Here is a 136,164-nt window from a genome sequence, read left to right on the forward strand (position 1 = left end):
TCAGACCCTGCCCGCGCCCCAGCTGGGCATCCCTGGGAGGTCGCGAGGATCCCCGGAGACCCAGACTCGGGCCCGGGCGCCCCCGGCCAGAGCGGCCCCTGGCTGCCTCCCTACGCCCCGCGACTCCGGTCCGGACGCCGAGGGCCTCGGCCTGCCCCTGTCCCCCGGCCGCCCCCCACCTGTTCCGGCCCGGCGGGGCGGTGCTGGGCGCCGCGGTGTCCCCGGCCGCAGTGCAGCCGCAGCGCCAGCCCCGCCCCGCCCGCGCCTCCCCGCCCCCCCGCGCCCGCGGCCCCAAGCGGTTCCCGAGCCCAGGCCGGCGCCGATCCCAGGTGAGCGCCCGCCCCGGGGACCCTGGTCCCCGGAACCCCTGTCCCCGCCCGCCGCCCCGCCTCTTCGCCCCGGCGCCAGGGGCCAGCGCTTGCGCTCGCAAGTCTCGGACCCGGGCCCGGCACGTTAGGGGTTGGGGGTTGGCAAGCGGGGCCAGAGGCACTGACCGGGGGCCGAAGCGCACCTCGTCCTTCTCTCGTCCCACAACGGCTCCTTCCCGGCTCGCCGCGGGGCCCCACTGTGTGCCAGTCAGTCCCCCTTCTCGTGCTGCAAGGTCTGGCGGGGCCACCGGGACGGAGCCGGCGAGGCTGCTGGCATCGGCTTCCCAGAGAGAGGGAACTGCACGTGCAGAGGCGGGGAGAGTGGACAGAGGCTTGCCCTGAGCTCCGTGGGGGAGGGGAGAGCGCGGAACCCCCACACTCGAAGGCAGGACTGGGATCAGATGCCATCCCTAGGACGCCTGGAAGCCACTGGGAGTCCGATCTGGGCAGGAGCCCTTGGGATGAGGCAGTGGGGGCGGGGGGGGCGGGGGGGCGAGAGGTGGAGGAGTGGGTAGAGGACCCTGCCCAGCCTGCAACCCGGGGGCGCCAGGAGCCCTGGGTGGGTCAGGTGGAGCAGGGGCTGTTCTGTGAGATGGGGGTAATCCAGTGCCGCCTTGCAGGTCCTGGGGTCCCTGGGACAGACACCGACTCCTGCTGGGTGGTTAGCACTGGGCTCTGCTAGAACTTTTCTGCAGTGGGCAGCTCATGGGCAAGGAATAGCACTCCGGCACTCTCCATAAACCTGGGGGTCCCTCCTGCCCTGCCCCTGGCAAGGACCTTTGCCTTTGAGTGGGGTGACTGGGCTCCAAGCTGATCTAGCACACAGTAGGCCGAAGGCACAGGGGCCCCACCCAGTCTCCTTCCTGGCCCAGGCCCTGGGGGATTCAGGTCCCTGGGTACTCGGGAAGGGACGGAACAGCCTGAGCAGGTCCCCAGTGGCAAGACCAGGTCTGACCTTTTCTGGGATCTGTGGCCCATCAGGTGAGGCCTGAGGTCAGCCAGGAAGGAAGTGGGCAGGGCTGAGCCAGGGCTGAAACCAGGACCCGGGGAGGGACTGCCTAGTGCCAAGGGAAGGGGCAGGTGGGGCAGGTGGCAGTTGAGTTTTACAGACCTTCTTTGATGACAAGTAGGGGAAAGAGCCAAGGCACGCCCCAGTGGCTGTGGGAGCCACCGCCTCCTCCCCTGTAATGGGCACCTCGAGGGCCGACAGGCGCAGGGGCCAGGCACCAATGGTCTCTCTCCAACCTGGCCTTTTGTTTCCACCCCTCACTCTCAGGCACCCACGCACGGCCCTTCCTCCTATCTGGGCCAGACCAGGTGGGTCTCAGCCCTACCTCAAGTGAGACTTCAGGAAGAACTTCCAGAGGAAACTGGAGGATGGCAGTGGGATGGACTGTGGGGAGGTCATTTGCAAACAAGGCAGCTATGCCTGTGCCCTGGGCCTTCCAAAATCCACCTGTAGGCTGAATCTTCCGGAAGGCCCACCCTGTAGCCTGGAAGGCACCTGGCTACAGTGATGTCTCTGCTGTGCAGGTGTCCCCTCCCCCAGGGCACCTTGCAGGGCCTTAGGGTGATGTGGGGGCTTTCTGGGCCCCTGCCCACCTTAAAACTGATTAAGGTGGGAGGGTGGGGTGGGAGGCCACAGGGATACCCCTGCTGCTTGACCTTGATGGGACCTTGACCCCTTGCTTTCCTCATATGCTGTTGGGCATGACTGCCCACAGGCCTGGTGGGCATTTGTGAAGGGCTGGAGTTGGGGGTAGGGGGAGCTTATGGCTGCTGGGCACAGGCATGGCAGGGCTGTGTGCCTGGCTTCCCTTTCCCCTAACCCCATCAGGCCCGGGCTGGCCGCCCACTTCTGTTCACCACAGAGCAGGGTTTCCCTGGGGACCAGTGGACTGGCCCAGCCCCACACCGCCCCCCAGCCCCTCCTGGCCACAGCTTGAGCTGGGAGGAGGGTGGAGGCTGGGCCGCCTCCTGGACCCCTGCCCTCCCTGCCCGGCCTTCCAAGGCCCGGCAGCCTCAGTCCACTGCTGGGCCTGGAACACGGAGCAGTGGCTGCCCTGCGAGGAGGTGGGTGTCCGGAGTGCTAGCCAGGGTGGGGCTGGGCTAGGGGGAGCCTGATGTCACCCCCATTGTAGGAGAGAGAAGACCAAGGATGAGAAGGGCTTTGGCTTGCCCAAGGTGACCCACTCTTTGAGCCTAGGCATAGTGGTCTCCTGGGAAAATGGAGGGTCCCAGAGCTCTCAGGCTGTGGGATTTGGAGAGGGGAAGGGGGCATGAGGAGGCAGCAGAAATCAGGGAGGATTTCCTGGGCAAGGCAGCCACGGGGCTTGACGATGGGTGGCCGAGGTTCGGGCAGAGGAACTCCACTGGAGGAGTGAGGGAGTGAGCTTGGAGGGCTTCAAAGGGGAGGTGACCTCCAGGGCCCCATGCTCTGGGATCAGGCTCACCTACACGCCATGGTTCCCAGCTCAAATGTAAGACTCTTTCTGAAGCTCCCACTGTCTCTCTCTGTCCCTCTGTGTCTCTACCTGCCCACATGACCCGGTCCTGATGGCTCCAGTCTCCCCTGCAAGTCCTAGAGCAGCTCCAGCAGGATGGCGGCTCCAGCGTCTCTAAGGCCTGCAGGGAGTCCAGCCCCATGGGGGGCGCCCTAGGCCTCCGACAGCTCCGCATCTGTGCTCCTGCCTGCCGGCCATCCTCAGGCCACTCGCCATGGGCGGCTGCTTCTCCAAACCCAAACCAGGTACCTCCTGTCTTCTTGCCTCCATCCTTCCTCCTCCCTCCCCGCCTCCTCCTCCCCCCTCCCCCCCCCTCCCCCTCTGCACTCGGCAGGCCTCCGAAGTAGGTCAGGCTAGGCAGGAGCCCGCTCGGAATGTTAATACGCTGCAGCCAGGAGGGGGTAGGGGGCCTGGAGCAGTTCCCCCGGCTGGCCTCTGCTCCAGTGGGTGCCCCTTTTTCTTTGGGGCTTTGAGTGTTGGTGGTGGGAATAACAGCAGGACCCTTCTTGGAAAAGGAAAGGCAGGGTTCCTCCTGTTGCAGGGTTGGGGAAGGGGCTATGTCCCCAGGGCCAGGGAACGGGGGAACTGGGGACACCCTCAGCCACTCTGTGACCTAGGGCACGCAAGTTACCCCTCTGAGCCTCTGTTTTTCTCTCTGCAAAAGAGAGGGCCTGGCCACCCTAACCTCTTAGAGTTGCTGTGAGGGTGTAGTGGGCAGATCCTGGCTCTCTTTGCCTCCTCTGATCCCCTGTGTGGTCTCGGGCTGCCTTCTCGGCCTTTCTGGGCACACTTCCCCATTTATACAGGAAATCACCACTCAACCTAGCCTGAGTTACTCCAGCCAGAAGTGGGAGTGTCCTGGGGTGCTGGGGGAGGCCTGGGTCTTCTCTCCACTAAAGACTCATGTCTGCGGAGCTCTCCCTCTGGCCCCCCACTTTCCCTCTTCTCTCCTCACAACACCTGGGGAGGCAGGAGTGTGCAGCTTTGTCACAGATGGAGAAACTGAGGCTTAGAGAGACCTCAAGAGCGCAGCCAGTGCTCCACTCACCCCGCCAGGCCACGCTGCCCCGGCCAGCTCACCCCAGCCAGCTCACCCCAGCTCCCGTTACCTGATACCCATCAGCTCCGTTACCTTGGAACTTGTGAGGCTTTTCTCCCTTTCCTGGGTCTAAGGGAGAACTTGGGGGAGAGAGGAGGGCTGTGATGACCCACCAGGCAGAAGGACTTGCCTCTGCTCCAGGAAGCCACTCTTCCTCCCCCCGCTCCTGTGCTGTGGACACCTAGGCCTGGGCTGGATCCCTCTCTGCCTCAAAATGTGCCTTGGGCAGATGACGTCCATTGTCTCCCCCTAGAAGTGGGTGGGATGATGCCAGCTGGCCTCATACCAGGCGTCTGTGGCACCGCTGGGCTGGCAGGAGGCCCTGGCAGAAGATGCCACCTGCAGGTTCTTTTAAAGGACCCCAAATGGCTGGCCTGCCTGGGACCCGTGGCCCCAGGACTTCCAGTGTCAGGGGTGGCCACTCTCACCAAAGGCAGTGCTAAGAACTTAGGCAAATCCAGCCCTGCTCCTTCCCAGCTGTGTGGCCTTGGGCAGGTGATTTCACCTCTCTGAGCCTCTGCATCCTCATTGTAAAGTGGGGCTGTTGTGCCTAGCATGAGGGCCTGGCACACCAGAAGCACTTGCAGAATTTCTTTTTTTGAGACAGAGTCTTGCTCCTTCTCCCAGGCTGGAGTGCAGTGGCGTGATCTCGGCTCACTGCAAGCTCCGCCTCCCAGGTTCATGCCATTCTCCTGCCTCAGCCTCCCGAGTAGCTGGGACAACAGGCGCCTGCCACCATATCCGGCTATTTTTTTTGTATTTTTAGTAGAGACGGGGTTTTACTGTGTTAGCCAGGATGGTCTCTATCTCCTGACCTTGTGATCCGCCCGTCTCGGCCTCCCAAGGAATATTATTTTTTATCCCTTCTCTGAGCTGGGCTCTGTGCTGCCAGGCCTCCTCTGTGGGGCCGTAGCCAGAGGCTCAGGCCCCAGGTGCCCATGCTGGGCAGGTCAGGCATGAGGCTCAGGGAATTTCCAGATATGGGAGTGACAGCATTTGGGGCATGAGGGTTCAGCTGGGGTCTTAAGGGGCCACAAAGAGACTAGAGCAAGCAGAAGACCTCTGTGCAAATCCCTCACTTTCTATCTTGCTCCACTCGATTCTGTGGCTCCGTGTGCATCAGCACCTGCTTCCTGGGTTCCCTCTGTGCTCCTGTGTGTCCTGTCTGAGTTCTTGATAAGAAGATATCAGGCCAGTCCCTCACCTAGCTCAGAGCTAGGAGGAAGTGCAGCTCTCTTAGCATCTGTTCACCTGCCTTTTATTAGGCCATAACTGATACCTAAAGGCTTTCCATCCTCACCGTGGCTGCTAGGAGGCTCAGAGCTAACTGGTAAAACACTGCTGCCCAACTCCATCTATTGAGCTTCTACTCTGGGTTACATACATTATTTCCTTCAGCATTCACTGTCACCAGCGAGGTAGGCATTTGCTGTTCTCTCTGTTTTATTTTCATTTTTTGAGATGGGGTCTCATTTTGTTGCCCAGGTTGGAGTAAAGTCGCATAATCATAGCTCGCAGCAGCCTAGAACTCCTGGGCTCAAGTGATCCTCCCACCTCCTGAGTAGCAGGGACTACAGGCCTGCACCACCATGACTGGCAATTTTATTTTTTTAATTTTTTTATTTTTTGAGAGACAATCTCACTCCCTCGCCCAGGCTGGAGTGCAATGGCGCGATCTTGGCTCACTGCAACTTCCGCCTCCCAGGTTCAAGCGATTCTCCTGCCTCAGGCTCCCAAGTAGCTGGGATTATAAGCGCATGCCACCATGCCTGGCTAATTTTTATATTTTTAGTAGAGATTGGGATTACAGGAGTGAGCCATCATTCCCGGCCAACCGACAAATTTTTAAATTTTTTGTAGAGACTGCATCTCACCCTGTTGCCCAGGCTGGTCTTGAACTCCTGGACTCAAGCGATCCTCCTGCCTTGGCCTCCCAAAGTGTTGGGATTACAGGCATGAGCCACCGCACCTGGCCTTCTCTCCATTTTATAATAAAGGCATCTTAAGGCCCAAAGGGGCTAAGGCAGGTCTTATGGGCAACCGGAAGTCACGGAGCTGGGGCTGATCCAGTTTTGTGGGTGAGCAGAGACGCCCCTCCCCTCTACCTTTCCAAAGGGCCCCTGACTTAATGGCTTCCGTTAGACTGCATCAGTGAGCGGGCTTGGAACCTTCTGGGAGGAGGTGGAGGATGAGAGCAGCCTCGCTTGGCGTTATCTGGCCCCACTGCCAGGCTATTTGTGAGCTCCCACAGCTTCCACAGCTGGTGTCAGCTAAGTCCAAAGTATTTCTCTTTTTAATTCTTCCAAAAACATTCTAACACCATTACATAAAGTACAGAAAATGGAATGAAAGCCCCACCCATAACCCCCCACCTGATACGACGGCCTCAGTGTGGCTCTGTGCTCTGCATCCTCCCTGCTGGGCTGGGGTCAAGGAACTGACCTTTTCTTTGCCCCTGTCCCCTGCTATGCCTGGGCCTGAGCTGAGGGCTGGGACTTGGGGCTGGGGAGGGGACCTGGTCAGGGTGGAGGATTTAGCAGAGCATGAGATGATGGATACTCAGGGGCTGGGCAGCCAGGAGAGGCAACTCCTGAGGCTTGTCTGGGTAGATACGAAGGATGGCAGCCCCAGCCCAGGGGACAGCTCAGGGAAAGGCCTGGAGGTGCATCTCGGCAGCCTCTCTGGGTTCTTGGTTTCTGGAGTGTCAGTTCTGAGGTGGAAGGGATGAGAGGAAAAACCCAGAGGTGCTGGTGCCTCGGGAAGCGAGAGAGGTACCTCCTGCTCCAGCATCGGGCCCATGCTGTGCCAGGGGCTTAGTGTCCATCACTCAGCTTCCTCCCTGCAGCAGCAGCCTGGGAGGCCGGATTATTGCTGCTAAAAATTCTGTTTATTGTTCCCTTCTAATTAGAAAAATATCTCAGGCACATCACAGGGAATTTGGAAAATGTGGAAAAGTATAAAGAAGAAAATGGCAATCTCTGGCTCACTGCCCGCTAGAGCTGGCCCCGTGTCCATGGGCATGCTGGGGAGGTGGCTCCGTACGGTGGCTGTTGTGGGGGGGGGCTGTGTCCCCTCTGTGCCATCCACATGCATTGCCATGCTCAGGTTCACCCCCAGGGCACACGAGGACACTGAAAACCCAGCACCTGGTTAGTGATGAAGGATTCTCAAATTGGTGAGAAGAGCTATTTTAAGCAGTTGAAATCGGGCCGGGAGTGGTGGCCCACGCCTGTAATCCCAGCATTTTGGGAGGCCGAAGCGGGTGGATCACCTGAGGTCAGGAGTTCGAGACCAGCCTGACCAATATGGAGCCCTGTCTCTACTAAAAATACAACAATTAGTCAGGTGTGGTGGCGCTTGCCTGTAATCCCAGCCACTCAAGAGGTTGAGGCAGGAGAATCGCTTGAACCTGGGAGGCAGAAGTTGCAGTGAGCCAAGATCGCACCATTGCACTCCAGCCTGGGCAACAACAGCGAAACTCCATCTCAAAAAAAAAAAAAGAAGAAGAAGTTGAAATTATGCTGTGAATTATGCTGTGTACATTTTTTTTAATTTTTGAAAAAAAATTCAAATATATGGGAAAGTTGTAAGACTAGAACAATGAACCTTGACTTCCTGTCACCCAGATTGACTGGCTGGGAACTGAGCTGCTGCCACTTTTGAATTCCTGTGTGCACATGAATCATACCCTGAGATGTCAGGGACATTGTCGTTGTCCATCAGAAGATGCAGGACTTTAGGGCCTCAGGGTTCTTTCGCCACAGAGGTTCCTGCAGCCAGGAGAACTGCAGGGTCAAAGGAACTCAGCTCTGTGTCCCCCTCACTAATACTGTAATTGAAAAAGATGGCGGGGTGCGGTGGCTGAAGCCTGTAATCCCAGCACTTTGGGAGGCTGAGGCGGGCAGATCACTTGAGGTCAGGAGTTTGAGACCAGCCTGGCCAACATGGCAAAACCCTGTCTCTACCAACCCTGTCACGCCACACCTCTGGCGTGGTGGTATACACGTGTAGTCCCAGCTACTGGGAAGGCTGAGATGGGAGAATCGCTTGAACCCAGGAGGCAGAGGCTGCAGTGAGCCGAGATTGCGTGACTGCACTACAGCCTGGGCGACAGAGTGAGACCCTGTCTCAAAAAAAAAAGAAAAAAGAGACATGCAGAAACGAACTCAAGCAGACCCGGGTGCACCCCCACCCATCCATGGCCCTCCTCTGCCTCGTCCAGGTTTAAGGCTCTTTGCTGGTGGTGCAGAGGGAATTCTGGGGAGGTTGCCAGGCAGGGCTGAGCCTCCCGGCACCCCGAGGAGCTGGCCTCTGCACCCAGCTTGAGGGATGGGGGAGGAAGTTGGCTGAGTTGGGGGACTCAAGGTGCCGCCTTGCCCACAGTGGAGCTCAAGATCGAGGTGGTGCTGCCTGAGAAGGAGCGAGGCAAGGAGGAGCTGTCGGCCAGTGGGAAGGGCAGCCCTCGGGCCTACCAGGGCAACGGCACGGCCCGCCACTTCCACACGGAGGAGCGCCTGTCCACCCCTCACCCCTACCCCAGCCCTCAGGATTGCGTGGAGGCTGCTGTCTGCCACGTCAAAGACCTTGAGAATGGCCAGTGGGTTCTGGGCCTGCCTGGGAGGGGGGATCAGGGGTCCCCAAGGTGGGAGAGTGAGGTACAGGCCATAGCCGGGGGTCGGGGTTGGCCTGAAGGGGCTATGACCAGCTGCTGCCCTGGTCACTGCCTTTGTGGCTTCTACCGGTCTGGGCCTGCTCCCCAGAAGGCTGGACACTGGGAGGAGCTGCCAGGAGGTTGTTGTGCCTGGTGTCTGGCCTGACCTCTGAGTGCTGCGGTTCCCCAGGATGCGGGAAGTGGAGCTGGGCTGGGGGAAGGTGTTGCTGGTGAAGGACAATGGGGAGTTCCACGCCCTGGGCCATAAGTGTCCGCACTACGGCGCACCCCTGGTGAAAGGTGAGCTGTCAGGTGGGAGTCATGAGGGGGACCTTCCAGGCCCCATGCCAGCTTGGCTCCTCCCCAGACCCCAGGATCTTCATCTATTAGTGAAGTCTCCTGGGCTGTGGGGAGGGGCCCGCAGTTGCGGGGCACTGAGATCCTTGGGAAGCAACCCCCGCTGGTGGGCCCAGACTAGCACCTCCCCTTCCCAGGCGTTCTGTCCCGTGGTCGGGTGCGCTGCCCCTGGCACGGCGCCTGCTTCAACATCAGCACTGGGGACCTGGAGGACTTCCCCGGCCTGGACAGTCTGCACAAGTTCCAGGTGGGGCCAGGAGTGCGGTAGGGTGGGAACCTGGGGGTGTGGGGTTCGGGGCTGGTCCTGAGCAATGTAGCCCTTGCAGGTGAAGATTGAGAAGGAGAAGGTGTACGTCCGGGCCAGCAAGCAGGTGAGGGGATAGCTCGGGGCTGAGGCAGAAGGGAGGAGCTGGGAGGGCATCTTGGCCCAGAGAATGCCACGTGCAAAGCCCGGTGGTGGGAGGAGCTTGGCACGTGTCACTGGAGCAGAGTGAGGGGTTACAGTAGGGATGAGGCTGGGCTGGAGCACCAGGACCTGCCTGCCAGGATGATGGCATGCGGAGGATGGCAATGACCCTCCACCCTCCTGGCACCCACAGGCCCTACAGCTGCAGCGGAGGACCAAGGTGATGGCCAAGTGTATCTCTCCAAGTGCTGGGTACAGCAGTAGCACCAATGTGCTCATTGTGGGTGCAGGTTGGTAGTGGGGTCATGAGGGGCAGAGTGGGAGATAGGATTGGTGAGAAGTGGTTCCCGGCCCACGGGCCCCTCCCCTCAGGTGCAGCTGGCCTGGTGTGTGCAGAGACACTGCGGCAGGAGGGCTTCTCCGACCGGATCGTCCTGTGCACGCTAGACCGGCACCTTCCCTATGACCGTCCCAAGCTCAGCAAGGTAGGGGGGGTGGGGCAAGTAGGGATCCTATCCCTCTGGGTCCCAGTTAAGCCCACTTCAAGCCTTGCTTGTCACCCCATTGGGGTCTGGCCAGCTGCCCTCCCTGCTTATGCCAGGCCTGTCCGTGGTACCCCCAAAAGATCTAGATTTGTTGTTGTTGTTTTGAGACAGGGTCTCACTCTGTCGCCCAGGCTGGAATGCAGTGGCGCCTTCTCGGCTCACTGCAACTTCCACCTCCTGGGTTCAAACGATTCTCATGCTTCAGCCTTCCGAGTAGCTGGGATTACAGGTGTGCACCACCACCATGCCTGGCTAATTTTTTGTATTTTTAGTAGAGATGGGGTTTCACCATGTTGCCCAGACCAGTCTTGAACTCCTGAGCTCAGCCCATCCGCCCACCTCAGCCTCCCAAGGTGCTAGGATTACAGGTGTGAACCACTGCACCTGGCTTTTCTTTTTTTGAGACAGGGTCTTGCTCTGTCACTCAGGCTGGAGAGCAGTGCCTGTCTCACGGCTCCCTGTAGCGTCGACCTCCACCTCCCGGGCTCAAACGATCCTCCCACCTCAGCCTCCCGGGTAGCTAGGACTACAGGCGCGCACCACCACGCCTGGCTAATATTTTGTATTTTTTGTAGAAATGAGGTTTTGTCATGTTGCCCAGGCTGGTTTTGAACTCCTGGGTTCAAGCGATCCTCCTGTCTCAGCCTCCCAAAGTGTTGGGATTGCAGGCATGAGTCACTGCGCCCGGCCAGATCTGGGTTTGCTGAGTTCTGTCCTGCAGCCCCTGTGTGACTGGGGCTGGCCCCACCTTCCCTGGGCCCCAGTGTCTTCTGCTGTAAACTGGCTCCTTTCAAGCTGGCTCTCCCCCCCAGTCCCTGGACACACAGCCTGAGCAGCTGGCCCTGAGGCCCAAGGAGTTTTTCCGAGCCTATGGCATCGAGGTGCTCACCGAGGCTCAGGTACAGGGTCAAGGGTGGGAAACAGGCCCGAGGAGGGAAGGTGGGAACCGTGAGGTTGTGTGGGCCCCTGGGGTGGGGTCTTGGTGCTCTACCTTCCCCACTGCCCAGGCACCTGGGAGGTGCTCCAGGCTTGGGAGACAGCAAGGAGCTTTTTCCCAATGGGTCATAGGCACACACAGAGCCCCAGGGTGTGTGGAGATAAATGATCACGGCTGGATAGGAGAGACTGGTGGGACTTGGGAGGGTAAGGAGAGGTTTGAGGGGAAGGTGATGTCTGAAGCTTAAAGAATGAAGCCCAGGTAGCAGGATCTGTTTTAATGGGAGATTCTCAGAGGCTGTGGCTGGGCTGTGGGTGTACTGCAGGACCGGGGAGTGGGCGGCGAGGCCCAGCCCCATGCCCAAGCTCATGCTCTGCCCGGTGGGGATTGCAGGTAGTCACAGTGGACGTGAGAAATAAGAAGGTCGTGTTCAAGGATGGCTTCAAGCTGGAGTACAGCAAGCTGCTGCTGGCACCAGGGAGCAGGTGGGAGGGTCTCCTTTTTACCCATTGGACACTGGGCAGGGCACTGGCCTGGACGGGGCTGGGGCTGCCAGGAAGCCCTCACTGACATGGCCATGTCTCAGCCCCAAGACTCTGAGCTGCAAAGGCAAAGAAGTGGAGAATGTGTTCACCATCCGGACGCCAGAGGATGCCAATCGCGTGGTGAGGCTGGCCCGAGGCCGCAATGTGGTCATCGTGGGAGCCGGCTTCCTGGGTGAGAGGTAGTGGGCAGTGGGGATGGTGGTCAGGTCATCGTGGCCAGTCCCAGGGAAGTTCTGGTCGAGGAAGGTGCAGGTACCAGCCTGCCACCCCCTGCCCATCACCAGGGATGGAGGTGGCCGCTTACCTGACGGAGAAGGCCCACTCTGTGTCTGTGGTGGAGCTGGAGGAGACGCCCTTCAGGAGGTTCCTGGGGGAGCGCGTCGGTCGTGCCCTCATGAAGGTGAGCCCACCCCAGCACCCAGTGCCTTGGAGCCCTGGGGCCCAGCCCGGCCCCTGGCTGGGCTCCCATCCACCGCCCACCTGCCCACTTGCCCTGACAGATGTTTGAGAACAACCGGGTGAAGTTCTACATGCAGACAGAGGTGTCGGAGCTGCGGGGCCAGGAGGGAAAGGTGGGCCCTTCTCCCTTCTCCCTGATGCTTTCTGTCCTCTGTCCCCTGAGCCTGGGAGCTGGGTCCACCTGTTTACCCACCCACTCCCCACAGCTGAAGGAGGTTGTGCTGAAGAGCAGCAAGGTCGTGCGGGCTGACGTCTGCGTGGTGGGCATTGGTGAGTTGGTGTGTGGGCAGGCAGGCACAAACCAGCCCAGCCGTCTGCACATGCTCACATGTGACCTTGGGCTAGTCCCTTCCCCTCCCAGAGCCTCAGTTTCCACCACATCTGTCAAACGGGGACCCCCAACTGCCCCCACTTTACGGAGCTGTTGGGGAAGGTGTGTACCGGGCTTAGCCCAGGCCTGGCACAGAGAATACTCCCAGTGCCCGCTGCCCAGTAACACTCATCTCCATGCCCTGCGAGAGTTGACACAGGCGAGACTCGAACTGGCTCCTGCTCCAGCTGAGGTGCCAATTTGGGTAGGGGCCAAGATGGGAGGTGGTAGCGCCTGCAGGGGCTGAGGAGGTATGGCATGCTGTCCTTCCACTTAGGGGCCTCATGGAGCACTTCTTGGAGAAGGTGATATCTGAGGTCTTGCGGGAGGCACCGGGTCTGTGGGAGCCCGGGTAGTGGGGGCCAGGGTGCATGAAGGCCTCAGGTGGACAGCCCTGGAGGATCAGTCTGGGGCTGGCACATCGAGCGCATGGTGTGGGGTGTGGAGAGTGACTACGCAGAAGGGAGGGACAGGGGAGTGGACACAGGCTTCCGTCTTGTCAGGTGCAGTGCCCGCCACAGGCTTCCTGAGGCAAAGCGGCATCGGTCTGGATTCCCGAGGCTTCATCCCTGTCAACAAGGTAGGGTGGATGGCACTGGGTGGGGAGGGCCCGGTGCTGGGCTGGGAGTGGCAGGAGGTTCAGGTCAGGGCCTCTGTCACACCCATGGAGCTCTGGGCCCTCTCTCTACAGATGATGCAGACCAATGTCCCAGGCGTGTTTGCAGCTGGCGACGCCGTCACCTTCCCCCTTGCCTGGAGGAACAACCGGAAAGTGAACATTCCACATTGGCAGATGGCTCATGCTCAGGGTACGGCCAGTCCCGAGGCACATGGAGGGGTGGGAGGGAGTCTCAGGGTCTCAGTGTCCCCATGCCCATGCCTCAGTTGCTGACCTTGGGTCCTGGACACTGTGTTAGGCATCAAAGCTCTGATGTGGATTCTCTGGCCAGCCTCATCCCAGTGATCCAGCCAACACAGAGAGCGACACCCCACTGAGCCAGCCATAGCTCCTCAATCTCAGTTTTCCTTCTGGTAGTCTCTCCCTTTTTTGTCTTCAAGGACATATATTCTGCAGAATTCCTGATCAACCTGTGCAGTTACCCTGGGGAGGGAGGGAGGGATTTAGTGGATCACCTTCCTACTTTATGCCTCTGTTTCCCTTGGGCCACTCAAGTATCTCTGTGAACTCAGTTCAGCCTCATGCAGGTCCCCGAGGTGCCATCTGAGCCCAGAGACCTGGGCTCAGTGGAGGCACTGTGCTTTCTGAGGAATAGCTTTCCCCTCCTGATGTTTGCTGGCCACCAAGTCCCCCAAGCCTCATCCACTGTGCACATCTGGTCTGGGCCCCTAAGCTGCAGGTGCCATCACGTTAGTTGCCTCACTGCCTCAGAGAGAGGACTGCCAGACTCCTAGCCTGGGACAAGGGACGTCTCTGCACCCATCTCCCCTTCCCTCTGCCTTTACACTTCAGGGTCTGCTGCTTGAAACCCCACTTCTGGTACCAATTTCTATTCAAGTCCAAAGTCTAAAGTTGTTGCTAGGTTGTAAGTAACCAAGGCTACTTATCAGCCAAGTATAATTAGGATTTAACTGAGAGAGTTTAGGGGACTTTGAAGTACATCCAACTACAGGGGTCTACTGGGGCCTCATAGGAACTGGGGAGCCATCCACACTGGTCTCTTTGGGGCCTTGTGTGTGGCTGTCATCTGTGCTTCTCTGTATACTTATGCCCGATTTTCCTCGCTCTTCAGATCTGATATGTCTGATTAGGTGTCTGTGTGCACAGCTGAAATGGTGGAGTACTCCCCCAACCCCAAGAAGCAGACCTTCCAGAGTCAGGGCACTTTATTCAGATTCTCTATGGAAGCTATCAAGTGGCTAGCTTTGAGGCAGGTGTTCCCCTGCACCAGTGAGCTGCAGGTGCAAGTGAGCAGTGGGCTGAACAATGATGTTTCTTGACCTCTGGGGAGACCAGGAGGAGTAGCCACACGTGTCAGGGGTCCCCACGGCATCAGGAGCAGGTAGTGTGGGAGTGGTAAGAGCGAGAGTCAGGGTTCTCACGGCCCTGCATCCCGCAGGGCGCGTGGCAGCCCAGAACATGTTGGCGCAGGAAGCGGAGATGAGCACTGTGCCCTACCTCTGGACCGCCATGTTTGGCAAGAGCCTGCGCTACGCGGGTAACCCCGGGTCCTCGGATGGGGGCGGGGCCGAGGGCGTTTAGGGGCGGGGCTTGCGTGTGGGGCGGGGCTGGGAGCCTAGGGGCAGGGCTATGACCGCACTAGGAAGAGGCCGGTAAGAACTCGCAGGCGGCGAGGCTAGGAACTTAAAGGACGTATGGAGCAGGGCCTGGGCGGGGTTAGGAGGGGATCCTGTGATGTCTCGTTCCCTCCCCCCGCTCACGTGGGTGCCACCCACCTGCCCGGCCCACAGGCTACGGAGAAGGCTTCGACGACGTCATCATCCAGGGGGATCTGGAGGAGCTGAAGTTTGTGGCTTTTTACACTAAGTGAGAGCACCGGGGTGCAGCTTGGCGCGAAGCAGCGGGAGCTCAGTCGGGAAGGGGGATTCATCCCAGGCAAAATCCCAGAACAAGAGCCCAGCCCTGAGCCCCGCTGAGGAGTGCTGGAGCTTCCTTAGGAAAGCCCGAAGCTTGTGCACGGTCAAGCCGCGATGTGCAAAGCAGGGAGGGCTGGGTGCTCAGGCCATTCCTGTTGCCCTGGGGTAGGTCCTTCTCTGGGCCCCAGATGGACAGCAGTGCATCAGGGTTTTCAAAAAGGGGCTGCTGCCTCGCAGTCCTCAGGCTTGGCCATCTTCTCCTTGCAGAGGCGACGAGGTGATCGCCGTGGCCAGCATGAACTACGATCCCATTGTGTCCAAGGTCGCTGAGGTGCTGGCCTCAGGCCGTGCCATCCGGAAGCGGGAGGTGGAGTGAGTGTGGGTGTGGGAAGCCTGGGGGTGGGAGTAGTTCCCTGGAGGACTGGCTAAGGTGCCCATGACAGCCAGCTGCCCCCAAAATCCTCCAGGGCCTTTCCCCTCTTGGTTTGCATCACCTGAGGCTTACAGGACTACAAGGAGGTGTGGGTCAAGGATCATGGTTTGGAAGCAGGCTGGTTATGTGTTCATGGTGGATGAAAGGGATAGGGACGTGTGTCCCCAGGCAGGGCCAGTGCTGTGGGGAGGGATCAGGGCCCAATGCATGGGCAATCACCAGGCCTGGGACACCAAACTGGACATGGTTGTGCTGAGCCTGGCAGAAGCTAGGTGGGAAATGCAGCTACTGATGCCCTGGGTATGCCCTCCACAGAGATGGTGGGGGTGGTTCTAGGTTTCACTCAACACCAGCCAGTTCCCTTATCCTGGTGTGGTGTCAATGAGATCCGCTCTCTGGAAGAGATCTCCCAGGGACTGGGGACAGCCTGGAGGCCACTGGGAGGCTATGAGACAGGGGCAGGCTTCAGGCTGGAAACAATGGAGGACCAGAAGGGGACATGATAAATGACATGCTCTCTCCTTGGCCTTCTCTCTGTTTCTCTCTCTTGCCTTCGTGAAGGCTGTTTGTGCTGCACAGCAAGTACGTGTGTCCTTCATGTTGACCGTTCTGAGCCTTTCCCATGTCAGCCCAGACCCTCCACCCAATGGTCTATCTCCATCTGTCCAAGTACACCTCCCTGCTGGGCACTAGGTTCTGGCACAGAACAGACCCCCTGCTGTCCTCAAGGGCCAGCTGTTCAGGGTGCCCAGAGTGGAGAGCCTGTTTTCTTCTGTCTTGACCCCTCCTCCTCTCACTCCTGCAGGACTGGTGACATGTCTTGGCTTACGGGGAAAGGATCCTGACCTCACATGCAGTAGACTTGGGCAGGCAAAGGGGGGCACCAGGGGCAGAGGCCAAGCCTTGGGAGCAGGTGCCAATCTCCAGTCCCAGGATCCCCCAGGGCAGAACCTGAGCCCTCCTAGTGCTTGCCTTCAGCCACCTGGCTCCCCTCCTGGGAGGCCTCTGCTGGATCCAGAAGATGCTCAACCCTCAAGGCCTCTGCTGCCACTGACAGCTGGCACTGGAGGCAGGACAGGCCCTGCCTCTTCTCCCTCTATTGGGACTGGTCCCCTGAAGAACCCTGCAACATGTTAGACATTACCGTAAAATTAAAACGCACAAATTTGCAGATCTGTATGACTCCCAGTGTAATTGGGCCAATAGGCACAGGACCAGACCACAGGGAAACAGGCACAATCACAGAATGCTACGTGCCACACCAAGGAAATTTGGCCTGTGAACGCCCAGAGGAGGTAGCAACTAATTCTGCGCCCCAAGCCCTTCCACATCCCTCTCCCCCTCTGCGATCAGCGAACGCTTTTTGCTTTTGGCTCTGAATTTTGAAGGAAGGGTATTCCAGGTAGAAGGGACAACATGCCCAAAGGTCTTGAGATAGTAAATGCTCCTTCAGAGGTGGTTCATGCTTGACACTGTGTGGCATTTGCCCACTTAGGGCTGTGGGAGCTGTGTCCTGAGTCAGACACCACGCTTTTCATAGCCGAAGCATTCTCAATCCCCATGTCAGAGGTGAAGCAGCTGAGGCCCTGCTAAGTAGGAATGAGAATCCAGAGGCTCCTCGCCGGGCTGCCTCTCACTCAGTAAGAAAGCCAAGGGGAGAGGGGAGTTGCGGGGAGTCAGGGCTGAGGGCGCTAGCAGGAAAGGGAGCGTTGAGCCGCCTGCAGAGGCCGCTGCAAGCCCGGAACCCTCCATGTGGGATCCCGGCAGCGGCAGACGATCCAGGCCGGAGCCACGCGCAGACCCAGGGCATGCCGGGAACTGCGAGCCCGCCGCGGGTCTTCGGGCTGCGTGGGCCTGGGAAGAGCAGTCGCGACGGGGCTAGAGACGAGACACTGCATTCACTGGAAGGGACAACGCGGCGCCAGTACATAGCCTGAAACGCTCCCAGAAGGTCCCACGCTCACCGCGCGGTCGCCAACCGGGTCCTGTGCTCGCCCGCGGTGTCTTGGCAAGCGCTAGGCTTGTCGGGAAGAGCGGGAGGGCGCAAGTGCGGTGCTGGCCGGAAGTGCTGCGCCGTCAGCGCAGGGCTCGCCGGGAAATGTGGTTCCTCCAGCCGGCCCGGGGCGGTGGCCGCAAGTTGGGCGCACAGCGCGGCCGATCCGGCGTGGAACCGGGATGGCTGGACCGGGCAGCACTGGGGGCCAGATCGGGGCCGGGGCCCTGGCAGGCGGCGCGCGGTCCAAGGTAGCCCCGAGCGTGGACTTCGACCACAGCTGCTCGGACAGTGTCGAGTACCTGACGCTCAACTTCGGGCCCTTCGAAACAGTGCATCGCTGGCGGCGCCTTCCGCCCTGCGACGAGTTCGTGGGTGCCCGGTACGGTGGGCTTCATGGGGTCCTGAGGACAGGAGAGGCGATCTGCGAGGGTCCCAGGGCGGGTCCGGGGCGTGGTGTCCTGGGGTAGGATCTGGTAATGAGGTGGATGGTGCTGTAGAGGACGCTGTTCAGGGCAGGGGAGAGGGTTCCGAGGGAGTCCCAGAGCCCGATGTCCCGGGACAGGGTACTAGAACTAAGTTGTGTTTGTGGATATTGGGCTGGGGTCCCACGTGCTCTGAGGTGGGGTGAGGAGTCCAGAGAGTCCTGGAGCCGTGTCAGGGGTCCTCACTTGCAGGGTGATTGGTGTTATCTTAGAAGATGATGGATCTTAGCAGTTGAGAGGTGATATCTAACTTCCGTGGCAGCTCTCCTGCTTAGTCCCATTCCTTGGGTGCCCCCCAGGAGGGTCCTGTCCTTACCGCCCTCCACTCCTTTCTTTCCAGGCGCAGCAAGCACACAGTGGTGGCCTATAAAGATGCCATTTATGTATTTGGTGGAGACAATGGGTGAGTGAGTCTGAGCATCAGTGTTTGGACCAGGTAGGGAGAAGTACTGTGATCAAGGACTGGGCCTGTCTAGCTCCATTACTGTCCTTTCAGATGTTAGCTGGTGCCTCTAAGCTTCAGTTTCCCCATCTGTGAGTTTCCTTGCACTCACCTCCCTGGTCGTGGTGAGGATTAAATGTGATCCTGCACTCATGGTCCTCAGCACAGCTTCCAGTGGGTGGCACATGCTCAGTATGTGGAAATGTCCCTCTTTTGAATAGACGCAGCCTTGAAAGAAACACAACCACCCTTGCGGCCAGCCCTGCCAGGCACTTTTCTTTCCCTGGGCCTCATCGGTATGGAGGACACAGTTTTATTTATTTCATGCATTTTTCACTTTTTGTGAGGGTTTTCCCACATTGCTCCAAACATCAGGCAACAACGTGATGTTTTGTTGGTGGGCACACCTCCTTTCACATAAACTGACTCCAGTTAAGTTGTGGCTGGTTTCCTTATGCAGAGGGTGGAGTATTTGCGCATGACCAGTTGTGTCCACATGTGTCCTAGCCCTGCCTCTCAGCCCCAGGAACTGGCATGAAGCCCTGGAAGGGCTGGCCTCTTACTGGCTCTGCAGCCTTGGTCCTGCAGGCCTCCTTAGGGGGCTGGCTTGAGGATGGTGGGGTAGTCTGGACCCCACCAGGATCTGCAGACTGGGCAGAAGAGCCTCCTTGGGCATGGTCCCCTGGCTTCAAGCCTGTCTTCCTCCCACTCTCTTTCCCCAGGAGTAGCCGGTGGGGCCCATTTACAAAAGCAAGTCAGAGTGTGCTCCTCCTTGGCTCATCCTCCTGTGATGCCTCCCTGCCTCTCTGAGTAAAAGCCCAAGTCCTCATGAGAGTCTGCTGCTCCTCTGCCCTCAGTCCCTCACTGCACTGGGGCTGCACGGGCTGCCTTGCTATGTTTGGACTGTACCAAGTGCCCCCCTGCTCAGGCCCTTGCACTGCCCATTCTCTCCTCTCACCTTCCTGCCCCTTCTCTGATGTTTCTTGTGACTGACGCCTTCCTTGGCCATCTGGACCAACTGGAGACCATTGCTTCCCCTCCATACCTCTTACCATCTTCATTTGTTCCTGAGGCACACAGATGTTGGTTATTATCCACCTCTTCAGTCAAGGCAAGGCCTGTGCTCCTTTTACCATTGTATCCTAGCATCTAGAAAACTCAATAAATGTTTGTCAAATGAAGGAATGAAATGAAGAGATGCCTACCCACAGGCATTTACTGGAGCCTTAATGAGAATCCTCCAAACCAGAAAAGGCTTTGGTGTCCAGTACAAGGCAGCAAGTGGGAAATGGGGGACCTTCATCCTCAAGAGTATCCTTAGCAGGTAGTTTGTGTGACAACTGTGTAGCAATAAGCAGAAACATTTTTGCTGCAGTGTGACAAAGAAATAGGATATAAATTTGTCTCACACTAGTCTTAACTTTATAAAGACTGTCTGAGTACAAAGAAAGATGGCCTCCTGCGGCACGTGGGGCAAGTAAGGGAGGGAGGGGCGGTATCACAGTCACCACCAGCTTCTAGGCTCCTGGCTTCCTGGCTGCATGGCCTCAGACACAGCCTTTGAGCCACTAGGCTTTGTTGCCATCTGTGAAATGGAGGTGAGAGAGCACCCACTGGTGCAGACTTAAGTGAGACGGTGCAGGGGGCACCCAGCACAGGCTGGGCGTGAGGGGGCACTGGGCGTGAGGGGGCGCTGGGCTCCTGTCAGTTTGCCTTTCTTCCCAAGGGCTGGGTACTAATATGCCAGCTGGTAGTGTTAGGTGGTGCAATGGCCAGTGAATTTGTTTTCTATTTGATTGTATCTTTAACATGATTATTACTTTGGCTTTTGCAACAAAGAAATGGCAGGGGCCAGGTACAGTGGCTCACACCTGTCATCCCAGCACTTTGGGAGGCTGAGGTGGGAAGATCACTTGAGGCCAGGCATTCAAGACGAGCCTGGGCAGGAAAGCAAGACTCCGTTTCTTTTTTTTTTTTTTTTTTGAGTCTTGCTCTGTCGCCCAGGCTGGTGTGCAGTGGCACCATCTTGGCTCACTGCAACCTCTGCCTCCTGGGCTCAAGTGATTCTGCCGCAGCCTCCTGAGTAGCTGGGATTACAGGCGCCTGCCACCATGCCAGGCCAATTTTTTGTATTTTTAGTAGAGATGGGGTTTCACCATGCTGGCCAGGCTGGTCTCAAACTCCTGACCTCAAGTGATCCGCCCGCCTAGGCCTCCCAAAGTGCTGGGATTACAGGCATGAGCCACCGAGCCCAGCCCATTGTCTCTATTTTTTTTTTTTTTAAGAAGTGGCAGGAAGATCAGAGAGAAGCAAAGGGCCTCCCCTGAGGCATGGGCAAGCGCTTGCATTGTGGGGTACAGCTGCAGAGGAAGGGGACTGGGACGTGTGAATAGGGGTTCTGGAGGCTAGGGTGAGGTGTGAGGGTGACTCTGGCCTTTGGGCCATTTCTTGCCTTCATGTCAGCTGCTTGTTGGGCTCCTGGTGGCCACATTCATACTTTGGTCCTGACCCCAGGCAGGCTGGTGGCTGCCTGTGTGGCAGCCCTGGTGCCCATATCAGTTGGGGAGCCTCCTTTGTGGTCACCACTCTTGTTCTGGGGCATCAGCTGGTTGCCTGGCTGTGTTAGTGACCCACCCCACAACAGCCCCCTACTCTACCCTGGCTACATGCAGTGCCCATCTCTGGGGTCCCTGCAGAGCCTGGCTAATGCCACCCTCTCTTCCGGCTGCCTTTCAGGAAGACCATGCTCAATGACCTCCTGCGGTTCGATGTGAAAGACTGCTCCTGGTGCAGGTGGGTGGCCCCGTGCTCTAGGGCCCTGCCTTTCCTCCTAGAACACAGTGGCACAGTGTTGGGTCCCAGTTGCTAGCAGAGTCTCTCTCATCATGGGAAGTTAGAAAGAAGCTTCCAGGAGGAGATAACCACGGCCCCAGGGATGCCACATCCAGAGCCACCCTGTCAGGGCTGAGGAGATCAAGTAACCACCCAGCACCTGCAGCTGCCAAGCTGGGCACACAGGGCGGCACCCTTCTGGGTTGTCCACCTCTACCTCGAGGCTGGTGCTAGTATGGGTACAGAAGTTGCTATGTCATTTCTCTCACACTTCATTTTGTAAGATGCCTAGTAGTTACAAATTAATTTAAAAACTCATTCTGAAGGCTTCACAATTATTTGTCAAAAATTGCTTAAGTATAAAACTCAGAAAAAAGCTAGGAGTTCAAGACCAGCTGGGCAACAAAGTGAGACCCCGTCTAGGAAGATATATAGACAGATAATAGATAGATAGATAGATAGATAGATAGATTAGATAGATAGATGATAGGTAGATTAGACAGATAGATGACAGATAGATAGTGGATAGATGATAGATGACAGATCGATAGATAGATGATGGGTAGATTGATAGGTAGGTAGATTAGATAGATAGATAGATAGGTGATGGGTAGATAGATGACAGATGATAGATGATAGATGATAGGTAGATAGATGATAGATGACAGATAGAGGATGGATAGATTATATAGATAGATGATACATGATAGGTAGATAGATGATGGATATATAGATTATATAGATTAGATGATTGATAGATGATAGATTAGATAGGTAGATAGATAGATGATGGTTAGATAGATAGGTATTAAATGAAATTGATGGACCCTGTGCTGTAAGACGCTGCACTGCTGCTGAGAGCAGGAGTGTGGATGGTCCTGGAGTAGCATGAAGACCTGGTCACATTCTGTGAGTTGAATAAGCAATTTACAAAACATCTACCACTTGATTCCATTTTTAAAAATTCCATGGAAGCCTAAGTATGCATAGGAGAGGTGTGCACGGAAGACCTCAAGGTGTTGCCAGAGGTTTTCTGGTAATGGGAATTTGCATGAGCTTTAGTGCCTATTTTGTTTTTTCCTTATTGGTGATTTTTTTTTTTTTTAAGTTTCTATGATGAGACAGGTATCACCTTCAAAATACAAAAGTGAAACATAGCCGGGCGCGGTGGCTCACGCCTGTAATCCCAGCACTTTGGGAAGCCGAGGCGGGCGGATCACCTGAGGTCAGAACTTCAAGACCAGCCTGGCCAACATGGTGAAACCCCGTCTTTACAAAAATACAAAAAATTAGCTGGGCATGATGGTGGGTGCCTGTAATCCCAGCTACTCAGGAGGCTGAGGCAGGACAATCGCTTGAACCCAGGAGGCGGAGGTTGAGCCGAGATTGCGCCATTGCACTCCAGCCTGGGCGACAGAGCGAGACTCCTCTCAAAAAAAAAATAATAATAAAAGAAAAAAGAAAGGCACCACAGGGATGCAGGGCCACCCTGCGGGGGTGTGGACCTCATGGGTGACCACGGCTGACTCTCACCACCCCTGTGCCCACCCCAGGGCCTTTACCACTGGGACCCCACCGGCCCCCCGTTACCACCACTCGGCGGTCGTCTACGGGAGCAGCATGTTTGTCTTTGGTAAGCAGCCTCTTGCCTCCCAAGGGCTGTGTCGCCCTGAAGCCCACAGACACCCTGCCCTTCTGCAGGCCTGGGGCATTTGTGCTCGTGCTGTGTACAGCAGGGGCTCTCTCTCCACCCGTGGCTTTGTCTGCCAGTCTTTTGAATTCTGCGCTGGATCTGGGACCCCTTGCCCTAACAGCCCTGAGCTCACAGGGTTGGGTGTCTTTCTGTGTTACTAGGCTGTGGCTGGGAACAGTGTCCTGCTCATCTCTGTGTCCCCAGAGCCCAGCACAGAGGCAGACAGGCAGTAGGTCCTTCCGGGGCTTGTGGAGGGAGTCCTGGCTTGTGCAATTTTCAGTGGGGCCAGATTCTGCTCCACCTTCCAGGGTTTGAAATTTCAAGACTGCCCTTTGGGTTTGACGGTTTGTCACTCTCTTTACTCAGGGGGTTACACTGGGGACATTTATTCCAATTCTAACTTGAAGAATAAGAATGACCTCTTTGAATACAAGTTTGCAACTGGCCAGTGGACGGAGTGGAAAATTGAAGGACGGTGAGAAACTTTGCAGAAACATTTGGGACAGGCTGGGTCCTGGGTGGCATTGGACCTGGGATCTGCCCCCTTTTGCCTCCCAGATGAGGACCCTGAGGGCACACAGTAGCAGGGAGCTTGGGATTGGTGGAATATCCCCAGGTGCAGCTGTGCGTGGCCTGCTCCCAGACCTTAGATTCCCTCCTTTCAGAAGAGACCCAAATGGGCTGGGCGTGGTGGCGCATGCCTGTAGTCCTAGCACTTTGGGAAGCCGAGGTGGGAAGATCACTTGAGCCCAGGAGTTCAAGGCTGCAGTGAACCATGTGTGCCCCACTGCACTCCAGCCTGGGAGACAGAACAAGACCTTGTCACAAAAAAATTTTCAAAAAGATCCAATGTACTGCTGATGGCGCTTCTGGGGTCCTGCTTTTTGAGCACCCCCTTTGATATTTTGGTGGCACCTAGGAGAAGGTTCTGTGCCTCTGTGGCTGTCTGAATTCCTCTTCAAGCCGCTAGTCGGCCTCTGGGGCTGTTGTTTATTCCTAGTGCCTTGTGGAGGCCCTGAAGCCCCAGTGTCGGGTGGATGTGGCCATGCAGCCTGGCTGTGGCCCCTGCACCGACCACGTGGGGCAGGGAGGCTCAGGTCTGTGCTGGGCGGCCTCACTCCCTCCCCTCTTCCCTCACACTCCAGGTTGCCAGTCGCTAGGTCAGCCCACGGGGCCACGGTGTACAGTGACAAGCTGTGGATCTTTGCTGGCTATGACGGCAATGCCAGGTGGGTGGTGGTCTGGCCTGTGCACCCCTCCAGCTGCACTGAGACCTGGAGCAGGCCATCCTGGCATTTGAGGGCTTAGGCTGGGAGAGCTCTGCCTGGTGGATGTTGAGTGCCACTCTGTCTGGGGCTTTCCTGGGAGGGGGACAGGGAAAGAGGAGGATAGGCAGATGGAGGTGAGGGCCACTGGGTGGAGCCCCGTGGCTACCTGAGTAGCTTGGATGAGGATCCTCAGCCAGGAGTCGCTCTGTGGAGCTGAGTCGGGCGGGTGGGCGATGCCCAGGCTCAGGCCCAGCCCTGGTTCTTGCCCAGGCCAAAGGTCTTTTCCTCCTTATTTTAGAAAGTTGGCTTTGCTTTCTTTTTCTGATTACAAAAGTAGCATATGCTGGTTCCCGAAACTTCAGCATCATAGAAACTCCTAACGATGCAGTGATGGTGGTGGCGTCTGGGATATCTGTGTCCTCTCCCCACTCAGGAGGGACACTGAGTGAGGAGCTGGCGCTGCCATACTGCCCTGATGTCATGCATGAGAGTACTTGTTCTGTCTGGGTCGGGCAGGGGGCCTGGCACGGCAGGGATTTGAGGCAGTGCCTGCCACCCCACACACAAGTTCCCGCCTCATGGTCGCACAAGTCTCCTACCCTGTGTGGGGCTGGGGCTCCTCCCTGCAGCCATCCCTTCCAGCCAGGACTAGGCCCACCCTGACCACCAGACCCAAGGGGTCCTCACTGGTCTGTCCTAATACAGGTTGAATGACATGTGGACAATTGGCCTGCAGGACCGAGAGCTCACCTGTTGGGAGGAGGTGAGGGGCGCGGGGAGCCAGGGTGCAGGTGGAGGGAGGTGGGAGGCAGGGGGAGCCAGGCTGGGGGTAGAGGCTGCTTTCTTCCCCTTGCAAAGCCCAGCCTCAACCTGAGCCTTGCCCTCCTCCCTGGTGACCTGTGGGCCTTCACGACGAGTTCCTCACTGTGGCTGCACAGCGATTCGAGGCTTGGTGCTTTGGATGCGCAGAGCGCCACATGTGTGAGGGATGTGGTTTTGCTTTAATGCACCCTTCATTTCAGTGCAGTGAGGGCCGTCTGCTATCCAGTGTCCTGCTCCCTGGAGCTCCCCCTGGGCTTGCTTTCCCCTTTAGAAACACGGAATTTATTTATTTATTCATTGAAAAAAATTTTTTTTCAGTCTTCTGTGCATGAAAAACATGAGTTTAGCCCCTGATGATTTCACCCTGACGATTTTAACCTCAGCTGTTCACAACTGGGCCCCGTGAAGTGGATGAGACAGGGCTATGAGCTGTTCCAAGACAAATGAAACTGTGAACCCTCATCTGGGGAAGTTTCAAGAATAAAAGCAGTCCCATCTCAGCAGTCTTGAGTGTGGTGAAATGTGAGCGGGCCCCATGAGGCCGGGGCTGAGCTGTCCTCTCCCCCTGCAGGTGGCCCAGAGTGGCGAGATCCCCCCGTCTTGCTGCAACTTCCCCGTGGCTGTGTGCCGGGACAAGATGTTTGTATTCTCTGGGCAAAGTGGAGCCAAAATAACCAACAACCTCTTCCAGTTTGAATTCAAAGACAAGACGTGAGTATTCTGGCCAGTGGGGTGGAGGGAGGATGGTCAGTGCCCCCGAATCCTTCTGAATGTGAAGGACGCCCCTTGCACCTGGTGGCCGTGGTAACCATCCTTCTGAGCTCTGCAAACAGCAGGAAGTTACAGGCCGGAGCAGGGATGTGCGGTGCCCCTGGCAGGTCCCCAGGATATGGCTACAGCTTAGCAAGATAGGGCCTGGCGAGGAGGCCCCTGGCTAGGCCTCCGTCTGAATGTGAAGGATGTCCCCTTCCCCGTGAATGGCTTGGTCAGTGTCACCAGTAACAAACGTGGCCTGCATAGATCTCAAATGATGGCAGAAGACCAGAGGGGCCTGCAGGTCCTGAGAGGTCTGGCCCATGCTGTCCCTGGCTGCTGGCCAGCCCTTGATCCCTGCAGTGGGGCTGCAGGAGAGGGCACAAGGAGTATGAGCTGCAGGTACAGGGGGTTTGGGAAGGGACTTGGGAGCTTCTCTGGAGGCCACGGGTGTGTGGAAGGAAGGGCAGGGAGCCCCAGGATGAGGGAAACTGTCGAGGGCCTGGGGCTTAGCATGGAGCCAGATGGCATAGCCCTGCCAGGCCAGGATCTGTTCTGAAGTCTTCAGCTAACTTAGCAAAAGAGAGGACTTGCTGGGAGGTACTGGGAAGCCTGGGAGGTGGAAGGTGCTGGAGCAGCATCAGGATATGGAGTGCAGGCAGCTCCCAGGATGGGGACTCAGCTGTGGGGATGGTCTGACTGGGCAGCGTGAACACAGTGACCTGCAATGGTCTCTGCACAACTTTACTCCCCAGAGAGCAGGACTGCCTGGTGGGTCAGATGCCACCCTCCTGCCCATCACTGCTGCCTGCTCCATGGGGAGAAGGGGGAGCTCTGGCAGGACCCCGTGGTAGGCCACATGGAACCAGGCAGGGCTGGTGCCAGTGCTGGATGGGGTGAGGGGTGCTCAGCGCAGGTGTCTAGGCCCTCCCTCTGGACCCTGGGCTAGTCACCGTAGGGGATGCAGGGGGACCTCCCAGTGAAGGCCTGCTGTGGGGAGGCCCTGAGGGTGAGCAGGAGCCCCTGTCCCAGCATTGGTTCACTGTTGTGTACCCCCAGGTGGACACGCATCCCAACTGAACACCTGCTCCGGGGCTCCCCACCACCCCCGCAGCGGCGCTACGGGCATACCATGGTGGCCTTTGACCGCCACCTCTATGTGTTTGGGGGTGCGGCCGACAACACGCTGCCCAACGAGCTGCACTGCTATGACGTGGACTTCCAGACCTGGGAGGTCGTCCAGCCCAGCTCCGACAGTGAGGTGAGGGTGCCCAGGGGTGTCCTGACCTGTCGGCTGGACACCAGTGGCTCCTACTCTGCTCCCACCCAGCTCCTCACAGCTTTGGGGCCCCCTGGGGTTCCAGACAGCTACCAGGAGCAAGGCCAGGACACCTGGGCCTCAGCTCTGGACACCTGCCCCGGCCTCCAGACCCAGTTTCACCCCACAGCCTGCAGGTAGTTAACGCTTCACACCCCATCACGGCTGCATGAGGCTGCTGTGCTGCAGACCTTTCCTGGGAAGCCCACGGCCATGTAGCTCTTCCTTCTTTCAGAACCTACTCTCAAGGCCAGGATGGTGGGGGTCTCTGGGCACCTACCTGGCCCTTGCCAACCGGTCTCATGCCCGCGTGTCTCTCCTCTTCAGGTCGGTGGGGCTGAAGTGCCCGAGCGAGCCTGTGCTTCCGAGGAGGTGCCCACCCTGACCTCTGAGGAGCGGGGCGGCTTCAAGAAGTCCCGAGATGTGTTCGGCCTGGACTTTGGCACCACCTCAGCCAAGCAGCCCGCCCAGCCTGCCTCGGAGGTACAGGCTGGGATCCTCATTAAGACTCCATCACCCCCTGAAGCAGGTCCTGTGATCAACCCCTCTCACACATGGGGAGACTGAGGCCCCGAGAAATACTTGCTTGGGGTCACACCACAAAGAAGGGACAGGGCCAAGAGCCCTCATCCTGCTGGCCGGGCTGCAGCTTTCTGGGGTGGGTACCAGGTCCCGCCTGTGTCTGTGGTTGCACCCAGGGGCCCTCATCCCTTGGGGACCCTGCCCCCTGGCCCTTCATGGCCATGAGGTGCTGCATCCTTGCCTTACCTGGCTGCACCAGCCCCACTGTGGAGGCTCTGCCCCCCCAATTCCACCCTGCCTTCTTGTCCCCCAGCTGCCCAGCGGGAGGCTCTTCCACGCAGCTGCTGTCATCTCGGACGCCATGTACATCTTCGGGGGCACGGTGGACAACAACATCCGCAGCGGGGAGATGTACAGGTTCCAGGTGTGGGGCCTGTGGGCCTGTAGGGCCAGCTGGATGGATGGATCCCCCGTGATGAGAAACTGAGGCCAAGTTGGGGGACAGGGCTTATCCATGCCATTGCCAGGGCCACACCTGGCAGGATGGAAGCCTTGGGAGAAGCCCTGTGGGCTGAGGGTAGGCTGAGGTGGCACTGAAGTGGGCAGCCTTCGTGCAGTGGGGCAGGCAGATGGTGCTGGGGCTCACGGCAGAGTCAGTGGAGGGAGCTGGGCCAAGCTGGGCTCAGCACCAGAGCCTCACAGGCATCATAGCCTGGCCCAGGGCAGAGCCAGGGCTGACAGTGGCTTGCGTTGACAGCCCCTTCCCAGGCCTGGAGGAGCAGGTGGTCAGGGCAGGGACTCACAGCCACAGTGAGGTCAGGGCTGGCTTCCTGGAGGAGGTTGGGATGTGCTGGTGGGGCCAGCGTGAGGACGCAGGTCTAGGCAGAGTGGAGACGGCAGAGCTCTGCTGAGGCCTGGGGCCCAGCCGAAGGCGAGAGAGGCAGGGGAGCCCTTTCCTGCTGTGGAGCCGGCCGTGGACAGTTGCAGGTGCTGAGGCTGGAGCCAGGCTGTATTTTCAGGGTGGGGTGGCGGCTGCTTCCTCTCCTCAGCCAGGCCCACCTGCCTCCTGGGCCCTGAGGGTCAGCATGGGCCAGGTGGGGACCTCAGGGTCGGCCGGCGCAGCCACACTGGGGCCACCCTGCTGTCCTCAACATCTAGCCTCACTGGGCCCCTCTTGCAGTTCTCCTGTTACCCTAAATGCACGCTGCACGAGGACTACGGGCGGCTGTGGGAGAGCCGCCAGTTCTGCGACGTGGAGTTCGTGCTGGGTGAGGTGGGTGCCTGTCCTCGCGCCCTGCTCTGCCTGCTGTGCCCGGGCAGTGGGAACTTTGCCCCTCAGAAAAACAGCTGCTGGCCTGGTGGTGCTGATCCTGGCTGGCTGGGTCTCTGTTCTCTGGGGCGCGGGTCCTGTGCCCTCTGCCAGTGCATCATTTTTTGTGCAGAAGGAGGAGTGCGTGCAGGGCCACGTAGCCATTGTCACAGCGCGGAGCCGCTGGCTTCGCAGGAAGATCACGCAGGCGCGGGAGCGGCTGGCCCAGGTGAGGTGCCCAACCGCCCCGCCCTGACCTGGCAGCCATGTCTGGTGTCCACTGGGGTGCCCTTGAGCTCCCTTCTCCCCACAGAAGCTGGAGCAGGAGGCCGCCCCAGTTCCCAGGGAGGCCCCCGGCGTGGCTGCTGGTGGGGCCCGGCCGCCCCTGCTGCATGTGGCCATCCGGGAGGCCGAGGCCCGGCCCTTCGAGGTGCTCATGCAGTTCCTCTACACCGACAAGATCAAATACCCACGGAAAGGTCCGCCTGGGTGGGGGTGGAGCAGGATCGGTGTGGGCTGGGGTGCGGGCAGCAGAGCCAAAAGGTGGGTGCTGCCAGCCCTGCCTTACTGATGGGCCCCTTGAGGCTCAGAGGCTGCAGGTCACCCTCATTACCCATGATCACTGCCGCTGGATGCCATCCGAGTCCCCCAAGGCCTTGTTCCTATCTAGTGGCCCCAACCCACACTCTTCCATGGAGGGGAGCCCTGCACCCTGTGCCCTGCCCTCCCCTCTCCGGCTCCCTGAGATTCGGGGGCTCTGGGGCGCAGGCCACGTGGAGGATGTGCTGCTCATCATGGATGTGTACAAATTGGCACTGAGCTTCCAGTTGTGCCGCCTGGAGCAGCTGTGCCGCCAGTACATCGAGGCCTCCGTGGACCTGCAGAACGTGCTGGTCGTGTGTGAGAGTGCCGCCCGGCTGCAGCTGAGCCAACTCAAGGTGTGGGGTGGGGTCAGCGCGATCAGGGTCGGGTGGGGTGTGCTCAGGCTTAGGCGGCCCCCTCCCTGCCCACCACTGTGAGCCCGTCGCCCAGCCTGGGGCCCTGGCTTGACTCTGCCTGCCTGCCTGTGCCTGTCTGCCCCAGGAGCACTGCCTGAACTTCGTGGTAAAGGAGTCCCACTTCAACCAGGTGATCATGATGAAGGAGTTCGAGCGCCTCTCCTCTCCACTGATCGTGGAGATTGTGCGGCGGAAGCAGCAGCCACCCCCTCGCACTCCCTCGGACCAGCCAGTGGACATTGGTAGGGAGCCCCCGTTCCCCTTCCCTGGGGGCTGGGAGGGATGGTGTTCATCTGCGGCAGGAGATTGGGAGCCATGGAGAGCGCCTGCCAGGCCCTTGGGGTGGGGGTGGGTGCCATGGGACCCCAGAGTGCTCTCCTGGGTACAGAGAGGAAACAGATGGAGGCAGAAGCCCCCGACCCATGGGGCTTGCCCCAGTGGGCTGTGTCCTGGTGAGCTGGGATTTCCTGAGCCAATTTCTGGGGGTGGACATGGGGCACCTCTTTCGGGCTGGGATGTCAGGTCTGATGGCCCAGGGTCACAGTGATCAGTCTCTGGACTTCTCTTTGCTTGTAATGTCACAGGCCCCTTCATTCCCCCAGCTCTCCCTGGGGCTCATGCTGACCCCAGTTGCTGGCTCTTGGTGACATCTGCAGGCACCAGAGGCCATGCAGTGGGCCTGGAGGGGGCTGGATCATGAGGGCAGCGAGGGGGTACAGCAAGCTGGGTGGAAGATGAGACGCTGGGTGGTGGGCTGTGCGTGGGGCATAGTGCTTGAGTCAGCCAGGGCGCCGAGGGAGGACAGAATGTGGCTGATGGTGCCTCAGGGCCAGAGTGAAGCCTTCTGCCTGGGTGAAGTTTCGTTCAGGGCAGCAACATGGGCAGATATGCAGGAAGGTAGTGCCGTGGGGCCCCAAGGCCAGAATCCCAGGCTGTACCTGCTCAGGGACCCTCCTACCCCCAGGCACATCTCTGATCCAGGACATGAAGGCATACCTGGAGGGAGCGGGCGCGGAATTCTGTGACATCACTCTGTTGCTGGACGGGCACCCACGGCCAGCCCACAAGGCTATCCTGGCCGCCCGCTCCAGGTGGGTGGGGGCTGGACAGGAGGGGAGGGTGGGCCTGGATGGTGTCTTCGTTCTGCTGATGGCCGGGTGCCTGCCACTCGTTGTCTGCAGCTACTTTGAAGCCATGTTCCGGTCCTTCATGCCCGAGGACGGGCAGGTAAACATCTCCATCGGGGAGATGGTGCCCAGCAGGCAGGCCTTCGAGTCCATGCTGCGCTACATCTACTATGGCGAGGTCAACATGCCGCCTGAGGACTCGCTGCATCCTCACTCCCCAAGGAACTCCCAGGTCCCCACCAAGGGGTCCTGGCACCCACCTCGGGTGGCTTTGAGTCCTGCTTTCCTGCCCCAGCTAAGCGATCTGGGCCCAGTGCCTCCCTCCAGAGGGTCTGCTGGTGCCTGGGGCTGGGCCTGGTGCTCTCTGAAGCAGTTGGCAGCTGGCAGGGAGGGGTTTGCAGCCAGGAGGAACCAGTGGGTTCCTGACGCTCACAACTGCCCAGAGGATGAGGTGGGTCATTGCTTTGTGTGACAGTTGAGCACAGACATGGAGCTACTCCTCTTATGTCACTTCAGTAGGGGTCTGAACATGGAGGGTCAGGATGCCTGTTAGGCCTGCAAGGCCATGGAACAGTGCTACAGATGTGCAGACAGTATTTTTCTGGGGAGGGGATTCATGGTTTTCTTTGGATCCTGAGTGGGGCCTTTGACCCACTAAGTAGTTCAGAATCCATTTAGAGAGCATGCTGGCGTGGGGGCTTGGGGCTCCAGCTGCGCCCTTCCCTGTCCTTCCCTGGGAGGGTGCGGGCGGACCAGCTTCCTTTGGTCAGCTCCTTAACCAGGCCCCAGCTACTTGTTTGCGGCCCCCTACTACTATGGCTTCTACAACAACCGGCTGCAGGCATACTGCAAGCAGAACCTGGAGATGAATGTGACGGTGCAGAACGTGCTGCAGGTAGCCCCCCAGCCCCATGCCCACGGCTGCAGCTCCCGCTGAGTGGGTGAAAGGGGCAGTGCCTCAAGGTCCCTGCCATTGCAGATCCTGGAGGCAGCTGACAAAACGCAGGCGCTGGACATGAAGCGGCACTGCCTGCACATCATCGTGCATCAGTTCACCAAGGTCAGGGCTCTGGCCTCCCCTTCAGGACTCGCTTCCCCTTGGCAGTGGCCATGCCAGGCAGGGAGGGTGCCCAGGCTCTGTGGTCCTCTGCAGTGGTGGGCCCTGGGGGTGAGAGAAGCAGAGCAGCCCATCACTGGCCGCACCTTGCTTCATCCTTGGGACCAGCCTGAGCCCCGAGCAGGGTGGGCCCCACAGGGCTTCACTGCCCCCCATGGTCCTTAGGTGGATCTAGTCCCATCTCCTTCTGGCCTGCTTGCCTTGCAGGTCTCCAAGCTGCCCACGCTGCGGTCGCTGAGCCAGCAGCTGCTGCTGGACATCATAGACTCCCTGGCCTCCCACATCTCAGACAAGCAGTGCGCAGAGCTGGGCGCCGACATCTGAGGCCCTGTGGCGCCTGCCCATTGTGAAGAATCGCCGTGCCTGCCTGCCCTGCCTATTGAGAAGACTACCGGCTATGCGCATGCCTATGGCAGAGTGGGTGCACCTGCCAGGCCAAGGGTCAGGGTGCCCAGAGCCTCCAAAGAGAGCTGAGGGGATGTGGGGCCCCAAACTCCTCAATTCACTGAAGACACAGGTCCCACAGGGAGCAGATGATGAATCAGACCCCTTCCCCTGTCATCCACCCTCTCCTGGTGTAGTGTGGATGCGAGGCCACGGCTCAGTGATGGGCTCACCACCCGGAAGTGGGGAGAGACCTTGGACCTCCCACCCAGTGGGGCTTGGCCTGGCTCCTGTGGCCTGGGTGTGTTGTGGACTCAGGCACTGGGGCCTGTCACCAAGGCTCCTCCAACATGTGGGAGGAGGCTCAGCAGACTTGCGCTGCACCAGCGAATCTGCCTGGGCTGCTCCTGTCCCACCCACCCTCACTGAGATCCATGTAAGGGGCTCCTCTTCCCACCTGGAACTTGTGCGTGGGGACCCATGATGTATGGGTCTCACCTGACTTGAGGTGAATTTTGGGGTGAAGGGCCCTGAGGTCAGCTCCCAGGTCGGCCGTGCTGGGCCAGGCCTGGTTTTCACAGGGGCTGAAGGATCCCAGTCCACCTGTGTGCATGTCAGGGCTCGGCCAGGAAGAAGCCAGCAAAGTCCCCCATGTCCCTTGCTGAGTATTCAGTCACAGACAAGCCTCCATTAAAGCCACAGCAGTGCTACCTACCACACACACCTTGCTGGCCCGGCCACCACTGCTGGCTTTAGCCCCTTGAGCAGCCCATGGCTTAGCAGACCCCCAGACGTAGGTCAGTTGGCCTTACCTGTCTCTTTCCATACTGTCAACTCCTGCCCTCACCTGGGGTCACCCGGTCACATTGGGAAGGGCTGTGAAGGCCTCCAGGCCGGCCCCTCCCAGCGGAATCCTGGAGGCCTGGGGTGGGCTCCTGCCCCTTCTGCCCTGCCTTGCCCCTGCACTGTGTTCTTGGCTCCTGTGGAAGGAGGGCTGCCCTCTTGCCCTAGTGAGGGCCCCATGTGGATCCACTCTGGTGCTGGAAGCCAGCGCTCCCTTACCAGGAACAGGATTCCAGGACCCCTTTCTTGTCGTGGCTGCCATGAAGCCACAGCTCACCTTGGGGAAGTGACCTGCTCTCCTTTGGCTGTATGCAGGTGGGTGGGGGGCCCTGAGTGGCAAGTTGCTTAGCTAACAGGAGCATATCCATAGGCAGCCTGCAGGCTAGGAAGTGGCCTGGTACAAGATGAGCTGGGAACAAGGGAGGAGAGAGCAGGAGCTGGGGCAGAGGCTGAGCCGGGAGGCCCTTGAGGTGAGGACACAGCAGGCCCAGGACCATGGCTGGAGAGGATATGTCAGCACCTGGAAGTGGAGTGCAGGCTGGGGCGACCAGCCATGTGGGCCAGGTACATTCACTGAGTGGGGCCACACACTCACCTACCCAGTTTCCACAAGATGTGGCTCCTGCCACACCGACAGGGCAACCTCCTCCAAATCCCTCCTGGAGGGGCCGACCCAGAAGCCTCCTTGAACTAGTCTGCTGACCCTTGTCACTGAACCCTGATCTAGACTTATATGAATAAATGAAATTACATGCCAAGGGCCCTAAAAAGCAAATTTTACAAAATTGTGTGGCAGTTTCTGGGACTAGAATGAATTCAGTTGTGCTCCTCGGCAGGGAGAGGCCATACTTGCAGTGAGTCACCCCACACATGGAGCTGCTTGAGAACTGTAGCTGCAGCAAGGCCTTCCAGGTTCCTGGGAGTTGAAGGAAAAGGATGCTGAGACCAGGACCTGAGTGCTTATCTCCATGTTCTGGCCACCTCTTCCTAGATTTCCAGGGACTAGCTTGTTGGGGCTCTACTACCTGCTGACATGCCCCAGGAGGTTGATGACTGTCATCATCATCCCCGTTTTTTCCAATAGAGATGGTAGTGAAGGGGGCGGGGAGAGGGTTGTCCTGCTTACCCACCAGGCTGATGGGGCCTGTGGACAGAAGCCTGTCATGCTCCTGCTTGAGAACCGGATCTAGACTGGGTTTTAGAAGTGTTCTCAAAGGGGCTGGCTGGTTTAAGTCAGGGCTGTTTCAGATCCTATGGAGAGGGCACCTGGAGCTGTCTTCCTGGCCCTTACTCACACCATCCTGCCCCTACAGAGAAGCCTGTGGGGCACGGAGCTGCGCTGGCAGGGCTGACTGCCACCTGTCTACCAGTAGCTCTGAGGGGTGAGAGCCAGGCTCCCTGTTCTCCTTGGCAAAGAGCTTGGACTGAGCCCTCTGGGAGCTGCAGCCGCTGTCTGGGGCAGCAAGCTTAGTACTCAGAGGGGCTCCAGCCCCCAGCTGAGCCAGACAGCAGGCCCTCCGTCTAGAATCCGCTTTATTATGGCACCTGGTGGGTCTGGTGGGATCTGAGGGAGGAAGAGGCTGCAGTCTTGCTGGGTAGCCCCTCGGTCAGTCCAGCAGCCCCTCAGGCCATGCTGCTGCTCAGCTGCATGGCAAAGTCCTGCACATGCTCCTTCAGAGTCTGGCGGGCATCTGCCTGTGCCCGCTTCTCCCGTGCCCGCTCCTGCTGCAGCTTGGTCAGTCTCAGCCGCAGCCGCTGCTCCCGCCGCTTGCAGGCCTGCAGCTGGCGCTGGGCCTTGTCAAGGGCATCAAGGGCCGCCTCAGCTCGCCGCTTCCAGAGTAAGGCGCTGCCCACCTGGTAGCTGTGTTCATTCTGGATGTAGGCTCCGGCGGGTGGGGGCAGGCGCAGCATATAGGCTGAGGGGGAGACTGGCCGTGGTTCGAGAGGGGAGGGCTGCCGCTCTGGTGAAGGCTGGGCACTGCAGCCTGCTTCATCTGCCTGGGCACCCAGGGGGCCCAGTAGGTCTGAAAAGGGGCTGCTAAGGCCAGGCTCCAGCCTCCCAGCTGGGGAGGCCGGCAAAGTGGCAGGTGCTGAGGCCTCTTCTACAGGAAAGCAGGTGACATCAGCAGGTGGAGGTGGAGAAAATGGAGTTGTGGGCCCTCGGCCCTCGGAGCAGCTGGTAAGGGGGAAGAGAGAGACTGATGGGCTAGGCTGAGGGCTTGCTAGACCCCACTCCACCAGCCCACCTGATCCACCCTTAACACCCAAACCCGATCCACAGGTTCTGTGCAGCAAGAACCCTGTCCAGCAAGACTGCTGGCAGACACCCCTAGGGCCCAGTCCCTCAGCCTAGGGGTGGGAGTGGGGCATTCCCCACCCATACCACATACCGCTTCCTGCATCGTCTGAGCCGGCTGACTTCAGGGGGGCCAGGTGAATAACTGTGTCCTTTGGTCTTGGTTGTCCGGCGCAACTTGGAGAAAGACTCAAATATGGTGGGGACTGCCCCCTCCTTTAGCCTGTGATACCCGCTGTGGGGAAAAGCAACCCAGATGAGCTGGAGAACAAGTGCTGCCTCCCCAGGCCAATCTGCCCCCAGCACCAACGCCGTGGGAGGCTGGAAGGCATCGTGCAAACAATACGTCTGGGGAATACCAAGTTAGAGCTACACCAATCGCTTCCCTGCAGGACTCCTCAAAGTCCAGGTGTGTGGAAAGCCTGCACAAGCCGAGCTGGGCTGACCAGCCAGAAAGAATTCTTTGATTTGTGGACTTGCTGGCAAGACTGGAGCTCTGAAAAATACTCTCTGGAAAGGCTCCTGTTTTCCCCTTGTGTCACAGGCACAGTGATCCTGGGGGTAGGTTTCACTGTGCAGAGCTGGGAAGAGGAAACAGCCCCCTTGGACGCAGGCTGCTCAAGGGACTTCCAGGACCCGCAGCTGTCCCAGTCCGCCGGAAGCCCCACATCCTACCCCAGCGTCGGCCGGCAGGGAGGCCCACCTGATTCCCACCAGCTCAAAGCAGTTCTCCTCAAAGTGTTTGGAGCAGAAGTAGATGTACTCGGATGCCGGGTCCCACAGGCCCTGGCCGCTGGGGTCCAGCCGCTGGCAGTTGGCCAGCCACAAGCCTCGCCTCGGGTTGTCTTTCTTGGGAAGTCTGTGGAGCCACAAACCCGTGAGCACCGGGCTGTCCACAGCCCTGGGCTCATGCTGCCCAAGCTCCCCAGAAGGGAAACGCAGACCCAACACGCGCCGCCACAAGACCTCCCTGCGACCCCGCCGGATAAGCACCACCGCCCGGGCACAGACGAGGCAACGGAGGCCTCGAGAAGAAAAGCAGTTTCCTCAGCGTCATCTGGCAGGTAACAGAGTGGGGCAGGTCCAAGCCGGCTAGACTTCCCGTCCTCCCCTTCCCGACTGCATTTGGACCCGCCGGGACCGTCCCGCTTCACCTCCCACCCACAGGTTCAAGCCTCCTCAGTATCCGAGAAAGGCGCGAAGCCTCTACGCAGTTGCGACCTGAGGCGAGCAACAACTAGCGCATGCGCACGTGAGTCCGCGGCGCACGCGCGCTGACCTGTGGAAGGAGATGCCGCGGTTGCGCGTCTCGCGCGTGTCCCGTGTGCAGCAGCCGGCGGCGGAGCAGTGACGCGGCATCTGGGAAGGAGGCGGGAGTTAAGTCGCAAGCGGCTCTCCGGGCATCCAGAGGAGCCTCGCGCCTCCAGCCGCCGCTCCTCCCCAAGGGGCTCTGGCCTGTCGGGTCCCCCCCGGCCCGTTGTTGCCCCAACCCCGTCCCAGCCGATTCTCTTGACTTCTGTCAGCGGCACTCACGGTCTGGCCATTGCTGCGCCGCCGAAGTCTCGCGAGGGGTAGCGCGCGCCGGAAGTTGGTACCATAGAGACTGGAGAGCCGGAGGTGCCCCGCCACCCGGGCTGGGCGGGGCGAGTTCCTAGCGAGCTGGGGTAGTAAGCGGCGCCAGTGTGCGAGTCTCTGTCGCGTCCGCGTCGTCCCAGCTCCTCGGACTACCAGTATTGTGGCCCACGTGGGCTTCTCTTTCGTCCGTTCAGGCCTCACTTTTCTCCGTAAACACCCCGGCACGATGGAGCGGCCCCAGTGTACGGGTCGGCCTGGGAGCGGAAAGCGGCAGTGTTCTGGGAGCCTCGAAAGCCGCAGGGGCGGCAGCTCGCCTCGGGAAGACCTTTGACTGAAGAAACAAAACGGGGCCTGGGACGCTTGCTCGAAAGAACCCGACAAAAACCAGAGCCTGCACTCACTCACGTACGGGGGAGGTGGACTTCGGGGAGGGTTATCTGGAGGAGGAATCTCTCAAAGTGCAACACAGGGGAAAGACAATATCGCAATACAGAAATTTTATTATTTTATCTTATTATTTTTTTGAGAGCGGAGTCTCGCTCTGTCGCCCGGGCTGGAGTGCAGTGGCGCGATCTCGGCTCACTGCAAGCTCCGCCTCCCGGGTTCACGCCATTCGGCTGCCTCAGCCTCCCGAGTAGCTGGGACTGCAGGCGCCCGCCACCATGCCCGGCTAATTTGCAATACAGAAATTTTAATAGGTAATTAGCTCTCCTAGCGTTGTGGTGGGGAATACAGAGGCATGGTTGCCTGCCGCACCCTCCCCTCACTATTCTTCGCCTTCTTCAGCCTCAGCTTTCACGGAATCCATGCCCACATCTTCATAATCCTGCAGAGCTGCCGGATCCTCGCGGGCCTCGGAGAATTCCCCCACTGCCATGCCCTCCGCCACGTACCAGTGCACTAAGGCGCACTTGGCCGAACTTATGGTCCAGGCAGGCCCAGGCCTCCGTGATGGCCATGGTGTTGCTCAGCATGCACACCGCCCACTGCACTTTGGCCAGGTCTCCCACAGGGACCACCGTGGGGGGCTGGTAGTTAATGCCCACCTGTCAGAGATGGGCAGCATAGAATGAAGTTTATATTGGCCTCAGAAATGGGAGCTCATTAAAAATTAGAGCTGTGGACCAGTTCCAACACTGTGTTTTAAGAATTGCTTCTATATTTTTTGGCATTATCTGTTATCTATCGACAATTAATATCCTTTTACGACTTTTTTTTTCCTTCTTTTCTTCTTCTTCCTCCTTCTCCTTCTTCTTCTTTTTTGTTGTTGTTGTTGAGACAGGGTCTAGCTTTGTTGCCCAGGCTGGAGTGCAGTAGTGCAATCTCGGCTCACTGCAACCTCTGTCTCCCAGGTTCAAGCAATTCTTCTACCTCAGCGTCCTGAGTAGCTGGGATTACGGGCACGTAAGATGGAGCCCGGAAGACGGAGATTTCAGTAAGCCCAGATTTCGCCACTGCACTCCAGCCTGGGCTACAGAGCGAGACTCTGTCTCGGGAAAAAAAAAAAAAATTATTATCCATATTACCCATACAGTAAAACACATGAAAAAGAATGAGAACCCTGTCTTGGGATATAAATACATCCAAGGTATATTGTATACTTTGTAAAAAGAAAAGTGAGTTGAAGTCTATGTATTTATGTGTAAAAAAATCTATGTAATAACATACACAGGCTAGAGCCTTGGGCAGCTAGGGTAGCATCATGCAGGAGGAGGACAAACGCCTGCTGAGGTGGTGATCCTGCCTTGCCCTGCCAAGCATGTAGCAGTTAGCAGCAACTAGATACAGACAGACTCCACAGGAGTTGGAAGGGGCAGAGAGAAGGGTTCGTACCCTGATCAGGGAGTGTCCTCCCACAACTGTAAGGCCAAGCCAATCAGCCCTTCCAAGTGGGAGTGCTGCCAGCTTTCTGTTTACTGTGACCACCTGTGTGCAGTGATTGGGTCTGTCAGCTACAGGAAAGGGACACACGTGTCTGCTGGCCACTGTCAACATCACCTGTATAACAAGAGATTAATATGCCTTGAATATGTACAGAACATTTTTCAAAGGACAGAAGCAGCTCTGGGGAAGAAGAGGACTTCAGCTTTTCAGTCTTCTGCATTCTTTTAGTATTTTGCCACATATCAGGTTTTGTTGTTTTGTTTTGTTTTTGAGACAGGGTTTCACTCTGTCACCCAGCGTTGAGTGCAGTGGTGTGATCTTGGCTCACTGCAACCTCTGCCTCCCGGGTTCAAGCGATCTTCCCGCCTCAAGTGATCCGCCTGCATCAGCCTCCCAAAGTGCTGGGATTACAGGTGTGAGCCACCACGCCCAGCCCATATCAAGTTTTTAAAATTTTTTTGAGATGGAGTCTTGCTCTGTCATTCAGGCTGGAATGCGTGGCACAATCTCGGCTCACTGCAACCTCCACCTCCTGGGTTCAAGCAATTCTCCTGCCTCAGCCTCCAGAGTAGCTGGAATTACAGGCAACCGCCATCATGCCTGACTAATTTTTGTATTTTTAGTAGAGATAGGGTTTCACCATGTTGGCCAGGCTGGTCGTGAACTCCTGACCTCAGGTGATCCGCCTACCTTGGCCTCCCAAAATGCTGGGATTATAGGCGTGAGCCACTGACCGCACCCAGCTTTTTTTTTCTTTTTTTTTGGAGATAGGGTTTTGCTCTGTCGCCCAGGTTAGAGTGAAGTACAGTGGTGCCATCTTGGCTCACTGCAGCCTCAACCTCCCGGGCTTAAGCAGTCCTCCTGTCTCAGCTTCCTGAGTAGCTAGCACTACAGGAAGTGTGCCACCATGCACAGCTAATTTTTTATTTTTTGTAGAGACAGGGTTTTGCCATGTTGCCCAGGCTGGTCTCAAAGTCCTGGGCTCAAGCCACCCACCCAATGGATTACAGGTGTGAGACACTGTGCCTGGCCAACATAAGCACTTTTATAATAAAAAACCCAAATGTTCGTATTTTTTTTTTCTAGGGGTCTTGTTCTGTCACCCAGGCTGGAGTGCAGTGGCGCAATCATGGCTCACTGCAACATCTGCCTCCCAGGCTCAGGTGATCCTCCTACCTCAGCCTCCCAAGTAGCTGGAACTATAGGTGTGTGCCATCACACCCGGCTAATTTTTTGTATTTTGTGTAGAGATGGGGTTTCACCATGTTCCCCCAACGGATCCTGAACTCCTGGACTCAAGCTTTTTTTTTTTTTTTTTTTGGTGAGAGAGGGTCTCATGTGGTCACCCAGCCTGGAGTGCAGTGGTGCAATCTTGGCTCACTGCAACCTCCGCCTCCTAAACTCAAGTGATCCTCCCACCTCAGCCTTCCAAGTAGCTATAGGTGCGTGGCATCATGCCTGGCTAATTTTTTGTATTTTTGGTAGCCTGCCCAACACGGCGAAACCCCATCTCTACTAAAAATACAAAAAATTGGCCGGGCGTGGTGGCTTATGCCTGTAATCCCAGAACTTTGGGAGGCTGAGGCGGGCGGATCACGAGGTCAGGAGATCAAGACCATCCTGGCTAACATGGTGAAACCCTGGCTCTACTAAAAAATTTAAAAAAAAACATTAGCCAGGTGTGATGGTGGGCACCTGTAGTCCCAGCTACTCGGGAGGCTGAAGCAGGAGAATGGCGTGAACCCGGGAGGCGGAGCTTGCAGTGAGCCGAGATCGCACCACTGCACTCCAGCCTGGGTGACAGAGTGAGACTCTCTCAAAAAAAAAAAAAAAAAAAAATTAGCCAGGCATGGTGGCGGGCGCCTGTAATCCCAGCTACTCAAGAGGCTGAGTCAGGAGAATTGCTTGAACCGGGGAGGCAAAGGTTGCAGTGAGCCGAGATTACATCACTGCACTCCAGCCTGAGCGACAAGAGTGAAACTCCATCTCAAAACAAACAAACAAACAAACAAACAAGAATGTATGGTAAATCACACTAAGACTGACAAAAAGGAAATTAGAGCAAAGAGAATTCAACAAGGTCCATCTGGGGCTGGACCATCTTCTGGGGGGACAGGAGAGGCTGTGACTTTATCTCCCCACAGACTAGCCTCCCTACTGTCTCACAAGACTTAGCTACAATAGGAAACCTCTGCAGAGCATAGCATCTCCCACAGTGCCTGCCAGCTAAGGATGTCTTCCAAATGTAACACCACTTGAAAAAAAATTCCCCTACTCAAGTTGAGAGGCTTAATAATTAGACACAGAATGGAGGGTTTCACCTCCTACCTGTAACATCTAACATCTAAGGTCTGTAATCCTCCTATGTAACATGTAATGAACATTCCAGGTTGGTGTAACTGTTGTAGATTTTACCCTTCTTTTTCCTTTTTTTTTTTTTTTTGAGACAGTCACGCTCTGTTGCCCAGGTTGGAGTACAGTGGTGATCTTGGCTCATTGCAATTTCTGCTTCCCTGTCTCAAGCAATCCACCCACCTCCGCCTCCCCGTTAGCTATGACTGCAGGCATGCACAACCACACCCGGATAATTTTTATATCTTTTGTAGAGACAGGGTCGCACTATGTTGCCCAGGCTGGTCTTGAACTCCTGGGTTCAAGCGATCTTCCAACCTTGGCTTCTCAAAGTGCTGGGATTACAGGCATGTGTCACTGAGCCTGGCCGATTTTACCCTGTTCTATGAATCACTTTAAGTCTGTCAACTTAAAGATGATTTGCATCAACGTGAGATGAAAAAGATAGATGATCTGTGTCAAGGTCTTGTAAAGTGGCTGAGAGAGGGCCAGACAGATTCAAGAAGTTGTGTGCGTTCAGAGGCAAGTTATGGCCATTCCACGTGGGAAAAAGAAGACACATACCTGTGACTTTCTCATATCATTTCAATCTGGAATGATCCTGGAACTTGCAACTCCTCAAACACCTTCAGAACTTATTAAGACTTATAAATGTGGGATCCATAGCTTTGCCTAATGTGGGAAACCACTGTAGACAAGGGCTCTTAACTAATCAAGGGCACAAAGTTGACCAACACAGGTGTGGTGAGGCATTTAGCCTAGTCATCACAACAGATCTTCGAGCCTGACATTCTGTTATTTGGCTTCCAAATTCATGGTACTTTTCTCTTGGTAGACAACTGACTGTAAGCATAGCTAAAGGAGCACCAAATCATCAGTCTGTGTGTGAGGCAGAGGTCTCTGCTTGGTTTGGAGAAAGGGCAAAGACCTGCCTTTGGTCTTCACAGTAAACACTGCACAATGTATTTAAAAATCTTTACAGAAATATTAGTTGGCCAAAATTCAGTGACAAAAGGTGACCAAGATGATGTAAAGTGTAAAAACCACTATTTATAACACAAAAAATGATAACATAGAACCTGACAAATTACTGAAGTGAGCAGTGGAGTAATGTGGAGGACAGACCAGGACCTGCAGTCAGATAATCTCTGATTTCTCTCTGCATCACTTGCTGCCTGTGAGGCTTCAGACACCTAAAGCTATCTCAGCCTTTGTTTTCTTTTCTTTTTTCTTTTTCTTTCTTTTTTTTTTTTTGAGATGTAGTCTCACTCTGTCACCCAGGCTGGAGTGCAGTGGTGCAATCTTGACTCACTGCAAGCTCTGCCTCCCAGGTTCATGCCATTCTCCTGCCTCAGCCTCCCGAGTAGCTGGGACCACAGGTGTCCGCCACCACGCCCAGCTAATTTTTTGTATTTTTTAGTAGAGCCGGGGTTTCACCGTGTTAGCCAGGATGGTCTCGATCTCCTGACCTCGTGATCCGACTGCCTTGGCCTCCCAAAGTTCTGGGATTACAGGCGTAAGCCACCGTGCCCAGCCTCAGCCTCTGTTTTCTAAAGTGTAAGATGCTGGTAATATTGCCCCATGAACTTTAAAGGGTAGCAGTAAGATATGAGGGAACATAAAGTATCTGGTAAAGTATAAGGCAGTAGGAAATAAATTACTAAAATTATTCTCCTTGCAACCTAGCTGACGTCAAAAGGGGTTGTCTCCACAAAGGATGCGGGCCTTCAGGGGCAGCATTATTCTGCAGGTCTGCTGCTTCCTGACGGCACAAGGACTCCACATCACCCAGTCCTACCTTAAATCCAATCGGACACCAGTCCACAAACTGGTTGGTGTGCTTGCTCTTGATGGTGGCGAGAGCCGCACTGACATCTTTCAGGACCACATCCCCTCTGTACAACATGCAGCAGGCCATGTACTTGCCGTGGTGAGGGTCACATTTGACCATCTGATTGGGTGGCTCGAAGCGGGCACTGGCGATCTCGGCCACGGACAGCTGCTCATGGTAGACCTTCTTGGCTGAGATGACCAGGGCATAGGTGGCCAGGGGGAGGTGGATGTGGGGGTACAGCACCAGGTTGGTTTGGAATTCTGTCAAGTACACATTCAGGGCCCCAACAAATCACAGGGAGGCCGTGATGGAGGACACGATCTGCCCAGACGACTGAGGTTGGTGTACGTGGGACACTCGATGTCCAGGTTGTGCCGACATGTCATAGGTGGCTTTGCTGTCGACCGTGAAGGCACAGTCAGAATGTTCCAGGGACGTGTAGGTGGTCAGGATGGAGTTGTAGGGCTCCGTCATGGCCGTGGAGACCTGGGGGACTGGGTAAATGGCAAACTTCAGCTTGGACTTCTTCCTGTAGTCCACCGAGAGCCGCTCCATGAGCAGAGACACGAACCCAGAGCCAGTGCCGCCCCCAAAGCTGTGGAAGATGAGGAAGCCCTGCAGTCCCATGCACAGATCCGCCTGAGAGAAACCGGACAACGTGAGCCAATGCCCGTGGGAGCCACACCACCAACCTCCACCAAGCTGGGGCCACTTCTCTTTCTCTCTGAGAGTTGATACGGATTCAGACCATCCATAATGAACACACATCACACTTTGAAACAGAGAAAAGCAGACAATATAGATCTATGCACAAATAACCATGCACACTTCATAGTAAGACGTAGCAGAGGTCTAGGAAGGCTGGTTTGAAGAAATACACAGAAGAAAAATGGATGGACTAACCAGAGCGCTCAGCCAGCCTGCTGGACTGGCACCCGTGGCTAGACACTTTTGTTTAGCACCATGGAGAGCTCCCTGTGCAGAAGCAAGGACTCAGGGCATTGCCCCCTCTCTACCTGAGAACTAGACTCAGCGCCCAGCACTGGATTTGATAATACCGGTACTCAAATACATGTGCTTTCCTCTTTACTCAGACACTTCTAGGGCTGGCAGGGTCAGACAGTAATCCCCCACTTTGTGGGGAGGCCCTGTTTTTGCTGAACAGCTCAAGGGCAGGAAGGTTCTGTGTGACCCTTGCAGCTGTCCTATGTGGTAGGTGCTACCATTGCCATGGATCAAGTGGGGAGGCACAGATACAAGCTCCTTCACCTCTCAAGGGAGTCGGGCCCTCCCACAGATCTCCTCTTGGAGAAAAAAAATGGCCTTGCTGGGCCTGTCGATTTCCAGTCCCCACCCACCTCCCTCATGTACATGGGTCTGCTTGTGAAGCCTTCATAACACCTTAGCTTCCAGGCCCTCCATCCCAGCTGCCTCTCTGGCACTTGCCCTTTTACTGTGCAGGTCCAAAGAGACACCTGTATTCAGTTTGTCAAAGTCTGAAATAAGCCTGTCTTTTTATTTCACTGACTCCCAGTAGTAATTTTTTTAGAAGGCAAACTGCTTCTCTGGCAGTTACACTCCAGGGCCAATTCTCAAAGGCCAAGTCTGGTGCCACCCCACTCCCTCTAAGCTGCTTGAGCCAGATGAGAGCTTCTGAAATGCTGCACAAAAGAGTTCTCCTGGGGCATCCATTAAAATGCCGATTCACGAGCATTCCCCTAAGAGTTTGGTTCAGCAGGTCCAGGGTCAGCATCTGCATGCCTAACCCAGGGTCCCAGGTGATTGTTACTATTATTGGACCATTTGAGGAGAGGCAGGTAGAAGTGCAAATTCCTGGCAAAGCAGACACTCAGGGGCATGAGATGATGAGACCAAGGAATCCCAACCATGTCTTCTACCTCACCTGGAACAAAATCTTTACCCTTTTTGCCACGGCCTACAGCCCTGCAGCCCCCTCTGTCCTCTCCACCTCACAGCCTGGCCACGCTTCCCTGGCTCCCTAGCCTAGTCACACTGCTGTCCGCCAGTCTGGGAAACAGGCCCGCATGCTCACTGTTCCTCTGCTTGAAATGCTCTCCCTCTGATCTTGCCATGGCTGACTCCTTCCCACTCTGCACATTTCAGCTTAAATGTCACCACACAGAGGCCTCCCCAGCCACCTCTTTAAAGCAGGGGGTCCCCATTCTTCTCTAGAATCATAAACTATTTGTTACTTTTGCAGTGCCAATGATTACTGAGAATGATGTTGTTAACATTGTTCCTTGAGGTCAGGAACTTGGTTTTGTTCAAGGTGGATCCCTGGTGGCTAAGTCAGTGCCCAGCACATACAGCAGTGGGCAACGAGATATTTGTGGAAGGAATGAAGAGTTCCGTGTGGCTGGACTGGAAGAGGAGTGGGCCAAGGTGGGGTGTGGGGAGCAGGAGCCAGAGCACATGCTCCCTGGCGATGTGCAGTGCGGTCCTGCCAACCCCCACCCACCCCTGCCCCAGGAAGCTGAGCTTTCATGGCCATGGTGCCCTGGGCAGGCATTACCTGCTTGGTCATTCAGCTGGTTATAGCTCAGGTCCAGGGACTTCAGGTCTATGTGGGCCAGCAGGAGTTCGGCAAGGTACTGGGCCGCCTGCTCCTCCAGGCCATTCCTTGACAGCTGCATCTTCCGCATGGCCTGGTTCACAGTGAGGGCAGCACAGAGGGCCTGGACTCCTGCCACTGCCAACTGGTTCTCCAACAGGTCCACATCTGGGGGACGGAGCCACTCCTCAGCCAGTGGAATGCAAAGCCAGGCACCCCCTCCTCCCTCTTCTGCCATCCCCCAAACCTCCAGGTCTGAGGCAGACGAAAGGGCCTTACAGGTTAACTGTCCCGGGGTTGCATGGTGGCTCTGGCTCCCAATGGCTGGGTCCCTTCTGGCCCCTGACCTCCCCCTCCCTGTGTGCCCACGAGCTTCTGTGTCAAGTGGTTAAAACCGCCTGCCTCCTGGTACTGTAGAGACTGCTGTGGTGGGGGGCAGCCACCCCATCGATGATTGTGTCTGGCAGTGATATCACCACCCACTTCAGAAGCCCTCACTGCCCCATTGCCAGGATTGGCAATAATAGCCCAGGTGGCCGTGCATGGAGCACTTACATGGGTCACACACTCTGATCACTTCAGGAGTGCATTTCACTTCATGCTCACCACAGCCCCAAGCCTGTGAAGTCTTGTGGGGGCCATTTCACAGATTGGAAACTGAGCTGCTTTCATAGGTCATCCCGTTTTCTCAGTGGCAAAGCCAGCATTTGGATTCAGCTTCAATGAACTCCCACCTTGCCCACCCCTTTCTTGAACTTCCCCGCCCCCAACTCTCTGTGTTGCAGGACTTTCCACCCTGCATTCAGGCACTGGGAGTCTCCCATGTGCAGGGCAGGGCAGGAGAATGGGTGCCAGCCAGCAAGGAAGGAGAGTGGTGGGGTGGGGTGGATGAGGAAGGGACTTGTATCCAGCATTGGCTGCACAGCAGAGGGTCTAACTCCACCCCACATACCCCCTCCTGTGATGAGGCCCCTCCTCTATCCACCAGCAACACCAGCAGGCCTCAGGTGACATGACCCAGCTTTCAGGGGTGGCGGCACATCCCTGAGGAAAGGGAGGACTCACACCTGCCCCATCTACTGCAGATGCTGCTGCTTTTGCTCAGGGCACATGCCAGGGCCTCTGTCACTGCCCCATAGAGCCCACTGTCCCAAAAGTTCAGCCACTTGACATATGGATTGGAGCTCAATGAGGAAGCCAGAGCCCGGCGCCCTGGGAGAGACAGAGCAAACACACTGGCCACTATCCTGGCTCATGGTCCAGGGCTCAGCCTGCTCCACGTCCCCCACCTGGAAAGTACCCCCCTTTCCACCTGCTTAAGGGACACCTGCTTCTCCTTTTAGGCCCCACCTAGGTCTCCCCTACCCCCATCTCTCCCAGAACCCCCAGCGGGTTAGAAGCCTGAAGGCTCCCCAACCCTTCACGCCATCTGTCATAGCCTCAATCCCATCTGTCTCCCAGATGTGGAGGTTGGGGCATGCCTGGCACAGGCAGAAGCTGGGGAGTGTAGGGGACAGACTCAGGGGCATTCCCATGGCTGTTGTCTCCCGGGGCCTCTCCCTGTAAGCCTGGACCCAGTGTCCTTCCAGTGGTACCTGGGGCCCCAGGCCACCGTGCAGCAGGTTCAGCTCTGGGGAGCTCCCTTGGCACAGAAAGCAGAAGATGGGCACAATGCTATGGATCCGGCAAGACCTCAGGTAGAGGGTGTCCCTGACCAGTTCTCCAAGTCCATGGGTGCCTGGTAGGAGACAGGGGGATGAATGTGAACCCCCGCATGGCTATAGCCACCTGCCTCCTCCCCTGCCCTGCATCACTACCTGGCCTATTTTTTGCCTCTAGAAGCACTGCTTCCTATGCTCCTTAGGATCACTGCCCCCATATGACAGATGAGAACATCGAGGCTAAGGCAACGCAAATCTTTTCCTTAAAGTCATACAGCTGTCAAAAGAAAGCTGGACAACCTGGGCAACATAGCGAGATAAAAAATTATTTAAATTAGCCAGAGGTGGTGGCCCCCTGTAGTCTCAGCGACTCAGGAGGCTGAGGCAGGAGGCTCACCGGAGTGCAGAGTTCAAGGATGCAGTGAGCTATGATCCTGCCACCGCACTGAAACCCGGGTGACAGAGCAAGACCCTGGCTCTAATAAATAAATAAATACATAAAGTCTCACAGCTAGTGGTAGCTAATCCTGCCAGAGTCAGACCTCTACCTGTCTGATGCCAAATTGCACACTGTGTCTTTTAACCTGATTGCAGACCACAAATGTTTTGTGAATATTTTCCCCAGGAAAAAAAACAGAAGTACTTCTAAATTCTATACATCCATTAGATTAGTTTTACCTGTGGATTGGGAAAACCCAGCTCTGATTGCATTTCAGGGCGGGACAGCCTTTGGTGTACTGTCTGGCGGGATTTTCCATTTTAACCTCTTTCTAGAAGCGCCTTCTCATGGTAAAGTTCCTGAAGCCGCCAGGAGCGCCGAGGGGAGGGCAGGGGGCTGGAGACACCCCGCAGAGGGCTACGTGCACTGCTGGACAGGGGTCTCCTGCCTCCTCGGCCCCAGCCCACCTCCCACAACCCCTGCGGGAGAAGCCGCCAAGGGGAGGAGACGGGCCTGGCCCCTGCCCCGAGCACCTTCCGTCTCTAGGTCGGAGTCCGAATCGGCCTCGGGGACCCCTGCAAGACGTCCACAGGCCGCCGTCGCCTCTTCCTCCTGCTTTTCATCCTCCCCAGACCTCTCGCAGGAACCACTCATTGTTACGCCCCTTTCGCAGCCTCAGACCCTGAGGCGGAGACCGCTTGGCGCCTCACCTAGAGCGCGGCCCGGGGATGTGGGCGGAGTCTGCGGCTGCGCTGACCAATCGAGTGTGGCGTCCATCGACTGGCGTCGGCCACGGCAATTAGCGACGCGCTCCCCGCGGCGGTCGCCCCGGCAACCCGGGGCTGTTGGTTGCCGTAGAAACCGTGGCTCGCCTGCGCTGAGGCTCCTCGCCTGAGAGGATAAACTGCACGCGCCACGGGCCATGCACTGGGCTGGGCGCCTTGTGGGCCTCCTCTCTGCCTTCCTAGGGGGTTCCAGCATCGCCCTCCTTTCGTGGACTGGGAAATACGCCTGACTCCAGGACTTGTGTTGTCCTCACTGCACTGGGGAAGGTGGCGGGGGACAGCTTTTCAGGAGGGCCTGGGGAATTTCGCAGAGCCAGGTCACCCTCTCACTCTGTGCCTCTTAGTTATCTTGCATGGTCTGGTCTTTGCATACGCTGCTCCCTGCACCAGGAACCTTCATCCCCATCTGTGTCTGCTTGTCGAACTTCAGAAATCTGCAAGGGTCAGCTTAGAGGTCACTTCTTCCAGAAGCTTTCCTCAACACCCTCCCCGCCCTGCTGCTGCTGCTCTCAGGCCGTCCTCTTACAGCACTGATAACAGCTGTCCTTCCCCACCCTCCCACCACCTCCACTCCCACCCCAGGAAGTGAGGCTAGAGGGCAGGGACAGAGCTGCTGCTGTTCTCTGTGTGCCAGGGCCCAGCAAAGGGAATGTAGGGAGGGTGGGAGGTGCAGGGCAGCTGGGGTTAGGGGTTGAGGGCTGGGTGTTGGAGGCTGGATCCTGCTTTAGTGGAAGTGTCCCTTTAACAGCGGCTGGCCTGGCCTGGCTCGGGCCCTGCTTTGCCTCCTGTTCAGCTGTGGCTGCAGCTGCCATGCTGACTCATGTGCCCGCAGCTAGCAGGAGCTGGCAGCATGGGCTCCCCAGGGGCTACGACAGGCTGGGGGCTTCTGGATTATAAGACGGAGAAGTATGTGATGACCAGGAACTGGCGGGTGGGCGCCCTGCAGAGGCTGCTGCAGCTTGGGATCGTGGTCTATGTGGTAGGGTAAGAGAGAAGAGCTTTTGGCCAGGCTGGAGGGGCAAGGGAAGAGGTGGGGGGTGGGGCTTGGTCCTGCTGGGTTGAAGTTGAGGGTTGGGCTGTTTAGGGGCTGGAGGGGAAGGGGGCAGATTGGGACGGGGGGTGGGGAGAGCTAGGCAATACAAGACAGGAGAACAAGAACAAGCTGTGTGTTTGTTCTGGTGTCCACCTGCCTCCTTCCCAGGCCCCCACCCAGGCCCCACCCAGGGCGCACAGGACATAGTCCTTAACATCTGTGAGAGCTGGAGCACTAGGCCCCCAGAGAGACCACCAGCTGTATCTCGGGTCAGGAGAGTCTGTAAGGGGGAAGCTGGATCTAGTCAGGTTGGGGGTGGGTGCTGGCTGGTGAAGGTGACTGTCTGAGGGCACTGGCTCTCTGATGCATGGCTGGAGCTTCTGTCTCATTCAGGGGGTCTGGCGTGGGAAGTGGGGCCAGAGAGGATGCTGGACTGGGAGCCTGTAGGGTGTGGGGAGAGAAGTGAGCATGTAGGGCCCAGCTCCGCCCCTGTCACTACACGCTGGGGACACACCACACTGCCCAACTTCTCCTCCCCAGGTGGGCTCTCCTCGCCAAAAAAGGCTACCAGGAGCGGGACCTGGAACCCCAGATTTCCATCATCACTAAACTCAAAGGGGTTTCCGTGACTCAGATCAAGGAGCTTGGAAACCGGCTGTGGGATGTGGCCGACTTCGTGAAGCCGCCTCAGGTGGGGGCCCTGCTGTTGCTGACGGGAGCGCAAGTCCTTTCCCCGCTGACAGCTTGAACACCCACCATGCAGCCAGTGTGTGTGAGAGAGAAGCATGTGATGCCAGAGACGGCTGCAGGTTCTCAGGAAGGGCTTCAGAGAGGAGTGGCACCTGGACAGGACTTTCAGGGATGTGTAGGAGGTTTCGGGTGGAAAAAGGGGCTAGTCAAGAAGCCAGGCCAGGGTTGGGCGTGGTGGGTCACGCCTGTAATCCCAGCACTTTGGGAGGCCAAGGCAGGTGGATCACCAGGTCAGGAGATTGAGAGTATTCTGGCTAACACGGTGAAACCTCGTCTCTATTAGAAATACAAGAAATTAGCCGGGCATGGTGGTGGGCGCCTGTAGTCCCGGCTACTTGGGAGGCTGAGGCAGGAGAATGGCTTGAACCCGGGAGGCGGAGCTTGCAGTGAGCCGAGATCGCACCACTGCACTCCAGCCTGGGCGGCAAAGCGAGACTCCGTCTCAAAAAAAAAAAAAAAGAAGCCAGGCCAGAGAAACTGCATTTCCAAAGACTGCCAACAGAAAAGAAGGGAGTTTCTGGGACTAATGGCTTCAGCTTGAGAGTGGTGTGAGGTGCTGGGGCATGGAACTTCCTGTAGCCCTGCTCCCTGACCTGGGGCACTACGGTCAAGTGCTGCTCCTCCCCTCTTCTCGACTGTGTTTTCATCCTCCCTCCACCCAGCTCATCCCCAGCCTCAGCTGCCATTTCTGCTCTTCTGATGCCCAGGGTGTATTCCCAGTGATCACCTGCCCAGAGTACAGCTGTCTTCCAGGTGCACACTCACATGTCCAAAGATCAATTATTTCCCTCTCCTGGCATGGCCTCTGTGACGTCCACTAGTCACGATGGCTGTGACATCCACTAGTGCCTCAGCCAGACCCGTGACTCAGCCTCGACCCCTTCCTGTCCCTTCCAAGATTTTTCACCACTACCCATGTCATGCCATGCATGAGACTATGGCCTCCTAGAGGGCCCTTAGATGCCCCTCTCACCTCCTCCCTACTGCTCAGTGCACACCACGCAGCAGCCAAGCTGAACTTTCACACCAGGCATCATGAGAGCCTGCAGCCCCTGCTCCTACCCTCAGGAATTCCCCCAACTCTGCCCATGACGGTGTCCACACTTTCCTCCCAATCCTAATGGCTGCCACTCCCAGCACCCTCTGGTCAGCCCTCACCTTCCCTTCCTGGGAATGCATTCCCCAAATTCACAGTGCTCTCACGAGCAGCACTGGAGGGTCAGCTTTTCTTTCCAATGTCCTTGGCCACCCGTTGACCACAGACACAGCTTTCCCTCTTCTCCCTTGTCCCCTGCCATGCCAGTGCTGCTCTGTGTGGGATGAGAGACTCACCTCTTCTCCATCCTGGGCAGGTGCCGGGCCCAGCTCTCCCCTGGATCTTCAGTACTAGAAGCAGCAGGCTGTTGGAATATTCTGGTTGAAGCCAGGCACAGTAGCTGGAGCCTGTAGTCCCAGCTACTTGGGAGGCTGAGGCAGGAGGACCTCTTGAGCCCAGAAGTTAGAGGTTGCAGTGAGCACTGATCACAACACTACACTCCAGCCTGGGCGACAAAGTGTAATCTTGTCTCTAAATACACACACACACATGCACACACACACACGCACACACACACACACACACACATTTTGGTTGAGACAAGAAAGAAATTTGTCTCAAGAGATGGACACAGGCACAAGGCTTCCTGGTCTCAAAAATGGCCAGAACCGCTGCCAGCCTCCCATCTCTGCTTCAATCTGCCTTATGGGGGGACAGGGTTAATGACTTGATGGGGCCAACATCCCTTCCCTCATAAACCAGGCTGCCGGCTTCTGGCCTTTCCAGTCAACGCGAGCCCAGCCAGGCCAACCTTGAGACTTGCCTCCTAGGGAGAGAACGTGTTCTTCTTGGTGACCAACTTCCTTGTGACGCCAGCCCAAGTTCAGGGCAGATGCCCAGAGGTGAGTTTGCCCAGGATACTCCCAGCGGGCCCCTCGTTCCTCTGCCAGCTCCAGGTGGCCACCCATGTTTCCCTTTCCCCTTCCCAGGTGGCTGAAGGCTCAGCGTGTGCTCAGTGTCCCCCAGGCACTGGGCTACATCTTTTCATTAATCATTATGTTCAGTCTTCACATATCCCCTGCCTGGTAGGAAGTCCTGTGATCCACATTTCAGAGGAGAAGACTGAGGCTCAGTGAGGTTGAGTCACTTTCTTAAGGCCTCCAGGCCTGTGGGTGACAGGACCCTGAGCTCTGGGCAGTAGCAGTTCCCGTGAGGTGTCCAGGCCCTCCCCATCCTGGTCCTGCCTCTGGGTATTCTCCAGGTTGGTAGTGTGACACCCAGAGCTGGGCACATGCTCAGGGAGGCTCTAATAGCAAGAGCCAAGCTGGAATATCACTTCCCCTTCTCTGTGCCCAGCCTCTATTAATATGTCCTGAGGCAGCTTTCATCTTTGTGGACCAACACAGCACACTCTTGGTCATGGTGAATTCAGGATTGCTTATGATTTCTGGATAGTTTCTGTGTTTTATTTTTGAGATGGAGTTTCGCTCTGTCACCCACGCTGGAGTGCAGTGGCACGATATCGGCTCACTGCAAGCTCTGCCTCCCAGGTTCATGCCATTCTCCTGCCTCAGCCTCCGGAGTAGCTGGTACTACAGGTGCCCGCCACCATGCCCAGCTAATTTTTTTTTTTGCATTTTTAGTGGAGACGGAGTTTCACCGTGTTAGCCAGGATGGTCTCCATCTCCAGACCTCATGATCCACCTGCCTCAGCCTCCAAAAGTGCTGGGATTACAGGCGTGAGCCACCACACCCGGCCTGATTTCTGGATAGTTTTTTACATCAACCGTGGTCAAGCCAGAGTCCCCCACCTTGTTCTTCTTCATTTCTGATCCAGAAATGCTGATTCTCCCCCTGACATTTCACCTTTTCCCCTTGCCTGGGGATGTCCCTGGGATCCTGCATCTGTCACAGAGCACGCTCATTCTCTCCAGCTGTGAATTTTGTTTGAACTATTGGGATTCAGGACATAGTCCTGAAAGTTTACCTCCACAGTGACATCTTTAAGCAAGTCCAACATTTAGCTGCCTCCTGGGCTGAAGGGTCATTGTGCAGACACCTGTCCCCTGAGCCCTGGTGGCTGGTCCTAGCACAGTTGCTGGAGACATCCCATGTCCGTAGTTGGAAATATGCACAAAGGATTGCTTACTCTTTTTTTTTTTTTTTTTTTTTTGAGATGGAGTCTTGCTCTTGTCTCCCAGGCTGGAGTTCAATGGCGTGATCTCGGCTCACTGCAACCTCTGCCTCCTGGGTTCAAGCAGTTCTCCTGCTCAGCCCCTGAGTATCTGGGATTACAGGTGCCCGCCACCACGCCCAGCTAATTTTTGTATTTTAAGTAGGGACGGGGTTTCACCATGTTGGCCAGGCTGGTCTCGAACTCCTGGCCTCAGGTGATCCACCAGCCTCGGCCTCTCAAAGTGCTGGGATTACAGGCGTGAGCCTACTGAGACCAGCTTGGTTGAGGAGACCCGAACCCAGTGGTGCTAAAGGAATTAAAGACACACACACAGAAATATAGAGGTGTGGAGTGGGAAACCAGGGGTATCACAGCCTTCAGAGCTGAGCGCCTCGAATAGATTTACCCACATATTTATTGACAGCAAGCCAGTGATAAGCATTGTTTGTATATATTATAGATTAACTATAAGTATTCCTTACGGGAAACAAAGGGATGTGCTCTGGCTGGTTATCTGCAGCAGGAGCATGTCTTTAAGGCACAGATCGCTCATGCTATTGTTTGTGGTTTAAGAATGCCTTGAAGTGGTTTTCTGTCCTGGGTGGGCCAGGTGTTCCTTGCCCTCATTCCAGTAAACCCACAACCTTCCAGCGTGGGTGTCGTGGCCATCACAAACATGTCACGGTGCTGCAGAGATTTTGTTTATGGCCAGTTTTGGGGCCAGTTTATGGCCAGATTTTGGGGGCCTATTCCCAACATGAGCCACTGTGCCCAGCAGGATGTGCTTACTCTTAGTGAACCCACACAATGTCCTTCTCTTTCTTAATGCTCAGGTGTCTATTTAATGTTCAGTTTGTAGACTGTTCTGAAATTTGGCTGGATCCGTGGGTCTGTGTTTTTCGGAATCTGTGCAATTCCTCTTAGTCTGCAACCACACTTCTGGCTCTTCCCATGAAACGTCAGGGCTGGGTCGTAATTATCGGATCTGACAACCTGGCTTTCCCAGAAGACCAGAGTTCTGCCAGCTCCTCTCGGTATCCTGGCGCCTGATCCCTCCCTGACATGCACCATGCTCCTTATAGTGTCACCTCCCTCAGCAGACACCGCTGAGCCTCCCCATTGGGCTAGGGGGCTAGCTATGCTAAATTCACAAAACTCCATCTCCCATACTTCAAGGACCACCTGCATGGACAGCCCAGCCAAGGTGGCAGGTCCTATGATGGGACAGAGGCTGTAGGTGGGGGAACTTGGGCTGCACTTGAGCAGAATCTTTTTTTTTTTTTTTTTTTTCAGACAGAGTCTCGCTCTGTCACCCAGGCTGGAGTGCAGTGGCGTGATCTCGGCTCACTGCAACCTCCGCCTCCTTGGTTCAAACAATTCTCCTGCCTCATCCTCCCAAGTAGGTGGGATTACAGGCACACACCACCACACTTGGCTAATTTTTGTATTTTTATTTATTTATTTATTTTCTTTCACATTTATTTTTATTTTATTATTATTATACTTTAAGTTTTAGGGTACATGTGCACAATATGCAGGTTAGTTACATATGTATACATGTGCCATGATGGTGTGCTGCACCCATTCCCTCGTCATTTAGCATTAGGTATATCTCCTAATGCTATCCCTCCCCTCTCCCCCCACCCCATTTTTGTATTTTTAATAGAGACAGGGTTTCGCCATGTTGGCCAGGCTGGTCTCGAACTCCTGACCTCAGGTAATCCGCCCACCTCGGCTTCCCAAAGTGTTGGGATTACAGGTTTGCCAGGCCGAGCAGAATCTTAAAAAAAGGTGAGGAGAAGCTGGTGAGCAGGTGGATTTGATTGAAACAGGATGTCCACACAAAGGGGACTTGGTGGGTAAAGGCCCTGAGCTGTATGAGGTGAGGTGCCTTTAGGGCTACCTGCCACTGAGTGGAGCTGAAGTGAAGATTTGGACTGGGGTGGCAAGAAGGTAGTTCAGGATTTCAGGGGTCCTTGTAAGCACCACTAAGGAGCTAAACTGTTTTTGTTTGTTTTCTTTTCTTTTTTTTTTTCCTGTAGCAATGAGGTTTTGCTTTGTTGCCCAGGCTGGTCTCGAACTCCTGGGCTCAGGCAATCCGCCTGCTTTGGACTCCCAAAGTGCTAGGATTACAGGCGTGAGCCACCGTGCCTGGCAAGAGCTAAACTTGATTAGAGGAACAGAAGAGAGCCACACATGAGCTCAGAGGCAGGGTGCTCAAACTCCTGCACATTGGGATGCACCACTTGGGCTGCTGGGCATAGGTGGATGAGGGTAGGGGGAGATGTGGGGGCCCCACTGGTGGTCACTGTGGGGTCTAGTTGGAGGAGACGGTAGCCCAGCTGGGGTGAAGAGGAGAGGCAGACACAGGACATAGGTAGGGACAAAGAAGCAGAGCATGTGGCTCTGCTCCCACCTCCACCCAATCATGACGGCCCTGTCTTTCAGAAAGTCCCACCGCCTCATTCTGGCTTCTCAGAGGCCCTGAGCCTTCCTTGCACCCCTGGTGCTGGTGTTCTTCCTGCTGCCCCTGAGCTGAGTGCCCTGGGCAGCAGTGTCCATCCTCAGCTGGGGCAGGACCGTGCCTGGGAGAGTGCCCGATGCTCAAGGGTGCCTTCGTCTCTGGGGTCTGGGACCCCAGAAAGCTCGCCTGTCCTCCCCTTCTGCCAGAGCCCCATAGTCCCATGCCTCTGTGCAGGCATTAATGTCCCCAGGTTACAGAAGAGCGAGCACAAAGGAGTAGCCTGTGGCCCCACAGCAAGGACGTGGGGTCCTGCTTCAATACCCAAGCCCCTGTGACTCTAGGGCCCTGTCCTCCCCTTCTGCCAGAGCCCCATAGTTCTGTGCCTCTGTGCAGGCATCAATGTCCCCAAGTTACATAAGAGCGAGCAGGAAAGAGTAGCCTGCGGCCCCTCAGCAAGGGTGTGGGGTCCTGCTTCAATACCCAAACCCCTGATTCTAGGGCCCTGATCTTTGTCAGCCATGTCCCCATGCCAGGCATCAAAAACTCACCCTCCCAAGGTATCTTCACCTTCCCTAATCTGTCATCCAAATTGGACCAGAGGAGCTAGACCTGGAAGAATCACTTCCGCATCCACCAGGGACAGAACTGTCAGGAGGGAAGGGGCAGGGTGCGTTGTCTCACCCTGTAATCCCAGCACTCTGGGAGGCTGAGACAGAAGGATTGCTTGAGGCCAGGGGTTTAAAACCAGCCTAGTCAACATAGCAAGACTCCATCTCTACAAAAAAAATATTAAAAAATCAGCCAGGCTCAGTGGTGTGTGTCTGTAGTCCCAGCTACTGGGAATACTGAGGTGAGAGGATTGCTTAAGCCCGGGAGGGCGAGGCTGTAGTGAGCCATGATCATACCACTGCACTAGAGCCTGGACAACAGAGTGAGACCGCATCACTAAAAATAAATTTTTTGAAAAAGGAGGAAAGGGGTCTCCCTTTGTCTTTGAAATACAGCACCATACCTTCATGTGGCCAGGGCATTGCTCCGCTCCCTCCTCTGACCACCTCCTTTTATTTGCACCCTCCAGCTTTCCTGTGTGGCCCCACACTCAGGGTACTCTGGTGGCGGGGTGGTGAGGAGGTTTAAGGTGGGAAGGGGGCTGTCCTTCCCACCTTGAACCTCCCTGCCTTTGAGACTGGGCTGTGGAGGGGAGACATCCCCTGTGCCATTGGTGACTGTTCTCTCTCCCACCTCAGCACCCGTCTGTCCCACTGGCTAACTGCTGGGCCGACGAGGACTGCCCTGAAGGGGAGAGAGGCACGCACAGCCACGGTAACTGTGGGCTCTGTCTTCCAGTGCCCCCAGCAGGGTGGGGGCCGGGCTGGGATCCTGGGTGGCTCCTGAGTGCAGGCCCTGCTCACCTCTGTCCCTGCATCTCTCTTTCTGCCAACAACCCCCTGGCTGAAGCCCTCCCCAGGCCTGCGGAGATTTGAAGGTCTGGAGTTCATCTTTTGTTGAAGGTCTGGAGTTCATCTTTTTTTTTCTAGGCATAAAAACAGGCCAGTGTGTGGTGTTCAATGGGACCCACAGGACCTGTGAGATCTGGAGTTGGTGCCCAGTGGAGAGTGGCGTCGTGCCCTCGTAAGTGTCCCCACAATCCCCCACCCCCACTGGCGCAGGGCCCCAGGCCTGGCAGAGGCTGTCACCTCCCTTCCACCTGCAGGAGGCCCCTGCTGGTCCAGGCCCAGAACTTCACACTGTTCATCAAAAACACGGTCACCTTCAGCAAGTTCAACTTCTCTAAGTAAGCAGAGTGGGTCTCATCTTCCCCAAGACCCTCCTTGTCCCGTACCTTGTCTGACCTCTCCCACTCCTCCCAGGTGCAATGCCTTGGAGACCTGGGACCCCACCTATTTTAAGCACTGCCGCTATGAACCGCAGTTCAGCCCCTACTGTCCCGTGTTCCGCATTGGGGACCTGGTAGCCAAGGCTGGAGGGACCTTCGAGGACCTGGCATTGCTGGTGGGTCCCGATTTGGGGGCAGGGCTCCTAGAGGGCTCTGGGAGAGGGTCCCAGGCCCACCCAGCGGTGGAACAGCCATGTGCTATGTGCAGGGTGGCTCTGTGGGCATCAGAGTTCACTGGGATTGTGACCTGGACACCGGGGACTCTGGCTGCCGGCCTCACTACTCCTTCCAGCTGCAGGAGAAGAGCTACAACTTCAGGTGAGGCCCCACTGCTCCCAGTGCCCAGCTGCTGTACCCATCTCCCTCTCCCTGTAGCGGCCAGGACAGACCACACCCAGACCCAGCCCTCTAGATATTCCACTACGTGTGCAACGGCATCCCAGGAGCAGGAGAGAGCTGTTCTCAACCCCACATCCTCCAGCACAGGCTCCGTCCTGCTCCCCCAAGTCCTGAGCCCTCCACCCCATTTGTCCCAGGCCCCTGACCAGCTCAGGCTCCTCACTGCCAGCCCTTCCTCCACCCCACCCTGCTTCTAGTATCTCCCCTCCACAGCAATGGGGTGTTTCATTTTTACTTTCTTTTCCCCTTCTCCCCTTCAGCATTTTTTTTTTTTTTTAAGACAGAATCTCATTCTGTCACCCAGGCTGGAGTGCAGTGGCCCGATCTCGGCTCACTGTAACCTCCGCTTCCTGGGTTCAACTAATTCTCCTTCCTCAGCCTCCTGAGTAGCTGGAATTACAGGTGCCCGCCACCACTGCCAGCTAATTTTTATATTTTGGTAGAGATAGGTTTTCACGATGTTGGCCAGGCTGGTCTCAAACCCCTGACCTCAGGTGATCCACCCACCTCAGCCTCCCAAAGGGCTAGGATTACAGATGTAAGCCACCGTGCCTGGCCTCCCTTCAGCTTTTACCTAAACATTTTTTTTTTTTTTTTGAGACAGAGTCTCACTGTGTCGTCCAGGCTGGAGTGCAGCGGCAGGATCTCAGCTCACTGCAAGCTCCGCTTCCCGGGTTCCCGCCATTCTTCTGCCTCAGCCTCCTGAGTAGCTGGGACTACAGGTGCACGCCACCATGCCCGGCTAATTTTTGTATTTTTAGTAGAGACGGGGGTTTCACCATGTTGGCCAGGATGGTCTCGATCTCTTGACCTCGTGATCCACCTGCCTCAGCCTCCCAAAGTGCTGGGATTACAGGTGTGAGCCACCACACCCGACCTTTTTTTTTTTGAAATGGAGTTTTCACTCTCTTGTGGTCCAGGCTGGAGTGCAATGGCACCGTCTTGGCTCACTGCAACCTCTGCCTCCTGGGTTCAGGTGATTTTCCAGCCTCTGCCTCCGGAGTAGCTGGGATGACAGGCGCGCACCACCACGCCCAGCTAATTTTTGTCTTTTTAGTAGAGATGGTGTTTTGCCATGTTGGCCAGGATGGTCTCGAACTTCTGACCTCAGGTGATCCGCCCACTTCGGCCTCCCAAAGTGCTGGGATTACAGGCATGAGCCACCACGCCTGTGTTGTTTTTTTTTTTTTTTTTAGATGAAGTTTTGCTCTTGTTGCCCAGACTGGAGTGCAGGGGCCCGATCTCAGCTCACTGCAATCTTTGCCTCTCGGGTTCAAACAATTCTCCTGCCTCAGCCTCCCAAGTAGCTGTGATTAAAGGTGCACACCACCACACCCAGCTAATTTTTGTGTTTTTACTAGAGATGGGGTTTCACCATGTTGGTCAGGCTGGTCTCGAACTCCTGACCTCAGGTGATCCACCTGCCTCAGCCTCCCAAAGTGCTGGGATTACAGGTGTGAGCCACCGCGCCCGGCCTCAAGGTTCATAAATTGCATTTATTATCATGTCTTTGAGTCTTCTAAGCAGATCTATTGGATCCTTCTGCCACCGAGTGTCACCTCGTCATGCAGGCAGGCATACACAGCCACCAGGCCTGGGGATGATGCCCCTCAACATAGCTCACTGCACCCCATCTGATCTGGCTTCCTCAACCTCCCCAGCCCTTTGAAACCATGTGGGGCTGGCTCCCACCCACATCCTGTTCCCCCGACCTCTGTGCCGGCAAACCACCTGTGTGCATGTTCCTCCAGGCGCAGCCTCATGTCCCCTCCAGGAAGCCTACCCCAGTTCCCAGGGAAGAGTGAGTTCCCATCTCTGGAATCCCTCAGCCCTGAGCCTGCCCCTTCACATCCCTCACTGCTGGGTCTGTTTAGGGACTCCTCTGTCCCCCGTCCTCTCAGCAGGCAGGGAACTTCTGACGGACAGATCTTTGTTTGCTTTTTCTGTTTTCTCACCAATTACACAGGGCTGAGACCCAGGACTCAGGCTTGGGCTGGGGGTTTATAGAGTCAATTGACAAGTGGGACAGAGGCCTGGCAGGGCCAGCCCCACCTGGGGGTGGGCAAAGCAGGTCACCAGAGCCTTCTTTCCTGCCCACAGGACAGCCACTCACTGGTGGGAGCAACCGGGTGTGGAGGCCCGCACCCTGCTCAAGCTCTATGGCATCCGCTTCGACATCCTCGTCACCGGGCAGGTAGGCACAGGTAGGGGTCAGGCCGGGGATGGGATGGGGCAGGCAGACAGGGCTGGAGGAGGCATGAGGCCGACAGTCGTGGGCTGAGAGGTTCAGCTCAGATCTCTCTCAGGCAGGGAAGTTCGGGCTCATCCCCACGGCCGTCACACTGGGCACCGGGGCAGCTTGGCTGGGCGTGGTGAGTGCAAGCACTGTGGGCACCTGCAGGCTGCGGTGAGTGCCGCTGACCAGGGTGTGTCCAATGCATGCTGGAGCCTCTGGTGCCTGCACATGGAGTCTCAGGGTGCAGGCTGGGGAGGTGGCAGGAGAGCAGGCTCGGGGGCTGGAACATGGGTTGGCCCTGCCTCTCCCAGGTCACCTTTTTCTGTGACTTGCTGCTGCTGTATGTGGATAGAGAAGCCCATTTCTACTGGAGGACAAAGTATGAGGAGGTGAGCTGAGATCGCTCTGCTTGGACTCTGGGTTCTGCCACACTTAGGAAGATGTCGGCTGGATCCCTGACTTGCTGTCCTCGTCTGCAGGCCAAGGCCCCGAAGGCAACCACCAACTCTGTGTGGAGGGAGCTGGCCCTTGCATCCCAAGCCCGACTGGCCGAGTGCCTTAGACAGAGCTCAGCACCTGCACCCACGGCCACTGCTGCTGGGAGTCAGACACAGACACCAAGATGGCCCTGTCCAAGTTCTGACACCCACTTGCCAACCCATTCCGGAAGCCTGTAGCTGTTCCCTGCTGGTTGAGAGTTGGGGGCTGCCCCTGCCTGGGGATCTCAAGGATGAGGCCCCAGCATGGAGGATTGGGGGTAGAATTCCACCCTTGAACCCCAGCAGACAGTCCCTCCCCCGACTCCCACCTTGGCAGGGTGCTGCCTCAGGGAGCCACAGAAGTCAGCTGTGTTTTGAGACGGTGACAGAACCTGACCTGTGGAGACTGGGAGAGCCCAGCAGGCACTTGTATTGCAGGGCTCCGACTGCATGTGGCAGGGGCTCCTGCTGCGTCTGGGCCTGGAGGTCTCTCTCCCAGTGCTCTGTCCCCAGTGTTCCTAGCAGAGGTATGCTTACCAGCTGTCAGCACAGACCCGGCTGCTGCCTGGGTCCTGGCCCTCCTCCCCAATCTGCACCCCCATCACAGGTAGAGACCCTACCCTCCCATTGGTCCTACATGGGGCTGTGCAGCTGGAGCCAAAAAGGCAAGGTAGAAAGAGGAGTGATGGCGGAGGGGGATTGTTTCAGCTTCTCTGGTGCTGTGATGCCCCAGGAGAGTCCTAATCTAGGGAATGGCGTGGAGTAGGCAGATAATCCACCCCCCTATCCCCCAGACAAGGGCGGAGCATATGTCTTGGGCCCACACCTGCTCAGTTTATGAGGACCGGCTGCTTTCCAGTGGTAGCCCTTTTGCCATGGAGGGCTGGGAGAGAGAGCAGAGGGCGGCAGGGCTAAGTTGGTGATCATTGGGTTCTTCAGGACCTTCTATATCCCTCCTCGGTGACACCCCAGCCCAACCTCTTGGAATCTTTCCTCCAGGCTTCCTGAGAGCCCTGGGGGTGGAGGCTGTGGGAGGCTGTACATCTGAAATTCACTTCAATCCAAGTCACACCTAGGAAGCTGTCTGGGCAGCTGCTCGAGGGAGGCCCTGGCTCTGATCCCAGGCTGAGTGGAGTGGCTGGAAGGAATGGGTCCAAACACCACCGAGATCTCCCTCAGGCTGGCCAGGTTTTGCAGCTGGAATTCTCCTCTTGGTCCCAGGGCGGGGCAGGGAATTCTAAGCGTCCACCCCAGGGAGGCAAGGGGCTGCTTTCCACTGTGGGTACCTGGTGATCAGGGCATGCTGTGGAGGGCCAGCGGTGGGGCTGAGACTGGGCTGACATCTGGAATCATCTGCCACCTGGAGCCTCAGTAAAATGCCTGGGGTCCCTGCTGCCTCTCAATCTCCAGAGCCATGTCCATGGGGAGGTGGGCTCTGAAGGGCGAAGGTGGGAGAGCGTGGCCCCTGAGGCCTGGGTATCCAAGGAGGGGCACATGCACCTGATTCTCCTTGGGGCCCAGAGGAAGCTGATGTCATGGCTGGACAAAGTCACGGAGTAAAGCCAGCAAAGCCACCCTCTTCCTGTGTAGTCCTTACAGGCATGACTGGAAGGTTGGGGGGCATCTATGGTAGACATGGCACAGCCATGGGGAGACCAGTGGGGCGGTGCAGGGTGGACTTGGGGACCCTACCCCCGAAGACTGAGGTCCTGCAGCTACCAGGTGGGCTAGAAGGTAACTGGAACAGGCCTGGGCACTTGTGCACCCATGTAGGAGCATGAGGGCCACGCTCTTTTCACCTCAAAGCCCTTGAAGAGTGGGCAAAGACAGCAAGAGAGCCGCAGCCTGGGCCCGAGCTCAGAAACAGCTGTCGCCTCAGTCTGCGCACAGGCATGCACCCCAGGGTAGTGCCTGCAGGGATGCACGTGTCCCTGTGGGGGTGCCTGTGCCAGGCAGGCCTCAGGCGCATGCCACGCTCAGAACCCTGCTGCCCTTTCTAGGCAGCCTCCTTGGGGCCCAAGCTCTGCTCCCTGGATCTGCCACCTAGCAGACGTGGGGAGCCTGACCCCATGCCTGTCACGGAACCCTCCTTGCCTGGTGTGTGTGGCTCCCCTCTTCGCTGGGCACCTGGATCCAGGCCCACCTGTGTCCCTGACTCAGGGTGGTCCCAGGACTGGCACCTACTCTTTAGAGAGCCCCAGCATCTTTGATGTGGATTGGAGACAATTGCCTGGTTCCCTGGGGCAGGTAAAGACTTGGTGCCACAAAGAATGCCACAGTGGATATGCCAGCAGGCCACATGGCTGGCCAAGCAATTATTATTATGGATCCCTTGGGCTGTGGGCCTTCCCATCCACCCCACCACAACTGCCCAGGTAGCTGGAGCTGATCATAAACAAGAAGGCTCTGGGCAGAGTCCATGGCACCAGCACCGGCCAAGGCCCACTCCTAAAGACCCAAAGCTCAGCCCCTGGATGAAGGTCCTAAGGTCCTGAGGACTCCCCAGCCTGCGCAGGCCTGCAAACCCAGGCTGCTCACAACAGAAGGGGCTCTCGGCTTGTCTGGCCTCTCTGGCCTCCCAAGCAGGTGTGGGAGGGTGGGGCGAGTGTGGGCTGACCAGCTACTCCATACGGCCAGGGTCCTGTGCTGGTGCCTGGCTGGGGGGCTGCACAGCCTGAACTGTCTCCTCCAGGCTGCCCCTGGGGAATACCACGTAGTGTGTGGAGTTCGGCCCTGGCAGCTCCCGCTGGTTCTCCTTGCTATGCCGGATGCCGTAGCCGAAATACACTGCGAGTCCTAGACAGGGCAGGAGGCAGGGCATGAGCCTGAGGTACAGGTTCCAGCCCTTCCTGTCCTCTTTGCCCTCCTCCTGACCCCGGTCCCAGCCTGGCCCCCACTCACCCATCAGCAGCCAGATGGAGAAGCGCACCCAGGTCAGATAGCTCAGTTTCAGCATGAGGCAGATGTTGAGGACGATGCTCAGGGCTGGAATCAGGGGAACCATGGGGATCTGAGGAGGCAGAGGCACGGCAGGGCTGGGCCGGGCTGCAGGCAAGATCTGCCAACCCAGGGCTCACTTTCTCGGGAATCCATAGAGCCTTTCTCCCTCTCGGGAGATTGTGGAGACACGTGCTCACTCACCATGCAGAAAGGGGTGCGGGATGGGTGTGCCGTCCTCCCTAGCCCTGTGAGCCTTGTTCATTCTGGGATGGCAGTGGGGGAAGGGGAGGCAGCTGCCTGGGCCGAGCACGAGTGGGTGTTGGCTAGGGGAGGTACCTGAAATAAGTCTTTCCGATACTGTTGCTGGTGAGCCCCCAGGACAAGGAGGCTGAGCAGAAACATGACACTGGTGAGCAGGAGCAGCAGGATGTAACCCCAGTGTGGGAGGTGCAGGGTCGAGTCCCCAAAGACGAGCACACAGCCTATGGTGATGGCCGAGGCCAACATAATGCCAAGCGCCCAAGTCACCACTGCTCCAGGGCTGTACCCATCCAAGAAGCCCAGGTAGGGCCTCAGGGCTGGCTTCAGCTCCCCTGGCTCAGGGACGGAGGCATGCGCAGTGTCCACCAGCTGTAGGTGGTCTGAGAAGGAGCTATGCTGCTTGGTCAGGGGGCCAGGGCTGGCTGGGCCTGGGGAGTTGGGCGGGGAAGACTTCTGGAAGCGCAGCACAATGATGCTGGTGGCCACGAAGGTGTAGGCCAGGAGTGTGCCAAGGGACAGGAACTGAACCAGCGACTCCAGGTCCAGCAGCAGTGCCAGGAAGGCCGTGAGGAGCCCGAACGCCAGGGTGCCCGCCACAGGCACCTGTGTCCGGGGGTGCACATGGGCAAACACCTGGAAGAAGAGCCCATCAGCGGCCATGGCATAGACAATGCGTGGCAGGGAGAAGAGGAGGCTGAGCAGGACGGTGTTCATGGCTGTAGCAGAGAGAGTGGGGAGGGTCAGCATGGTGGAGAAGCCCACCAGGGGCCTCTGCTGGGGGTCGGTGCATGGGTGGCTCCTTGGGAACATGGGCATGAGCTTATCTGGGCTCTCAGACTAAGCATGAGTGTGTGTAGGAGTAATAGATTGTCAGCACTTTGCCCAAGAACAGGACATCTGGGTTAGGTCGCAGGCCCACTGGAGCATCGGATGAGGGCTGAGTCCCTCTGCCTAGGAAATAATCTATAAGGACATGTCCAGAACTAATATGCTATGGACCATGTGTGAGGCGGTCCCTTCCAAAAAGTTTCTGAAGAAACTTTTTTTGAAGTGAAGAGTTTCTAATAATTAGCACTTTCCTTGCCCCATTATGCAACTGGTAAAACAGCCCCAGGTGAAGGTGCATTCCCCAAGAATTTGAGGACAGGGCCCCCCTTGCTCTTTTCCCTGCCACCCTGCCCAGGAAGAGTCTCTCACCGCAGATGGAGCCAGCTGCCACGATGAAGCCAGCCCACCTGTAGCCCCGCTGGTAGAAGGCATCTGCAAGCGCTGAGTCAGGGTCCAGGCTGTGCCAGGGCACCATGAGGGTTAGCACGGTGGAGACAAGGATGTAGGCACCAGCTGCAATGGCAAGTGAGATGGCGATGGCCAGAGGCACGGACCGCCGTGGGTTCTGGGCCTCCTCACTGGAGGCGGCAATGACGTCGAAGCCCACGAAAGCATAGAAGCAGGAGGCAGTGCCGGCCATGATGCCGGAGAAGCCGAAGGGTGCAAAGCCGCCTTCCTCAGCGCTCCAGTTGTGAGGCTGGGCCAGGATGAAGCCCAGGATGACAATGAAGAGAATGACAAGCAGGCTGATGGCCGAGAAGGTGTGATTGAGCCAGGAGGAGACGCGGGCTCCACAGGAGACAAAGGCAGAGGCCAGGAGGATGATGCCAGCAGCCAGGAAGTCCGGGTAGTGGCCCAGGAGGGGCACCTGCCAGGAACCCACGTGGGTCTCAGTGAAGTTGCGGATGCTGTGGCTGAACATAGAGTCCAGGTAGCCACTCCAGGCACGGGCCACGGCGGCGCCACCGATGATGTATTCGAGGAGAACATTCCAGCCGATGAGGAAGGCCCACAGCTCACCCATGGATACGTAGGTGAACAGGTAGGCAGAGCCAGTGCGTGGCACACGTGCCCCAAATTCTGCATAGCATAGGGCTGCCAGCAGGGAGGCCACAGCGGCCACACCAAAGGACAAGAGCACAGCAGGGCCAGCCACCTCCTTGGCCACGGCACCTGTGAGCACGTAGAGGCCCGAGCCCACCATGCCGCCCACGCCCAGAAGAGTCAGGTCCAGTGTGGACAGGCAGCGCCGCAGTGACGTCTCCATGGTGGAGTCCTCCAGCGGCTTCAGGCGGTTCAGCTTCTGGCATAAGCGTGCCAGGCTAGCAATGCTGGGCAGCCCCCGGGCCATGGCAGGTGGCCGAGAAGAGCACCGAGCCAGCTACTGGAACCTGCTAGGGCCAGAGGGGAATAACAGGATGCCCAGCCGAGGCCTGGCCGGCCTTCCATCCCTCCTGGTCTGACCACCTGCAGTCCTCTCTCCGTCCCTGACCTGGGGACCTGGACACCCTCACCAGGGGCCTGCTGGAGAACTGGAATGCGGCAGGTGTCAGAGCCTGTGGGCAGGAGGTCATAGGAAGCCTGGAGGCCCTGTCTGCATCCCAGGCAGCAAAGGAGGCCTGATGAGGCCCCACCTGCTCACCTGCTCGGTGGCCCTGAGGGGTGGGGAGGGAGGAGCTCCAGGGGCAGCAGGGAGAGAGGCTGGGAACGGCTCAGTGGTGGGGTCCCAGAGCCAGGTGAAACCGAGGCTTCCCCAGAGTCCAGCCGGATCCGGAACAGGAGCCGCGGCTCTGCGTTGGGGCGGGCGTGGCCCAGGCAGCCACCTGGCCCCGGACAGACAGTGGCGGCTACATACACCCCTGTCCCCGCCCTCGTGACCAGGCTGGGGTATCTGCGCCCCAGGCGGAATGCAGGGGCGCTCTGGGCCCGCACACCTCCCCATGTCCGACACGCCGCTGCTGCCAGAGCCAGCTCCGCCGCGCCCCCATCCCCGGACACCTGCGCCTTCGCCTGCTCTTGGGCCTGAGCCCGTCCCAGTCCCCGTCCCCGTCCCCGTCCCGTCCCCGTCCCCGTAGGATCTGCTGCAACCCACCTGCTGCCGCCGCGGCTGCCTCAGCTCTGAGCACTGAGCCCGCCCAGTTCGCTGGCGCCGAGCGCAGGGTCCGCCCCCACCCCAGGCCCCCCGCGCGGCCCCACCCGCGGCCACACGCCCAGATATTTCACCCTGCCCACCCTGCCCGACCTCGCAAGGTCATTACCGGAGCTCTCCGGGGTTTAGGGAAACCCTGCGACTGTGACTCAGTCACAGATGGAGAAGGTCAGACCGCCGGCCAAGTGACTAGCCTAGGTCACTTCGGGGAGGTTAAGGGCCACGTCTGAAAGTCCGCAGCCCACCTTCTTTCCACTGCAGCAGACACCCTTCTTGATCCCTCACCCCAGTACATGAACCCCACCCAGCTGGGCCCGGGACAGGCCCCACAGCACCGTCATGTGAGCTTTAGGCACAGTGAGTTAGATGAAGACATGGGTCTGGCAGAGTGGCCTGGGGCAGTCCCTGACCTATACTCTTACAATGGGGTGGCAGTCAGCCACCCTCACAGGTTGGCAAGAGACTGCAGCCTTTTGAGAGAGTTCTGTGAATTGAGGGAACGCACACTGGCTGTTTTGAGCCTGCAGCTACCACGTCCTGCAAGGGAGGGAGCAGCTTCTGGGACCAGCCTGCAGCCCTCCTGTGGGGGACTAGAGCTCCTCAGACCCCAGTGGCAGCCCTTCCTAGCCTTGGCACCTCTGGCAGGCCGGGAGGGCCCTATGGGACCCCAATAGCGGATCCCCACTTGTGTTTATCAGCGACAGCCACTGTGTCCTGAGTACTGCATTCCAGCGCCCCATACCTCAGGCAGGCAGCTATGCACCAACACACCTGGCTAATTTTTTAATTTTAATGTTTTTAGAGACTGGTCTCACTATGTTGCCCGGGCTGGTCTCGAACTTCTGGATTCAAGCGATTTTCTTGCCTTGGCCTCCCAAAAGGCTATGATTACATTCATGAACCATGGCTCCTGGCCTCCCCAGAACTCTATACTAGACATGTGTTCAGGCTTATATGTGGTTTGTGGAATGGGATCTTAGGAGCATCTGCAGCCTATCCAGCCTATTGGGCTAGTGACAGGATGATGGACTCCCAGGCAAGATGGTGCCAATTTGGAACATTCTGCCTTGGCCAGAATGCCAATACCTTCTAATATTTGGCTGGTATTGTCTTGAGGAACTTCTCAGATGGCTCCCACTTCCGGTGGGATGGTAGCTTCCTTACCCCATCCCTGTGTTGCCTGAGCAGACGTCCCTTGTCCTGAAATGTCACCACAAAAGTCTAGGCACTTCAGGCCAGAGGGTTAGGCAAATTTGTAATGGGAGCTCCCCCAAGGCCTTACCAATGACCGCCTTATTGCTGGTGTCCAGTGTTTTGGAGTGTTGACTTTTTATCTACCTGGAGAAGGTGTGACGCACCACACCCTCTGCCACAGGCACCAACATATAACGGATATGTGAGACTAAGCAGGGCTGATGCAGTAAATTGTACATTTCCAGGGATATTTCACTCACTGCTGAGTGAGACAGTTACACAGAGCAACCTCGCAGTGATGCAGTGAAGATAAACCACCAGGAAACAAAAACTTTCTAACTCATTCCACAAGGCCAGGATTACCCTGACACTAAACTCAACAAAGACATCACAAGAAAAGAAAACCACAGACCAAAATCCCTTCTGAATATAGATGTAGAAATCCCCAGCAAAACACAGTGGGCTCTTGAACAACACAGGTTTACTAATACATAGATATTTTTCAACCAAATGTCGATCAAAAATACAGTATTTGGCTAGGCCCAGTGGCTCACACCTGTAATCCCATCACTTTGGGAGGCTGAGGCGAGAGGATCGCTTGAACCCAGGAGTCTGAGGCTGCAGTGAGCTATGACCCTGTCACTGCACTCCAGCCTGGGTGGCAAAGCAAGACCTTGTCTCCAAAACTACTGAATAAATAAAATAAGTGGTGGGTGCCTGTAATCGCAGCTACTTGGGAGGCTGAGGCAGGAGAATCGCTTGAACCCGGGAGGCAGAGGTTGCAATGAGCTGAGATGGCAACATTGCACTCCAGCCTGGGTGACAGAGTGAGACTCTGTCTCAAAAAAAAAAAAAAAAAAAAAATTCACATGGAAATGCAAGGGATCCAGAATAACCAAAATACCTGGGTATTTTTTTCTGGGTAACATAGGGAGACCTCACCTCTACGAAAAGGTAAAAAGATTATCTGGGCATGGTGGCATGCGCCTGTGGTCTCAGCTACTGGCAGTGGGGGGTGGTGTTGAGGTGGAAGGATTGCTTGAGCCTGGGAGGTTGAGGTTGCAGTGAGGCATGTTTGTGCCACTGCACTCCAGCTTGGGTGATATAGTGAGACCCTGTCTCAAAAAAAAAAAAAAAAAAGAAATTAAAGGCAACATAAATAAATGGAAAGACATCCCATGTTCATAGACTGTAAGACTTTAAATATAAAATGGCAGTATTCCCCAAACTGGTCTACAGATTCAGGGGTTGCATAGATTGAGTGCAATTCCTGTTGAAATCCCAACTACCTGTTTTGCAAAAATCATCAAAATTCATGTGGAAATGCAAGGGATCCAGAATAGTAAAAATACTTTTGAAAAAGTTTTGGAGGCCTTACAATTCCTGATTTCTAAACTGATTGCAAAATGACTGTAATCAAGATCGTGGTGGTGACGTAAGAGTAGACACATAGATGAATGAAATAGAATTGACAGTCCACAAATAAACACTTATGTTTATGGTCAAGTGATTTTTTAAAAATAGACTTTATTACCTGGGAATGGTGGTACAGGCGTGTACCAGTTACTCAGGAAGCTGAGTTGGGAGGATGGCTTGAGCCTAGGAGGCTCAAGGCTGTAGTGTGCTTGATCATACCTGTGAATAGCCTCTTCACTCCAGCCTGGGCAACATAGCAAGACCCTGTATCTAAAAAAAAAAAAATGAGTTTTCAGAGCAGTTTTAGGTTCACAGCAATATTGAGCAGAAAGTACAGTTCCCATATACTTCTGCTCCCACATATGTGTAGCCCCCTCTCCCACTACTGACATCCAGCACCAAAGGGGCATATTTGTTACAATCGATTAAGCTACACTGACACATCATTATCACCCAAAGTCCATAGTTTACATTAGGGTTCACTCTTCCGGTTGTACATTCTATGGGTTTGAACAAATGTGTAATGACACATATACACATCATTATTGTATCATACAGAGTAGTTCCATTGCCCTAAAAACCCTCTGTGCTCTGCTTGTCCCTCCCTGCTAACACCTGGCAACCACAGATCTTTTTCCTGTCTCCATAGTCTAGTCTTACTTTTGCAGAATCTTATATAGTTGGGATTATAGAGTATATAGCCTTTTCAGGCTGACTTCTTTCCCTTAATAATATGCATTTGAGATTCCTCTATGACTTTTCATGGCTGAATAGCTCGTTTTAATTTTATTTTTTATTTTTATTTTTGAGACAGAGTCTCACTCTGTCGCCCAGGTTGGAGTGAAGCGGTGTGGTCTTGGCTCACTGCAGCCTCTGCCTCCAGGGTTCAAACGATTCTCATGTCTCAGCCTCCCGAATGGCTGGGACTACAGGCATGCACCATCACACCAGGTTAATTTTTGTATTTTTAGTAGAGATGGGGTTTTCCCATGTTGGCCAGGTTAGTCTCAAACTCATTTCCTCAAGTGATCCACCTGCTTCAACCTCCCCAATATGCTGGGATTACAAGCGTGAGCCACCCCACCTGGCCTGTGCTATTTCTGAAATGCAGGAGGTGAAGTTGCCATGTGAAAGATGGAACATTCTTGGCCGGGCGTGGTGGCTCATGGTGGCCTGTAATCCCACCACTTTGGGAGGCCGAGGCGGGCGGATCATGAGGTCAGGAGATCGAGACCATCCTGGCTAACATGGTGAAACCCCGCCTCTACTAAAAATACAAAAAATTAGCCTGGCGTGGTGGCGGGCGCCTGTAGTCCCAGCTACGTGGGAGGCTGAGGCAGGAGAATGGCGTGAACCCAGGAGGCGGAGCTTGCAGTGCACGGAGATCGCGCCACTGCACTGGGCGACAGAGTCAGACTCTGTCTCAAAAAAAAAAAAAAAAGAAAAAAGATGGAACATTCTTATCTTCAAGGATGAGAAGTTGAAATGAGAGAATTCTGTACAGACCTTGTTAAAACACTGTTATCTTTTAAGCCTCCCCATATAATTTAGTTGCTTCTTCATAACTTATTATTCTTTGTCCAATTCAGTGTATAAGTAATAGACTCTAACTTCTTCTTTGGGTCTTCATATGTCCTTATGAGGGTTCCCAACCCATGTAAAACTTGTACCCGATAAATTTGTGGGACTGTGTGGTGGCTCACTCCTGTGATCCCAGTGCTTTGGGAGGCCGAGGGGGGCTTGCTTGAGTCCAGGAGTTCAAGACCAGTCTGGGCAATATAGTGAGATCCCGGTTCAGCAATTTTTTTTTTAATTAGACTGGTGTGGTGGGTGGCATGTGCCTGCAGTGCCAGCTACTCGGGAGGCTGAGGTGGGAGGATAGCTTGAGCCCAGGAGTTTGAGGCTGCAATAAGCTATGATCTTGCCACTGCACTCCAGCACCTCTTATTTATAAATAAATGTAATGGCTAGCCTTAGGGACTCTGTTAGCAAGATTAAAGAACAGAAATGAGATGTAGAATAGCATATAAATAAATTTGTGTGCTTTTCTCCTGTTAACCCGTCCTATGTCAATTTAATTCTTGAGCCCAGTTGAGACTGTAGGGATGGAAGTGGAGTTTTGCCACCCCTGCAGTTTCTGGTGACAAGGATGGGATCCTCTCAAGCCTAAAGATGGGATCCTGGGAGAACAAATAAAAGCAGGCACAGGTAGGAATTCTTACCAAAGTGAACTCTTTTTTTTTTTTGAGACGGAGTCTCGCTCTGTAGCCCAGGCTGGAGTGCAGTGGCGCGATCTCGGCTCACTGCAAGCTCTGCCTCCCGGGTTCACGCCATTCTCCTGCCTCAGCCTCCCACGTAGCTGGGACTACAGGCGCCCGCCACCACTCCCGGCTAAGTTTTTTTTTTTGTATTTTTGGTAGAGACGGGGTTTCACCGTGTTAGCCAGGATGGTCTCAAACTCTTGACCTCGTGATCCGCCCGCCTCGGCCTCCCAAAGTGCTGGGATTACAGGCGTGAGCCACTGCGCCCGGCCTAAAGTGAACTCTTCTGGATCTCTGTCTGTAGTGCCTGGTTGAAAGAGGAGAGTAAAATTTTTCCTGGTCCCTTTCTAAATTCAAACTGGCAGGAGAAAAGCATGGTAAGAATTGATTCTTTGAGTTATGACTCTCGTGTCAACCTTAAATAATGAGATTCAGAAAATATCAGCTAGGCACGTTGGCTTATGCTTGTAATCCCAGCACTTGGGAGGCCAAGGTGGAAGGATCACTTGAGCCCAGGAGTTGGAGGCTGCAGGGAGCTATAATTGCATCACTGCATTCCAGTCTGGGTGACACAGACCTAGTCTCCAAAAAAAAAAAAAAAAAAAAAGAAAGGAAATATGATTTTTTATTCTAGTGCAAAGCTTGAGGATGGACACCCAGGAAACAGCTTCCAAAGGGTTGGGGTCATTGCTCCAAAGTGGGGAAGCTAGGGTTTCACTCATAGAGGCAAAAACAGTGTCAGCAGGATTGCAACATCTTCTGTACAAATCCAGTATGTTAGATTCCATTAGTACAGCTTGCTACATTCCAAGGAAAATTGTTTCAACATTCTGTGAGAAGAAGTCAAGCTCTGAGGGCATCTTATCTCTGATGCTGCTCAGTCATTTCTAACCATTTCCAGGGAAAAGCAGAAGTTGCAACTGCATGCTCCATGCCTCAGGCCACATGGCCACGTTCTTCCTGAGGCTCATAATAACGTAAAGTTCCAACAGCTTGGCGGTGGCTCACGCCTGTAATCCCAGCACTTTGGGAGGCTGAGGTGGCCAGATAACTTCAGAAAGGAGTTTGAGACCAGCCTGGCCAAAAGAGCGAAACCCCGTCTCTACTAAATATACAAAAATTAGCCCGGCATGGTGGTGGGCACCTGTAGTCCCAGCTACTCAGGAGGCTGAGGCGGGAGGATTGCTTGATCCTGGGAGTTTGAGGCTGTAGTGAGCCATGATGGCAGCACTGGGTGACAGAGGGTGACCTTGTCTCAAAAAAAAAAAAAAAAAGAATTATTTGATTTCACGCTGCTGAATTTGGTATTTGGCTCTGCATACCTAGTGGCTATTGACCCACAGCCTCCCAGAAATAAGGCTTGTTTTCCATGTCTCTGTTGTGTGGTTTATCATATCTTGTTTTATGTCTTGAGAACATAGCTCTGTGACCAATGAAAATATTCTCTTTGGTTTCTGCCAGCTGAGGGGGTTGGGGGGACAAGTCCTTGTTAGGCTGCTAGCCAGCTGCCCAGGAATCAGAAACACATTGTCTCTGTCCAACAGTTCCAGCTCTCAGAGGAGTTTGTCCTACTTGTCTCAGCTTTCATTGCCTTGATAACAATTAGGATATTTGCTTGCTTAGGCTGTCTTGAGAAAGACTTTGGATCTTGAGGGGGATTGCATCTTTTCCAGCCTGTTTGGGATGCTCTTCTGTGTCTGCAGTTAAGCCAGAAAAGGCATACTGATTTTAAGCCATAAAAAGGCTTATTGGTTTTGAGTCACAATTAAAGTAGGTATAACATTGAAGATTGGACTTTTGAATCTAAAAGGTTTTTTTTTTTGTTTTTTGTTTTTTTTTTTTTAAGACAGAGTCTCACTCTGTTGCCCAAGCTGGAGTGCAGTGGTGCAGTCTCGGCTCACTGCAACCTCTGTTTCCTGGATTCAAGTGATTCTCCTGCCTCAGCCTCCCGAGTAGCTGGTGTTACAGGCATCTGCCACCATGCCTGGCTAATTTTTTGTATTTTTAGTAGAGACGGGGTTTCCCCATGTTGGCCAGGCTGGTATCGAACTCCTGACCTCACGATCTGCCTGCCTCGGCCTCCCAAAGTGCTGGGATTACAGGCATGAGCCACTGTGCCCAGCCTAAAAGTATTTTTATTAAAGAGTGCTATTGGCCAGGTGTGGTGGCTCACACCTGTAATCTCAACATTGTGGGAGACTGAGGTGGGAGGATCACTTGAGCCCAGGAGGCTGAGCTGCAGTGAGCTATGATCTTGCCACTACTGCACTCCAGCCCGGGCAACACAGTGAGACCCCATCTCTAAACCGCTCTCCCCCCACAAAAAAGGGTGCTTTCATCCTAAACAACTGTCCTATTGGTAACTAGAGAAAGATCAAATTAAAAAGAAGACACAAAGAAATATAGGCCACGCACGGTGACTCATGCCTGTAATCCCAGCACTTTGGGAAGCCAAGGCGGGTGGATCATGAGATCAAGAGATCAAAGCCATCCTGGCCAAAATGTTGAAACCCCATCTCTACTAAATATACAAAAATTAGCCGGGCATGGTGGCGGGCACCTGTAGTCCCAACTACTCAGGAGGCTGAGGCAGGACAATCGCTTGAACCCGGTAGGCTGAGGTTGCAGTGAGCTGAGATCATGCCATTGCACTCCAGCCTGGGCGACAGAGCCAGACCCTGTCTCAAAAAAAAAAAAAAAAGAAATATGGTTAGCTTTAGGGACTTCCTTTAATCTTCCTCAACATTAAAGAACAGAAATCAGATGTAGAAAAAAAGTTGAAATCTGCACCCTCTGTAAATTCTCCTCCTCCATCCACCTGTGCTCCGCTCAACCCCCAAGTCCCTGTCCCTGATCCCCCAGAAGGTCTTTTGGATATCTGGGCCCCTGACTTACACTTACCCTCCTCAAAACTTGGCCCTATTCTCCTCAGCAAATTTCTTTTAGACCTAAAACTTCTCCAAATATCCTTTCAATGCCCAGCTGCCTACTTTAACTTCTCTTTTCCTGTAAAATTCACAGAAAGCACCCCAGCCTGTTTTCCAGGCCCAAGATATACAGGTGACATGTATATAATGATAGCCAGAAAATAGACCTAACACAGGCTCTGGGAATGAGCAGCCAGGCTTGCTTCACTGTACCTTACAATTCCTCCTGCTTCCTGGGGCTCTGTAATCAAACCTCATCAGCTCCAGGCATTACCATGTTTAGGCCAAAACCACAGAAAAACTACTGGACTATCGTACTCTTAGGAAAAAGAAACCATAAACATTACCCTAGATCTCTGATAACAAAAAATATGCTCTGAAACTCCTTGGAGAAAATCTACATTCTTTCTCAGTTTTCTTGCTCTGTCGCCAATCTTATCGTATCTTTAAAACTTAAGGGCCAGGAACGGTGGCTCACACCTGTAATCCCAGCACTTGGGGAGGCTGAGGTGGGCGGATCATGAGGTCAGGAGATTGAGACCATCCTGGCTAACACGGTGAAAGCCCGTCTCTACTAAAAATACAAAAAAATTAGCCGAGCGTGGCGGCGTGTGCCTGTAGTCCCATCTGCTGGGGAGGCTGAAACAGCAGAATGGCGTGAACCCAGGAGGCGGAGCTTGCAGTGAGCCGAGATTGCACCACTGCACTCCAGCCTGGGTGACAGAGCAAGACTCTGTCTCAAAAAAACAAAAACAAAAAACACAAACTTAAGTATCTGAGGAATTGGTCTGGGTGCAGTGGCTCACGCCTGTAATCCTAGCACTTTGGGAGGTCAAGGTGCACAGATCGCTTGAGGTCAGCAGTTCGAAACCAGCTTGGCCAACATGGTGAAACCCTGTCTCTACTAAAAATATATGTATATATAAATTATCCATCTGCTGGGGAGGCTGAGACAGCAGAATGGCGTGAACCTGGGAGGCGGAGCTTGCAGTGAGCCGAGATCGCACCACTGCACTTCAGCCTGGGTGACAGAGCAAGACTCTGTCTCAAAAAAACAAACCAAAAAAAAACAAACAAAAAAACCAAACCAAAACAAAAAAAACTTAAGTATCTGAGGAATTGGGCTGGGTGCAGTGGCTCACGCCTGTAATCCTAGCACTTTGGGAGGTCAAGGTGGGCAGATCGCTTGAGGTCAGGAGTTCGAAACCAGCCTGGCCAACATGGTGAAACCCTGTCTCTACTAAAAATATATATTAAAAAAATTAGCCAGATGTGGTGGCATGCACCTGTAATCCCAGCTACTTGGGAGGCTGAGGCAGGAAAGAATTACTGGAACCACTCGGGAGGCGGAGGTTGCAGTGAGCCGAGATCACGCCATTGCACTCTGGCCTGTGCAACAGAGCCAGGCTCCATCTCAAAAAATAAAATAAAATAAAATAAAATATATAAAATGTGTCTGAGAAATTAACTAGAACAACCCCTAGTATGCTAGTCTGAGATTAAAAAAAAGTGTTAAATGTTTAACATTTTAGGTGCTTTACTTCAATAATGTTTGATATTTGCCTAATATATATGTCATAAAAATTGCCAGCAAAATAAAACTTAAGATAATAACTAGCTTTGTCTAATGTTTCATGAAGTTTTCACAATTCAAATATAATTGTTAAATAAACTAAACTTATATAAATGCAAGTGGGAAAAAATTTGTAAATAAGTTATTATTATTATTTTTTGAGACTGGGTGTTGCTCCATTGCCCAGGCTAAAGTATAGTAGTGGGACTGTAGCTCACTGCAGCCTTGAACTCCTCTTGCCTCAGTATCCTGAGTAGCTGGGGTGATGCCTGGCAAATTTTTGGAAAAATTTTCTTGTAAAGTGGAGTCTTGCTATGTTACCCAGGCTGGTCTCAAATTCTGGGCCTCAAGCAATCCTCCTGTCCTGGCCTCCTAAAGTGCTGGGATTACAGGCGGGAGCCACTGTGCCCAGCTATAAATAATTTTTTATTGTTTTAATTTTTATTTTTGACTGACTCATTGCTAGACATACTATTTAAATAATGATTATATTTTATAAAATATGTCTACTTAAAAATAATTTCCAGGAGTTTGAGGCTGCAGTGAGCCATGATTGTGCTACTGCACTCCAGCCAACTCCAACTATTATTGAGATCTTGTCTCAATAATAATAACAATAATAAGAATAATAATTTCTGGCCGGGCATGGTGGCTCACGCCTGTAATCCCAGCACTTTGGGAGGTCGAGGAGGATGGATCACCTGAGGTCAGGAGTTTGAGAATAGCCTGGCCAACATGGCGAAACCCCGATTCTACTAAAAATACAAAAATTAGCCAGGCATGGTGGCACGCACCTGTAATCTTAGTTACTGAGGAGGCTGAGGCGGGAGAATAGCTTGAACCCAGGAGGCAGAGGTTGCAGTGAGCCGAGATTGCACCACTGCACTCCAGCCTGAGTGACAAAAGCATACTCTGTCTCAAAAAAAAAAAAATTCCAAAATCTTTTTGGTAACCTAAAACCTTAATTAAAGTCAAACTAAGTTAAATTAAAAGATGGTTATTTGTTGAATATCTAGATCACTTCCAAATAAGATATAATACAGAAACATTGATTACTGAACATAAGTATAAGCTTATCTAACTTTGGTTTCTTACTACACAGGAACAAAAGATATCTGTGTCTCTCAAGAAACATGTCCTGGGCTGGCCATGGTGGCTCATACCTGTAATCCCAGCACTTTGAGGGGCTGAGGGAGGAGGATCGATTGAGCCCAGGAGTTTGGGAGCAGCCTGGGCAACATAGTGAGACCCCATCTCTACATAAAATAATACAATTATCTGGGTGTGGCGGCCCATGCTTGTTGTCCCAGCTATTCTGGAGGGTGAGGTAGGAAGCTCACTTGGGAGTTTGAGGCTGCAGAGAGCCATGATCATGCCACTGCTTGGCTCTTGCTATTGGAGCCTTCCCGAGCATGTGCCCAGCTCTTGGTGTCACACTACCAACCTGGAGAGTACCCAGAGGCAGGACCAGGGTTGGAGGGGCCTGGGCACCTCACCGGAACTGCTGCTGCCCAGGGCTCGGGGTCCTGTCACCCACAGGCTGGGAGGCCTTAAGTAAGTGATTCAGCCTCACTGAGCCTCAGTCTTTGCCTCTGAAATGGGGATCACAGGAATTCCTGCCAGACAGGGGATACGTGAAGACTGAACGAAATGATTCACACAAAGATGTAGCCCAGTGCCTGGGGGACACTAAGCACATGCTGAGCCTTCAGCCACCTGGGAAGGGGAAAGGGAAACACGGGTGGCCACCTGGGGCTGATAGAGGAATGAGGGGCCTGCTGGGAGTATCCTGGGCAAACTCACCTCTGGGCGTCTGCCCTGAACTTGGGCTGGCGTCACAAGGAAGTTGGTCACCAAGAAGAACACGTTCTCTCCCTAGGAGGCAAGTCTCAAGGTTGGCCTGGCTGGGCTTGCATTGACTGGAAAGGCCAGAAGCCGGCAGCCTGGTTTATGAGGGAAGGGGTGTTGGCCCCATCAAGTCATTAACCCTGTCCCCTGTAAGGCAGATTGAAGCAGAGATGGGAGGCTGGCAGCAGTTCTGGCCATTTCTGAGACCAGGAAGCCTCGTGCCCATGTCCATCTCTTGAGACAAGTTTCTTTCACATTTGTTCAACCAAAATGTCTTTTATTTTCTTTCTTCTTTATTATTTTTTTTTGAGACAGAGTCTCACTGTCACCCAGGCTGGAGTGCAGTGGCATGATCTCGGTTCACTGCAACCTCCGCCTCCTGGGTTCAAGGGATTCTCCTGCCTTAGCCTCCTGAGTAACTGGGATTACAGGCGCACAGAGTTTCACTTCACTCGTCCAGGCTGGAGTGCAGTGGTGTCATCAACCCTTACTGCATCCTCTAACTCCTGGGCTCAAGAGACCTTCCTGCCTCAGCCTCTCAAGTAGCTGGGACTATAGGCTGCAGCTACCATGCCTGGCATCAACCAGAATATTCCAACAGCCTGCTGCTTCTAGTACTGAAGATCCAGGGGAGAGCTGGGCCCGGCACCTGCCCAGGATGGAGAGGAGGTGAGTCTCCCATCCCACACACAGCAGCACTGGCATGGCAGGGCACAGGTAAGAAGGTAGAAAGCTCTGCCTGTGGTGAAAGGGTGGCCAAGGACGTTGGAAGGGGAGGCTGACCCTCCAGTGCTGCCCATGAGAACACTGAATTTGAGGAATGCATGCCCAGGAAGGGAAGGTGAAGGCTGTGCAGAGGGTGCTGAGAGTGGCAGCCATTGGGATTAGGAGGGATGGGTGGCCACCATCATTGGCGGGGGGCCTCCTGAGGGTAGAAGCAGGGGCTGCAGGCTCTCATGATGCCTGGTGTGAAAGTTCAGCTTGGCTGCTGCGTGGTGTGCACCAAGCAGTAGGGAGGAGGCGAGAGGGGCATCTAAGGGCCCTCTAGGAGGCCATAGTCTCAGGCAGGCATGGCATGGGTAGTAGTGAAAAATGTTGGAAGGGACAGGAAGGGGTTGAGGCTGAGTCACCGGTCTGGCTGAGGCACTAGTGGATGTCACAGCCATCGTGACTAGTGGACGTCACAGAGGCCATGCCAGGAGAGGGATATAATTGATCTTTGGACATGTGAGTGTGCACCTGGAAGACAGCTGTGCTCTGGGCAGGTGTTCCCTGGGGCTACATACACCCTGGGCATCAGAAGAGCAGAGGTGGGTGGAAGTTAAGGCTGTGGATAAGCTGGGTGGAGGGAAGAGGAAAATGCAGCTGAGAAGGGTGGAGGAGGAGCACCTGACCGAGGTGCCCCAGGTCAGGGAGCAGGGCTACAGGAAGTTCCAGGCCCTGGCCCCACCCCCCCCACCCCTCCCACACCACTCTCAAGCTCAAGCCATTAGTCTCAAACCCTCCCTTCTTTTCTGTTGGCAGCCTTCGGAAATGCAGTTTCTCTGGCCTCGTTTCTCAACCCGTCCCTTTTTCTACCAGAAACCTCCTACACATCCCTGAAAGTCCTGTCCAGGTGCCACTCCTCTCTGAAGCCCTTCCTGAGAACCTGCAGCCGTCTCTGGCATCACATGCTTCTCTCTCACACACACTGGCTGCATGGCAGGTGTTCAAGCTGTCAGCGGGGAAAGGACTTGAGCCCCCATCAGCAACAGCAGGGCCCCCACCTGAGGCGGCTTCACGAAGTCGGCCACATCCCACAGCCGGTTTCCAAGCTCCTTGATCTGAGTCACGGAAGCCCCTTTGAGTTTGGTGATGATGGAAATCTGGGGTTCCAGGTCCCGCTCCTGGTAGCCTTTTTTGGCGAGGAGAGCCCACCTGGGGAGGAGAAGTTGGGCAGTGTGGTGTGTCCCCAGCATGTAGTGACAGGGGCGGAGCTGGGCCCTACATGCTCATTTCTCTCCCCACACCCTACAGGCTCCCAGTCCAGCATCCTCTCTGGCCCCACTTCCCACGCCAGACCCCCTGAACGAGACAGAAGCTCCAGCCATGCATCAGAGAGCCAGTGCCCTCAGACAGTCACCTTCACCAGCCAGCACCCACCCCCAGCCTCAGTAGACCCAGCTCCCAGCTTATAGACTCCCCTGACCCGAGATACAGCTGGTGGTCTCTCTGGGGGCCTAGTGCTCCAGCTCTCACAGATGTTAAGGACGATGTCTTGTGCCCCCTGGGTGGGGCCGTGGGGAGGGACTGGGAAGGAGGCAGGTGGACACACAGGACAAACACACAGCTTGTTCTTGCTCTCCTGTCTTGTATTGCCTACCTCCCACCCCGTCCCATTATGCCCCCTTCCCCTCCAGCCCCTAAACAGCCCAACCCTCAACTTCAACCCAGCAGGACCAAACCCCACCCTCCACCTCTTCCCTTGCCCCTCCAGCCTGGCCAAAAGCTCTTCTCTCTTACCCTACCACATAGACCACGATCCCAAGCTGCAGCAGCCTCTGCAGGGCGCCCACCCGCCAGTTCCTGGTCATCACGTACTTCTCCATCTTGTAATCCAGAAGCCCACAGCCTGCTGTGGCCCCTGGGGAGCCCATGCTGCCAGCTCCTGCTAGCTGCGGGCACATGAGTCAGCATGGCAGCTGCAGCCACAGCTGAACAGGAGGCAAAGCAGGGCCCGAGCCAGGCCAGGCCAGCCGCTGTTAAAGGGACACTTCCACTAAAGCAGGATCCAGCCTCCAACACCCAGCCCTCAACCCCTAACCCCAGCTGCCCTGCACCTCCCACCCTCCCTACATTCTTTTTGCTGGGTCCTGGTGGCACACAGAAAACAGCAGCCCTGTCCCTGCCCTCTGGCCTCACTTCCTCCGGTGGGGGTGGACGTGGTGAGAGGATGGGGAAGGACAGCTGTTATCAGTGCTGTGAGAAGACGGCCTGAGGGCAGCAACAGCCCCGGGGGGTTCTGAGTAAAGCTTCAGGAATAAGTGACTTCTGAGCTGAGGCTTGCAGATTCTGAAGTTCAACAAGCAGACAAAGATGGGGATGGAGGTTCCCGGGGAGCGAACAGCGTATGCAAAGGCCAGCGCGTGCAAGAGAACTGAGAGCCACAGAGTGAGAGGGTGACCTGGCTCTGCGAAATTCCCCAGGCCCTCCTGAAAAGCTGTTCCCAAGTGCAGTGAAGAAAACACAAGCTCTGGAGTCAGGCATGTTTCCCATTCCATGAAAGGGGGGCGATGCTGGAACCGCCTAGGGGAGGCAGGGGGATAAACGCCGCGAGGCGCCCAATCCGGTGCATGGTCTGTGGCGCATGCAGTTTATCAGCCCGGGCGGGGAGCCTCAACACAAGCCAGCCACAGTTTCTACGGCAACCGACGACACCGGGTTGCCGGGGCGACCGCCGCGGGGGAGCGCGTCGCTATTGGCTCTGGGCGGTGCCTGTCGCTGGACGGCACATTCGGTTGGTCAGGGCAGCCGCAGACTCCGCCCACAATCCCGGGCCGCGCTCTGGGTGCGGGGCCAAGCTGTCCCCGACTCAGTGTCTGAGACTGTGAGAGGGTCGTAACCATGAGGGATTCCTGCGAGAGGTCTGGGGAGGATGAAGAGCAGAAAGAAGAGGCTATGGCGGCCTGTGGGCGTCTTTCAGGGGTCCCCGAGGCCGAGCAGGGTCCCGAGGCCGATTGGGACTCCGACCTGGAGACGGAAGGTGCTCGGGGGAGGGGGCAGGCCCGACTCCTCCTCTTTGGGAATCCCGCAGGGGTTGGGGGAGGCGGGCTGGGGCTAACGGGGCAGGAGACCCCTGTCCAGCAGGGAACGTACCCGTCTGCGGGGCGCCTCCAGCCCCCTGCCCTCCCTTCATTGCTCCTGGAAGCATCAGGTTAAAATGCAAAATCCCTCCAGACAGTGCACCAAGGGCTGTCCTACCCTGAAATGGAATCAGAGCCGGGTTTTCCCAATACACAGGAAAAACTAAGTTAATGGATGTATGGAATTTAGAACTATCTCGGTTTTTTCTCCCGTAAAATGTTTACAAAACATTTGTGGTCTGCAATCCAAGTTAAAAGACACAGCATGCAGTTTGGCATCAGACAGGCAGAGGCCTGACTCTGGCAGGATTAGCTACCGCCACTAGCTGTGGGATGCTCAGCGCAGGCCAGCCATGGCTTCTACCACAAACAACAACATTGGGTTGCTTGGGCTCATATTTATTAATAAATAAATATATAAATAAATAATTTATTTATTAGAGCCAGGGCCTTGCTCTGTCACCCAGGCTTCAGTGCAGTGGCAGGATAATAGCTCACTGCAGCCTTGAACTCTGCACTCTAGTGAGCCTTCTGCCTCAGCCTCCTGAGTAGCTGGGACTACAGGAGACCACCACGTCTGGCTAATACAAAAATTTTTTGGCTGGGTGGGGTGGCTCACGCCTGTAATCACAGCACTTTGGGAGGCCCAGGCAGGCGGATCACCTAAGGTCAGGAGTTTGAGACCAGCCAGGCCAACATGGTGAAACCCCGTCTCTACTGAAAATACAAAAAATTAGCCCAGTGTGGTGGTGGGCGCCTGTAATCCCAGCTACTCGGGAGGCTGAGGCAGGAGAATTGCTTGAACCTGGGAGGCAGAGGTTTCAGTGAGCCGAGATCGTGCCACTGCATTCCAGCCTGGGTGACAGAGCAAGACTCTGTCTCTAAAAAAAAAAAAAAAGAAAATTTGTCTGGCTGTGTTGCCCAGGTTGTCCAGCTTTCTTTTCATAGCTGTATGACTTTAAGGAAAAGATTTGCGTTGCCTGAGCCTTGATGTCCTCATCTGTTATATGGGAGCAGTGGTCCCAAGAAGCACAGGAAGCAGTGCTTCTAGAGGCAAAACATAGGCCAGGTAGTGACACAGGGCAGGGGAGGACACAGGTGGCTGTAGCTGTGCAGGGGTCCACATTCGTCCCCCTGTCTCCTATCAGGCACCCATGGGCTTGGAGAACTGGTCAGGGACACACTGTACCTGAGGTCTTGCCGGGCCCATAGTGTTGTGCCCATCTCCTGCTTTCTGCGCCAAGGGAGTGCCCAAGAGCTGAACCTCCAGCACCGTGGCCTGGGGCCCCAGGTACCACTGGCGGGACACTGGGTCCAGGCTTACAGGAAGAGGCCTCGGGAGACAGCAGCCATGGGAGTGCCCCTAAGTCTGTCCCTACACTCCCCAGCTTCTGCCTGTGTCAGTCATGCCCCAACCTCCACATCTGGGAGACAGATGGGATTGAGGCTGTGACAGGTGGCGTTAAGGGTTGTGGATCCTGCAGGCTCCTAACCCGCTGGGGGGTCAGGGAGAGCTGGGGGTCGGGGGAGACCTTCACAGAGCCTCAAAGGAGAAGCAGGTGTCACTTAAAACAGGTGGGAAGGGGAGGGCTTTCCAGCTGGAGGACGTGGAGTGGGCTGAGCCCTGGAGCATGAGCCAGGATTGTGGCCAGTGTGTTTGCTCTGTCTGTCCCAGGGTGCCCGGGCTCTGGCTTCCTCGTTGAGCTCCAATCCATACATCAAGCGGCTGGACCTTCGAGACAATGGGCTCTGTGGGGCGGGTGTAGAGGCCCTGGCAGGTGCCCTGAGCAAAAGCAGCAGCATCCGTGGTAGGTGCTGGGTCTGGAGCAGGTGGGCAGGCGTGAGTCCTCCCTTTCCTCAGGGATGTGCCTCCATCAATGAAAGCTGGGCTGTGTCACCTGGGGCCTGCTGGTGTTGCTGGTGGATAGAAGAGGGGCCTCATCACAGGAGGGGGCATGTGGGTTGGAGTTAGATCCTCTGCTGTGCAGCCAATGCTAGATACAAGTCCCTTCCTCACCCACCCCATACCATCACTCCCCTCCCTTGCTGGCCAGCATCCCCCTCTTCACGAGCACGTGGGAGACTCCCAGTACCTGAATGCAGGCTGGGAGAGTCCTTCCACACAGAGAGGTGGGGGTTGGGCATTGTAAGAAGCAGGCAGGCAATGTGGGAGTGTGATGGGGCTGGATCCAAATGCCAGTTCTGCCACTGAAGAGCTGGATAGCTGGGCAAGCAGCTTAACCTCTCTGAGCTTCAGTTTCTGACCTGTGAAATGGCCCCCACAATACCTTATGGGTTTAGGGCTGTGGTGAGCATGGAGTGAAATGCACTCCTGAAGTGATCAGAGTGTGTGACCCATGTAAGTGCTCCATGCACGGCCACTTGGGCTATTATTGCCAATCCTGGCAACGGGGCTGTGAGGGCTTCTGAAGTGGGTAGTGATATCACTGCCAGACACAGCCATCGATGGTATGGCTGCCCCCACCACAGCAGTCTCTACAGTACCAGGAGGTAGGCGGTTTTAACCGCTTGACACAGAAGCTCGTGGGCACACAGGGAGGGGGAGGTCAGGAGCAGAGGGGACCCAGCCATTGGGAGCCAGAGCCACCATGCAACCCCAGAACAGTTAACCTATAAGGCCCTTTCGTCTGCCTCAGAGGTTTGGGGGATGGCAGAAGAGGGGGGAGGGGGTGCCTGGCTTTGCATCCCACTGGCCGAGGAGTGGTTCTGTCCCCCAGATGTGGACCTGTCGGAGAACCAGCTGGGAGTGGCAGGAGCCCAGGCCCTCTGTGCTGCTCTCACCACGAACCGGGCCATGTGGAAGATGCAGCTGTCAGGGAATGGCCTGGAGGAGCAGGCGGCCCAGCACCTTGCCGAACTCCTGCTGGCCCACACAGACCTGAAGTCCCTGGACCTGAGCTATAACCAGCTGAATGACCAAGCAGGTATTGCCTGCCCAGGGCACCATGGCCATGAAAGCTCAGCTTCCTGGGGCAGGGGTGGGTGGGGGTTGGCAGGACCGCACTGCACATCGCCAGGGAGCATGTGCTCTGGCTCCTGCTCCCCACACCCCACCTTGGCCCACTCCTCTTCCAGTCCAGCCACACGGAACTCTTCATTCCTTCCACAAATATCTCGTTGCCCACTGCTGTATGTGCTGGGCACTGACTTAGCCACCAGGGATCCACCTTGAACAAAACCAAGTTCCTGACCTCAAGGAACAATGTTAACAACATCATTCTGAGTAATTATTGGTGCTACAAAAGAAACAAATAGTTTATGATTCTAGAGAAGAATGGGGACCCCCTGCTTTAAAGAGGTGGCTGGGGAGGCCTCTGTGTGGTGACATTTAAGCTGAAATGTGCAGAGTGGGAAGGAGTCAGCCATGGCAAGATCAGAGGGAGAGCATTTCAAGCAGAGGAACAGTGAGCATGCGGGCCTGTTTCCCAGACTGGCGGACAGCAGTGTGACTAGGCTAGGGAGCCAGGGAAGCGTGGCCAGGCTGTGAGGTGGAGAGGACAGAGGGGGCTGCAGGGCTGTAGGCCGTGGCAAAAAGGGTAAAGATTTTGTTCCAGGTGAGGTAGAAGACATGGTTGGGATTCCTTGGTCTCATCATCTCATGCCCCTGAGTGTCTGCTTTGCCAGGAATTTGCACTTCTACCTGCCTCTCCTCAAATGGTCCAATAATAGTAACAATCACCTGGGACCCTGGGTTAGGCATGCAGATGCTGACCCTGGACCTGCTGAACCAAGCTCTTAGGGGAATGCTGGTGAATCTGTATTTTAATGGTTGCCCCAGGAGAATTGTCTTTTTTTTTTTTTTTTTTTTTGAGACGGAGTCTCACTCTGTTGCCCAGGCTGGAGTGCAATGGTGTGATCTCTGCTCACTGCAGCCTCCACCTTCCAGGTTCAAGCGATTCTCCTGCCTTAGCCTCCTGAGTAGCTGGGATTACAGGCATGTGACTATGCCTGGCTAATTTTTGTATTTTTAGTACAGATGGGGTTTCACCGTGTTGGTCAGGCTGGTCTCGAACTCCTGACCTGGTGATCTGCCTGCCTTAGCCTCCCAAAGTGCTGCGATTATAGGTGTGAGCCACCGAGCCCAGCCGAGAATCGCTTTTCAGAAGCACTCCTCTGTCTCAAGCCACTTAGAGCAAGTGGGATGACATCACCCTTGGCCTGTGAGAATTGCCCCTGGCATGTAACTGCCAGAGAACCAGTTTGCCTTCTGAGAAAATTATTGCAAGAAGTCAGTGAAATTAAGTGAGGCGGCCGGGCCCAGTGGCTCACACCTGTAATCCCAGCACTTTGGGAGGCCAAGGCAGGTGGATCATGAGGTCAGGAGATCGAGACCATCCTGGCTAACACGGTGAAACCCCGTCTCTACTAAAAATACAAAAAAAATTAGCCGGGTGTGGTGGCGGGCGCCTGTAGTCCCAGCTACTTGGGAGGCTGAGGCAGGAGAATGGCGTGAACCCAGGAGGTGGAGCTTGCAGTGAGCCGAGATAGCGCCACTGCAGTCCGGCCTAGACGAAAGAGCGAGACTCTGTCTCAAAAAAAAAAAAAAAAAAAAAAAGTGAGACTTGGCGGCAGGGCACTGTGGCTATCTGTAATGCCAGCACCACTTCGGGAGGCTGAGGGGCGAAGATTGCTTGAGGCCAGGAGTTAGAAACCGAACTGGGCAACATAGGGACCCCCAGTGGTGACAACAAATGATTAAAAAAATTAGCCCCGGGCGACAGAGCGAGACTCCGTCTGAAAAAAAAAAAAAAAATTAGCCCCAGGTGGTGGCATGTGCCTGTAGTCTCAGTCAGGAGGCCGAGGTGGGAGAATCGCTTGAGCCCAAGATGTCAAGGCTGCAGTGAGCCGTGATTGTCCCACTGCACTCCGGGTTGGACAACAGAGTGAGACCGTGTCTTAACAACAACAAAAAATACTTTCTTTCCTCTTTAGTGCCTGTTTCCCTGTTATGATGTTAAAAGCAGGCACTGTGATGTGCAGCTGGTTTCTGGCTCTTCTGCAGGCGCTTTCTTGTGTGTATAAATGTTCGCTTTGGTGTTCCTGTGAGGGTTGTGGGATGACCGCTGGAGGGTTCTGTTCGGCCATGTTGCTCCGCCTTCATCTCTAGGTCTCGCTATTTTGCCCAGGCTGGTCTTGAACTCCTGGCCACAAGAAATCCTTCTGCCTCCGCCTCCTGAGTCGCTGGGACCACAGGCTCACACCACTGCCTGGCTTTCACCTTCCTTTCTCTACCACCCCCATCTCCTCTCTACTACAGCTGTGCCAGCCCTGTCGCCTCTTGCCTAGCCTATGGCACCAGCCTTCCATCTGGTCCCCCAGCCTCTTGCCTCTGCCCCCACCCAGCCCAGTCTATCCTGGACACCTGCCACTTGCTGAAATGCTAATCCAGCCTCATCACTTCCTAAGGCCCTCCCTGACTCCTTGCCACTTGTATGTGCTGCCTATGCCCCTTGGCTTGGCACTCAAGGCCCCTCAGCATCTCTCAAGTGCCCATTACTCCTTCGTCACCTCACTGGCATCCCCATCCCCAGCCCCAGCTCCAAGCCTGTGTGCATTTCCACAGGTGCCTCTGCCATTTGCAGTTTCCTGTGTCTCCTCCCCACTATGCATGCACACGCCCCTGGGGAATTCCTCAGTCCTGAGTTATCTCCTCTGTCCTCTTTCCTGACTGTCCCCAGGACAGGTTGGCCACCACTCTGTTCTCACACCTCCCCCTTTGCAGTCTAAATGAATAGCTCACATCCCATACGTTTGCATTTGTATCTCCCCCATGAAATGTGAGTTCCTTAAGGGCACGGCAGGCCCACGTTAGTTTCATGTCTGTGACCCTCCTGCCCAGCAGAGGCTCGGCACGCAGTGGGCATCAGTGTGATCTTTTGAAGGAGTGAAGAGAGTGAGTCAGAAGGTCTCTCTTGGTGTTTTTGAAGGGGAGACACTCGGACCAGCCCTGGCAGAAAACACAGGACTCACCGAGCTTAACGTGAGCTGGAATCACCTCCGGGGCCCAGGAGCTGTGGCATTTGCCAGGGGACTGGAGGTATGAAGCCCCCACCTAGTCGGCCCTACAGCCTGTCTGCTGGGGCCTGTCTTCCAGGGGCCACCTCCGTGTCTCTGCAGCTCCTTGGAAATGAACCTTGGATCTTTTAAGCACAGCTTAAAGACTGTTTCTTTAGATTATTTTAATTTTCCTGGCTTCACTTAGTGACCACAATACACTGTGCTCACCGTCACATCATTTCCTGAAGGGTCACTGTTGAATATCTTGTACCTTCCCCAGACACCATAGATACCCAGCTGGGAAGGGACATCCGTGCAGTCCGGTGACACACGCTCACTGTTGGACATACGCAGGTGGTTTCCTGAGATGACACCTTGCACCCTTGGATGCCAGCACAGCCTCTCAAACACCCACCTGTTCCCTTTCATGTTGTGGTTCATAGGGCTCGGGAATGGGTGGCTCAAGCTGGTGCTAAGGTGGTACAAGGTATCTGCAATGTCCCCAGTGCCAGATACCCTGTGGGGTCCTCCTCAGGCCATGGCAGCTGCTGTCCTGCCCTGATACAGGGGCTGACCTTGGGGTCCTGCCCCACAAGATAGCATGTCACACTCTGTCTTGCCAGAGCACTTACCCTTCTCCCCATCACAGTACCCTGGACAGGTTTCATCCAACAGCTGTTCACTGGATCTTGGGATCCCTGCCCTCCAGAGCCATTAAGTGGGTGTGGAGTCCGATCAATGTTTCTGGGGCCTGCTGCTGCTCTGCACATGCCCCTCCCAGTCTCTCTGAGGGCCATTCACGTCTACACCGGTCTTTTCCTGTTGTGCTCTGGGCCACTAGGCTCTGTTGACCACCATCATCCAAGCTGCAGCCACCGGGGGGTCTGCATGGCACTTTCCTGACCCTTCCTTGGAGCCTCTCCCCTTCTGCCCTTTATCCCTTATCTTGGCACCTCAGGGCTCCTGGTCTCTGAAGCTGTGACACCCTGGCTTGCTCCACTGTCAGACGGGGTCCCATGACTTCACTCTTTGGTATTCTAGGCAAACATCTTCCTTAAAGTTCTAGACATCTCATACAATGGCTTTGGGGATCCCGGAGCCTCTGCGGTGGGTGAGGCTCTGAAGGCCAACAACGTGTTGGAGGAACTCAACATGAGGTGAGGATCCCCAGGGGGACACCCCAGGAATCATGGGCTCCATGATCTTGCTGCTGAACCACACACTCTACCCGTGATGGGGATTCCCGTGATGGGGCTTGAGCCACAATCCCAGAGCAGCTCTGTCATCCTTATCACTGGAGTTTATAATTTTATTTATTTATTTAAAACAACATATTGCTTTATTGCCCAGGGTAGAGTACAGTGATGTGATCATGGCTCACTGCAGCCTTGACCTTCCAGGCTCAAGCAATCCCACCACCTCAGCCTCCCAAGTAGCTGGGACTACAGGAGTATGTCACCAAGCCTGGCTGATTTTTTCTTTTTTGTAGAGACAGTCCCCTGCCGGCCTTGAACTCTTGGGCTGAAGCAGTCTTCCCTCCTCAGCCTCCCAAAGTGCTGGAATTACAGTCATGGGGAGTTCATCATTGTTACATAGAGACCTGTGATTCCTACAGCACAGGTGGATGGCTGCGAATTGCACACGGTGTATAAAGCATCTCTGGCAGAGCCTGGTGCATGGCGGGTGCTCCATGCAAGCTTTCCTCCCTTGCAGAAGACGAGCCAAGGCCAGGTTCTGTGGCTCACACCTGTAATCCTAGCACCTCGGAAGGCTGAGGCGGGAGGATCCATTAAGGACAGGATTTTGAGACCAGGCTAGGCAACATAGCATGACTCCATCTCTATGCAAAATCTAAAAATTGTCCATTTCCGGTGGCATACACCTATCATTCCTGGTACTTGGGAGGCTGAGGCAGGAAGATTGCTTGAGCCTAGGATTCAGAAGTTCAGGCTGCATTGCAGCCTGAGCAACAGAGCGAGTAAAACGAACCTAGTCTGGGTGGGGCAAGGCAGGACCCTGACAAGTGGGCCCCAGTGCCTGTTTTGCTCAGCACGTGGCTACCGGAGCATGCCCTGTGTGAGGGGCTCCTCCATGCCAGGCAGTGTCCCAGCCTAGCCAGGAGGCACAAGCCCAGAGGGAAGAAAAGAGGCAGATGCCAGGGAGGTCATGGGCCAGAGGCCAGGGAGGTCATGGGCTGCTGTGGCTGAGACCCTCCCCAGGGGCAGCTCCCTGTGGGCAAGAAGGCCCCACTCAGTCCTGCCCACCTTTCCTCCCCATGGGAGGAGCTAAGACTAGAGGCAGCCACAGAGGCTGACAATGGAGGTGCAGCCAGAGCTGGGGTCTGAGAAGTCAAAGAGAAGTGGGACTGACTCTGGAGACAAAGTGGTCCAGGGCGGTGCTGAGGCCTGGAGTTTGGGAACAGCAGGAGGAGGAGAGGCCTTGAACATAAGCTAGCTGATTTTCTGGAACAGGCGTTGTTATGGTGATAGGCATGAGGCGTCAGCTGGGGCAGAATACGTGGGAGCACTTGCAGAGCTCAGAGGAGCGGCAGCTGGTGTCCACCAGGACAGGGACGCTTTAGGCGTGTTTGCTGCGTGATTCCTCTGAATGGTGTCATCTCCACCTTTTACCTGTTGACCTGTCCAGGGTTCCTGGGGTGTGAGTGGAGGGCTGGAATGAGAGATCCAACCTGGTGGCTGCAATGGCAGCTCCAGTGGGCACCCTGGGGCAGTGGGCTCTGCACCGCTGCTTGGAAGGTTGCACAATGCATGTGCCTGTTGTCTTTGTTGCAGCAACAACCGCATCTCCGCAATGGGAGCCCTGAGCCTGGGCCTGGGCCTCCGGGTCAACCAGACGCTGAGGATTCTTGTAGTGAGTGCTAGCCTGATGACTGAGACCCCAGCACAGACCTGCCCTGTAACAGTCCACACAGATCCCTCCCCCACAGCCCCCACCCAGGGGCAGCAGGCAGGTGCACACAGGCTGGCTCACTCCCTTGCCACTCACCCTGCATCTGGGGCCTGGCCCTCCTCTTCTCCCCTTCATCCCTCCCAGCCTCTCTCCCACATCTTCTTGCTGCCCTTCCTCCTCTGTGGGCAGGGGTGCTGCTCTGCTGAAGGTGTCTGGGCACCCCTTGTGTCTCCCTCATCTTCTCCCCTGCCTTTCCTCTGGCCTTGCTGGGACCCAGGCCCCACCCAGGTGTTCTGTTGGCCACTGCTCAGGCTGACCTGAGGCCTGGTGTTCCCAGCTGGAGTTCCTTCCCCTGGGTTTGCAGGTGGGGAGGGAGTGCTGAGCAGGACAGAGAGCAGAAGACAGACGCAGGAGGGAGGCAAGCGGCGAGCAGGTCCCCAGGGGACCACTGTGCCCACAGCAGGTACGTGCTGGGGGACAGTATTGCCAGCTGGGTATGGACACCCAGCTCTGTCGGCCCTCAGCTCCCCACCCTAGCCTTCCCTGGGCTTCTCCCATAGACCTCCTCCCCTGCTCCCTGCCTCACAGGAAACTGGACCTCTCTGAAGCGTAGACCTGTGTTTCCAGTCACCTCATAGACAGTCCTCTAAATGTCCCAAAGTCACGTGGGAATGTGAAAGTCCAACCTGAGCCCATACTCCCCTCTAAGGGCCACCTCCTGGTGAGGGGTTCCTTCTTCCTTCTTCCCAAGTCACCAGCTGGGGCCCAGAGCCTGCCTGCCCCTCCCTTTTCCACACCCTCCCTCCCACCTTCTGCAGGGGCTCACCTTGCTGACTCCTCCCTCTTCTGACTTCTCTTAGCTTCTGTGAACTTGCGGGATTCCTGGCTGCAGTTCTTTCTTCCCAGCTGCTACCCAGGACCAGAAACATGCCCTGCTTTAAAACTGTTGGAGTTTTATGCCCTCTGGATAAACCCAAGCTTCGAGTGCATCATGTCATGCGGAGCTAGGTGTGGTGGCTCACACCAATAATCCTAGCACTTCGGGAGGCTGAGGCAGGCAGATCGCTTGAGGTCAGGAGTTGGAGCCCAGACTGACCAACATGGTGAAACCCTGTCTCTACTGAAAACAGAAAAATGAGCCAGATGTGGTGATGCACACCTATAATCCCAGCTACTCTGGAGGCTGAGGCAGGAGGATCCTTTGAACCCAGGAAGTGAAGGTTGCAGTGAGCTGAGATCTCACCACTGCACTCCAGTCTGGATGACAGAGCAAGACTCTGTCTCAAAAAAAAAAAAAAAAAGTAACATAGCATGTCATGGAGGATTTGGGCTCTGCTAGCCCCTCTCTTCCAAGTTCAGTGCTCTCATCCCAAGCTTGGAGTACACACACACACACACACACACACACACACACACACACACACACACACACACACACACACACACACACACACACACACACACACACACACCCCATACTATTTTTCACCCCTGCCTTTGTGCCTCTGCTGTTCTTGCTGACGTGTCCAGCTCCGGCCACCTCACCTGGGAAGCTCAGCTGAGCCCTGCCCAGATATACCTCCCCTCCCAGCCTTTCCCTCCCAGGGGAGCTGGTGCACACTCACTGCGCTGATCACACCACATTTCATGATGCTTCCTTTCCCTCCCCTTTCCCCAGCAGGCAAGTTCTTAAAGGCAAGGGTGTGTCTTGTGTGTCTATATCAGTCAGAGGCCTCTCCCTTCCTTTCTTCCCTGAACCAGCAGCCTCACCAGAGCATTCTGTCTGACTATCTGATGGAGACACCTTCTGAGCTGAGACAGTGTGGCCATAGTGGCTGTGTCCTCAGAGATGAGGAGCCCCTCCTTCCCTTTCATGTTGCTCTCTGGCCTTCCTGGACCTGGCTTCTCGCAGCTTTGTGTGCGTGTTTCTCAGGTGTCCAGGAATCCCATGCGAAGTGAAGGCTGCTTTGGTCTCCTCAAGTCTGTCCAGGACAATCCAGCCTCTGCCCTGGAACTGCTGGATTTCTCAGTAAGAGCATTTTATAAACCTCGTTTCTGATCCTCCCAGCAGCCGTGTGAGGTATCATAATCTTAGAAGAAGAAAGTGAGGGTTAGAGAAATCAAGAGCCCTGCCCAGATACACGGCGTGGCAGACGCAGAGTTGCAACAGGTACCTGAATGCAGGCACGGGGCCACTCGGCTCTGCCCCCTCTGGACTGGTGGTTCCACGGGATCTCACCTGGGGCCCCTGCCTGGGTTCTTCATTGGCTGAGAGAGGATAAGTGGAGGTCTGGGCACAATGCTCCCTATCCACTGAGGTTTAGATCTGCAGGCGCAGCACCTGCAAGGCTGCCCTCTGCCCCTCCCCCGACTGTCTGCAGGTGGACTGTGGTGCTGGAAGCTTCACCTGAGTGGCTGTGAGAGAGATTAGGATCCCTTTTCATTCAATTTTGCCACTTTTTTTTGAGTCAGGGTCTCACTCTGTCACCCAGTTGCAGTGCAGTGGTGTGATCGTAGCTCACTGCAGTCTCAAATTCCTTGGCTTAAGTGGTCCTTCTGTCTAAGCTCCCCAAGTAGCTGGAAGTACAGGTACAGGTCACCATACCTGGCTAAATTTTTTAGAGATGGGGGCTTGCTATGTTGCCCAGGCTGGTTTCAAACTTCTGAACTCAAGTGATCCTTGTGCCATGGTCTCTCATGTCTTGGGTCAATTTTGATTTTTTTTTTTTTTTTTTGAGACAGAGTCTCACTCTGTCGCCCAGGCTGGAGTGCAGTGGTGCTATCGCGGCTCTCTGCAACTTCCAGCTCCCAGGTTCAGGCAATTCTTCTGCCTCAGCCTCCTGAGTAGCCGGGATTACAGGTGTCTGCCACCACGCCAGGCTGATTTTTTTTTTTTTTGGTATTTTTTTTAGTAGAGATGGGGTTTCACCAGGGTGGCCAGGCTGATCTTGAACTCCTGACCTCAGGAGATCCACCCACCTAGGCCTTCTAAGTGCTGGGATTACAGGCATGAGCCATTGCGCCTGGCGAATTTTGATTTTTTAATGTAGAAAAAGTGCCAGGTGAGGTGGCTCACACCTATAATCTCAGCACGTTGGGAGGCTAAGGTAGGAGGATCCCTTGAAGCCTAGAGTTCAAGACCATCCTGGGCAGCACAGCAAGATCCCCATCTCTACAAAAAGCTTTTTTAAAAATTAGCCAGGCATGTGGCACATACCCGTAATTTCGGGTACTCAGAAGACTGAAGCAGGAGGATCACCTGATCCCAGGGGTTTGTGGCTTCAGTGAGCTATGATTGTGCCACTGCACTCCAGCCTGGGCAACAGAGCCAGACTCTGTCTCAAAAAAAACAAACAACAACAACAAAAAAAAAAAAAAAAAAGGAAGGAAACAAAAAAGTTGAGTTACAGATCAGAGCTGATTCTAACCGTGATTTTTTTCAACCCACACTTGAGTCAAAGCCTTTCCAGAAATGTGTGTGTGTAGTTTCAGTTCTTCAGGTTTGGGACAACCGATGTCAAATGTCCTTACCGTTTCCTTCTAATGGCCTGTTCTTGCCTTAACCATGTGCCTGCTGCTCTGAGAATTCCTGTCAACATTGGATCTGTCATTCTAAAAGAAATAGAATGACATATGGCATTATCCTGCCTGAATATATACTTACTTGAAACAATATATGGTCATTATCAGAAGCCCCTAGTCTCGTGGGAATGCCATGGACTTTGGAATCAGTTCAGGCTTGGGACCAAATCTTGTGTCCATCAATGTGGGATCCTGGACAAGATTCTGAGTCAAAGAATCATAAACAATCAATAACTAGCCTGGGCTGGGCATGATGGTTCATGCCTATAATCCCAGGACCTCGAGAGGCCAAGGCAGGTGGATCACCTGAGGTCAGGAGTTCAAGACCACCCTGGACAACATGGCAAAACCTGTCTTTACTAATAATACAAAAATTTGGCCGGAGTTGGTGGCTCACGCCTATAATCTCAGAACTTTGGGAGGCTGAGGCAGGCAGATCACCTGAGGTCAGGAGTTCGAGATCAGACTGGCCAACATGGTAAAACCCTGTCTCTACTAAAAATACAAAAATTAGCCGGGTGTAGTGGTATGCACCTGTAATCCCAGCTACTCGGGAGGCTGAGGCAGGAGAATCACCTCCAGAGAACCCAGAGGTGGAGGTTGCAGTGAGCCGAGATTGCGCCATTGCACTCCAGCCTAAGCAACAAGAGTGAAACTCTGTGTTGTAAAAGATAGAAGAAAAATTAGCTGGATGTGGTGGTGCCCACCTGTAACCTCAGCTACTCGGGAGGCTGAGGCAAGAGAATCGCTTGAACCAGAAAGCGGAGGTTGCAGTGAGCCGAGACCGTGCCAATGCACTCCAGCCTGGGTGACAGAGTGAGACTCTATCTCAAAAAAACCCGGAAAACAAAAAAACAAAGAAAACAATTAGCCTGAATCGAATATTCTATTTTCTATTTTCTATTTTCTATTCCTTAACTGTTGTTATCTGTTATCACTAGTATAATCTGACTAGCCCAGATTTTATTCTGAGCTTTGAGGGAAATAGTTTTGAAGACTTATAGTTCAAGGAAAATCTTTCCCTGGGCTCGGACTTGTGTTTTTGTGAAATGGGGCTAACGTCTACCCCGCAAGGCCATCATGAACATAAGCTGAGATGACAGACCTAAGGGAAAGGCCTTGCACAGAGAAGGACTCAATTAGTGCCAGTTCTGTTCTTCACAACCCCTTGGCTTTTAGTTTTTAATTGAGGAACAACATCTATGCTGAAAAATGCGCAAAGATTAAGCATAGATCTTGGAGAATTTTCACAAACAGCATAGGTGTCTATGTAACCAGCCCCCAGATCTGGAAATACAGCATAGCCGGGCATGGTCGTGGGCACCTGTAGTCCCCGCTATTCTGGAGGCTTAAGCAAGAGGACAGCTTGAGTGCAGGAGCTCAGGGATGAAGTGAGCTATGATTAAGCCACTGCACTCCAGCCTGGTGACAGAGTACGATCCCATTTCTACATAAATAATACAGCAGGCCTCTAAACGTCCCCCATTGTCCCCTTCTCTCCTGGATCTTACTAGTTTGCGGGTATGAGATTGTCATCCACAGGAGAGAAGCCACCTGAAGGAGCTTCTCTGAGACCTTGCGTGTGTGAATGAAAAATGGTCAAGTTCTCAGATAGTAACAAAGTTCATCCTTGTAATGGGTGTCTCCTCAGGATATCCAGGTGAACGCAGAGTTTGATGGCCTTGCTAGCTCAGTGAAGGGAATTCTTCCAGAACTCTGCATAAAGACTGGCGCTTGCAGAGTGGAGTATAAAAAGGAGTTGCTGCCAGTCTTCAGATCAGCCCTGCCAGCATCTGTCCCTAAGTGACCTTGGAGTGTGGCTTCCTCATCTCCAATCAGCTGCTTTGACCTCCAGGGTGAGGAGCTCTTTGACTCACGAGGCCTTGTTACCACTTGTGTCTGCACTGAGTCCCCACGTCAGCCGTGTGCTAAGTCCTATGGAGCTGACCTTCATGGTGCTCACACACCTGTACCCTCCTCTGTGCCCCACGGACCCTGCACTCATCTGGGCCTTCATGTGCTCTCACTCATTCCTGTCACACAAACCCCTACTAAGTACTGCACATTGAGCTGGGCATGGTATCCAAGATGCCCAAGCAAGTCCCTGCCCTCCCCATGTTCATGTTCTGGTGACCTCAGGAAACTATTAAAATACAACAAGGGGTGCACACTCTACTTTTGAGAATGCAAACGGGCACAGCCTTTTTGGAAGGCAATTTATCATCATGCACTGAGAGCCTCAAAACTGCCTGTGCCCTTTGATACAATCATTTGACTAATGTGCTCTAGAGAAATAACCAGAGATGCATAAAAGATTGATGCCTAAAGATGCTCATGGGGCCAGGCACGGTGGCTCACACCTGTAATCCCAGCCCTTTTGGAGGCCGAGGTGGGTGGATCCCTTGAGGTCAGGAGTTTGAGACCAGCCTGACCAACATAGTGAAACCCCAGTTCTACTAAAAATACAAAATTAGCCAGGCGTGATGGTGCACACCTGTAATCCCCGCTACTTGGGAGGCTGAGGCAGGAGAATTGCTTGAATCCTGGAGGTGGAGGCTGCAGTTCTCACCATTGCACTCTAGCCTGGGCAACAAGAGCAAAACTCTGTCTCAAAAAAAAAAAAAGATGCCCATGGAAATGCTGTTTATCATAATGAAAATTGGAAGTGTCCCCATTAACAGGGGATTGGCCAACTAAAATTTGGAACTCTGCAAATGTTAAAAGCCACATGCTCAAAGAACACTTAATTCATGAAAATACACATGATTAATTTTAAGTGAGAAAATTGGGAAGAAAAAAATCACATGGCAGCTGGGTGCAGTGGCACGTGCCTATAGTCCCAGCCATTCAGAGGCTGAGGTAGGAGGATTGCTTGAGCTCAGGAGTTGAGACCAGCTGGGGCAATACAATAAGACCCTGTCTTTAGAAATAAATCAGTCAATCACATGGCTTATCTGACAGTTCCTCAAAAGCTTAATCATAGAATTACCATATAACCCATTAATTCCATTCCTAGGTATATACTTAAAAGAAATGAAAACATATGTCCCCACAAGAACTTGTGCATGAATATCCATAGCAACATTATTTATAATATTCTAAGAGTGAAAATGCCCACGAGTGGATAAATACAATGTGGTATATCCATACAGTGGAATATTATTTGGCAATAACAAGGAATTTGAGGTGATAACAATGTTCTAAAATGTATTGTGGTGATGGCTACATAACTGTGCATATTCTAAAGGCAATTGAATTATATATACTTTAAATGAATGAACAGTATGGTATGTGAATGACATCTCAATAAAACTGTTTCGAAAAGAAGGAAAAGTACTGAAACATGCTAAAAATGGATGAAACTAGAAAACATGATGCTAAGTGAAAGAAGCCAGTCACAAGCTCACGTGTTGCATGATTGCATTTATATGAAACATCCGGAGTACACAAATCTGTACAGACAGCAAGTAGATTATAAATTGCCTAGGCGTAGAGAAATAGAGGTATTGCAGGTTGACAGCTAAAGGATGTGGATTTCTTTGGACGGGTGATAAAAATGTTCTAAAATTGATTGTGGTGATGTGCAACTCTATGAATATGCTAAAAACCACTCAATTTTACATTTTAAATGGGTGATTTGTGTGGTATGTGAATTACATCTCAAGAAAGCTGTTGCAAAAAATATCATATGGGTTGAGCCTAGTGGTATTAAAAAAGTATAAATATGGCCAGGTGCGGTGGCTCACGCCTGCAATCCCAGCACTTTGGGAGGCCGAGGCGGGCAGATCACGAGGTCAGGAGATCGAGACCATCCTGGCTAATACGGTGAAACCCCATCTCTACTAAAAATACAAAAAAAATTAGCCAGATGTGGTGGCGGGTGCCTGTAGTCCCAGCTACGTGGGAGACTGAGGCAGGAGAATGTCGTGAACCCAGGAGGCGGAGCTTGCAGTGAGCCGACATCGTGTCACTGCACTCCAGCCTGGGCCACAAAGCGAGACTCCGTCTCAAAAAAAAAAAAAAAAAAGATTATAATACCATATTTTCCACATAGCTTTTCTGTGTTTAGATACACAAATCCTTACTGTACAGGTCGGTAGCCGAGGGGCAATATGCTGTACCTCATGGCCAAGGTGTGCAGTAGGCTGCACCATCTAGGCTGGTGTAAGCACACTCTATGATGTTCTCACATCAACGAAATCGCCTGATGATGCATTTCTGAGAACGTATCCTAGTCATTGAACAATGCATGCCCCTACTGAAGAGCACTGTGTGATGCGGGCTACAGCTGAGTTCTGTGCATGATGTTGCTGGAGCCATGAGGAGGGGTAGGGCTATGGACTGAATGGTGTCCCCCTCAATATTAGACATTGAAGCTCTAGTCCCCAATGTGATTGTCTTTGGGGCCAGGGCCTATAAGAAGATGGTGAAGGTTAAGTGAGGGCATAAGGGTGGGCCTTGATCCAATAGGATTAGTGTCCTTATAAGAGACCAGAGAGCTTGGGTGCTACCTCCCCCAACCCCGTGGGAGGACATGGTGAGAAGGTGGCTGCGTGCAAGCCAGGAAGAGAGGCCTCTGGGACTTTTAGCCTCCAGAACTGTGAGAAAATAAATGTCTGTTGTTTAAGCCGCTCAGTCAATGGTATTTTTTTATGGCACCTGGAGCTGACTAATACAGAAGGATTCACCCTCCTGGGGAGAAGGGGCAGTGGGGGCAGTGGCCTCCTCTGGTTTCCCTGGCCCTGTGCAGAACTCCCTGCCTGCCCCTCCTCCTTGTGCCAAAGCATCCTTCTAAGGGCAGACCTGATCGCACTGTTCAGAGGACCCCAAAGCCCACAGAAAAGGCCCAACTCCTGGACCTCATGTGTCCTATCCCACTGGGGGAGCTTCTTCTCTCTTCTCTACTCTCTTCTCAGGAGGGAAAGTTAAGGGTCTGCTTGACCACCCTCTAGGGAGATGCCAGAATGGGGTGATGCATTCTGGTGATGAGCTGGGGGTAAGCCTGCATGTCTCCTCCTATACTTTTCCCAGAAGTGAATACACAGTGGATATTCAAGAAAGTAAAGACTATCTTTAAGAATGAATGAATCAGGCTGGGCATGGTGACTCACACCTGTAATCCCAGCACTTTGGGAGGCTGAGGTGGGCAGATCACTTCAGGTCAGGATCACTTGAGCTCAGGAGTTTAAGACCAGTCTGGCCAACATAGTGAAACCCCATCTCTACTAAAAATACAAATTAGCCGGGTGTGGTGGTGGGCGCCTATAATCCCAACCACTCGGGAGGCTGAGGGGCAGGAGAGTTGCTTGAACACAGAAGGCAGAGGTTGCAGTGAGCCGAGCTCACGCCACTGCACTCCAGTCTGGGTGACAGAGCAAGACTCGGTCTCAAAAAAAAAAAAAGGAAGAATCAGGCTCAGCACACTGGCACATGCTTGTAATCCCAGAAATTTGGGAGGCCAAGATGGGAGGATCACTTGAAGCCAGGAGTTCCAGACCAGCCTGGGCAGCATAGTGAGACCCCCGTTTCTACAAAAAACGTTTAAAAATTAGCTGGGCATGGTGGCATGTGCCTGTCGTTCCAGCTACCTGGGATGCTGAGGTGGGAGGATCACTCGAACCTGGGAGTTTGAAGCTGCAACGAGCCATGATTGCACCACTGCACTTCAGCCTGGTTGAGAGAGTGAGAACCTGTCTCGAAAAAAAAAAAAAAAAGAATGGAAGGATCAAACTGGGCATAGTGATGCATGCTTGCCTGTAGGCCCAGCCTACAAGGGACGCTGAGGCAGGAGGATCATTTGATCCTGGGAATTTGAGCCCAGCCTGAGCAACATAGTGAGATCCTGTCTAAAAAAGAAAAAAAGGGAAGAATCAAATAATTGTTCCAAAGTCCTTCAAAATGAGTATTGAGTCCCAACTTGGCACTTTCCTGAGCAGGGATATGTCTCCTCTTTCTTCTTTAGTGAGAAGGAGTGAGTTTCTGACTCCTTCTCACTAAGGAGCCAGAAACTCACTCCTTCTCACTAAAAAAGTGAGAAAAATAAAAAATAGCTCAGAGCACTTTGAGCTATGTGAGGTATGCAGAATTTATCAGGCCCGGAGACATGAATATGGGACTTCAGGCAGGGCATGGTGGCTCATGCCTGTAGACTCAGGAGGCCAAGGTGAGCCCAAGGTGGGGGATCACTTTAGTCCAGGAGTTTTGAGACAAGCCTGGGCAACATCAGGAGATCCTTATTTCCTCAAAAACTTAAAAAAAAAAAAAAGAAGCTGGGCATGGTGGCACACACCTGTGGTCCTGAGTCAGGAGGTTGAGGCTGCAGTGAGCTATGACCATACCAGTGCATTCCAGCCTGGGTACGCAGCGAGACCCTGTCTTAAAATAATAATAATAATATGCTGGGTGCAGTGGCTCATTCCTGTAATCCCAGCTCTTTGGGAGGCTGAAGTGGGTGAATCACTTGAGGTCAGGATTTCGAGACTAGCGTGGCCAACATGGTAAAACCCTGTCTTTTCTAAAAATACAAAAATCAGCCAGGTATGGTGATGCATGCCTGTAATCTCAGCTACTTGGGAGGCTGAGGCAGGAGAATCGCTGGAGCCCGGGAGGTGGAGGTTGCAGTGAGCCGAGATCATGCCACTGCACTCCAGCCTGGATGACAGAGCAAGACTCTGTCTCAAAACAAAACAAAACAAAAAAATAATAATTATAATAATGAAAAGAAAAAGAAATGAATATGGGACTTCAGTAACATATTTTGTATCCATGCCCAGGGGGCAATTGTTTAAAGGTGTTTTGTTCCTGACTAGCTTAACCCATTATCTTCCTGTTTCTGGAATTTATGATACAAAGAATAATGTATAGACAACCAATAGCTTATGTTGTTTTAATATAAATTCTTGTGGCCAGGGAAGCTGAAGTGATAGGATTGTTTGAGGCCAGGAGTTGAAGACCAGCCTCAGCGAGACCCATCTCAATTTTTTAAAAAAGAGCAATTCTTGGTAAACCACTTAGGAACTGCCTCTTCTTTTCTCTTAAAAACAGTATCTCTGGCCAGGTGCAGTGGTTCACACCTGTAATCTCGGCACTTTGGGAGGCTGAAGCAGGCAGGTCGCCTGAGCCCAGGGGTTTGAGACCAACCCTGACAACATGGCGAAACCCTGTATCTACAAAAAATACAAAAAATTGGCTGGGCGTGGTGGCACATGCCTGTAGTCCCAGCTATTCGGGAGGCTGAGGTGGGAGGATCACCTGATCCTGAGGAGGTTCAAGGCTGCAGTGAGTCATGATCTCACCACTGCACTCCAGCCTGGGCAACAGAGTGAGGCGTTGTCTCAAAAAATAAAATAGGCTGGGCACGATGGCTCACGCCTGTAATCCCAACACTTTGGGAGGCCGAGGCTGGTGGATCACGAGGTCAGGAGCTCGAGACCAGCCTGACCAACATGGTGAAACCCCGTCCCTACTAAAAATATAAAAATTAGCCAGACGTGGTGGCACGTGCCTTTCCCAGCTACTCAGGAGCCTGAGGCAGGAGAATCGCTTGAACCTGGGAGGCAGAGGTTGCAGTCAGTTGAGATCCTGCCACTGCACTCCAGCCTGGGCGACAGAGCGAGACTCCGTCTCAAAAAACAAACAAACAACAAAAAAACACAAAATAAATAAAATAAAATAACATAAAAACAGCATTTTGTAACTGCTGCTAATTAAGAGTGTATGTTTAAAGCAACCTGAATCTCCACTCCCGGGCTGAAGGTCTTAAATGTGGCAATAATAAATTTTTTTTTTTTTTAAGAGCTCTGTCACTCAGGCTGGAATGCAGTGGCACAATCACAGCTCACTGTAGCTTTGAACTCCTGGGCTCCAGCAATCCCCCCACCTTGGCTTTCCAAAGGGCTGGGATTACAGGTGTCAGCCACCTCACCCAGCCTTCTCCCTTCTATTTACCTTCTCCCTTCTATTTTAGTTTGTTATTCTCCCCTTTTAAGAGCTGCTTCCTTATAGGTTTAACCCTGATAGGCAGACACGCTTTGTTCTCATTCTCTTTTTTTTTGTTCTGCCACTACAGAATATTTTGCATGCCATAGAGTTTCAAACTGTCTTGAAATGAATGGGTTCACATTTATGTTCTGGTTCACAGAGTGAGTGTATCTCTATCCACGTGGGGCAGGTGGGTGTCCAGATAGGCAATGCCCGCTGAGAACTGTACTGCCTTGAACGTGCAATTCAGCCTGATGGTCAAATGCCAAGTGACAAAACCATCGGTGGTGGGGATGACTCCTTCAACATGTTCTTCAGTGAGATTGGGGCTGGCAAGCACGTGCCCAGAGCAGTGTTTGTGGACCAGGAGCCCACTGTGGTTGATAGGTCCTCGGGCACTGGATGGCAGCTTTCCTGGGAGGGTGGGAGAGCATTGGTAAAACCCCACGTGGGCTCCTGTGAATCCCCCTGCAGAATGGATGGGATAGACAAGCATATGCCCATGGCATCGTTAGGGCAGAAACTGAAAGTTTCATGTTTAGTGTATGTGAGACTCAGCTCCTAATTTAGGATGTATGGGAAAAGCTGCTTTGCCAGCAGTAAGATGGGCTGTGGAGAGATTCCCTTGTGGCTGCCTCAGCCCTGCACAGGTGGCCCTGCCTGCAGCGTGTGGGGCATTGATTCCCTCCTGAATGCTGTACACTGTCTCATGCTGGTGCATGAAGAGTCTTGATGTGCATCTTAGGCATAGAAGGTAAGTACAGAACATTCATTTCCTTCATCCAGATTAGAAGTCCCAGGTAGTTTCCAAGGAGAGCTGCAAAGAGACACTACCTTTCAGTGTCCCCCAGGAGATGACAGTGTCACCTGAAAGCATGTGGGACCCAGGCCACATAGGTTGATTGGACTGCCCTTCAGAAGTCAGACTGACCTGGTGACCGTCCAGTTTGTAAGAGATTTTTAACTTATAGCCTTTGATGTAGTAGCTAAGGGTAGGAAAGATGTATGTACCTGTAGAATTACCAGTGTTGGGGGGCGGTGCGAGAGCTTATTTCCCTTCATTGGGAACTGTTTATGCTGACATTTATTTATTTAATTAATTAGTTAATTATTTATTTATTTATAGAAAGAGTCTTGCTCTGTCGCCCAGGCTGGAGTGCAGTGGCACGATCTCGGCTCACTGCAACCTCCGCCTCCTGGGTTCACGACATTCTCCTGCCTCAGCCTCCCAAGTAGCTGGGACTACAGGTGCCCGCCACCACGCCCGACTAATTTTGTTTTTGTATTTTTAGTAGAGATGGGTTTTCACCGTGTTAGCCAGGATGGTCTTGATCTCCTGAACTCGTGATCTGCCCTCCTCGGCCTCCCAAAGTGCTGGGATTACAGGCGTGAGTCACTGTGCCCGGCCTGTGCTGATATTTATACCAGAGCTGACTTTAGCTTCCTAGAGCCTTAAATTGCATTTGTGGTTTGGTTATCACAGAGACATTTTCTACCAGACACTGCCACTGTTGACCTACAACATGTAGCTCATGTACTTTGAACAGCATGTACCTTGTAGAAGTGAACAGTCCTTGTTCACCTTGGTGTACAGTAGGCCTTAAAGACTCACAGCACTTGTGGTCTCTTTGTAGATGAAGTGCACACAGGGACCTATAGGCAGCTCTTCCACCCGGAGCATCTGATCAGTGGGAAGGAAGATGCAGCCAATAATTACTCCAGAGGCCATTACACCATCGGCAAGGAGACCTGGTCCTGGACCGGATCCGCAAACTGGTAAGAAGAGAAGGCTTCATGTGGACGTCTGGTACAGGAGAATAGGCCTTAGATGGTGAAGGGAAGGTCATTTTCGCAACACTTAGAGCAGCATCTTGAGTCCGACTAAGTCTGCAATATCTTACTATGAAGTGTGCGTGGTGATTTGTGCATAGATCTGTATTGTCTGCTTTTCTCTGCTTCAAAGTGTGATGCATGTTCATTATGGATGGTCTGAATCCGTATCAACTCTCAGAGGCAAAGAGAAGTGGCCCCGGCTTGGTGGAGGTTGGTGGTGTGGCTCCCACGGGCATTGGCTCACGTTGTCCGGTTTCTCTCAGGCGGATCTGTGCATGGGACTGCAGGGCTTCCTCATCTTCCACAGCTTTGGGGGCGGCACTGGCTCTGGGTTCGTGTCTCTGCTCATGGAGCGGCTCTCGGTGGACTACGGGAAGAAGTCCAACCTGGAGTTTGCCATTTACCCAGCCCCCCAGGTCTCCACGGCCATGACGGAGCCCTACAACTCCATCCTGACCACCTACACGACCCTGGAACATTCTGACTGTGCCTTCATGGTCGACATGTCAGCGCAACCTGGACATCCAGTGTCCCATGTACACCAACCTCAGTCATCTGATTGGGCAGATCGTGTCCTCCATCATGGCTTCCCTGTGATTTGTTGGGTCCCTGAACGTGGACTTGACAGAATTCCAAACCAGCCTGGTGCCGTACCCCCACATCCACCTCCCCCGGCCACCTATGCCCTGATCATCTCAGCCGAGAAGGTCTACCATGAGCAGCTGTCCGTGGCCGAGATCGCCAATGCCCGCTTCGAGCCAGCCAATCAGATGGTCAAGTGTGACCCTCACCACGGCAAGTACAATGGCCTGCTGCTTGTTGTACCGAGGAGATGTGGTCCCGAAAGATGTCAGTGGGGCCATCGCCACCATCAAGAGCAAGCGCACCATCCAGTTTGCAGGTTGGTGCCCGACTGGATTTAAGGGAGGACTGGGTGATGTGGAGTCCTTGTGCCGTCAGGAAGTAGCAGACCCGCAGAATAATGCTGCCCCTGAAGGCCCGCATCCTTTGCGGTTGCTTGTCTAGAACCGTCACCCTGCCCCTGTTCCATGGGCTAGGCTCATGGGCATAAATCAATGAACCAGAGTGATAATTAATTCAGTGGTGTCTTTTGAACTTCCTTTGTGAGTCATCACACTATATATCTGTGGTGAGCTTTTTGTGTTTTTTTAAGAATAAGCTATTTTTTGGAGGATTTTGGTGCCCCTTGCTTGGACAGCAGAATTTGTGTGGAAAAGATAGGTTGAACTTAGTAGAAATTTTATGGGCATTTTGGGGAATCATGTGGATGGTGTATATGTTTTAACTTGGGCATTATTATAAACTGCTCTCATTAAGTCTTGCTTCATCTAAGAATGTCCAGGTTGTGCCGACATATGTCAGAGGTGGCTTCATTGTCCATCATGAAGGCACAGTCAGAATGTTCATCTGTAGAAATTATATCCAATTTAAATGTCTTTTGGAGTGTTTGATTTAAAGAAAGACTATCAAGAATCTTTTTGTGATGAAAACAGCACCATCTTTATTTCTCTTTTGGGAAGCCTAGTAATTTTGGCCTGTGTTTGCCTCAGACAGAAAATCTGTCCCCACCTTCCACTGACACATGAAAGAAACCTTGCTGTCCCCTTTCAGCTTTTCCAGGAATTGGTGACTAAATCCTGTTGCTTCTCCCTCTGTTGGACCTGTGCGTCTTCTGCTTTGCTTTCCCTGCCTCCTCTGGCTCAGACACCCACTGCCTCTGGGGAGACCACTGCAGTCAGCTCTAACTGGGAATTCCTACTCTGGGTTTCTCTTCCTCTCCTTCAGGGGTTAGCATGGCTGCTGGACTAGCCATCCAATTTTGTAAGTAAGGTTTTGTCTGAACACAGCCACCACACCCCTTCATTGCAGATCGATTTTGCTGGGGTAGGTGTGACAGAGTCCATGTGCCTGTAAGGCCTAGAATTTGTATGATCTTGTCATTTATAAAGCAGGTTTGCTGACCCCTGCTCTAGTTGACCCCATGCACTACTCAGGACGTGTTATTCCCAAGTTCTGAAACTTGGAATGCTTCCCTTTTGGTTCCCACCTTGGAATGTCACTTCCTACTCAAGCAAGCACATGGACTACTCTTGCTGCTGTGGTAGCTTCTTTCAAGTGATATTTGACCTGTCACCTTTGCATATTTCACAGTGGCTTGTTTGGTGGCACAGCAGGGGGGTATGACCTTCCCCGTGGTATCACAGTTGTGTACTCACAATCTATCTGGGTGGAAAAAGTTTAGCTACAGAATTTCATTACTATCTTGTAAAACCCTTTGGAGTAAATAATCTATAAAGAAGACAAGTAGTGTACATTTTCAGAGGGAAGACAGTCTTCACCTGGGCACCTATCACATGTCACAGTTGCTAGGACACAGCCCTTCGGGCAGCTTGGGATCCTGCCAGGGTGGCCACCTCCAAAGCTCCTTTCTCTTTATTCCTTGTCTGGAACTGTCACCCTGCTTGGCACAGAGAAGGGCTTAGCGAGGTTTGTAGGGGTGAACTGAGCATTCTCCTGGTCACCTACAGGGGGTCTTCTGTTTGAGGAAAAGTAGCCACCATTTCTAGGTTTGATACAAGCTTCACGGACCGCTTTCTTCCCCTTCTCCAGCAGGTGGGCATTAACTACCAGCCCCTGATGGTGGTCCCTGGAGGAAACGTGGCCAAGTTGCAATGGGCCATGTGCATGCTAAGCAACATCACAGCCATCACCAAGGCCTGGGCCTGCCTGGACCCTAAGTTTGATCTCATGTATGCCAAGCAGGCCTTTGTGCAATGGTACATGGGTGAAGGCATGGAGGAGGGGGAGTCCTCTGAGGCTTGCAAGGACCTGGCAGCTCTGGAGAAGGATTACGACGAGGTGGGCATGGATTCTGTGGAAGCAGAGGCTGAAGAAGGCAAAGAATACTGAGGGGAGGGTGTGGTGGGCTCTCTCCTGCCACCCCCAGCATGGCTGCTTTCAAGTTGTTTGCAATTAAAGTTTCTCTGTAAAACGAAGACCTCTGTGTGTCGTGCTGCTTGGCTCTGCCTACAGGAGCAGGTGGGACCCCAGAGCCTGCATGGACAGTCAGTAGGGTCCCAGCCTGCCCTGCTGGCATGGGGTTGGGGTGCAGCAGGAGTGTATGTACTTAAGGAGCTGCCATGGAAGTGACTTGACCCAGGGGAAACAAGTCAAGCGTTGAGTGGATAGGTTTCCTAAATTCTAGGAAACCTAAGTCAGGGTTTCACCTGAATTTGCAATTTTTGGGGCTTTCCTATTAATGGGATGTGCTGGCTAAAAAGAAGAGCCTAGAAGCAGAGTGTTTAAATCTGAGGTCTGTGAATGGGGCATGTCCATGAAATCCTTAAAGCTGTAGGTCAAATATGTAAGGTCAGGAAATTTTAGAAGGGGGAAAGTGTTACTGAGTTCTCCACAGTATTTGTGACCCACAGAAGGTCACGACACACCCATCCTGACCCCCCACTGCCCCATGGTAACCTGGAAGGCAGCGTTTACCCTCCACGCACACACACGGTCACCTTGCCCCTCAGCACTGTCAACTGTCTTGGTAGAAAACCTTGCACCTTTCACTTCAAGTGAAGTGTGTTAACATCTATTTATAAAAGACCTGGGAATCCAGATATCTTTTCTCAGAACCAAAGTCAGCTCCAGGAAGTTGACTCAAGGTGAAGTGACCTGGTTAGTTCAGCTGTGGCACAACCAGGACCTGCATAAAAACCTCATTCTAAGTTTGTGCCATAATATCATCAAAAAACAGTAGAGAACATATGACCCGGACCCTCTGCATCTCAGAAAGACTTATTATCAACTGAAGGAGACAACACATAGCCTTTGCTGGGGACAGTGGTGTGACAAGTCTCTGGCCCATCCTAGGTGCTGCCCCACACCTGCTGCCTTCTTCCAGGCCCGCCCCACTTGGGCAGCCTGGTAGCACTGGGCTGGCGGGGTGCCCTCTGGCTGAATCCTTCGCGGCCACTGCATTCCAACAGGGCTGGCGCTCCCCTGAGGGAGGTGCTGCCTTTGTTTCTCCCTGAGGAGACACAAAGCACAACCAATAGGAACGGACGAGCCCCGTAACTGCAGCACCTACTGTAGTGTGCTCCTTGAGCAATGTTTGTGTCTGCACATTTCCCTCAAAGCCACTTCAAGCTGAAAGCCCTGTATCAGTCCCGAGTCCTGAGGCTCAGAACTGCCAAAGGCAGGTCATGCCCCAGAAGCCCTTGGCCACGGGTCCATTTAGGGAAGGGTAAGCGTGGCTGGTCCGTACTTGGCCTGGACAAGGAACCTGGTCTGCCCTGATGGCGCCAAGCAGCAGCAGCAGCAGGGACTTGCTGCTTCATCCTCCAAGTGTGTTCACGCTGAACTGTACATCTGAGCTGCCTCAGATGGTGACAGGCAGGAAACACTGCAGTCACCAAGTACTGGAGTTGAGTTTCTGATTTTGATTTTGGAAGCTCTCACATTGTTTCCTACTTACCCGAGTATTCCGCAAACAGTGGTCAAGCCTTGTAGGGAAACCCCCTGAAACTATTGCTATGGAATAAAAGATGAAATGCTCCTGATTATTGTAAATACAAAATTGCATGCAGGATTGTGTAAAGACAATGCCAGGTCGGACTGCCAGAACGAGCCAACAGCGCGTGATGTGCTTCCCCCTGCAGAGAGCCTATGAATGGACGTGCAGTCAGGGAGGTTTCACATCACCAAGATTCCTATCCCAGAAAAGCAGATGTTCATAGCTCTGGGAATGGAATGTGACCCTTGTGGAGAGCCTATAAACGGATGCATGGAGGGGGGCGCCCGTCCATATGGATAAGATAGGGCTATAAATGCCCTCATCTTGCCACGGCTCTTCTAGGCCTCTTTAGGGTGAAGGCAAACTCCCTTCTGAGAATTTCTGGTCTAACCAGTTGTCTAGCTTCACGTCCGGTTTCCATGGATTGTTTGTAACCAGCTTTTGTTGCAATTGTTACTGCTGATTAATATCTTGCTAATCATAGGTTATAGAAAGACTGTTTCTGTTCTAAGGCTCTGTTAGAAATCACTGATGCACACACTATATTGTAAATTCTTATCTCTGTATACTCGACTTCTACATACAAATGTACTGTACTTCTACATACAAATGTTATGTTAAAGAATTACTTCATCCCCATGTGACCATCTCACCTCATAATCAAATGACCCTAAATCCCTCACTAACCTACCCCCGCCCTCACTAAACTTAATAATAAATGCTGGTATATCCAGTGCATTGTTGGCACCACGGGACCAGAAGGCTGTGACCCCCCTGGACCCAGCTTTCACTATCTTGTTTGTGTCTATTACTTTTCAACCTGCCGATCTGCCTAGGAGCAAAGAGAGAGCCCTGTTGCATTGTGGGCTGCTGGCCAGATCCCTCAATAAAGCCTCTTGCACTTGAGTTTAGCTACTGGATTCCATGACTGGGTTCCTCCCGTGGTCTGAATGCTTGAGACTTTCCTTCTGACCACCAGAGAGTCCCAGATGAAGACCACTGGTTCAGATTTCCCTTGATTTGTAATTTGCTTACTCCTTTTTGTGAAGATAGAAAGATCTGCAACCACACTTGGGCCAGAGCTTTATTTTAATGGGATGGATTTCTCTGGACTTGGTGTTGTCAGCATCAGCAAGACTGAGAGGACCCTCCAGGGGACAAATGTGCTTGGGTAGAAGGCTTGCCTGTGGGGTCACAGCCCCCCATGTGGAGTACCTTGGCCAGGGCTCTCCTTTGCTCTGGCCTGGTAGAGTCTGCCCCATGGGCTCTAACCAGGGCATGTGTCCCCTGCTTGACTCACAGTGTTGGGTCCCCCATTTTGTCCCCCCAGCTTTGTCCTGACCAAGAGTGTGCCTTGACTGCTCTGTGACCTGGTCAGCTGCATGCTCCCCCTGCAGGCTTGAACCCTAGCTGGGGCCTTGCTTCTTACCAGACACTGATAAACATGTTGTTTGTTGCCTGAAACAGTAAAAGATCTGACATGTTGCTAAGCATGTGGAAACTGGCCCCGCCCCCAGCCAAATTCCTTGCACTCTTATATAAACTCCACACTCCACCCGCTCACTGCAGCATGCCTAGGCAGAACCTCCTTCCTTGCTGTCCCTCATGAGGCCATACTGCAGCCCTGTGTGTATGGAAGTTCCCCTAACGTATGCTTTGGACTGACCACCCTCGCATTAAGTGCTTCTTTCTTTGGAATCCCAACTGGCTCTCATCCCAACTGGCTCTCAGTCACCCAAGTGGAAGGTCTGGGGCAGTCCCTTGTGGGAGCTCTCCTGCCACCACTTTTGGGGTGAGACCAGATGACGGTTCAGCCAACAGAACACTCAGTCTCAATCCTGGTTCTTCCCTGGCCTCTTACCAAGTTTAGTCAAATAGCCTGCAATTGGAAACTGCGCTCTTGGAGAAAAGATGCAACCAGGTGTTTTAGGGATCCATGAGGACATTTCTGTTTCACCATTTGTCACCTTGAACAAGTGGAGGCTCCTGTGTCTGAGACACCATGGATCTTGGCTACTCCAGAGGCCACTCCAGCTCCCTTTCCACGCCAATACTGAGAAGAAAATTCTCCCCAAACCCCTGCAGGGATAGGCCCTCCTTGTGAGAGTTTCTGGGGAGTTTGTCCTCAGAGAATGAGATATTTGCTGCTCAGTGGGTGGTGAAGTTTATGGTGGTGTCACGCTTGGAACTCTGTCAGCTTGGCACACTCAACTCAAGAAAGACAGAGTCAGAGTTGCCCAGAACCAAGGAGGGGTGCAGCCAGAAGCATGTGGTGGGTGAAGTTTGGCTACCTCAGTCTACCAGTGACTCGTGAAAAAGGCATGAAGCAGAGAATGGCCACCACGCATTTCCTTTGGTACAAACTGCCATTATTTTAGTCTCCACTGACTGGTCAGGGGGAAGGACCCCGTCTCCCATGAGCAGATGAGCCCCACCACCCTGCAGCAGCTCCCACAATGGGCCAGCATCCTCTTCTGAGGCCACAGTCCCTCTGCGGGCCAGGCCAGACAGAGTCAGATCATCTGTAGCCACGGTGTTTAGGTGCCCACGTGCTCTCAGGGTGACTCATGTCCAGCTCCCCACAGCACACGGCAGGGCAGGCTGCAGACCTGGGCCTGACTCAGATCTGGCTTCCCTTCAGCTTGGTGCCATCTGAGCTTCCTCTCTTCCCCTCAGTAATGACTTGGTCCCTTCTGGAAACAAGGATGAGAGGGAAGCAGAAAGGAGGAAATAAGGGTTTTGAAATTTTTTAAAATTTTTTTGGTTTTTAGAGACTGAGTCTTGCTCTGTCACCTGAGCTGGAGTGCAGTGATGCAATCACAGCTCAGTGCAGCCTTGAACTCATGGCCTCAAGCAATCCTCCTGCCTCAGCCTCCAGAGTAGTGGGACTACAAGCATGTGGCCACACCTAACTAATAATGCTTACCTTTAAATCTGACAGGGCTGACAAACCCTTAACATAACTTTAAGCCATAATGGATATTAAGAAAACAATTCTGGAACCCTTCAGGAATCTTGTGCTCTTGGGGTTAGTGAGGAGCCCTGTTCAGGCCTTCTCACTTTATGAAGGACGAGGAGGCCCAGAAGAGAACGGCCTGCAGCATCTTGCAGTGGGAAAACCAGCTTTTTTTTAGCTCTGCTCCCTTGGGAGGGGCTAGTGAGTCCGATGGGTTGGACAGTGGGGTTGAACCAAGTATTGCTGCAGGTTGGAGTGGGAGGGTGGGGTGACTGATGTCCCCAGGCCTGCTCCCTGGAGGATCCTCCTATGCACCAAAAATAGTCAATGACCAATGAATGTTAAAACAGACTTCATGCTATAATCCCAGTGCTCTGGGAGGCTTAGGCAGGAGGATCCCTTGAGGCCAAGAGTTCAAGACCAGCCTGGGCAAAAAAGTGAGACCCTATCTCTAAAAAAAAGAAACCCAAAAAACAAACAAAAGCTGGGCGTGGTGGCCTGCACCTGTAGTCCCAGCTACTCAGGAGGCTGAGGTGGGAGGATCACTTGAGCCCGGGAGTCTGAGGCTGCAGTGAGCCGAGATTGCACCACTGCACTCTAGCTTGGGTGGCAGAGGGAGACTACCTCTAAAAAAAAAGAATTAGATTAACAAAACTTAAAAATATAAAAATAAAACAACAACAAAACCAAAAACACCCTGGCTCATTCTCTTCAAGGTCAGTGCTCCTGCTACTCTGAAACCAGCTGGTGGCCACTCGGCATTTTGTGAGTCCCTAACGAAGCAAACCCCAAAATGCTGCAGCCTGTCAGCCTCTCATGATCTGGGGAATCCCTGAAGCTGCGGAGTGGGCCAGACCAAGCTGGGATGCCCTCTGCCATTTACCTTTGGTGTGGCCTGTGTGAGCCCGACTCCCCACCATTTCCCATCTGGGCAGAGCTGGTTGGGGAATGAGGATGTGTCCCTTCCTGCTGGTCCCAAAGGATGGCCTTTCTTGTTTTGTAGTGGCAGCGCGAACTTGCGGCAACATGGGCTGACCAACATTTGTGTTAGGAAGGAAAACGAGCAGAGGTGAGGTGAGAGAACTGAGAGAGAAGGAAACCACCACTGGCCCTGCTTGAGAAGCAGCCGCAGCCAGGGCAGGTGGCATCACCAGTGGTGTCTCACTGGCGGGGGCAGGGGCAGCACAGCAGGCCCTTTAGTCTGTGGCTTGCCTAATACTCCTGTCGGACAGTGCCGTTCCAACACATTCATGACATGCCTTCAACAACCCCAAGTCAGGGGCATGAGCCACACGCAATTTTTTTTTTTTTTGAGACGGAGTTTCGCTTTTGTTGTCCAGGCTGGAGTGCAATGGTGCAATCTCTGCTCACTGCAACCTCCACCTCCCGGGCTCAAGCGATTCTCCTACTTCACCTTCCCAAGTAGCTGGGACTACAGGCATGTGCCACCATGTCCGGCTAATTTTGTATTTTTAGTAGAGATGGGGTTTCACCATGTTGGTAAGGCTAGTCTCGAACTTCCGATCTCAGGTGATCCACCTGCCTCAGCCTCCCAAAGTGCTGGGATTACAGGAATGAGCCACCGCACCCAGCCACAATTTAAATTTTCTAGTAACCACTAAAGTAAAAGAAAATGTGAAATAAGAATTCAAATAATATATTTTAATTAACCCAAAATATCCAACATATTATCATTTCAACATGTAATCAGTACATAAGTTTTTCACGAAATGTTGCAATCACTTTTTTTTTGTCCTTTTTATTTAAATAGAGATGGGATCTCACCATTTTGCCTAGGCTGGTCTCAAACTCCCAGACTCAAGTGATCCACCCACCTTAGCCTCCCAAAGTGCTGAAATTACAGGTATGAGCCACTGTGCCTGGCCCTGCATTCACTTCTGTTCTTTTGTTTGTAGACACTGGATCTCGCTATGTTGCCCAGGCTGGTCTCGAACTCCTGGCCTCAAGTGATCCTCCTGCCTCAGCCTCCCAGTGTTGGGATTATAGCTGTGACCTACCACGCCCTGCATTCACTTTCGTACCAGTCCTTTGGCACCTGCTGTGCGTAACACACTCAGTGCAGTGACCATGCCAGCCATATGTAGCTCGCGGTTCCTGTATCAGGCAGCACAGCTCATGTGAGACTCACGGCTTCCACATACCAAACGTCATCTTACATGCTCTGGGCAACTTTAAAAAATGTGTAGTTTCCCTAAACTTAGAGACTGCTTGACTGAATTTAGTTTTCCCTCAATAACTCCAGACCCTCACCACAAGCATCGCCCCTCTGTTCTGGGGTCTTCTGTTTCCCCCTCCCTGTGGGTATGAGTGAGCCTGGTGGTGGTGCTCCCCGCAGGCCATCTGGATGGCTGGGGAACAGGCATCCAGAGACGCTGGGGTGCCTGCTGCAGTTCACAGAGGCAGGCTCGAGTGGGCCTGGCCCGCGGCCTGGAGAACTCCACACCCAAGTCTTGTGTGAAATCTATGGCCTCCATTCCCACCAGCTGGATCACTCTGACAACCCCCCCTTATGTTCTCCACCCCAGATTCTGCCATTACTGGGGCAGCCGGAGTTCCGTGTGTTCAGATGCTGCAACACGTGGGCCTCAGAGAGCTCTCGGTATCCTATCTGCAGGCTTTGCCTCTCACTCCGTAGCACACTCCTGGTGTGGCCCCACCTCTGCCCCACTCCCTTCCACCTTCTCCCCAGGTTTCCCTCTATCCCCACGGGGCATCCCCCAGGGCCTCTGTGCCCTCATATCCTGGCCTTCTGCCGCCCAGCCTATAGGACAGAGCCCTCGAAGAGCAAAGACCCTGAGGGGCCCAGCATGCCAGGCCGCTACTGTCCTCGTGTTTTGGGCATCCTCTCACTTCTCTCGGAGTCCCCGTTCACTCACATGGCACCCCGATCCTCCTGGCCCATTTATGCCTGTGTTCCCAGCACCACGACCCCCGCATACATCTTTTTTTTTTTTTTTTGAGATGGAGTCTCACTCTGTCTCCCAGGTTGGAGTGCAGTGGCGTGATCTCACCTCACTGCAACCTCTGCCTCCCAGGTTCAAGTGATTCTCATGCCTCAGCCTCCTGAGCGGCTGGGATTATAGGCGTATGCTACCACAGCTGGCTATTTTTTTTTTTTTTTTTTGTAGAGATGGGGTTTTGCCATGTTGGCTAGGCTGGTCTCTAATTCTGGACCTCAGGCCATCTGCTCGCCTTGGTCTCCCAAAGTGCTGGGATTACAGGCATGAGCCACTGCTTCTGGCCCCCGAATAAATCTTGACTGTGTCCTGCCACCTCCCTCCTCCTGCCCTGGGACCACCAGCTCCTGGACAGCACTCTGCCTCGCCCACCCCCTCCCACCACCCCAGCTCACACCTTCGGGGCCCTGCTGACCCCTCCTGTCCCGCCCTGTGTAACCCTTACTGCTCTCCTGCTCAGAAGCCTCCTCCTACCTCCATCACTGGTGGTTTTTCTCGCCACCTCTCATTGGACCGAGTATGACCATCTCACTTCACTGCCACACCCTCTGCACTGAGAGCCGGGCCCGGCACCCAGAATCCCTGAGTGAGTGGCAACATCCCTTAGAATGACAAGGACTCTGTTCCCAGTTTCTTCCTCCCTGTGGAAACCTGCCCTTCAATTGCTCATCTCAGCCTGCAGTCCGTGCACCCCTACCCCTGCCTGTCCCTCAGCCCCTCCTCACCCTCCCTTGGGCCTGAGCTCTGGGTGGCAGTGAGGTGGGCGCTGTGGGGAGGAGCGTACAGGAGGTGCAACCAGAGCCCCGTGGGCTCTCACAGGCCCCTGGCTCTGGGCCCCTGGTTTCATCACACCTGGTGACACCTGGAAGGTGGCCCCAACTCAGGAGTGAGGCAGGCAAGGGGGCTGAGTGCTGGGGTGTGGCCATGGGACCAGCACGAGGCATCTGTGTGGTGCTGCCCAGGAGGCTCGGGGAAGGTGGGAGCCTCTGTTTCAGCCTCCAGACTTCCTGTCCAGGTAGGGGACAGCTTCTAAGAGGCTGAGGTGTTTGTCACGCCTGGGGCTGTGCTCTCCAGCACGGCACACCACCACTCGGCCTGCTGTCCTCCCCTGGGGTGGGCGGAATTCTTTACAGGGCACAAGTCTCACCACAGTTCGCCTCTGGGGTGTGGGATGTTGATCCTGTCCCCAAATGCCAGCCCAACTGTGGGCCGTAACATGTCTCTAATAAACAGAGCCAGAAATCGTGCCCTGTCGCTAAGCCACAGGGCAGCGATGGCCTACATGGTCCTGCCCTTGCAGCTTACAGGTTTTCCTGCCTCCTGGGGCCAGGCACTTTCCATGGAAACAAGGGAGAGCACCAACCCCCAGAGATAAGCCAATAAACACGCCCTAAGAAGGAACAGGCAGCAAGAGAGGCGGAGGGAATGGGGCGGGGTAGGGGCTGGAGAGAAAGGTGAGTGTGTGGCAGCCGGGCTGTGGGGCAGAACCGGAGAGGCTGCAGGCCAAGGGCCCAAGGAAAAGAGGGGTTCGCAGTGGGGTTATTGCTCCTGGCAGAGAGAAAGGAGGCCTCTGGAGGTCAGAGAGAGACACAAAGAGAGCAGACAGAGCGCGGGGTCAGTGAGGCCTGTGCGCAGGTGCCTGGGGCCTCTCAGGGCAGGGGGACTGGGTGCCTAGGCCCTGCCCCTATGGGGGTGGCCGGCTCTCTGCCCCTTCTCAGGATGCCTGTGTGGGTGTCCTCATGCTTCCAGGTGGGGAGCCAGCTCTGGGCCTCCTTCCAGTGGCCTGGGAGGTTTTGCTGCATTTCAGAGGGAGCCGTCGGGAGCAAAAGCAACATGTGGGGAGGATAAGCAGGGACCGAGGCTCCACCATGACACACTCTCGGCCTCAGCATCTGCTCAGCCCCAGTCACCATGCTGGAGAGAGAGGAGCCCCTTCAGGCCCCGCAGGCCTCTGTACTCTGGGAGTTCTGCCTCTGACTCCTGTCCTGCAATCCTGAGACGGAAGCTGGCCAGGGCTGGCCAAGCCCCTGCACAGGACCTGGGCCCAAGCAGGGTACAGGCAGGGTGTGGCAGGAAGACCTCTGCCTGCCCTGCTCCCTCGGCACTTTCCTGGAGGTTGTAATGCCACAAGACAGGACCAAAACTGTGCTGTTGTTTTTTTTTCGAGAGGAGTCTCACTGTCACCCAGGCTGGAGTGTAATGATGTGATCTTAGCTCACTGCAACCTCCGCCTCCTGGATTCAACCAATTCTCTTGCCTTAGCCTCCAGAGTAGCTGGGATTACAGGCGTGTACCACCACACCCAGCTAATTTTTGTATTTTTAGTAAAGACAGGGTTTTACCATTTTGGCCAGGCCGGTCTCAAACTCTTGACCTCAAATGATACGCCCGCCTCAGCCTCCCAAAGTACTGGGATTACAGGCGTGAGCCACTGCTCCTGGCCCAAAACTGTGTTTTAAAAAAACTTTTTTGGGGGTGCTGGGCGTGGTGGCTCACACCTGTAATCCCAGCACTTTGGGAGGCCAAGGCGAGCAGATCATGAGGTCGAGATATCAAGACCATCCTGGCCAACATGATGAAACCCTGTCTCTGCTAAAAATACAAAAAAATTAGCTGGGCTTGGTGGCGCATGCCTGTAGTCCCAGCTACTTGGGAGGCTGAGGCAGAAGAATCACTTGAACTCGGGAGGCGGAGGTTGCAATGAGCCGAGACAGCACCACTGCACTCCAGCCTGGCGACAAAGCGAGACTCTGTTTCAAAAAAAAAAAATCTTTTTTTTTTTTTTTTTTTTTTTTTTTTTACTGACAGGTTCTCACTCTGTCACCCAGACTGGTCTCAAACTCATGGCCTCAAACGACCTTCCCCCCTTGGCCTCCCAAAGTGCTTGGATTACAGGCATGAGCCCCTGCGCCTAGCTCAAAGTCGTCTTGATTCCTGACTTTGTGGAATGGAGGCATGAGTGAAGAGGTGGGGAGAGGCTGAGGTGGAGGAGCCCTGGCCCACCTGGAGCACCGTGGGGCACGCACTTTGCGTCCACCTGGCCTGGACATGCCTCCTAAGGATAACAGCGAAGCCAGGGAGCAGAGCCCACGGATGGGCCCTACAGGTGCTGGGCTGAGACCGACAGACAGGCGTGGTCACTCCGGGCCATGCTGCCGCTGTGCTGCGCCTGCCCCTCTCCGCCCCACCCCCCGACCACTGGGGCAGGGACAACGGGCCCGGCTCTGACCTCGGGCACGCTCGACGTGAGCAGAGACACGGCCGCAGAGTCCTGGGGCTCGCTCGCCAGCCTCTGCCCGGCACACATCGACTTGAGCATTTGGAAGACGGCCACGGGGGCCACGTTCAGCTTCAGCAGGTCCACCAGGGTCCTGGCGGGGACAGACGCGGGGCCGGTGAGCCCTCCCCGCCCAGCGCGGACCTGGGCCCCTCCCTGAAGACCTGACAAGGGCGGGAGGCTCCTCCCGACCAGCGAGGCTGGGTTGACAGCGAGAGCACAAGTGGGGGCGTCGGGGGGCGCACGGCCCCCACCCGCCCCGCTCACTTGAACACGTCGGGGTCGATGCCGCCGCCCGCCGCCTGCGCCAGCTCTTACAGCTCCATCTCAGCGCTCAGCGCCTTCTTCCGCCGCAGTGAGAGCTTCTGCCGGGCAGCCTCCAGCCCCGGGGGTGCTAAGGGCCCCGACCCAGGCCCTACGCCCTGGCCGCGCTCCCACCGTGCCCCCTAGCAGCCGCGCCCGCCGCCTTCTCCCTGCAGCGCGAGTGCCCGGCCTACCAGGCGGCCGTGAATGACCGCAGGGGCCCAATCCTTGGTGGTCAGAGCCTCCCTGATAGAGGTCCTGGCCAAGTATTGGTCATACTCGCTTAGGTGGCAGCACCCAGCCCAGTGCCTGTCATACATTGAGCGCTCAATAAATGCCCGTTGCAAGAAAGCGGGCAATTGTTTTATCCGCGCCGGTGCCCCACTAGGGGGCGCTCCAAGGCGGCACCAAGCACCCTGCTTACGCGCACGCGCACTCCTTGCTGGAGAGAACGTGCATGAGCTTTATGGTAAGGGGTGCAGAGGTCGCCACTACGCAGGCGCGTTCAGTGGCCGACTACCCGCCACACTCCTCCCTCGCCACCTCCCCTCCGCCACCAGGCCGGCCTTCGCTTTGCACACGCGCATTTTGATGTAGCGTCCTAAAGAAGCAGAGGCGCTTTTCCCGCGTGACGCCCCGCGCAGCCTGATGATGACATTTCGGCACCGGGTGGCCGAATAGCGGCTTCCAGCTCAGAGGCGGGCAACACTATGGGTCCCACAGCTGTGTGGCGGGGGACGCGCGTGAGACGGTCCCGCGCCCCGGCGGCTTCCCCGAGCCCCTGCCGAGGCCGTCTCCATTCCTCCGCGAGTCCTGGGACTCGGGCCGGCCCCGGCCACTCTGCCCCGGCCGGGCGGGCTTGGGAGGCGAGGGCCCCAGTTGAGTCCTCATGACGCCCTCCTGGGCCATGCCTTTGTGCCACTTTCCAGCGCGGCTCGTACACTCTGTTTCGGTAGGTGCTCGTTGAAAGTTAACATTCGTTGAAGGAGCTGAGGGAAGGAGAGCTTCGTGTTGAAGTTGAGCCTTGGGCTCAACAGGTGCTGTGGGAGGATGAGCCAGGTGTGGATCCCAGCTCGACCTTTCGCACTGGATGCTTGACTTCTCCAAGCCTCGGTTTCCTCATCTGTGATAGGAAGGTCCCGATTCCCAATTGACAGGACAATTGGGCTGCTGCTGCTGTTCAGGGGAGGTTTTGGCAGTGACAGGATTTACTTGGAATGACTGGCGTTGCCTGAGAGCTGTCGCTCTCGGAGGAAACCCCAAAATGGGTTTGGAGGAAACCCCAAAACGGGTTCCGAAGCAGCTCATGAAGAAAGTGTGTGTTGAAGAGGCGAGATGAAGCGGACGCTTGGTGCATGGCAGAGGGGTCTGATGTGGGAGCGTGGCCATGGCAGGGTCAGAGAATGGGTGTAGGAGACACCAACCTCTCTTGGAAACTCCCGGGTTTGAATTTCCTCTTGGAAATTTCCCGGAAATTCCTCTGGGCCTCAGTCTTTCAATCGCTGCCTATGAAAGCTTCCTCTGAGCAGAGATGCTCTCACTTCAGAGCAGAGAAAACTCTGCACTTAAACAGTCCCCGTTTTGTGCTGCTTTGGTCATTTTGGAGTAGTGCACAGTGTTTTCTTGACCAAGTGCGTCAGGACTGAAGTGTTTTAAGTTTTCCTTAACATTAAACTTGGTAGGTTAAGAATGGAAAAAACCTGAGAGGTGTTCTTATTGCCAAGTGGCAGAGATTCCTGTCTCCTTTTACCCCTCCCAACTGCCTACGTGTCCTCCTTACACCCAGCCTCTCTTCCTCCACACAGACTGCCAGGCGCCACCCCGTGCCTTTACTTGTGCAGTGGGCAGAGCTGGGCCAGGAAAGCTGTCACTAGCCCACCAGTGGGACTTGGGAGACTTCCTCTCTGCGCAGTCTAGGTCTCAGCATTTTTCATTTCTGACCTGGGTAGGTGGAGAGGTAGGAATCTGGAGAGCTAATCCTAGTTTTCTGATGGTTCATTCATTCAAAGTCTCCCTTGGTGGAGCTTGCACTGCCCCTCCATTCATTATGTAGAGGACAGATTTACACAGAGTAAATCTGGCTTTACTTTTAAAAGGCTTTCTCTTTCTTCTCACTAAACAGCAAAACCCAGTAATATGGAGGGGATTTGCCCTTATCTCTGAGAGATTTGTGAGGTCTTTGTATTTGAATCTTGGTTCTGCCATTTACTAGCTGGGTGGAGGTAAGTGACTTATTCCCTTTCTGCCTCTCCCTCATCTGTACTGACCTGTACTTTTGTTACATCTCTACTTGAAGATGGTTTTTCTATTCTTGTTTGACAAATTTAGCAGCTTAAATCAGTACCCATTTATTATCTCATAGTTATGTAGTCTGAAGTCCAGGCAGGCCCGACTGCGCATCACAAGGCTGAAATCAAGGTGTTGGCAGCTTTGCTCTTAACCTGGAAGCTCTAGGGAAGAAGCTGCTTCCAGGCTTATTTAAGTTGCTGGCAGAATCCAGTTCCTTGCAGTTGTAGAACTAAGGTCTCTGTTTCCTTACTGGCTGTCAGCTGGAGACTACTCTGTAACTTAAGGTCCACTAACTTAGGACTCTAATTGTATCTGCAGAATGCCTTCGCAGCAGTACCTAGATGAGTATTTGACTGAACAACCAGGGGACAGGAATCTTGGGCGGCTACCTTTAGAATTCTGCCTACCACTGAGGATGAAATGAGGAAATATATGGAGAGCCCTTAGAGCTCTCCTGCTCCTTAGAGCAGAGTATGTCCTGGCATACAGCAAGTGCTGTACAAGCATTACCAAGGATTCACCACCACAAACTTGGCCACTGTGGGCTGCATGAGAATGGTGTTTCTATAAAACATGGGAATTACTAGTCAGGCACAGTGACTCATGCCTGCAATCCTAGCATTTTGGGAGGCTGAGGCGGGAGGATTGCTTGAGCCTAGGAGTTCGAGACCAGCCTAGGGAACACAGCAACACCTCATCTCTACACACACACACACACACACACACACACACACATATAATTAGCTGGGCATGGTGGCATGCGCTTGTAGTCCCAGCTACTAAGGAGGCCGAGGTGGGAGGATAACTTGAGCCCAGATTGAGGCTGCAGTGAGCCATCATCATGCCATTGCATTGCAGCTACTTGGAAGGCTGAGGCAGGAAGATCACTTTAGCCCAGGAGTCTGAGGTTGCAGTGAGCTGTGATCATGCCACTGCATTCTAGCCTGGGTAACAGAGCAAGACTCTGTCTCTAAAAAAAAAATAAAAATAAAAAATAAAACATGGGAATTGGCAGTGCAGTGTGTGTACTGAGTTACACAAATGTTTTCCTGGGCATTGTGAAACTATCTAATATTTTGTTAGGGCCAGGTACAGTGGCTTACACCTGTACTCCCAGCACTTTGGGAGGCTGAGGTGGGAGGATTGCCTGAGGCCAGGAATTCTAGACCAGCCTGGGCAACATAGTGAGACCCCATCTCTACAAAAACAGAAAATTTGCTGGGTGCGTTGGTGTACACTTGTAATCCTAGCTGCTCAGGAGGCTGAGGTGGGAGGATCGCCTGAGCCCAGGAGTTTGAGATTGCAGTGAGCTATGATTGTGCCACTGCACTCTAGCCTGGGTGACAGAGTGAGACCTTGTCTCTGAAAAATAAAAAGATTCTGTTGTGTTGTAGATGTTGAGATTTCGTCTTTGTTTTTCCACAGTGGTTTACTAAGAAGGCCATTTTCGACTCTCCACTGGAGGCTGCTACGGCGTTTCCTCACCTGCAGCAGCCCAGCTTTCTACTGGGAAATATCAGCTGCCTGTGTGAGTGTCAGTGTGGCCATAGTTCTATGGCTGAGGGACTTGACTGTTGTTTCTACTGACTTGAAGCTCTCTAGTGGTGGTTTTTTAGGAGCATGTGATGGAAGTAACACCAGACTCAGGTTAGACTCCTTCGGCTTGACTTTGCCTCCTTATTACACTGAAGGACCTTGGATTTACTCAACCTCTGAGCTCTGGTTTTCTCATACAAGACTAATTCATTCAAATGTTATTCTCCTTCCTTCCCAAGGCTATGAGGAGAAAGTGAGAAGGATGTACCTCAGAATGTTCATGACCTGTAAATCCTTATGCAGATATGAAGCTGTTCTAGTAATCCTAACTATCGTCAGTGAAAAATGGAGAGGCACTGCTGTGCTGGGGGCAGCTAGGTTTGCACTTTAAGTATTAAACATGATGCCGACAACTGGGTGCAGTGACTTGTGCCTGTAGTTCCAGCTACTCGGGAGACTGAGGTAGGAGGGTCACTTGAGCCCAGGAGTTTGAGACCAGCCTGAGCAACATAGTGAGACCCTGTTTGTACAAAAAATAAAAAAAAGTTAGCCAGGCATGATGGCACATGCCTATAGTCCAAGCTACTTGGGCGGCTGAGGCAGGAAGATCACTTGAGCCCAGGAGGTTGAGGTTGCAGTGAGCCATGATGGAGCCACTGCACTTCAGCCTGGGCCACAGAGCAATACACTACCTCAAAATAAAACAATTTTCTCTCTCACTCTTTTATTTTCCCTCAGTCATCCCTGCCCTGATGTGCCTCTTCCTCTCTCCTAAGTGCACTCTGGAAAGCACAGCCATGGCTGCAGAGCTGTGTTTGGTCTGGGCCCTGCTTATCTCCCAGGTACCCACACCTGGCACAGTTCATGCTACAGGTAGACAGGCAATCACCGTATGCAGTGAATGCAATCTGGCTTTACTTTTTTTTTGAGATGGAGTCTCACTCTGTCACCCAGGCTGGAGTGCAGTGGCGCAATCTCGGCTCACTGCAACCCCCGCCTCCCGGGTTCAAGTGATCCTCCTGCCTCAGCCTCCTGAGTAGCTGGGATTACAGGCACGCACCACTACACCTGGCTAAATTTTGTATTTTTTTTTTTTAGTAGAGACGGGGTTTCACTGTGTTGGCCAGGCTGGTCTTGAACTCCTGACTTCAAGTGATCCGCCTGACTCAGTCTCCCAGAGTGCTGGGATTACAGGTGTGAGCCACCACGCCCAGCCTTGGCTTTACTTGTAAAAGGCCTTTTCACTAAACAACTTTACATCATCAAATAACCCATAACCCGTTTATCACTTAGAGGTTTTTTTATTTTTATTTATTTATTTTTTTGAGATGGAGTCTCGCTCTGTCACCCAGGCTGGAGTGCAGTGGTGCGATCTCGGCTCACTGCAAGCTCTGCCTCCCAAGTTCACACCATTCTTCTGCCCCAGCTTCCCGAGTAGGTGGGACTACAGGCGCCTGCCACCACGCCCGGCTAATTTTTGTATTTTTAGTAGAGATGGGGTTTTCACCGTGTTAGCCAGGATGGTCTCGATCTCCTGACCTTGTGATCCGCCCGCCTTAGTCTCCCAAAGTGCTGGGATTACAAGCGTGAGCCACCGCGCCCGGCCCCAGAAAGGAGGGATTCTGAAAAGAGAAAAGAGGGAACTTTCTAGGGGACAGAAATACTCTATATTGACTGTGGTGCTGGTTACACAGGTGTAGACATTTGTTAAAACTCAAACTGTACACTTAGATCTATGCCTTTTATATGTAACTATGTTTTTAAAAGGCTCTCTGTTCCATCGCAGCCCATAGTAAATTGAACTTGGCTGATGAGGGCTGGATCCAGGGTCTGTACTGAGATACATCTGGAGCCCCAGTCACCCTGGGACAGGCCTTGGAGAAGCTGTTCTCCCTTCCCTTCCCCCATCCCTCTGATGAGACTCACTCGCAGGGATGGTGCTGAAAGAGGTGGGGCCGTCTGCTTAAAGTACTGATTTGCTTTCTTTCATCTCTGCATCCTGGAAAACATACATCCTGCATAGAAAATGCCATCTCACACTTTGTAGCACATTGTAGTCACGTCCCGTAGGTTTGCTCTAGGCAGAGCATACCCGCTGCTGTGATGAGATACAGGGCGTTTTATTGTTTAATTTTTCCTCAGTAACCAACATGCTCAATTTCCCAGCCAAGGAGAGCTTAGATCAAATCTCAGCATAGGTGCTAATACACTTCACAGTTTAAGACACAAAGCTCATGTAACAAACCTGCACACCATGCACAGGTACCCCAGAACTTAAAATAAAAGTTAAAGAAAAAAAATATTTAGATAGATTTTTTAAAAAGATAATTTGTTTCAAAATTCAAATATGAATCAGCCATATGTCTATTGCCAATAATATTGTCTATGTGTATATTTGCCTGTATAAATAATACTCTGATTGTGTTAAAAAAAAAAAAAAAAGCTCTTCTGGTGACTCACTGTCAAACCACCTAGTGGTCCTGCAGCCGCTGAAGGAGCCTGACCTCTCCCTTGGTCTTGGCAGTACCGCCCTATGAGGCCAAGGCAAGTCTGTGGAGAGGGTGCTGGAAGTAGATCCTTTTAAGTAAAGGCTGCACCGTGCCATGGGCCTCTCCAGCTGCACTCCATTATGGCCTGCCCTCCTCCCTAACGCAAAGCCAGTCACACTCAACCACACAAGTGTCGATGGTGAGCAAGCTACAAATCTTAAGAACAGCAGTTATTTAACCCTCCTTGCATTTTTTAGAAAAGACCAAGAAGATGCCAAAATTCAGTTAACATACAGATTTTTTAAAACTATATCTGTAAGAAACTTTTTTTTTTTTTTTTTTTTTTTGAGACGGAATCTCGCTCTGTCGCCCAGGCTGGAGTGCAGTGGCGCGACCTCAGCTCACTGCAAGCTCCGCCTTCCGGGTTCATGCCATTCTCCTGCCTCAGCCTCCCCAGCAGCTGGGACTACAGGTGCCCGCCACCATGCCTGGCTAATTTTTTGTATTTTTAGTGGAGATGGGGTTTCACCATGTTAGCCAGGATGGTCTCGATCTCCTGACCTTGTGATCCGCCTGCCTTGGCCTCCCAAAGTGGTGGGATTACAGGTGTGAGCCACTGTGCCTGGCCTGAATTTTTTTCTTTAAAAATTTGTGTATTTGTGGCTGGGCACAGTGGCTCACGCCTGTAATCCCAGCACTTTGGGGAGGCTGAGGCCGGCAGATCACAAGGTCAAGAGATTGAGACCATCCTGGCCAACATGGTGAAACCCCGTCTGTACCAAAAATACAAAAATTAGCTTGGCATGGTGGCGCACGCCTGTAGTCCCAGCTACTCGGGAGGCTGAGGCAGGAGCATGGCTTGAACCCGGGAGGCAGAGGCTGCAGTGACCCGAGATCGCGCCACTGCACTCCAGCCTGGCAACAGAGCAAGACTGTCTCAAAAAAAAAAAAAAAAAATTATGTATTTGTATGTCCCCATTGAGTTAAGTCATAGTTTAAATGCATGTTGTGAAAAGTAGTTTCTCAGAATTCTATTAAGCAATGAAAAACAAGATCCAGTCATGCAAGTGTTATAAAAAATACTGTGTACAGATTGGTACATCACATAGGGTTTGATACATATCTAAATTCATGCTTCTATTTCACTGTTATTCGAAACAGTTTTATATCATGTTAAACAGGGAAATTACAATTTAATTTCATGGGGGTAGGGGCAATGCATGGAAAATTCGTGTTTTTTTTTTGTTTTTTTTTTTGAGACAGTGTCTTGCTGTGTCACCAGGCTGGAGTGCAGTGGTGCAATCTTGACTCACTGCAACCTCTGCCTCCCGGGTTCAAGTGAGTCTCCTGCCTCAGCCTCCCGAGTAGCTGGGACTATAGGTGCCCGTGACCGCGCCTGGCTAATTTTTGTATTTTTAGTAGAGGCAGCATTTCACCATGGTGGCCAGGATGGTCTCGATCTCTTGACCTCGTGATCCACCCGCCTTGGCCTCCCAAAGTGCTGGGATTACAGGTGTGAGCCACTGTGCCCGGCCTAAAAATTTTAAGTATTTGTTTCACATTCACCACCTTAAAAAAACTAATTATTTGTCACCGAAAACATTTAAAACATTGAAATCGCGTTTTCAAGTACATTTGATGCTAATGCTGTCATCACTTGCACTTTGATTCACTAATAACACATATAAGTAGTTTAATAGTTTTGTTATCTGGCCAGGCGCGGTGGCTCTCACCTGTAATCCCGGCACTTTAGGAGGCCGAGGCAGGCTGATCACTTGAGGCCAGGAGTTCAAGACCAGCCTGGCCAACATGGTGGGACCCTGTCTCTACTAAAAATACAAAAATTAGCCGAGCATGGTGGTACATACTTGTAATCCCAGCTACTTGGGAGGCTGAGGCAGGAGAATTGCTTGAACCCAGGAGGCGGAGGTTGTAGTCACTGGAGATCACGCGAGACTCTGTCTCAAAAAAAAAAAAATAGTTTTGTTATCTATTTGGAAAATGTTTTGGAGTTGTGAATTGTTTCTCCTCTTTTTCTTCTAGAGTTAAACAAATCCAAGCGCCTTTGTTGTGGTGTGGAGAAAAGTGTCACAATTTTATATTTATCTTACCTTCCCAACTCTCTGGAGGTACTTTGCAAATAATTGAGTCCAAACAGAAGTACCAAATGATCTATGAACTCTATGCTTAGTAAATCTATTAAACCTGAATAACTTAAAAATTAATGTGCATTTTTTATAGAAAATTTGATTTTAATTTAGAATTGTGTCTTTTAGTGTAATTTTCATAGGGACTTCTAATTTTTCTCCACTTTTCTAATGAATGTTGGCTATACTTTTTTTTTTAATGGAATGAATTTCAAGACATAATAATCAGAAAAGTTTAGTTTTACTTTTACAGTATGGACTTTGTTATTTGGATAGTGGTGCAATAAATCATAAGCTCAGATAATTAAACACTATTTTGAATCTTAACATGAGGCTTTTTTGTGTTAAGAAGATATCAGCTTATGTACAGTGAATTGAAGAAGCTTCAGCATTATCAGAGTTTTTGCACATTTTAGCTCAATAAAGTCTGAATTAACTGTTTCAGATTTTATCTGTATTTGGAAATATAATTTTGTAAAATCAATGTCTTACCTTTTTGATACAATAGATCATGTTATGTTTTAATAAAACAAGAAGCACTTTTATCTTTTGTTTTTCAGGGAAGGGATGAACATTTAATTGTTTGTTTACATTTTGTTATCACTGTTATGCAATGCTTATTTTATGTTGCTTTATAAGTAAGTTTACGTGTACCAGAATAAGTATCTGCTCATGTAATCTACCTGTGACTGTTTTACTATCCCCTCCAGTCACTTCAGAGTATGCTGAAATTGGCCGGGTGTGGTGGCTCACGCCTGTAATCTCAGCACTTTGGGAGGCTGAGGTGGGTGGATCACAATTTATAAATAAATTTTTGCACATTTATTTATTTATTTATTTGAGATGAGTCTCACTCTGTCACCCAGGCTGGAGTGTAGTGGTGCAATCTCGGCTCACTGCAAGCTCCGCCTCCTGGGTTCACGCCATTTTCCTGCCTTAGCCTCCCAGTAGCTGGGATCACAGGCTCCCGCCACCACGCCCGGGAAATTTTTTTTTTTTTTTTTTTTTTTTTTTTGTATTTTTAGTAGAGACGGGGTTTCAACGTGTTAGCCAGGATGGTCTCGATCTCCTGACCTCGTGATCCGCCCGCCTCGGCCTCCCAAAGTGCTGGGATTACAGGCGTAAGCCACCGCGCCTGGCCTAGACTATCCATTTAAAGTAGTGTTTAACATGGCTGGGTGTGGTGGCTCCCACCTGTAATCCCAGGAGATTGAGGTGGGCAGGTGTGGTGGCTCACGGCTGTAATCCCAGAACTTTGGGAGGCCGAGGCGGGTGGATCACGAGGTGAGGAGATTGAGACCATCCTGGCTAACACGGTGAAACCCCGTCTCTACTAAAAATACAAAAAAAATTAGCCTGGCGTGGTGGCGGGCACCTGTAGTCCCAGTTACTCAGAAGGCTGAGGCAGGAGAATGGCGTGAACCCGAGAGGCAGAGCTGGCAGTGAGCTGAGATCACGCCACTGCACTCCAGCCTATGCAACAGAGCAAGACTCCATCTCAAAAATCAAAAATAAAAAATAAGTAAGAGTTTAGTCCTCACATACCTATGTTTTACATCAATCCCCAAATAGTTTTTTCCCACAAAGCATACTGGACCAATAGTACAGAAATGATTTGTCAACTTCCAACTTTGTCCAGCTAGAAAAACACTAGAAGCCAGTTAAAATGTTTGAGCAAGACAGGACAAATGCTCTGTTTCTTCCACAAACAAATTGCAAATAGGAAAAAAGGAGGGAGAAAGAACCTATAGATTAAAAGAGATTTAGGAAGTGTGCTATCCAAATGCCAGGTGCAGACTTTGTTTTGGCTCCTATGAAACAAGTCACCTTTTTTTTTTTTGAAACGGAGTCTTGCTGTGTTGCCTAGGCTGGAGTGCACTAGTGTGACCTCGGCTCACTGCAACCTCTGCCTCCTGGGCTCAAGCGATTCTCCTCCTTCATCCTCCTGGGCAGCTGGAATTATAGGCACCCACCACCACGCCTGGGTAATTTTTGTATTTTTAGTAGAGATGGGGTTTTTTACCATGTTGGCCAGGCTGGTCTCGAGCTCCTGACCTCGTGATCCACCCGCCTCGGCCTCCCAAAGTGCTGGGACTACAGGCATGAGCCACTGCACCCACCCAAAACAAGTCAACTTTTTAAATGAAGAAATTTAAACAAACACTGAATATTTGATGATTTTGAAAAATTACTGTTATTTTTTCAATGTCATATTATTTTGGCTATGTTTTTAAAGAAAGCCCTTATCTTCTTGAGGTATACTGAAATATTTAAAAATGAGATAACAGATGTCTGGCATTTCCAAAATAATCCTTTTTGGGAAAAGGGATAAGAGTGAAATATGACTGATTATGAGTTGGTAATTGTTGGAACTTGGGGTTCATTTTTCTAGACTCTACTTTTTAATGTATTTGAAACTTTATTACTAATTACTATCACTTTCATTAATACTGATTACAGAAATAAAAAATCAACAAATGAAAACTTCAAGACACCCCCAAAAAGGAACAGTGACATTTTCATACATGATATCATCTACTATTTAATAATATCTAAATAGAGGACAGTTGAGGGTGTGACATGGAATACTGGGGTAGAATTTTTTTTTTGAAACGGCGTCTTGCTCTGTTGTCCAGGCTGGAGTGCAGTGGTGCGATCTTGGCTCACTGCAAGCTCTGCCTCCTGGGCTCAAGAGGCTGAGACAGGCAAAACACTTGAGGCCAGGAGTTCAAGACCAGCCTGGCCAACATGGCAAAACCTCGTCTCTACTAAAAATAAAAAAAAAATGTCAGGCATGGTGGCACATACCTGTAGTCCCAGCTACTGTGGAGGCTGAGGCATGAAGATTGCTTGAGCCTGGGAGGCAGAGGCTGCAGTAAGCCGAGATTGTGCCACTGCACTCCAGCCTGGGTGACAGAGCGAGACTCTGTACCCCCCCAGAAAAAAGTCTATTGTGATTCTTGTCATTGTCTTACTGTTAAAATGTTTACCTAAGTCTTTCTTTCAAATGGGGTGCTAGAGAACACTTCAGGAAAAATGAGAAACAATTAAAATTCTCCATGCCAAACTTATTTATTTATCTATTTGAGACGGAGTTTCTCTCCTGTTCCTCAGGCTGGAGTGCAACAGCAAGATCTCGGCTCACTGCAACCTCCGCCTCCCAGGTTCAAGCGATTCTCCTGCCTCAGCCTCCCCAGTATCTGGGATTACAGGCGCCCACCACCACGCCTGGCCAATTTTTTTTTTTTTTTTTTTTTGAGACGGAGTCTCGCTCTGTCGCCAAGCTGGAGTGCAGTGGTATGATCTTGGCTCACTGCAACCTCCGCCTCCCGGGTTCCAGCGATTCTCCTGCCTCAGCCTCCTGAGTAGCTGGGATTACAGGCATACACCACCACTCCCAGCTAATTTTTGTATTTTTAGTAGTGACGGGGTTTCACCATGTTGGCCAGGATGTTCTCGATCAGACCTCGTGATCCATCCGCCTCGGCCTTCCAAAGTGCTGGGATTACAGGTGTGAGCCACTGCGCCGGCCTTTCTTTTGAGACAGTTTCACTCTTGTTGTCCAGGCTGGAGTGCAATGGCGTGATCTCGGCTCACCACAACCTCCGCCTCCTGGGTTCAAGCGATTCTCTTGCCTCAGCCTCCCGAGTAGCTGGGATTACAGGCATGCACCACCAGGCCTGGCTAATTTTGTACTTTTAGTAGAGACGGGGTTTCTCCATGTTGGTCAGGCTGGTCGTGAACTCCCAACCTCAACTGATCCTCCCCTCTCCGCCTCCTAAAATGCTGGGATTACAGGTGTGAGCCACCGTACCTAGCCTTTTTTTTTTTTTTTTTGTATTTTTAATAGAGTTGGGTTTCTCCATGTTGGCCAGGCTTGTCTCGAACTCCTGACCTCAGGTGATCAGCCGCCTCAGCCTCCCAAAGTGCTGGGATTACAGGCGTGAGCCATCGCGCCTGGTTGCCACACTTTATATTTTTAAAAACATTTAAGGCTGGGCATGGTGGCTTACCCCTGTAATCCCAGCACCTTGAGAGGCCAAGGCAGGAGAATAGTTTGAGACCAGGAGTTCGAGACCAGCTGGGGTAACATAGTGAGACCCCATCCCAATTAAAATATATATATATTAAAAATATTAAAATGGGCCAGGTGCGGTGGCTCACACCTATAATCTCAGCACTTTGGGAGGCCGAGGTGGGCGGAACACTTGAGGTCAGGCGTTTGAGATCAGCCTATGCAATATGGCGATACCCAGTGTCTACTAAAAGTACAAAAATTAGCTGGGTGTGGTGGCATGAGTCTGTATTCACAGCTACTCGGGAGTCTGAGGCAGGAGAATTGCTTGAACCAGGAGGTGGAGGATGCAGTGAGCTGAGATTATGCCACTGCACTCCAGCCTGGGCAACAGAATGAGACTCTGTCTCAAAAAAATAAAAAAATTAAAAAAAAATTAAAATCATTTAAAGTTCATTTCTTTAGAATATTTCTCTCAAATTATAAATGTAATATTTTAAGCATCACTAAGTTAAAGTTACAATACAATAAAAAAGAATTACTGTAGCAGGAAAAAAATAAACCATAAGGGATGTAGGGGGACTATCAAATGGATATTAATTCATAACAGCATGGATTTTTAAAGTTTTTTCCTTTTTTTTTTTTTTTTTTTTGGTGACAGGCTCTTGCTCTGTCACCCAGGCTGGAGTGCAGTAGCACGATCATTGGCTCACTGCAGCTTCAACCTCCTGGCCTCAAGTGATTCTCCCACCTCAACCCCTTGAGTAACTGGGACCACAGGTGCGTGCTACCATGTCAAAATCATTTTTTGTGTGTGTGTGTGTGTTTTTTGTAGAGATGGGGTTTTGCTATGTTGCCCAGGCTGGTCTCAAACTCCTGGGGTCAGCGATCCTCTGCCCTTGGCCTCCCAAAGTGCTGGGATTATAGGCATGAGCCACTGTGCCTGGCCTTTTCCTTAATATTAAATGAAGTATTATTTATATTACAAACCAATTATTTGGAGAAACCCCGTCTCTACTTAAAATACCAAATTAGCTGGGCGTGGTGGCACATGCCTATAATCCCAGCTACTAGGGAGGCTGAGGCAGGAGAATCGCTTGAACCCGGGAGGTGGAGGTTGTGGTGAGCCAAGATTGCGCCATTGCACTCCAGCCTGGGCAACAAGAGCGAAACTCCATCTCAAAAAAAAAACAAAACAAAACAAACCAATTATTACTAAAATGCTATTGGAGAAACTATAAAATCTGATCAACTGAGGATCTAGCAGTACTAAAAAATATCACCATTCAATCAGGACAACTAGCAATTCTATATTATATTTAGGGAAGTTTTCTAAATAATCCATTGCAAAGTGAAAAATTGAGGATTAACAGTCTTTGAAGAAAAATAATTAAAAAGGCAAAGTTCCAAGGTGAATGAAGAACTGATGCAGAGGAAACAGATACATCAGAGAGCATAAGAAAACTTTAAAAAATTCCAGTGAGTGTTGTCAGAAAGAGGGAAAGGGGTGTTTCCTCACCTCACCAGCTACACAATCATAAAGCAGTGTAGCCTTCATGAGGGAAATATTTCAACCCAAGAATTCCATACTCAGTCAAATCAACTACCAGAACACTGAGGGCACAATGAGACATTGCCAGACATTCAATAACTTGAAAACATTACCATCCTCAATCCCTATGGGGGAAAAAAGAAATGTTACACAATCAAGCATGTATGTGTATACATAATATATATGTATGTGTAATATATCCACATACATATAGATATTCCTGCTGCCCACGAAAAGACTAGCAAATCATCAGAAGAGTAATCCAAAAAGCCTGCTGTGAACATAAAACAGTGGCAGCTGACTATGATCTAGAAGCAGCAAAGGAAGTTAGGAAGAAAATAAGAGGAGGGCTGGGTGCAGTGGCTCATGCCTGTAGTAGTCCCAGCACTTTGGGAGGCCAAGATGGGTGGATCCCCTGAGGTCAGGAGTTTGAGACCAGCCTGGCCAATGGTGAAACCCCATCTCTACCAAAAATACAAAAATTAGCTGGGTGTGGTGGTGGGCGCCTGTAATCCCAGCTACTCAGGAGGCTAAGGCAGGAGAATCGCTTGAACTCAGGAGGCGGAGGTTGCAGTGAGCCAAGATTGTGCCATTGCACTCCAGCCTGGGCGACAGAGCAAGACTCCGTCTCAAAAAAAAAAAAAAAGTAGGAGGAGCTAGCTCTTCAGTACCTAAGCCTGCACAGCTCTCTGCAAAGGCAGCAGGGCATCTATCTGCCTTCTCTCTGGGTTCAGTCACACCACGACTTGGCTTTGCAGGGAATAAAATGTGCATTACCATAATTATTATAAATGCTATTTACTGGTTTTCAATTCTTACGACCAACTTAGACAAAACAAAGAAAACTTCATTATAGTCACAGAACATAAACATTATGAATTTTGACAACACAAAACTGATATACTCCTAATTCTCAAATGAAAATAAATTTTAAAGTGGCAGCCACAGATATAAAGGAAATTAATTAAAATACGATTTCATGTTAATAAGCTAGAAAGTATTGATAAAATTGATGGTATTTCTAAGAGACTATAATGACAAAATCAGCAAAAGAAAATCTAAATAGAATACTAATTTTGGAAAATATTTGGAAAGTCTAACAATATCCCCCACTGAAAAGCACTGTATTTGCATAGTTTTATAAATGAATACTTTGAAACTTCACTCTCTAAAATATTCTTTTTTTGTTTTGTTTTTTTTTTGAGATGGAGTCTCGCTCTGTCGCCCAGGCTGGGTGCAGTGGTGTGATCTTGGCTCACTGCAAGCTCCACCTCCTGGGCTCACGCCATTCTCCTGCCTCAGCCTCCAGAGTAGCTGGGACTTCAGGTGCCCGCCACCACGCCCAGCTAATTTTTTTGTATTTTTTAGCAGAGATGGGGTTTCACTGTGTTAGCCAGGATGGTCTCGATCCCCTGACCTTGTGATCCACCTGCCTCGGCCTCCCAATGTGCTGGGATTACAGGTATGAGCCACTGTGCCTGGCCCTGTAACATATTCTTGAACACAAGACTGGAAGCTTTATAGTTTTTCCTAAAACTTGATCATAACTCTGATACTACAGTATTCCAAGGGTAATATACAAAAGTTAAGACCACAGACTACTCCTCATTTGGGAATATCGTTTAAAAAAATAATAAAACATGAATACAAAAGGCTCAACTGTGCAGGCAGAGAATAAAATGCCATGGCTAAGTGTTTTATTCTGGGACTGCTTGAATGATTCGATAGTATTAGGCATATTAATCTAAACAAGAAAAATAGTCAAAGACGAAAATCACGATGGTCTTGAATAGCCATATTTCAATATTAATTTCTCATTAAAAGTCTTAGACTTTTAGACTAATAAGAGTTTTTTTAATGTTTAAAAAAATCTGACTGGGCGCAGTGGCTCACACCTGTAATCCCAGTACTTTGGGAGGCCAAGGCGGGTGGATCACGTGAGGTTGGGAGTTCGAGACCAGGCTGACCAGCATGGAGAAACCCCACCTCTACTAAAAATACAAAATTTAGCTGGGCGTGGTGGCGCATGCCTGTAATCCCAGTAACTCAGGAGGCTGAGGCAGGAGAATCGCTTGAACCCGGGAGACGTGGGTTGTGGTGAGCCGAGATCGCACCATTGCACTCCAGCCTGGGTGACAAGAGTGAAACTCTGTCTCAAAAAAAAAAAAAAAAAAAAATTTTCTTTTTTTTTTTTTTTTTGTGAGACGGAGTCTCGCTCTATCACCCATGCTGGAGTGTAGTGGCGCAATCTCGGCTCACTGCAGGCTCCGCCTCCTGGGTTCAAGCCATTCTCCTGCCTTAGCCTCCCGAGTAGCTGGGACTACAGGCGCCCGCCACTGCGCCCGGCTAATTTTTTGTATTTTTAGTAGAGATGGGGTTTCACTGTGTTAGCCAGGATGGTCTCGATCTCCTGACCTCGTGATCCGCCCGCCTCAGCCCCCCAAAGTGCTGGGATTACAGGCGTAAACCACCACGCCCGGCCTACAAAAAAAAAAAAACTTTCAAATTAACATTCAATTTTAATGGAAAAAGTCTAGAATATACCTTAAAATAAAAAATAAGTAAAACATTTATAGTAACTAGGAGGAAGGCGGCTTTCACTTTTCATGGCATACCCTCCTGTAATGTTTGAATTTATTAGTTTTGAGCATCCTTTTTTTTTTTTTTTGAGACAGGGTCTTGCTCTGTCGCCCAGGCTGGAGTGCAGTGGCGTGAACGTGGCTCACCACAGCCTTGACCTCCTGGGCTGGGAGCACAGGCACACCACAGCCATGCCTGGTTAATTTTTTAGTTTTATTTTTAGTAGAGATGGGCTCTCATTATGTTGCCCAGGCTGGTCTTGAACTCCTGGGCTCAAGTGATCCTCCCACCTTGGCCTTCCAAAATGCTGGGATTACAGGTGTAAGCCACCTCACCCAGCAATAACTATCTTGTGACACAAACAGGTAGATTGGTACTATCATCAATAATAATTGTGACTAATTAGCTCATCAGGTCCTAGCATGGCTTTGGGGCAGCAGTTGGTGCAACTTCTGGTAACTTCTGTCATCACACTCTGGTTATGTGGATGTCTCTAAGTCATATCAATGTAGTAGCCTCTTCTGAGTAGGAATGGTGTTTGTGTGTCTCTGGGTCTGAATCCTCGTGAAACTATAAGCTCCTTGAGGGCAGGTATTATTTCTCATTGCTCTTAGCAAGTCACCTGTTGTTTGGCATACCCAACTCTCCTTCTCTGGAGACTGTCCTTTACTTTCTGCATCCACATAGCTATAGTAGGAGCCACCATATTTGTGCAACATGGCCCTACCAATGGCTGCTGTTGACTGGACTAGAGATAGAGCCCATCTTAAGCCAAGCCACTGAAAGCCTCATGGCCCCACTCATGGATGTGGTTGATTGGACTGTGGGTAGGGTCCAACCCAAGCTGGACCAATGGAGCTTTTCCTCAAGATTTTGGAATTAAGTTTAAGAGAAGGGATCCTACTGACCCAGCTTAAGTATTTAGAGGAGCTGTTGACA

The 136,164-nt window shown here is 53.4% G+C and overlaps 8 protein-coding genes and 2 pseudogenes across 27 annotated transcripts; 5 read left to right on the top strand and 5 right to left on the bottom strand.

The window, feature by feature from the left end:
* The first annotated feature begins 273 nt into the window (after window positions 1-273).
* AIFM3 (apoptosis inducing factor mitochondria associated 3) lies at window positions 274-16,284 on the top strand. Of its 7 annotated transcripts, none has more exons than XM_063662801.1 (20): window positions 274-329; window positions 2,935-3,117; window positions 8,355-8,568; window positions 9,117-9,226; window positions 9,306-9,350; window positions 9,579-9,675; window positions 9,758-9,870; window positions 10,743-10,829; window positions 11,261-11,352; window positions 11,454-11,584; window positions 11,697-11,812; window positions 11,913-11,984; window positions 12,078-12,141; window positions 12,745-12,821; window positions 12,933-13,050; window positions 14,320-14,418; window positions 14,672-14,747; window positions 15,065-15,169; window positions 15,792-15,812; window positions 16,036-16,284. In XM_063662801.1, exons 2-20 carry the CDS (start codon window positions 3,013-3,015, stop codon window positions 16,073-16,075), a joined length of 1,782 nt encoding a protein of 593 aa, XP_063518871.1. In that variant the 5' UTR covers window positions 274-329; window positions 2,935-3,012; the 3' UTR covers window positions 16,076-16,284. The 7 variants fall into 7 exon arrangements, with proteins under 7 accessions (XP_063518871.1, XP_063518872.1, XP_054325082.2 ...); XM_054469107.2 differs by lacking the exon at window positions 274-329 and adding an exon at window positions 2,122-2,441; XM_063662800.1 differs by lacking the exon at window positions 274-329 and adding an exon at window positions 2,122-2,441 and having other exon boundaries at window positions 9,782-9,870.
* Window positions 16,285-17,308: 1,024 nt separating this feature from the next.
* On the top strand, window positions 17,309-33,911 carry LZTR1 (leucine zipper like post translational regulator 1). Its single transcript, XM_054469101.2, has 21 exons — window positions 17,309-17,605; window positions 18,049-18,111; window positions 20,887-20,943; window positions 22,536-22,615; window positions 23,042-23,150; window positions 23,821-23,904; window positions 24,649-24,706; window positions 25,337-25,476; window positions 26,578-26,779; window positions 27,164-27,319; window positions 27,672-27,782; window positions 28,539-28,631; window positions 28,801-28,896; window positions 28,981-29,146; window positions 29,436-29,605; window positions 29,751-29,907; window positions 30,630-30,756; window positions 30,847-30,996; window positions 31,582-31,687; window positions 31,772-31,852; window positions 32,117-33,911. Exons 1-21 carry the CDS (start codon window positions 17,406-17,408, stop codon window positions 32,231-32,233), a joined length of 2,523 nt encoding a protein of 840 aa, XP_054325076.1. The 5' UTR covers window positions 17,309-17,405; the 3' UTR covers window positions 32,234-33,911.
* A 745-nt stretch (window positions 33,912-34,656) lies between these two features.
* Window positions 34,657-43,563, bottom strand: THAP7 (THAP domain containing 7). The gene is made up of 6 exons (XM_054469113.2): window positions 43,042-43,563; window positions 36,966-37,338; window positions 36,712-36,791; window positions 36,136-36,291; window positions 35,527-35,667; window positions 34,657-35,312 (listed from the first exon to the last, which is right to left on the bottom strand). Exons 1-6 carry the CDS (start codon window positions 43,116-43,118, stop codon window positions 34,760-34,762), a joined length of 1,380 nt encoding a protein of 459 aa, XP_054325088.2. The 5' UTR covers window positions 43,119-43,563; the 3' UTR covers window positions 34,657-34,759.
* LOC129022860 (tubulin alpha-4 chain-like) lies at window positions 42,275-48,485 on the bottom strand. 2 transcript variants are annotated; one of them, XM_054469116.2, is made up of 2 exons: window positions 45,611-45,812; window positions 42,275-43,716 (listed from the first exon to the last, which is right to left on the bottom strand). In XM_054469116.2, exons 1-2 carry the CDS (start codon window positions 45,620-45,622, stop codon window positions 43,369-43,371), a joined length of 360 nt encoding a protein of 119 aa, XP_054325091.2. In that variant the 5' UTR covers window positions 45,623-45,812; the 3' UTR covers window positions 42,275-43,368. The 2 variants fall into 2 exon arrangements, with proteins under 2 accessions (XP_054325091.2, XP_054325090.2); XM_054469115.2 differs by lacking the exon at window positions 45,611-45,812 and adding an exon at window positions 47,989-48,485 and having other exon boundaries at window positions 42,498-43,716.
* A 143-nt stretch (window positions 48,486-48,628) lies between these two features.
* Window positions 48,629-62,583, top strand: P2RX6 (purinergic receptor P2X 6). 10 transcript variants are annotated; one of them, XM_054469120.2, is made up of 12 exons: window positions 48,756-48,976; window positions 50,108-50,258; window positions 52,184-52,255; window positions 57,241-57,316; window positions 57,532-57,625; window positions 57,708-57,788; window positions 57,865-58,006; window positions 58,099-58,208; window positions 60,390-60,483; window positions 60,596-60,661; window positions 60,837-60,914; window positions 61,005-62,583. In XM_054469120.2, exons 1-12 carry the CDS (start codon window positions 48,888-48,890, stop codon window positions 61,200-61,202), a joined length of 1,251 nt encoding a protein of 416 aa, XP_054325095.2. In that variant the 5' UTR covers window positions 48,756-48,887; the 3' UTR covers window positions 61,203-62,583. The 10 variants fall into 10 exon arrangements, with proteins under 10 accessions (XP_054325097.2, XP_054325099.1, XP_054325095.2 ...); XM_054469117.2 differs by lacking the exon at window positions 48,756-48,976 and adding an exon at window positions 49,278-49,518 and having other exon boundaries at window positions 61,005-62,578; XM_054469121.2 differs by lacking the exon at window positions 48,756-48,976 and adding an exon at window positions 49,278-49,440 and having other exon boundaries at window positions 61,005-62,578.
* Window positions 62,584-63,289: 706 nt separating this feature from the next.
* On the bottom strand, window positions 63,290-67,151 carry SLC7A4 (solute carrier family 7 member 4). 2 transcript variants are annotated; one of them, XM_054469129.2, is made up of 5 exons: window positions 67,126-67,151; window positions 65,403-66,424; window positions 64,281-64,921; window positions 63,906-64,014; window positions 63,290-63,800 (listed from the first exon to the last, which is right to left on the bottom strand). In XM_054469129.2, the coding sequence occupies exons 2-5, from the start codon at window positions 66,382-66,384 to the stop codon at window positions 63,625-63,627; spliced, it is 1,908 nt and encodes a 635-aa protein (XP_054325104.1). In that variant the 5' UTR covers window positions 66,385-66,424; window positions 67,126-67,151; the 3' UTR covers window positions 63,290-63,624. The 2 variants fall into 2 exon arrangements, with proteins under 2 accessions (XP_054325104.1, XP_054325103.1); XM_054469128.2 differs by lacking the exon at window positions 67,126-67,151 and having other exon boundaries at window positions 65,403-67,090.
* Window positions 67,152-69,891: 2,740 nt separating this feature from the next.
* On the bottom strand, window positions 69,892-81,037 carry LOC129023714 (P2X purinoceptor 6-like). 2 transcript variants are annotated; one of them, XM_063662803.1, is made up of 4 exons: window positions 80,982-81,037; window positions 80,168-80,318; window positions 78,357-78,428; window positions 69,892-70,062 (listed from the first exon to the last, which is right to left on the bottom strand). In XM_063662803.1, the coding sequence occupies exons 1-4, from the start codon at window positions 81,035-81,037 to the stop codon at window positions 70,027-70,029; spliced, it is 315 nt and encodes a 104-aa protein (XP_063518873.1). In that variant the 3' UTR covers window positions 69,892-70,026. The 2 variants fall into 2 exon arrangements, with proteins under 2 accessions (XP_063518873.1, XP_063518874.1); XM_063662804.1 differs by lacking the exon at window positions 78,357-78,428 and having other exon boundaries at window positions 80,904-80,989.
* Window positions 81,027-97,988, top strand: LRRC74B (leucine rich repeat containing 74B). Of its 2 annotated transcripts, none has more exons than XR_008496581.2 (9): window positions 81,027-82,143; window positions 83,392-83,534; window positions 83,919-84,051; window positions 84,982-85,188; window positions 88,192-88,301; window positions 89,303-89,418; window positions 91,054-91,132; window positions 91,536-91,634; window positions 92,032-92,455. XR_008496581.2 is itself a non-coding variant. In XM_054469130.2 (9 exons), exons 1-9 carry the CDS (start codon window positions 82,005-82,007, stop codon window positions 96,558-96,560), a joined length of 1,179 nt encoding a protein of 392 aa, XP_054325105.2. In that variant the 5' UTR covers window positions 81,027-82,004; the 3' UTR covers window positions 96,561-97,988. The 2 variants fall into 2 exon arrangements, 1 of the variants encoding a protein (XP_054325105.2); XM_054469130.2 differs by lacking the exons at window positions 91,536-91,634; window positions 92,032-92,455 and adding exons at window positions 93,105-93,200; window positions 96,405-97,988.
* Window positions 97,989-104,727: 6,739 nt separating this feature from the next.
* LOC129022866 (tubulin alpha-3 chain-like) lies at window positions 104,728-107,583 on the top strand (annotated as a pseudogene).
* Window positions 107,584-108,456: 873 nt separating this feature from the next.
* On the bottom strand, window positions 108,457-118,937 carry LOC129023715 (mitotic-spindle organizing protein 2B-like; annotated as a pseudogene).
* Between the last annotated feature and the right edge of the window lie 17,227 nt (window positions 118,938-136,164).

Source organism: Pongo pygmaeus, chromosome 23, assembly GCF_028885625.2.
Source record: "Pongo pygmaeus isolate AG05252 chromosome 23, NHGRI_mPonPyg2-v2.0_pri, whole genome shotgun sequence".
Classification (NCBI taxonomy): domain Eukaryota; kingdom Metazoa; phylum Chordata; class Mammalia; order Primates; family Hominidae; genus Pongo; species Pongo pygmaeus.

Coding starts and splice junctions, on each gene's coding strand:
- SLC7A4 (XM_054469129.2), bottom strand. CDS start 66,384: ATGGCCCGGGGGCTGCCCAGCATTGCTAGCCTGGCACGCTTATGCCAG. Junction 64,922..65,402: donor GGCAGCTGGCTCCATCTGCG/GTGAGAGACTCT, acceptor TCTCTGCTACAG/CCATGAACACCGTCCTGCTC. Junction 64,015..64,280: donor ATCGGAAAGACTTATTTCAG/GTACCTCCCCTA, acceptor CTGCCTCCTCAG/ATCCCCATGGTTCCCCTGAT.
- LOC129023714 (XM_063662803.1), bottom strand. CDS start 81,037: ATGGGCTCCCCAGGGGCCACAGCAGGCTGTGGGCTTCTGGATTACAAG. Junction 80,319..80,981: donor CTGGATTACAAGATGGAGAA/GTACGTGATGAC, acceptor TCTCCTCCCCAG/GTGGGCTCTCCTCGCCAAAA. Junction 70,063..78,356: donor TTCAGGGCAGACGCCCAGAG/GTGAGTTTGCCC, acceptor TTTTTTTTTTAG/ATACAGGGTCTTGCTATGTT.
- AIFM3 (XM_054469107.2), top strand. CDS start 2,160: ATGGCAGGGCTGTGTGCCTGGCTTCCCTTTCCCCTAACCCCATCAGGC. Junction 10,830..11,260: donor AGGTGCTCACCGAGGCTCAG/GTACAGGGTCAA, acceptor TGGGGATTGCAG/GTAGTCACAGTGGACGTGAG. Junction 15,813..16,035: donor CTGTTTGTGCTGCACAGCAA/GTACGTGTGTCC, acceptor TCACTCCTGCAG/GACTGGTGACATGTCTTGGC.
- THAP7 (XM_054469113.2), bottom strand. CDS start 43,118: ATGTCAGTGCGGCTCTCGCCACCATCAAGAGCAAGCACACCAACCAGT. Junction 37,339..43,041: donor GGTGTCCGATTGGATTTAAG/GTAGGACTGGGT, acceptor TTGTTTCTTCAG/TCAAAGGTCTTCCCGAGGCG. Junction 35,313..35,526: donor CTCAGACGATGCAGGAAGCG/GTATGTGGTATG, acceptor CCCCCTTACCAG/CTGCTCCGAGGGCCGAGGGC.
- P2RX6 (XM_054469122.2), top strand. CDS start 48,888: ATGGTCTGGTCTTTGCATACGCTGCTCCCTGCACCAGGAACCTTCATC. Junction 57,626..57,707: donor GAGAGTGGCGTCGTGCCCTC/GTAAGTGTCCCC, acceptor TTCCACCTGCAG/GAGGCCCCTGCTGGTCCAGG. Junction 58,209..60,389: donor GAGAAGAGCTACAACTTCAG/GTGAGGCCCCAC, acceptor TCCTGCCCACAG/GACAGCCACTCACTGGTGGG.
- LZTR1 (XM_054469101.2), top strand. CDS start 17,406: ATGGCTGGACCGGGCAGCACTGGGGGCCAGATCGGGGCCGGGGCCCTG. Junction 28,632..28,800: donor TGGAGTTCGTGCTGGGTGAG/GTGGGTGCCTGT, acceptor TTTTTTGTGCAG/AAGGAGGAGTGCGTGCAGGG. Junction 30,997..31,581: donor ATGCCGCCTGAGGACTCGCT/GCATCCTCACTC, acceptor ACCAGGCCCCAG/CTACTTGTTTGCGGCCCCCT.
- LOC129022860 (XM_054469115.2), bottom strand. CDS start 48,021: ATGCAATCAGAGCTGGGTTTTCCCAATCCACAG. Junction 43,717..47,988: donor TGGGTTTTCCCAATCCACAG/GTAAAACTAATC, acceptor GGTTTCTCTCAG/GCGGATCTGTGCATGGGACT.
- LRRC74B (XM_054469130.2), top strand. CDS start 82,005: ATGAGGGATTCCTGCGAGAGGTCTGGGGAGGATGAAGAGCAGAAAGAA. Junction 88,302..89,302: donor CATTTGCCAGGGGACTGGAG/GTATGAAGCCCC, acceptor TTGGTATTCTAG/GCAAACATCTTCCTTAAAGT. Junction 89,419..91,053: donor TTGGAGGAACTCAACATGAG/GTGAGGATCCCC, acceptor TCTTTGTTGCAG/CAACAACCGCATCTCCGCAA.